This window comes from Pleurodeles waltl, chromosome 2_1, assembly GCF_031143425.1.
Source record: "Pleurodeles waltl isolate 20211129_DDA chromosome 2_1, aPleWal1.hap1.20221129, whole genome shotgun sequence".
NCBI lineage: Eukaryota > Metazoa > Chordata > Amphibia > Caudata > Salamandridae > Pleurodeles > Pleurodeles waltl.
In genome coordinates this window covers 584690495-584834673 of record NC_090438.1, presented here as the reverse complement: position 1 = coordinate 584834673, position 144179 = coordinate 584690495, and positions in this window count along the sequence as shown.

Here is a 144179-nt window from a genome sequence, read left to right as displayed (position 1 = left end):
ATATAGAGTCATCATTGTTATGCCCCTTAGTGAGACAGCCTGGCTGTCTGCTATGTGTCAGTTAGTGACAGCCACACTTACCTATGATCCACCCACCCTCTGTCCTCTGGGAGTTGTTCCATCCTGGGTGGCACACTACTGTTCCTCAACACAAAGGAATCATGGACTGAACCTGGGAACATGGCATCCACATGTGAGAGGTACTGGTCTGCAGTACATACCAATTGGATGTTCATGGAGTGAAAGATCTTTCTGTTTCTGTACACCTGCTCACTCACTCTTGGGGGGATGATTGGTATGTGGGTGCCATCGATGGCACCTATATCATGGGGTACGTTGGCAAAGGCATAGAATTCTGACTTGATGGCAGGGAGGTCAGTACTTTGGGGAAACCTCACATAGGACTGCAGGTGTCGTACAAATGCATTGAGAAACCTTGGCAGTACCATGCTGAACATTGGCTGTGAAAATCCAGCACCGATGCCCACTGTCACTTGAAATGAGCCTGTGGCCAGGAAATGGAGTGTGGAGAGCACCTGCACTTCAGTTGGGATGGCATGCTGATTACGATTTCCCGGAGTTAGTTCAGGATCCATTAAAGCACAAAGTTCCTGAATTGTTGCACGTGTGAGTCGGTAATTGATTATGACCTGCGCTCCACCATGGTCCTCATATCAACAAGTGGTCTGTACACCGATGGTGCCCTTCCTCGCCACAAGGGTCGGTACCTACAAGGGGTTTTAAAAAGTTGTGATGAAGACACATACATAGGCACACATTTCATAATTTGTGCACTGCAAAGTTCATTGTAGTGACGCAACATTAACTGCTTCCTGACAGATCTACATCTACATCACAATGAGGAAACAGAGTATTTCATGTGTGGTATATTATGGAATGGACACATGCTTAGGTGCTTCATGTGGCTAGTAGAGCCTGCATTGTGAAAAGTTTTATTTATAGATGCGTAGTTACTGCCAAAATGTCTGCCCACTGTAAGCCAGGCCTTTCGTTGTGGAAGTGACCTCATACCGCTAGCATCACAGTGTAAGGCGGTGTTTACCGCCGTTCGCACCATCATTGGTTAACATGGATGCCAATGGGGAATCCTGGCATATCATGATCGCCGCTGGCATTGACGGTACACACCACCGCGGAACGTCATCGATTATTCACTTGACTCCATGAACTTGTGCCGACAGGTACTCCACTGTGTGTACTGCTGTGGCCTGCCTCTGGCAATGGATGTGGCTCGTTTTGCAGGAGAAAGGGCCCCGGCCTTCACCCAGGAGGAACTGGAGAGGCTAGTGGACGGGGTCCTGCCCCTGTACGCAGAACTGTACGGACAGCCAGAGATACAGGTGAGTCTGGGTTTGTGGGGCACTGTTTGGGTATAGTGGATGGTGTTGAATAGACATATGTATGCACCTCTGAGCCTATATGGGGCGTGGTGCATGGCATGCTGCGTGCGTATGGCCTGTAAGTCTGAGAGTACTGTCCGTCCCATAGTGAGAATTAGCCAGCTGTACCTATCTTGCAAGTGCCTGACGAAGTGCTGTGAAGCCCAGCTGGGGAAGTCCTCCCAACGTGGAAGGGGTGCCCATCGGGCACTGACTCCCCTCAGGCAATGTATCCCGGTGGTGGCGTACCCAGACCTGGATGGGTGCTTGAAGGCTGCACAGCAGTCACAAGGGGGTGAGTACTCATTTCACAAACTTCAGTCTGGAAGGATGTCTGTGTGTGCGTTAGGGTTCATGCTGCTGAGAGGCAGGGACTCCGACTTGTGTCCATCTACTTTATGGACCTCAAAGGGTGTAGGGGTGTCTTTGCAGGTCTCCCACACGTTGCCTCCTTGGGTAGTCCAGGGTATGTGTGTAGAGCAGTATTCTGGTCAGTAGTCAGGGGAATGGCCATGGGCATAGTGAACGGTGCTGCCTGTTGGGTGTGTCTTCTGGGTGGGTGTGTGTCTGGCCATTATGTACCTCCATTCAGCTATTTACAATTGTCTCTCCTGTTTTGTCTCCACATCCCTGTTCTCTTGTGTTGGTTTGGTACAGCAGCAACATCTGGTGAGGGAGCTGAGGCACTGGCAAGTGGGGAAGCAGCAGCCCACGGATCCTTGGAGGCAGAGACATCCGATGCCCAGGGGACTAGTGGGTGGGAGGGCGAGGAGAGTTCCACGGGGGAGGCAACTACCACAGGAGGTAGTGACTCTGAGACCTCCTTCGATGGGGGCTCCCTGGCAGTGGCAGACCCTAGTGGCCACACCACTACAGTGACATCTTCCGCCATCCCCCATTCCATCACCGACATCCCTTCTGCTCCCCACCGAGTTGCCTGTGCCCGCTCACCCAGAAAGGTGAGCGTCTCCTTTGCCCCAGGCACCTCCTCCCCTGCCCGAATCAGTCCTGCTGCCCTCACAGAGGAGGAGAACCATCTCTGTAGGGCAGACAACCATTTTCAATGCCATCCAGGGGCTAGCATTGGAGGTGCAGCAGACTAATGCCTATCTGGATGGCATTCATGGTGCTGTGTCTGCCCTACAGAGATTTTTCAGGCTCTGGCCTCCTCTTGGATGGCAGCCAGTTTCCCTGGCCATTCCGTCCCCCCTCCAACCTCCTCTACCCCTTCCAGCATCCAGCATCCCACTCCCTTCACCCGTCCAAGGCACACATTCAGACATGCAGTCAAGCACATCAACACACAAGAAGCACACTTCTAAACACAGGCACCACACCTCCCACCACTAGCATTCACACAGCCAACAGACACATGCACACACAACAACATCCACTTCCCTCAGTGTGCCCACCACTTCCGCCTCCCTGTCTGTCGCCACTACCTCCACACCCTCATGCACTGCACCTTCAGTCACTGTTGCTGCTCCTCTTACTGTACTCACCACAATAGCAGACATCCATACATGCATCCCATACACCACACCTGCACTCACCACAACTACTGTAGTTGACACATGCAGCACACTCACCAGACTTGCAGACACCCACCCAACATACATCCACATTAGCTGCCTGTCTTCTCCCACTGTGTCCACCCACCTCCTCCAAAAACACACAAACTCACCAAGACACCCACCCATCACACATCCACCACACCACAGCACACTGTCAAGTCACTTGCATCCACTGCATACTTCACCACATACATCCATGGCCTCTGCCTCCACTCCCATGCCCTCATCCAGGACCACTCCAATTGCTCTGAAGAAACTTTTCCTCTCCTGTGCTGACCTCTTCCAACCCACTGGCCCACCCCGTCTTGTCCCCAAGCGTGCTCCCGTCCTTGTCCTTTCCACTCCTTCCACTTCACAGCCCACCACTGTCCGCCCTTCACATTCCCGTGACAACTCCAATGCGGCCATATATGTGACTTAAAAATAGTGGGGCAGCATATATCTGACACAAATAGAATGTTCCACTAGCAATTTTTTTTTGCAAAGAAAGAAAGAAGTTCAACCAGAAATAATTTAAAAAGTTCTATGGTGACACTGGCACACTCAGTCCGGGAAGTAGAGTTTGTCTTCAAACTCAGGTGGTTCACTCAGAAGTTGGTCAGCAAACACACTTGATTGACCAATCATCATCTTCCTCCTCCTGTGGTGTCTCGGGAACGGTGCAATCAGGTGGTATAAAATGCTGGTTCATTTTGATCATAGTTAATCTCACCATGTTTTGAGGTGAGAGACTGGTCCTTCTCACTTTTACAACTACACCAGCTGTACTGAACACACATTAAGCATACATGCTGGCTACAGAACAAGCCAGATACTTTGTTGCTAGCCAGCTGAGCTCTGGCCATCGGCCCATCTTTCTAGACCAATACATCAATGCCTTTTGATCCACATGCATCTCTTTTGGGTCATCCAGATACTCTTGGAACATCCTCTGAAGTGTCATTGGTGCAGCCACCTGCTTGACCTTTTTTGCCTTTGCCTCTTTACTGAACTTAACACCTGCCAATTGAAACCAAGCCAATGCAGAGGATGGGTCCAATTCTTCGGATGCTGTTGTTGCCGGTGTTCTTGCTGCCTGCTTTGAGACAAGACTGCCCTTGCTGGAAGTTGAAGGCGGCACCCCAGAAATGTGGAGTGGGACTCTAAGATTCAGCCATTCTTCTTCCAGTTCTCTGGCTTGCCCAACAATCCACCCCTTATATTTTGCAACATCCCCATCAGAAAAAGGAATGAAAGTGTAAAGAATTGTTTTTGCAACGTGGGTCAAGTAGGGTGGCACAGATGTACTCTTTGGACAAGGTAATTTCATTTTACAGTCTTACATTACAAATCAAGCAAAGAATGAAGCTCTCAACTAAGGCATGCACTTCTGGGTTTCCGTTAAAACGTCAGAGTGCAAACCTTTTAGACACCTTCTCTAGCTTTTCCTGTAGCAGATGCAGCAACAGGATACCTTGGCCCATTGTACTGTCCTCCTTGTTAACTTCACGCGTGAAAACCTCAAAAGAGAGCAGCCTCTGTATCAGGCATTTGACTAGGCCCCATTTATCTGCATCCATAGTAATAGCTTTCCCAATTGCATCCCCTCTTCAGAATGACATACTCATTGATCTGTTTGTACTGCTCAAACAGATGTTGCAACATGTGATAGGTTGAGTTCCAATGTGATGGTACCTCCTCTTTCAGGGCTTTACCTGGTACTCTGTTACCATGCTGAAAAATCCTAACCTGCTTCCGGGCTTTAAAAGAATGGCTGAAACGAGGGCAGATTCATCTGCAGGTGCTCAGTATGTTACTGACTATGTCTTCTTTTTTGAGAAAGTCTTGCACAACCAGGTTGATGCAGTGCAACAAACACAGGACCTTGAAATAGCCACCATCTGCCATGGCCTTGACTATGTTACTGCCATTGTCCATGGCAACAGATCCAATTCGGAAATCTCTGGATCGCAGCCATTAAGACACCATGCTATCAAATTCATCCAAGATGTTTGCAGCTGTATGTGATTAAACACTCTTAAACTTTCCTTCAGGTAAGAGACCTGAATATACCTTTTGCTTTACCCCTGCTAAAGAGACCCAGTGTGCCCATGTAATGCACATGTAATCAGTGGCCTGACAACTGTTCTGCATGTCTGTTGTCAGGTACATAGTGTGGATAAGACTTTGCTGCAAAGTTTGTCCAACCAAATGCAGCACATTGAGATGCAGTGCTGGAACAGTAACTTTGGCAAAATAGGTCTGACTTGGAACCTCCCATTTTGGGCAGATGGCTGTAACAAGCTCTAAGAATCCCACTCTTTTCACAAAATAAAAAGGGAGGAGGTCCAGCACTAACATTTTGCCAGCTTCCCATTGCACAAACAAGCTATTGGGTGGTTGTGGTCATAGGACCCCTCCTGCCTAAAAATGCCCATAATTGTAGCTTGGATTTTCTTATTTTCTGGGGCCACTGACAAAGGTGTCTATTGGGATCTAGGTGGTGGAAGACCCAATGTGCATTGTGGGGCAGTCACTGTATGCCATGGTGTCTCCCTCTGACTCTGAGTCTTCCTGTGCCATTGTTAGGTCACTTAGGTGGGTGACTCTGGTGCACTGCACGAGACAGGGCTGCTTTGCTCGAGGATGTCACCCTCTTCTCCCTCATCTTCCTTACCTTCCACCGTGATTTGCCCTGTTGTAGCTGATGTTTCCTGGTTCTCCTCAACTTCACCACCGCAACCACATTCTGCAATTTGCAGAAGAAGCCCCCACAATCTCTTGACAACATTGAAGATGATGTCTGCCTCCCTCACATGCCATTGCCTATCCTTTTTTTTACATCACCTAACAGGGCTACCCAGAAAATCATTGATTAAAAGACCGCAAGTAAAAATGCCAAATTCCAATGTGTTGCATCAAAAAGGAGACAATATTTTGTTCAACCACTGTGCTTGGATTGGAAGAGGTAACAAATAACTATTGCACCAATGAGTGTTGACGTATGAGTGATTGTTTTTGATTAATTGTTGGTGATGGTCAATGGCGTATGAGGTGGCTGACAGTGAGGAAGGGAGGGAATTCAACTAATTTATAAACTTGATTCTAATGATTTGCAATGTTTAGGAGATGATGGGTGATCAGTTTTTTCGTGAAAGTGATTGGTCTTTCAAACTTGGCGAAATTTACCTACTGGGTCCACTCCTTTTTTCTTATTCCTCAGAAGAGACCTGTCACTTTAGTTACCAAGCACGAATCTACACAAAATACTCCAGTTCTATTTCTGTATTTGTTCTTCAACAGCAATACACTACATGTGTCTACCTTGCTCAGTTTGGGAGTGAGACGGAGTTTCTCAGAATCAGGAGGAGAATGGAAGGACTGAGGGTGGGACCACCTCAACAGCTAGAAGGAGAAAGTTATCAACTTCAAAGAGAAATCACAATGATAGCAAAGATTCCTAGGCCTAGTACTCACTCAGCTCTGGGGACCGGAGAGAGGTATGATTATTTGGGAAATGCTGCTGAGTATGTGTTTGCTGCATTGCTGACTCAAATGTCTAACTCCTCTCATGTTTTCTGCTCTGAGTCGTCCTGGTACACTCCTGACTCCTCATGAAGCTTGTCTTGTTTCCTTTTATCCTTCTCCTTTACTCAATAATATAGTTATTGTTTTTTCAATATGCAAGGCTTCTCCTACTCATCTCCTGTACAAACAAAACTTTGTGAAAGCTCAAGACTCAACCTTACCTACCGGGCAGGTTCAGCCAGGCATTCAAGAGTGACAGACATTCAAATAAGAATGGAGATGCACCACCCAATTTGACAATAAAGTATAATTTTCCTTTTAACAATCATAATTTTTAGAAATGGGTGGGTAGACTTCAATTCTCCATAAGTTGTATTTTCCAAACCTAGAAGACATAACATTTAGAGATATACTATCTTGGGTCTCTCTGGGACAGCAGGACTGTTTACATTGCACTTAACTGAACTGTGTCATACTTCTCCCTTCATCATTTCCTTCCACAACAGATTGATAATGGTGTGCTGCTCAGTGCCCTGATGAATATTGTTGTGGATTATTTTGTCTAGTGTTTGTCTTTGTCACACCTTTCCCCAAATCCCCTTTCCTATCTATTAATTGAGCACCTGACCCTTTTCCCCTGGGCTGTGTCATTTATTGAGGTGTGACAATTTTATACCATAAATAGATCACGCACCTGCTGGGGCGGATGAGGTGAAAGCGACACCGACTCACTGCATGACCTTCTATCACCTGAGCAATATTCCACACCGGCCCCATCAACATCATCATTCATGCCTTGTGCTGTGTGTTGCCTAAACGTTTAACCTTGTCCATCCACTCTTGACTCTGAGCCCACTTCTCCTGACACCCTAATCTCATTTCCTAAGGTAGTTTTTAAATACTAGCTCCCCACCATCGCTCAGAAGTTGATAATTGCTAGTTTTTATTATGATATCAGGTCTTCTTTGTTGTGTGTCAAACATTGTCATTGTGGTAGTCTGGTCTCAGTCTTCCTAAAATTATATAATATGACCCATTAACTCTCTGTTTTCTTTGAATCTAGTTGACAGTGACGGATAACCTTTTGATTAATCTATTCCTGAGTGTCACATTGATGCAGAAACCTGGCTCTCTCGCTTTGGGGATCTGTATGGGTCTTGCCCGGATCTGGACAATACTCCTACTGACTCATTATTGTGTTCTTCTGCGGTCCAGCCTTTTACATTCAAAGAAACAGAGCTGGCAATTTGTGCCCAAAAAATAGGGAAGGCTCCTGGTGCAGACGGTATCCCTTCGGATTTGTACAAATCGGACTTATCCGTATGGACCCGGTACATCAATAGGGTATCAAATAGTGTTTTGTCAACTCGATCTTACCCGGACTCGTGGAAGGTGGCAATTATTGTCCCCATCCACAAAAAAAGGAGATAAGAGCTCCCCAGGGAACTATAGACCTATTAGTTTATTAGACAACTTGCAAAAAATATTTTCCTTCCAGCTCCTATCCAGATTAAAAAACTGGATAACGAAAAATCAGGTCTTAAGTCATCTCCAGGCTGGATTTAGGGACAAGGTCAGTACCATCGATCAGGTCTTCCGATTTACTACCATCAAGTGGAAGATCGTAGACGCAGATCGAGGCCAATTATTTGTGACCTTTGTCGATCTGAAATCTGCGTTCGAACTTGTCCTGCGTGCCAAGCTCTGGGAGGTGCCGAGTATCACTGGAGTTCCGGGTTCTATGATCAACATTATTAAAGATCTTTATTCCCATAATTATGCTAGAGTTCGTTGGGGTTCGGCTGGCAGTTTGTCTTCAGCTTTTCCTACAGTCCGTGGCGTGAGGCAGGGGTGTGTTCTTGCACCTACCTTATTTTTGTTGTTTATTAATGCATGTATTCCATACCTTTTAGATTCCCATGGTGATGCCCCAAGTTTGGGTGGGCAAAAGTTCCCTTGCCTTTTGTTTGCAGATGACACCCTGCTACTCTCACGAACTGCTATGGGCCTTTCAAGATTGCTCTCTCGATTTACGGAGTTCTGCAAGGACCACAGGTTGGAAATCAACTCAGCAAAAACAAAATACATGGTCTTTGGGGACAATAGGCGCAAAATGAAGAGGCTGGTATACCTAGAAGGTGTTCCCCTGGAAAGAGTGGGCACCTTCGATTATTTGGGTATCAAATTGGAAGACTCGCATCTTTGGCATGCCCACCGCCAGGAATCTTTACTGTGCTTGAAGCAAAGGGCGGGTGGCATCGTAAGATTTGCCTCTAGATCTCCCAAGTTTGCAATGTCTCCCGCCCTCGAAATATACAAATCCCAAGCCAGGGGTGGGGGCCCTATACAGTGCTGAACTCTGGGGCCATTGCACTTTGGTGAACTTGGCAAGGGCAGAAAACCAATTCTTGAAAATGTTGCTAAAAGTCCCCTCCAGTACTCCATCTCTGCCCATCCGAATGGATCTAAACCTTTTTTCTATTTCGCAGATTGCTGCCTTAAGGCCCTTGCTATTCTGGATCCGGCTTTGGTTAACAGACGCCCTCTCTCCATTTCGTTGCGGGCTTCTTAATTCGGTGGGCCATTATTACTAAAACCAAATGGTGTGTTTAAGTTGAACAGTCTCTAACTCACCTTGGTCTAGGGTCCTATTGGCTGGACCCATCTTCTATTCCTAAAAATGCTGTACAGGTACTGAAGGATGCTTTTGGCTCAACGTCCAGACTATGCAATTTGCTAAGATTGTCCCACTGTCTATGTCTGACAGTTACCTATCAGCTAAATGTCATTATGAATTTGAGCCCTTCATGGACATTGCATTATCTCCATTTCCACAAGCTCTTTTTGTCAGACTTAGAGTAGGGTCTCTCCCTTTATGCACCTTAATGCACAAATGGCCTAGTTCTACCAATAGATCAAAGTTTTGCCCGTTGGGTTGTAAAAGTGAAGAGTCTGTTTCACATGTTTTTTTTCTATTGTCATGCATATCACAAACAAAGAGCCCTTTGGATCACTCCGCTTTGTAAATCTATAGGTGTTAGGTCTTATCTCCATGCTGAGAGAATTTTAACATCTGATTCATCTGTCCAGGTAGTTTTACCAGTGGCAAAATTTCTCGAAGCAATATGGCGTTTTAGAGTAGCTATTTTAAAGAATAAGATTGGGTAGTTAACTTTTAGATTTATTTATGTACATTTAGTGATTCCTGATGATTGATTTCAACAATCTTGCTTTTAGCATAAAGATATTGTCTCATCATACTATTGAGTATTTATGGACCCTGGGAATTGGTCCCTTGTTGAGGGGCCCCCTTTATTGTCAAGAGGCTTACCTTTTGATATTCTGTTTGGATCTTAATCTTTTTTTACTTTTTAATTAAAAATTATTTATTGTGTACGCATTTTTAGTGTTCCTTAATTTTAAATGTTACTGTTTGTAATGTACTTTTATGGTATGTTTCTACTTATCGAAATACCTTCTTTCTTCCCTGTTAGCGCATTAGCCTGCTGCTGCTACTGCCTACCACCCCCTTAAGATGCCACCTTGGGAAAACCTGTGCAGTAAGAAGGTTTTCTCACTTCATCTATTCAGATAAGAGAAGGACTATGGATGGAAGTGAACTTCTTTAGTAAGTAATTAACTCCTACTGAAGAAGATGTTGTCTGTGTGTATCTAGGTTTTTCTAGGCAAGATAGGCAATGGCAATCACCACCTAGTGGTCAATAAAGTTACAGAGGGCAAATGTAATGTAATTTGAGATTTATAAAGCGCGTTCCTACTCAGAGAGCATCGAAGCGCTGGGAAGAAAGCATGTAGTAAAAAATAGACAGAGGACAAGAAAAATGACAGAAATAATGAAGATAGAAAAACATCCAATAGAAGAAACTGAAACAAACTAAATCAAAGACCCTGATCTTGATGTACCAAACAATTAACGAGGAAAGAGCCAAGTTTTCACCATTTTCCTAAATTTCATATAACCTGATCCTTGCCTAATATTCTGTGGGAGAGAGTTCCATCCTCTGGCTGCAGCTACTGTGAAAGCTTTGTCTCCCCATTTGGCTTTATGTGTGCAAGGGACCTGAATCAAGTGGGCTTGGGAAGATCTCAAGCTTCTTTTAGGTACATGCAGGAGGAGTCTGGAAGTCAGGTACCGTGGTCCTATTCCATGAACTGCCTTAAAAGTAAGACAGAGCGACTTAAACTGGATACGCTGCGCCACTGGTAACCAATGTAATTTCCTAAGACTCTCTCTAACTGATATACATCGTGGGAGATTAAGAACCGCTCTGACAGCGGAATTCTGAACTAATTGGAGTCTTTTTATCAGCCCCTTATCCAGATTAAGGAACAGTGCATTGCGGTAGTCTATCTTGGACATTACCAATGCCAGGGTAGCAGATACTCTCCATTCATGCAACAGATAGGGGAAGATTTTTCTGAGCATTTTAATTGACCATAAACTGATGTTTACCACATGATGAATCTGTTTTTTAAAAGACAGATGTTCGTCGAACAAGATGTCTAGGTTTCTAGTAACAGTAGTGGGCACAGGGCAGTTACCACCTTCAGAGGGCCACCACCTTGAGTTCCATAAATTCTTTCCAGGTCCAAAACATAAAACTTCAGTTTTGGTGGCATTCATTTTTAGCCAATTGGTCTTCATCCATTTACTCACTTCCACCATACAATTACTAAACCGATCTGCAACCTCCTCCCATGGCTGATTAATAGGAATAATAAGCTGGGAGTCATCAGCATAGGAAGATGGAATGAAATCAAAATAGAGCAAGGGTATAAGTAAATGACGTACACTTTTTGAGCAGATTTTTTTTTTTAAAACAGGCTGCACTAAAAAGCAATAGTGCAAACTAAAACACCAAAATAAACATTTGATGCATAAATCAAGTGAATAACGTTATCCCCTCTTTATTTTTAACAAATACAAAAACCCACCCTTTCCACGCACAACAGGCCCACCACTCTCCCCAAACAAATAGCCCTGACCCCAAAAAGTCCAATGAAAAGTACAATATGAAAACCCAGTCCCAACTCCCTCCCCATCCTCTCCACCCACAAGTCCCGCCCACCAAAACAAAAAATTAAAAAGGCTCAGAAGAGGGCACTGTCTACATGCATCCAGAGCTGGTCCAGTCTCTGCTCGATCCTTGCGAGCCGCTCTCCATCTGAACCATCTGCTGCAGGATACAGTGGAGCAATGCCTTGTCAGAGTGGCAGGGGGTGGTAGCAGGTGCAGTCAGGGACCCTGACAACTGGTGGCCGCACTGGTGATGTAGTGGCCAGCAGGCTAGAGGCTGGGGCTGGTGTGCTGCTTAGCTGAGTCCTGGGTCTGAGGCAGCTATTTCACCCTCTTCCTCCTCCAGGATCACCAGCTGCCAGAATTTGGACTGGATGTTCTCCTGCCTCTGCCACCTCAGACAAGTCGCTATCACCTGCTTGGTTGGTGGTTATCCAGCAGAAGTAGCTATATCAAGAAAAAAAAAAAATAGTCAAATTGTAAACAATGCTCTGAATAAACACCTCTTCAAAAGTAGGTAGTAGGTAGCACAGTAGCACTACATTGCTGGTCCCCTAGGAACATTGGAATTAGATGTGATTATGATTATGAGAGTCACAGGGCCAGTTTTATTTGTTTACTCACACATGCCTCACATAAAAAGCACTGACTGTCTGCTACAAAAGATTTAAGGGAGAATAATGCCAGATTTAAAAAAAAATTATTTCATTTTTTTATTTTAAAGGCTTTCCTAGTATCTAAGCAAACACTTTTAGTGGAAAAATAAAAATGAATTACCTCTCACTTATGAGTAAGGCATTATGCTATAGAGTACAGGTTGTTGTACCAAATTAATGGAAGCATGCTAGCCAGTGTTTCAAGTACTTTAATACTGTCTGCAGCTGGGGCAGCAGTAGTTGACAATTATCTCTATTTAATTCCAATGACCCTGCTTTTTCCCCAAATGCCTTTAACTTACTTTCTACCCTGTCTCCCAAGAGACAAATGAATAAATAAGCTATATCACAAATGCCATGTATAAAATGTTGATATATTTGTCATGTCTGTCCTAAGTAGATGGTGGGGAAAGCAATGCACTGCATTAATGGGAAAGGAACGGACTACATAGATTGTATTTGGCTTGTTCAAAACAAAGTATCCCTTACACCAAACTTGAAATCAAATTGAGCATTTAGTAGCCCCACTTTACTCACTGGCCTCGGCCACCGCTACAAATTGTTTCCAACAAATTAATTTGCTGGGCAGTAAGGAAAGGAAACTTGACTTACTCAACTGCAGAGTAAGGCAGAGGGATTAAGAGGGTCGATAGAGATTTTGCTATTGAATAGAAAGGTGTCACTGATCATTGATTGATTGTGTGTCAAAACTTTGGCTTATTCAGTTACTGTATAGATGAAAGTCTAAAGGGAAAAATCTGAACAGGCATAAAATAAATTTGTTATGGAAAACCATGAAATATAATATGGAAACACTTCACATAGCCATAAAAATGTGGCACATGCCAAGAATGGATTTTTCACTATGTTTAGTAGGCTGGGACAGAAGACCTTAGGAAATAATAAAGAAGAGAAGTATTAAGAGGTGACTGAGTGGATGAAAGGAAAACAACACACCTTCTGTGTTCAGTTTGCAATGCATTGAAAACGTTCTAAATGCTGCATTAATGGAAGCAGATGCACATTGCACAGCCAACACTGCTGGTACAGATTAAACCATACTGCACTTCTTCGGTCATGAGTGGTGAAATGCCATTGGCAGGGAGGGTGTTGATGAATGATGATGATGGGTGAGATACATATCTGCTTCATTTAGCCAATACAGTGAGTCAAAGGATCAGCGCACAAATTAAAATACCCCCCACTTAGAACCATAGCTTGGATAACCATAAAACACAAGGTAAGCAAAGTAGATGAGCAGCATGCCCCTCTACAGAAGAGCTCCCTTGTTTATTCATCAAAGCAATTATTCAATCATCTTTCATTCTTCCTACTATATTCACCCATACCCACCATGATTTAAACTTTACTTTCTCTCATTAAATGTTTCACCAAAATTCACAACACATTATCCATCCATTCAGTATCCACTATCTGCCTTTTCTTTCAATCATCCTTTCACCCAACCAACCATCTATTTACCCAATACTCACCCATGCATCCTTTCACCCACCCACACAACCTTTCCTTTCACTAATTTCACCCATCTTTTCTTTTAACCTTCCATTCGTTCCCGTTTCCCTCAAGCCATCTTTTTTAGCCAATATTATATGTGCTGTTGCAGAGGCCATGAGTAATCCAACCACCGCTGTAGCTGTAACGCAGGGAGTTCACGATCATGACAACACCCTTTTATCTAGTGAGTAATAGTAATTGTCAATCAGCAAGCAATGTGACTTACTACTACCTCTCCCTGTCGCTGCTTCTCCCCTTTCTCCATCTGCTCCTGCAGCGGAACTGGAGCCAGCTTCACTGGTGGTTGATGTGGCCAGAAAAAACATTATACAGTTTTTAGGTGCCAGGTACACCTCCCGTTAATTTGTTTTAACCAAAAACCACAATAAATTCTTACAGTTCGGTTAGCACTGCAGTATCTTCTGTCAATAGTATAACTCTGAGCATTTTGTTGGTTCACAATGTTAGAAAAGCCAGGTAGTCAAGGCAACCAAAAACTTTGCGTAAAGGAGGGGCAGTGTCATGATGATGATGACTCAGAATCACCAAAGTGCAATGAAGGGGGTAGAATAAAATGGTCAATAAAAGACAGAAAAATAGATAATGCAGGGATAACAGGAATTAAACAAAAATTGGATAGGGGAGTTCGAAAAAAGGAGACAGAATAAGAAAGTAAACAAGACATTAATAAAATTAATATATTAGCATGCAGTGGTAAAATATAGGGAAAAAATAATCATATTAAATATTAAGACTTACTGGGATTAGCACAGCCATCAGCATTGGTGCTGGTGGTTGGTGCTTCCACAGCTCCTGCCTGACCCGCCTCTGTGGTCCCCCTCTTCTAGCCCTTGGGTGCTGATGTAAGTAATAAAGAAGAAAACAAAATAGATCAGTGGTACAATTAATCTCCACAAAATTAATATATAAGAGGCAAATGCAGTAACATTGTACTCAAATCAGATTGCCTATGGTACTATTATGATCGACTATCGTTGAGTTGGCTATACTTCTAAATTCCCTATCTGAATTTCCTTAACAAAAACTACATTTGAAACTAATGTATTGCAGTGAATGATCTTTGATTCTATTGTCATTTCTCAACCCCCTTGACGGACCAACTCAGTCTCCCTTTTTGTAGTACATAGATGCATAATAGTACTACACATCACTGTGAAAGTACTTGGGTTGTACGAGCTACATGAAGAAAGTCACAGAGAATGCTAACTCAATGACGTCACTAATTCACAATGTTGACAGGAGGACAAAAGAGTCTGCATTGCAATGGCTTCTTAAATAATAAGCCAAAGCGAGTGCCTATGAGTATGATGATGTAGCACCAAGCACTGGCCTAGCTCTAAATGGTTCACATACTAAACGGTACTCTTAATGTAAATTAAACATAACTTACCTCTGAGTGTGAGCAGCATGCTATTCTGGAAAAAAGTTAGCATTGTAAAACACAAGCACAAAAATACAGTTAATACTCCCCGAGCCCCGGAATCTCCACACCTAACAGGTACAGCATGTCCTGCTTGCAGTCGAAATCTGCCCAGCAGTACGTCAGCTGCTGGGTGGTGTCCTGGACCTAGGTGCTGTCCCAAACACACTTGCACTCCCCAGCTCAATGCAACTGATGATCCGGCAGGGGATAACCGCTGCCAGGCCTTCCATCTGCAATCAGCATTGAGGGGAGGTGGCACTGCACGTAGAAAACTAGTGCTGTCACCTCCTCGTCACAAAAGATGGGCCAGAGCTTCACCCCTTGGCATCGCTGCTGCGCACAAAGTAGACTGCTGCAGCTGGCTGCCCAGGGGGCCTGGCTCTGCTGCTTCCCTGTTCGCCGGCGCTACCTTGCTCTGCCATGATGCTGGGTGGTGGGGTGAAGAAAAGAAACAGGAGGAGAAGGAAGGAAGGAAGAATAACTAAGGAAGTAAAGGGAAAAATAAACAAAAATACAAAAAGTCACAAAAAGCACAAAAAAAGAAAAAAAATGTAAAAATACACAGGCACAAAAAGACACACTAATACGATAAATAAAAATGAGGAGTAGATTAATTAGGAGGGTGGAGGATTGAAACGATTATTAAAGGATGAGAAAAATAGGCCCAGAGCCATAACAGAGTGAAAAACAAGATGGCTGCACCCATGCAAACTGCATGGTGCCATTCGTGTATAATTTTCAAAATGAGAATGTACTATGTGTTGCATTTGGCGTAAATGAGCGCGATGGGGAACTCCACCCACACCTGGAACTCCGCATAGCTCAGCGGAGTCTTTTTGCCACTTTGCAGAGTTCTGCATAGCGTTACTCCACACACTCAACCCAGGCCTAATGGAAATGTATTTAAATTGATGTGTAGCCTCGGTCTAAACTAAAGATTCATCAAAAAGACGTTCATGAAACTGAATTTGCACAAGAATTTTGATGACTACATCAGTTTTGTAGGTAAGGATGGCTTCCACTGAGGCTTAGAAGATTTAAATTTGCGCTAGATAGGTTAAAATCTTCCCTGACTACATTCCAGAGCTTCCATGATCCCATTGGGAGTATTGGCAGCATTCCGGCAATCCTGTAAGTGACTGCAGTATCCTGGGAGTGTGAGTATGATAAGGGCTATATGTTTTGGATTACGACTTGTTGAGGGTTGTGGTATTTGCATGTTTTAGGATTTGTGGTGCTTTGAACTGAGGTGTCAATTTGGGTCCAAGAGGCTCCATGTTGAATTTGAAAATTGTAGTGTTTTTTCATGTAAATTGCTTGTGGTTATGAAGATTAATGTGCTTGCTACACAGAGTTGAGATTTCGTTTTTGGATTTTTTGTAAGATCCTAAGATAAATACAGAGTTATATTATGAGGTTTTTGACTTGTCTTTTAAGGTTGAAGTGTTGGACCATGAAGTGCTATCAGCCACACCAAGACCTATTAAATATCTGTTGTGAGATTGTACTGACTGAGATTAGTGTTTGATTGATACTTTGTACACAGGAGTGGACACCGCTGGTAGGGTTGATTTCCCTTTGGTTGAGAATTCACTTTGTGTGTTTGATTGTGCCAGGGAAGTGCTATTCCCCATATTCCTAGAGCGATTGCAGAATTAGTTTTCTCCTGCTTTTCTTTAGAGGAACAGACAAGAGTATTGTTTATATATCTGATATTTTGCTTGCACCAAGCTGATCTGGGATTAGTGATATCCCCTGTGAGGCACTTCGAGTTCTGTCATTAGGTGTCATTTTGAGATTGTTTGGTTAGCAGATGTGCTACACTGAGACTGGCTGTTAGGACATTAGCGTCGCATTTGCATCATTTTTTGACGCAAAAGCGGCGCTAATTTACCAAATACCATTATATTTTGTAGGTTTGCACAGCTTTTGCGTAATAAAATTGCGCAGATGCGACGCTAAAAAATTATAAATAAGGGCCTAGGTTCTGTGCTGTGAGTGTTCGGTTCACTGGTGTCATACTAGAAATGAATGCATGTACTGATGCATACTGCATTGTAATTTGACTGAGAACTGGCAGCTATTTCAGTTGAATCTACCAATTGTTTTTAGTGTTGTGCAAAGAGTAAAGATGATTTTGTTTAGAAAATAAGAGCATTGTTGAGAAATGATGTGAGTATCTGTGAGGACGGGGTGCCCTCTTCAGATGGCATACTAGCACTTGACATGACTAGGAAGGTTGGGTTGCACACCTGTAGCTGGGGCAAACAATGAAATAAGATAACAGTGAATGAAGATACTTGCAATTTCCTCCACATGGCAAGTTTGGATTTAAGAATAATTGAGAAACTAAAGCGAGTGTTATAAGAAATGAAGCCCAAATATGAGACTTTCAATGCATGGAATTCACTGCGCCTGAGAAGGAGAAGGAAACATTTAAAACATAAGCGGAAAAAAAGGTTTGTGGTTCAATGGAAGCAAAGAGGGATGCAGAATAGCAGGAATGGACAGAAAATGTGAAGGAGGCACAGGGAAGTGTCCCACGATAGCAAATGGAAAAACACAGATAAAGACATGTTCAGAGGGAGGTGAGAATGAAGAGAAAAGGGATGAGAGCAACAGTGAATCACATGACAACTTTTTGGATGATTTGCTAACTCCCTGACTACCTCCATTTAAAGTTGTTTATCAAGTTGTAGGAAACCAACAGCCCCTGTTGGGAGCTACAGGAGAAGAATAGAATACAGATACAAGTGCGAGTATGCCTGCTGATCAGGGTTCCACAAAGAGAGGTGTGCCTCCTGTCACTCCAGGTCCATTTTTAAGACCCATTAATGCTATTGCTGTTGTGGAATTTATTTAAAACTTTGCGCCAAATACGAGAAAATGAGATTTTAGTAACTTAGGACAATTCCTGCTCTGACGTACATCTTGGAAGTAACACTATAACATGCCACATGACCATTATTGCTAGTAATATTATCTTGTAAAAAACAGAACCTTGAGTTTGCTCTGTGTGGAGTCTTTCCCAGCTATCGAAGTATGTTTTTCCAAGGACACACCAAGGCCCTGATTTATATTTTTTGGTGCAAAACTGCATTAACGCAGTTTTGCACCAAAACATTTAGCACCGGCTTGCACCATTTCTGTGCACCAGCCAGGCACCATATTTATGGAATGGTGCAAGCCGGTGTAAAGGGTAGGCCAGTGTAAAAAAAAATGACATTAGTCTGGTGGGGCTGGCGGTATGGGAGAAGTGGGTTTTGCACCAAAAAATGACGCTAGGCAGGTTAGAGTAAAAAAAATGACTCTAACCTGCCTAGAGTCATTTTCTGACGCAAAACCATCCATACCACATGACTCCTGCCTTAGAAAACATAGGAGTCATGCCCACCACCCCAGTGGCCAGCACAGGGAACCAGGGTGCCCTGGGCATGGAAATTGCACCCTGTGCCAGGTATGGGGGCCCATTTCAGCACCCCCATGGCACTTTAAAAAATAAAGTAAAATACTTACCTGTACTTACCTGGGATGGGGTCCCCCATCCTCTGCTGTCCCTCTGGTGTGGGTGGGGTGTCCCTGAGGCCTGGGGAGAGCACCTGTGGGCTTATTCCATAGAGTTCCATCATAGAAATAGCCCCACAGGTCCCATAATGCCTGCCCTGAACCAGGCGTTAAAAAATGGGGCAAAGCAAGCTTTGCCCCATTTTCTGACCCCTCCTCCCTCATCCTGCACCATTTTTACACGGGAGTATGGATATGGGGTTAAGGCCAAAGTGTCATTTTTTGCACGGGAACGCCTACCTTGCATCTCATCAAGGCAAGGTAGGTTTCCACGTCCGAAAAATGACTTTAACTCCATAAATTTGATGCTAGACGGGTCTAGCGCCAAAGTATAAATATGAAGTTAGTTTTGCTCCGAATTAGAGTAAAAAAACTAAATGACGCTAATTCGGTGCAGACAGAGTATAAATATGCCCGTAACTGTCCCAGACCCAATGATAACTATGTCATGCGTTATGCCACATGTGAAAATGTTGAGAACACCAGAATTCAGTGCAATACAATTGTGAGAGAATCTCTATATGTTTTCTGTAATAGATGTTTATTTTTGCTTGTCTCTTTTTGGAGAAAAGCCTGTGAACCATGTACTCATGAAGCAAATGAATAAGATATTTTGTCTAAAAGAACTTGGCTTCTCCATGAGAGGAGGAAACCCTTTCCCCACTTTTGAAGGTGAACCTATGCTGCTTTACCTACTTATAAGTCTTACCCTAGATTTACTATTGATGTTATACTCATCTAATCTGATACTTGATGGCCCAGTTTGTACATTTCTGTACTTGATATTCCTTAGTTAAATATTTACATTTCTACTCTAGAATGGCATTCTTTGTCAGAAATGCTTTACTTGATCTCTGAAAACTGAGACTTAACAAAGAGAGCAGTAGGTCAAGCGAAAAGTCCAAAGTCTGAAACAGACTACACAGCACCCAGTCCAAGAGCTGACACGCAAGAGAAGGGTAATTTGGTATAGGGTTGCACACTGGCAGATCATCATATTACCGCACAGGCATATGTTGTTACTACAGGCCCTAGAGTTAGGACCCACTCAGTATGTGCCCTCTGCGCAAGGCAACCAGCTGAGCTTACCCATGCCTAATATTCAGCTCGACCACTTTCTCTGCAGTACAGCATCTGAAATCTCCCCCATGGCCTGTCCATCCTCTTCCATGACATTCGCCATTGTCACCTTGAACCTTGGTACACCACCCACCTCACCCTGTTTCATAGCTTCCTTCCTGTTCATGCAATAATCAATTCCACCTATGTTTCTCCTCAAAGTCCCAACATGGCTTGAGATTTTGCAAGATGTCAAGTTACCGTGAGACTTGGAAGCCATGTTTTTGAGCATGGGATATGAACACTGTGCCTATTCCCCAGAGCCTCTGCTCGGGTTTCTGATCCTTGGAGAGAGGATCATGACCTGAGTTTCAGAGTTTCGGCTCTGCAGTTCCTGTTTAACCTACCTGCTCCTTCTTGCCAGAGGCTCTGGACCACCCTCCTCCACCACTGAACTCACCAAAAAATTCACCAGCTTCCATCACAGCATACCTGAAAAGATAAGATGGCAAAAGGATACGCAATGACCTCAGCCACAACACTAATAAAGCTAGTACACTGCACCAGTAACAGACTTGGAAAAGATTTACGAGACTCAGTTAACTTAAAAAACTTCTCAACATTTGATTATTTGTACAGAGAACATTACCCTAATTCACAAAAAGGCTAACTGTGTCACTGACGAAAAATATCACCTACACTAATGACTTCTTTGCTAACAATAGAGATATACGCTGCAACTAAGTATTCATATGCCTTAATTGGACTCTATTGTGTGGGTGAGTGTATGAACAAATGTTACAGATAAAGAGGATTTAAGATATGCTACTTGCATAGTAGTGTCACGCATGTGTAACTATTTCTTTTTTGTATTATGATCAAGCCTTATGGTGTGACCCCTGAGTCAAGGTTGAAGGCAATCTGATTTACAAGCTATTGTCCGAAGAACCTGAGATTCCTAGAGCCTGAGTTCCTGATTCCAGTGGCCATTGTCTCGCTCTCTCATTCCCAACCCCTTTTCCCCCCAGGACTAGCCCCCAGCAGCTCTCTTCGCTCCTACAGAACCTGGACTTCAGATGAGTCAACCTTAATGGAAGGCCAGGGCCATTACATTAAGCCTGCCTGAGCGAAAATGGATAATGCTGGGGTTTTTCAACATAGGACATGACCCAAGATAGTTGCAGGTCCCTCTATGGAGGTGATAGCAGGGACCAGGGCAGTGGTGCAGGCAGAATTATGGACCTTAAAGGAGGAAAATCAGCCATTAAATCCATTTTAGTGAAGTATAATCCTCAAACCCATCCTTTGGGAACAAGGATGGGCACCATTCCGAAGAGTCATGCTCTAGTTCTACTCCCAGCAAGCTTTCACTCTTCTGATACTGACACCTCAACAGGCAAGGCCTCAAGCCCTCCTGTGCCCTCCCAGTTAATTTAACAGTTTTCACCTGGTCTCGTGCCTTTGAAAGCCCAGGAACTCTTCGGAGGAGATAGTTAAAAGTTCAGCATATTCATGAATCAATGCCCTCTTTAATTTTTTTGTAGATCCACTGCATTCCCAAGTGACATGTTCAAGGTATCCTTCGACTGTACCTATTTAGTAGGGATTTCTGCAACATGATTGAAAATGGTGAGCCGGTGTTATGTAAGTCTGTCACCTTCGAGGAAAGAATGCACAGACTTTTTGAGAAGCACACTTTTATGCATGTCAGTGACAAAGAGTTATTGAACTTCCAACAGAGAAATGAGGACCTGTTGTCCTACATCTCTAACTTCAACAGGTTAATATTAGCCTGAGGACAAGAGAATGTCTCAATTCTACCACGTTTTAAGGGAAAATTTTAAGGATATCCTTTTTCAGATTGCAGACCCCCCCGATGATTGGCCCCACTTCAATGATCTAGTGGTGGAACTGGATCACTGCCTCTGAGAAAGGAAAGGCGAAAAGTCAAGAGGTGAGAATCTTAGAATTTTACTCTTTTTAAGGGGAAAAGAAGGAGCTGGTTGAGGCAAAGCTGTAGATGGAACCAAACCTATGCAGATCAGTAGGATTTGAAGTCCTTTGTCAAGAGAATAGAAAGAAAAAAAGCTGAAGACAAAACCTGTGCTTGTAGTTTGGTAATGAGGGCCCTTTGCTCCTGAATGTCCGGTAAAGCCCAAGGCTCCCAAGAAGGCCATGGCATTGGTGGAAGTAGCAGATACCTTGACAGAAAACTAAAAGGCTTAATGAGGGATGGGCTTGACTCTTCAAGTACACCAACTTCTAGGAGCTCAAAACAGCTGGTCGATACTGTCAGGAGAGTTCTAAAATATTTCACCATAGGTATAATTATGGTCATAAACAACTAGTTCCAAAAGGTAATTCTGATTTTACATGATTTAGGAGCCACCAGGGATTACCTTGATATCTCGTTTAGCCAAAACCCTGGGACTTTTTTAGCAAAAAGAGCAACTGGAGCCATCAACAGCTGTTAATAGTTCAGAACTGTCTTCTGGATAATTACCTTCTATTCTGAATCTTTGACAGTCATCTGTGATAATAATCATACTGAAAAATTGAATGTTGATTTGATTGATACCCCCATTTTTGGGGCTATTCTGGGGGAGCCGTGATTGTAGCAATACAATCCCAAGATAGACTGGTCAGCTAGGACAGTAACCCTGGACTCACAACACTATCTACAATATTGATACCAAGAGGCCTACAAGTGGGTAACCCCCTTAGAGTGTGCAACCTCCTTTACTCTAGGTCCTGAGATCCTCCCTAATTTATACCAGGAATTTTCCAATGTTTTTGATAAGGTGAAAGCAACTGCACTACTACCTCATTGCAAAATTGATTGCAGAATAGATCTGATACCTGGAGCTACACTGCAGTGCAGTAGGATTTACGTCTAACCTCCAAAACATCCAAACTTTAGACAAGACACATCAAGGTATAATGGGATAAGCTCTTATCATATGGATTTATTAATCACTCCCTCTCCCTGGTGTCCTCCCATTCTTCTTTGTTCCCAACAAAGTGAGGACCTGGGCTCATGCATAGATAATAGGGCACTAAACAAGCTAACAATCAAGAACAAGTATCTATTGCCTCTAATCCCTACTTTGCTGGATCAAGGTTGAAAAGCAGCTGTCTATGCTAAATTATACGTATGTGTTGCTTATCACCTGATTTGTGTAAGTAAGGGAGATGAATGGAAGATGGTGTCTTGGACCAAATATGGCCTCTTTTAATATTGTGTCATTGCATTCAGTTATGCTGCTGTATTTCAATTTCTTATCAACAAGGCCCTTGAAGATTGTTGGATTATTTTTCTAATCGTTTATATCAACAATATCTTAATTTATTCACAAACAGAACAAGAACATAAAATCCATGTCAAAGCAGTCCTGCAGAAGCTGCATGCAAACCATCTGTACACTAAATTGGATAAATGGGTCTTCAATGTTTCTCGGGTTGGTATTCAGATAGATAAAAAGAAAGGGGAGGTAATTTTTCATTGGCCAACTCCCACATGTGTCAAGCACATAAAAAAAACTGTCGGGCTTCGCTAGTTTCTACTGGCAGTTCACCACCCATTTCTCTGACATAGTCATTCCCATCATGATTGTATTGAAGAAAGGAATTCCTTTTCGATGGACTTCAGACTCTAATCGGGCATTCAAACTACTGAATGAAAAATGTAATGCTGCACCAGTGCTGTGGCAACCAGATCCTAACCTACCCTATTCTGTCAAAGAGGATTCTTCCCAGTATGCTGTGGTTGGTATGCTTTCTCAAAGGGATGATAATTCAGGTCATATGCATCCAATAGCCTTTGTTTCCAAAACGTTCCTTCCAGCAGAACAAAAGTATACCATGGTAGAATAGGAATTGTTGGCAATTAAGCTAAGGTTTCAGGAGTGGAGACACTACCTGTTAGGGGGGCCACCATGTCATCACCATCTACTCTGACCATAAAACCTTCAATGTCTCACATGCCAAAGCTCTCACTTCATGTTAAATATATTGGGTTTTGTTATCTAATTAATATGATTTTGTCACCATGTACAGTCCTGGGGTCAGGCAGGCCAAAGCAGATGCTCTGTCCCAAATCTTTAAACCAGTTTCAAATGATCAAGCAAACCAAAAAGTCAGTCCACGTGACACAATAAAAAAAAAATATTACCTGAAACAAATAAGGGAAGTCATAAAAGGTCTAGATCGAAATACTTGGTTAAAAGAGATAAGCAACACAATTCATAATTGTTGTTTTTACTTTACTACAAGGCCCCGTTATTGATCCCAACCTTGACTATAAGAAAAAAAGGTGTTGCAATGGTGTCACCCCTCATCTCTGGCTGGCCACCCACTGTAGTTCATGACACAGGAACTTTGTTCTCACTGGTTTTGGTGGGCTATTTTAAGCCAAGATATGCAGAACTTTGTACAATCTTGTTCTAAATGTGCACAGAAAAAAGCACAGCCTATCTATCCAGCAGGTCTACTTCACTCAATACCTATACCTCTCAGACCCTGGGAACCAATTAGCATGGATTTTGTCGCTGGACTCTCTATGACAAATGGTTTCACAACAATTTGGTAGTTGTAGGTTTGTTCTCCGAAATGGCTGATGGTATTCCCTTAAAAAAGATATCCTTGTCCAAAGAATTAGTGGGCATTTCCATCCAAAATATACTCTGGCTTCATAGATTACCTTCTGTAATTATTTCTGATGGAGGATCCAATTTGTAGCAAGATTCCGGCAAGGGGTATGCACAGCTTTACAAACAAGCCACTGTTTGTCATCAGCCTTTCACCCACAGACCAATGAACAAACGGAAAGAACAAACCAAACAATGGAACAATTTTATGCCACCTTAACCCACTATAACCAGTAACTGGGTTCCAGCTTTGCCTTTAGCTGACTTTCTATTTAATAACTGTGCTCATTCAGCAGCTGGTGTTTCATTCTCCTTTTGTAATTATGGATGCCATCCTAGAATCCTTCCTGAACTGTTGTCCTCAAGAAACAACCACATTCCACCAAAAACCTTTACTACAGACCTAGGCAGTTGCAAAAGAACAACTCCAACATTCCAAGGAAAAACAAAATGACAAGCTGATGAACACAGGTGCCCAGTGCCTACTTAATCTGTAGGAGACCAAGTCTGGTTATCTACAAAAAACTTACATCTAGAAGCAACATGAAAGTTACAACCATGATACATAGGACCATTCTACAAAAGGTATTCTCCTGTTGATAGATCCTGGGAACCAGGTAACCATGTCCATCACCCTCACCTGGTCCATCAGCTCATGCCCACCACCCAGCCAAGCCTTGTCCCATCTGTTAGGCTTTAGACGGGAGTACAGCTAGGGCTCGTTCCACATGTGCAGTCTGCACAAGACAACCAGCTGAACTGACCCCGGCCTAATATTCCCTTCTACCACTTTCTATGCAGTACAAAATCTGAAATTACCCCATAGGCCTGTCCCTGCTACCAGATGTAAACCATTGCCCACCTGGAACCCTGGTACATCCCCCACCTCACCATGTACCATAGCTTCCTTCCTGTTCTGCAATAACCAATGCATCTATGTTTCATCTCAAATTCCCAACACAGCTCAAGATCTCATGAGATCTCAAGTTACTGCAAGATTTGGCAGCCATGTTTTTGGGCGTGGCATAATAAAAAATGCATCCAAATCACAAAGTCTCTTCTTGACTTTCTAATCCATGGTGAGAGGATTGTGACCTGAGTTCCCAAGTTCCCATTCTTGAGTTCCTGTCAAACTTGTCTGCTCCTTCTTGCCATGGGCTCTGGATCACGCCACTCGACCATTGAATTCACCAAATGATTCACCAACTTCAGCCATAATATACCTGGAAAGATAAAAGGACAAAAAGATAAGCAACTAACCAACCTAAAAACTAATAAGATCAGTGCACTGCACCATTAAGAGACTTGCAAAAGATTTACGAGTCTCAGTTAACTTAAAATACTTATCAACACTTGATTATTTGAACAGAGAGCAATATCCTAATTCACAGAGAGGCTATCTGTGGTACTATCTAAAACATCTTGGCATTAACAACCTCCATGCTAACAATAGAGACATATGCCACAACTAATCACTCCTGTGCTCTGATAATAGTCTATTATCTGGGTGAGCGTATGAACACATGTCACAGACATAGAGGAGTTTAGATATGCTACTTACATAGTATTGTCATGCATGTGTTATTGTTTCTTTTTTGTACTATGATCTGGCCTTATGGTGTGACGCCTGAGTTGAGGTTGAAGGCAATCTGCTTTGCATGCTAAAATCTGACGAACCTGAGATTCATAGAGTCTGAGGTCCTGATTCCAATGGTTGTTTTTTGTCTCTCTATCATTCCCAACCCACTAATCCCTGATGGTTAACTGCCAGCACTTGTTTTCTATAAATCATGTATTGAAGGTTAGTCAAGGCAGAACTTGGACTTCAGGTGAGTGGATCTTGACACCTAGTACTTCTGATGCTGGTGCTACTTTAGATCTGAGAGCACAACCTCATGGAGGAAGAGCCCGCCTTCTAAATGTATCCATTATTGGTTCTGAAGCAGATCAAGAGTCAGAAATTCAAGTGAGGGAAACAGCTCAAAGTTATTTGGATGTTTCAAATGTAAGGATAGAATTTGTGGAGCTTGCCAGAGGGTGACTTCATTTACATAGATGGGTAAAATGAAGAAGAGCTTTTGTACTTAAGAAGGGAAGCTGCAAGATATGCTAGTGAAACGCATAAAAAGTTATAACAATCAGCTACAGATTTTAGAGTTGATTTGATAAAAGTCAGAAATTAAAGAAGAATTTCATGATATTCATAAAGGAGGACAGTATAAGGAATACAAGAACATCTGTTTTCAAAACACATGTGAGGGAGCTGGTAAGCAGCATTAGGAAATTTAATAAAATCCAATAATCTATAGTCCAAAAAGGAAAAGAAAAATAAAGCCGATAGAAGTGGCCAGAAAAGGAAACTTCCTAAAAGCAAAACAGAGGACACATTAAGAGAGGTGCATGGAGTTGGATATGTACAAGTGCCGTGGAGTTGTGGGATCTTTCCACATTTACAAACCAGTTTCCAACCTTGCATGAGAATGCTAACCAGTGGTATACTCAAGTGGAGAGGTTTGTGAAGATTTCAAAAGCGTTTTGGCAGAACCTAAGTCCTTTCTTTGTCATTGTGATCCCTAATAATCTGTGAGCAGAAAGCAAGGTCATTGACTGTTGGCTAGTTGTTGATCCACCAAGAAATGCTCACACTCATGTGCCTTTTCACATTGTCATGGGCAAGTATAATCAGGTGATTACTTTTTTGAAAAGGAAGGTTTGTCAAATAGAGGTTCATTTGCTTAAAATAACCAGATTTATGTGAGGATCAAAAGTGTTTGTGCATGCTTATTATGAGAAGTTGTTGCAAGTTTTCCGATAGCCCAGCGTTGTCAAAAATGCACAGAGGGAAAATCTTACTGGAATCTTGTCCACATAAATCAGAATGGAATTAGTTGGCAAGAGAAGTCTCTAAATGAGATTTTAAGGCATTGTAGTGACAATCTGGTTATAAAGTAGAAGATTAAGGAGAAGTACATGTTGCACAGACCAAACTGGTGCAGAGAGAGAGTCAGAGTGGTCCATATATGACGGGTACATGGATGAATCCTGGAGTTGGCACAGGAATGCAGGAGTTGGTTACTAAGGGGTGGTCAGATGATACAGAGTGGGAATTGTACTGCGCAAGGCAGAGTTCGGGGAATGGTGGTTGCTCAGAATGCAGGGATGGACATAAACATGTTGAAAAAGAATACTCTACGTTGTATTTGTAACAAGGCTAGCCACAGCAATGAGAATGTTTACTGAATCTGAATCAAATGCAAAATGATGTTCAAATGCCAAACATGAATGCAAAGCCAAAGCAGAATAAGGAAGTTCAAAGACCGTACAATGCCTATTTTCTCCAAGCTCCAAAGATGCAACAAAAAAATGACCAACCAAAGGTATAATTTGAATCCTAGCCCAAAGGTTCAGGAGAATACTTGTATAAGGGTAAACAATCTCCTGAGAGAGGAGGAGGTTTGTCTGCTTTGCAGGTTTCTAGAGTTAGATGGGAGGTCCATATGTAGATAAAGAGGTTAGTGGCCACCCTGTATCATTGTTGAACAGCACTGGAGCTTCCCATTCTATTGTTAGAATGGTAAAGGTACCAAACCTACCCTTCCTGGGAAAACTAGTCTACGTTGTAGGCATTTCAAACAAATACAGCATGAACCAAGTTTCAGCTAAGGTCAGTGCTTAATTTTAGCCAATGATTGCCAGAGGGACCCACTGTCAATATTTGGGGCCGGTGGGGCCCACTTGCACTTATTTTTCCTTGTCAGACATTCCCAGAAAACAAGAGAGGGGAAAACACACAAACAAGAACGAAGAAGGAAGAGAAGACTGAAAAACAGTCAACAAGGGAGAAAGCATGAGCCTGCATGAGTGAGTTTAAGGGGCAGGGAGTGTCCAGTAGTGGATTAAAGCAGCTAGAGGTGTATTCAGGGCCATGTGGCCTTGGTTTTCAGTGCAGGGACATTTGATACCACTGCCTGTTGTCTTTTGAGCAGTGCTTTGGGCACCGGCTCTCATTATGTTCCAAATTATGGACTTGCTAAGGTCCTTGTGAAAATATTGCCTCTTGAGGAAGACCTCAGTTTGAAGTATATGAGTTGATTCCTGTCAGTCTATTGGGTAGGGATTTACTCTGCAAAATGAGATATGTGAACTATTGCTCACCAGATTGTGCTGGCCTTCATACACACAATGAGGATGTAAAATTAAAATTGAAAACCCAAGAGACAACTTTTGTGGTATTTCCAGTCCTAAAAAGTGAAGACTTATACCCCAATCTTAGAGATTCTGTAAAAAATAAAGTCTGACATTTTACAGGGAAAGAAATTGGACTGAATGTTGAATCAGTGAGAATTACCATAAAGCCTAATGCAAAGCAATCCTGAACACATTTTTACAACCTCTCACCTGAGGTGGTGGCTGAAATTACACAGTACACAGAAAGCCCCTCAATCTTTAATCAGATGCTGAAAAAAATCTGGAGACCTTGCAGTTGCCATGCAACTCATTTCTGGTACACAAGATGCAGGCAACTAAGACACCATTGCCTTGTTAAACTATTTGGCAGAAAACACACACAAGGTATTCACTACAAAATTGCAGTACTGTCAGAGAAAGGTTTTGTATCTGGAACATCATATTGAGAAAGGAGCTACAACAAAGAGAGAAGTCATGATGTCTCTGAGAATGGTTGACTACTGTTGTCACTGAATTCCCAACTTTTCTGTACTGTTAAAGCCTCTCCAAACTTACATACAATGTCATGTCTGGTCTGCTATTAAGGGACAACAAATGCATGAGTGCTGAGAAAAAAAGTCTGCCATGCCCCAGTCCTAGAAATGTTTTTTCATGACAAAGATTTCATGATCTACTGTCAAGAATAACACTATCTGTTTTGACACAGACCCATGGTGAATCCAAACGGTCGGTTTCCTATATTTCTGCCACACTTAATCCAGTAGCTGTGGTGCTGCCCGGATGCCTAAAGGTGGTGGCTGCAATAGGTGTCAGCAGTGTAAGGAGATTGTTATGGGTTACTTGCTTATTGTAATAGTTCAACACTCAGTTTAGCTTTTGTTGACCCACACTAAAACAAAACACATGACAAATAGCAGCCTTGCTGGATACAGTAATAAGTAACCTTGGCTGCTGATAATGTGTCTTTGTGGAGGCACAATACCTTGAGCCTGGCTAATCTTTTGCCACTTCAAATGAATGATGCAGATGATAATGGGGATGATATTGACTGTATAGATGTTATGGAATAGTGTACTAAACCAAGATCGGACATTCGAGGCATTCTTTTAAAAAAGCCTGATTTTAATTTGTTTGCTCTTGTTTGAGAGATCGATGAGGAATTTTAAAAGCAGCTTATTATGTGTGGACCTTAAAAGGTGTTGTGGAAGTCTCTTATGTGTGCAATGTAATATCCACCCAGGTGGATGAACTAATTGTGCTTACTAGAGGGTACTGTGGCTTTAATAATTTGAGAGTCACCATGTATAGTGATAGTCAGTATAGTTTTGGTGTGGTCCATGATTTCAAACAGTTGTGGGCCCTAAGGGGTTTCTTGACCTCCTCTAGTTCTCATATTAGAAATTGAAATTATGTTATTGGCTTGCTGGATGAGCTGCAATTGACCACAAATTAGCTGTGAAATGTGAGGCACACATGAGCGGATGGGATTTTGTAACCATTGGAAACCATTATGCGGATGAGATGGTCACGTATTGCGCTCTTGATACCTGAGCATTTAGAGCTTGAGTCACACTTTTGTGTAACATTACTACTTTTTTGGTATTCACAAACTATGAGTTTAATTTTACTACTAGTAATTATATGACTGCAGAGACCCTGTACTCGTGGGTGAGACTCAGCCCATAAAAAATAGGCCTGTCCTATTTTTTATATGCTGAGATCTCCAACCTGACTGCAGAGTCTTCACAGTCACAAAACTATTAGTGAAATTAAATTTGTAATTTTTGAATACCAAATAAATACTAACATTACACAAAAGTGTAACTTTATCTTTGTAAATCAGGCCCTCAATCAGGAAGACTCATATGAATCTGAGAGTGATTCTGTTTCAACCACTACTGATGCTTGGGAAGAGCTCAAATATATTAAAGTGGAAGCCCCAGAGACCAAAAGTAGAAGTGGGTTAGGTCAGGATTTGTAAAGAATCAGGATGAAATTTGTATTTTGACTGATGGGAAACCAGCGCTACCAAATGTTATACTGTCTCCCATAGCAAGACATTTGCATGGTCCCACCCATACAGGAAGAAACACTACGGTCCATCTTTTTAAGACCTACTGGTAAAATTCCCATTTCCATGTCAGTGCAAAGAAGTTGTGTCATAGATGTGTTACTTGCCAGCAATTACAGCAGGCAGACTGACAGTTGTGACCTTGAGTCCCTTTAACAGGATGCAGTTGGGTTTTGTGGAAATGCCCTTTTGCAATGGGCTTTGCTATGTATTGTTGATAGTTTGTCTCTTTTCAGTTGGAATAGAAGCCTACCTGACTAGAAGGTGTGACATTCTCACAAGAGACAAATTATTGCTGAGGGAGTAGATCCCTCACTTTGGCCTACCAGTTTCTATGGAGTCAGATCACAACAGCCATGTTAAGAATGAGATAATGAGACTACTGCGTGTAGCACTGCAGATGAAGCAGAGGTTTCATAGTAGCTGTAGAGCAGCTGATTCTCGGATTGTGGAGCAGGTCAACAGGACACTGAAGTTTCTACTAGCCAAGGTGTGTGCATCTACTTCCTTGAAATGACCTGATGTCCTTCCCTGGTTCTAACAAGTGTCCTAAGCACTCCTGATTGGAAGACTGAACTCTCCCCTCACATGACTTTGAGAGGGAGAGTCATGAGGCTTTCTGCCGTGCCACCATGTATAGACTATGTATGTATGTACCGTGCGCTTGTGTATATAATGGATAAAATGATTCCTCACTACTATAAAGGACTGACTGACATTTTGCATTCTGTCTCTCACCAGCTTGAGTTGGCAACTTTGCTTTCAAGGCAGGAACAGTACCACAAACTAGGTCTGGGGGGACTGAGTCCTGGTGAGGAAGCACCTCATTTAATACTGTTTGGAGCCCAACTGACGAGACCCTTGTCAGGTCACCCTTGTGACGAACACTGCTGTGAAATGCGAGGGTCCCCTCAAATGGTCCATGCTACCCACACCAAGAAAGTGAGACAACCCAGCAGAGAAGTGGTGACAACTGCTGATTTTTGGTCAAACTTCAGCACAGAACAAATGTTCAGAAAGAGGGGGAGATTGTGCACAAGTGTCTCAAAGTTGTCTTGACAAGTGCAGGGTATGTGGAAAATGAACTAAGAGTAACCACAGTGAACCAAGCAGCTGAACCTGAAAGTGGGCATCCTGAGTTCTAAGAAGGTGCAAGCACCTTGGCCAAAAGAAGTGGATAAAAGATGGTGAGAGAATGAGAGCAATTGTGTCACATGAACGCTTCCTAGAAACGATCAAGGAAGAGACAGAGCCAAGCAAATAAAGTGACAGCGGCAACAAACAAGAAGAAGTCAAAGAGACAATGCGTGCCTAGCCAAAGGTACTCATCTCTTGAAAATACTTACCTTGATAAAAGTGGGTCTGATTCAAGAACACATGAGACTAAGAATCATCAGAGAGTTTTTGAGAAACCTCAATGAACTGTGCTACCACAGTGAAGATTAATAAATTTTTGATTTACTGAATTCAAGTGACACATGTCCAAATATTGAAGATTCTTGTTTTGTATCCAGAGTATCTTGTGAAAATATTAGGTCCCAGGCACCAGTAGAAGAGTAGGGCTGTCCTTTTAGTATATCTATCTGTAGGTTAAAGATTCTAATTGTTAAGCCAACTGACTTAAAATATTTACATTGAATGACCAGAATGTTTTGCTGATTTGCACAGTAGAAGCAATAAGTAGAATTTAGATTTTTCTGAACTTTCATTTTCTTCCCTTCAATCTTACTTGAGCGAAAGTATGGCATGGAACACAGCAAAAAGACAGGGAAACACCCAGAACAACAAGTCCAGAACAGCGATTACATTGTTAACACAAGCGGAACCACGTTTGCATTAACAACGACTCCCTTTTTCTCTGCCTTAACCATGCATGTGCTGAACAACGCACATGCGTGGTTAAGGCAGAGAAAAAGGGAGAGTGCATTGGGAGAGGAAGCGGTCAGGGAAGTGGGGCTGGGGTAGGGTTGGGGGCTAGTTTTTAGGGGTGGGGTGGATTAAGGGCTGGGGAGGGGGTGGGGGAGTCAGGATAGTTTTTTTGGGGGGGGTGGGGTGGGGGAATTGGGTAGTTCTGCTTTTAGGGGCATGGGTGGGGGGGTCAGGGTAATTTTGTTTTGGGGGTGGTGGGTCGGGGTACTTTTGTTTTTGGGGGTGTGGGTAGTTTGGTTTTTGGGGGTGGGGGCTCGGGGTAGTTTGGTTTTTGGGGGTGGGGGATCAGGGTAGTTTAGTTTTGGGGGAATCGGAATAGTTAGATTTGTGGGGGTGGGGGGTCGGGCTAGTTAGGTTTTTAGGGGTAGGGTGGGGGTAGTTTGGTTTTGCGGGTGGGGGAATCAGGTTGTTATGTTTTTGGGGGTGGGGGATTTAGATTTTTGGGGGTGGGGGATCAGGGTAGTTAGGGTTTTGGGGGTGGGTGATCAGGACAGTTAGGTTTTTGGGGTTGGGTGATCAGGACTGTTAGGTTTTTGGGGGTACGGGTTTGGGGTAGTGTTGTTTTTGGGGGGAGGGGTCGGGTAGTTTTGTTTTTGGGGAAGGGGTGGTGGGTCAGGTTAGTTTTGTTTATGGGGTGGGGGATCAGGGTAGTGTGGTTTTTGGGGGTGGGGGATGGGGTAGTTTGATTTTTGGGGGCGGGGGATCGGGTTAGTTAGGTTTTTGGGGTGAGGGGATCGGGATAGTTAGGTTTTTAGTAGTGGGGATCGGGGTACTTTTGTTTTTAGGGTGGGGTGGGTGGATCGAGATAGTTTGGTTTTTGGGGGTGGAGCGGGAGATCAAGGTAGTTTTGTTTTTAGGGGCGGGTGGGGGGATCAGAGTAGTTTGGTTTTTAGGGTTGGGGGGAGGGTCAGTTGTTTTTACGGGGTGGGGGATGTCGGGAAGGGTTTAGGGCTCAGGGTGGGTGAGAGGTATCCAAGGTAGTTTTGTTTTAGGGGTGGGGTTCGGGGTAGTTTTGGTATTAGGGGTGGGGTACTTCTGGGCCTTAGGGCAAGTGGGGGTCACATGCTAGAACCATGCATGGTATTCCTACACATGCCTTTACTAGGCATGCTGTTACAATGAAAAATCGTTCTAAAGGCATACGTGGTAAAGGCATTCGTGGTAACAACGTGGTCGTTGTTCGACCGCGTTGTTCAGGCATGCGTGGTTCCAGCATTCATTGTTCCATCATATATTCAAAAAGATACAGAATGATAATAATAATAGTGGCAATTGCCTTAGATATACCAATGCTTGCCTTTTTAGGGGGTCTTAACTCTTCTGCCAAGCATGCTTTCACCAAAACCGAAATTTGATTTAGCTTATTTAGAGGGGCAGTGAAGGTTCAACATGAAGATATTACATATATATAGTTCAGGGATTGATTATTCCGCAAATTAGTTTTTTTTTAGTTATTACATGAGTACTGGAAGGTTATGAATGCAAATGGTAGCTACATTTGCACATACTTACCTCAAGAGCAGCTGGTGTGATTTACCACCATTTGCTCCTGACCTATGCTTTGCCCTGTATTATATTCATGAATGTCATCTATGGTCATGGGCATGTTGAGTAATACTTCTAAAACTAAAATCTGTCTATACATATTTGACCAATAATCATGGTTTTGAATTTTCGAATCAGAGCCAAATCTGTTTTTTGAATTTGTGGGATGGAATGATTGTGATTGTGCATATAAGCCGAAAGGATTTGAGTTTTTGACAGAAACAAACCTATCATCAGGGATTTTAATGTGCATGTCAAGTGAATGCTTATTACATTTCAGTTATCTCGATTGGCAGCTGGTATTTAATGTTAGTGTTTCCTAAGGTGCATCATGTAGATGAGATAGATGATGAAAGGAAGGTGCCTCAAGGAAAAGTGGTACATAGGGCTTTACAAGTAGGTGGTGGTATATATGGCACTATAATTCCTTCTATCAGTATAGTTTTGAATGACTTGAAGATTAGAAAGCTGTCTACATTGGTGACTCACCTCGTGACTAATACAGTTGGTGCTCTAGCTGTTATTACCTCCAAGCTCATGGCAATAAATGCAATAGTTTTGCAGAATAGGCTTGCTTTAGATATCTTACATGTGAAAGAGGGCAGAGTCTTCCAAATGTTACATGTTCAGCAGTGCTGTATGTACATCCCTGGCATTATTAATGAAGTTGGTCTTCAACATATTAAATGGAAACAATATGGAAGGGATTTTCTAGTACTGGCGAGTGACTCAGTAGTATTGGTATTGGAATATTAGGCAAGATATAAAACCCCATAACAATCATTGCAATTTCTGTAGTATGCATATTTCTGTTTATAAGGGGATTATAAATGATTACTGCAAAGAGTTGGTCAAGATACAAAAGATGTTACGGATTCGGGCGGGTCTGATCCAGACTCTGGTTGGGACACCCCTTGAGGTCACAGAATATCCTAAAGAGGTAGTTTGCTAGGGCAGAAGAGCAGCTAAAGGCATACACTGGAAAGGACAGCTATGGACAGGCACAGGAAACAGGAAAGTAAAAGCAGAGCAACCCTTGTGTGAACAAACAGGAAACGGATTACTAATGGACAAACACGCTGGGGTTGTACACAGAGTAGGGCTCAGAACCTCCCACAGTGACAGGGAATGTCAATGCCTCTGTGCAGTTTGCTCTTAAAGATAGTCACCCTGCCAGCCCCATAGAAAGGAGGCAGCAGAAGTGAGTCTGTCCCTGGACCCTAGAGCACAAACAAGGATAGTACTTACATACACAAGACAAGCTCTTGTGGGTCCAGCTGGAAACACAGTGGCGATTTGTGGAAAAACAGCAATAGCACACTGTCACTGTTAGGCACGAAAAACAACGTATAACACTTGTAGGAAAGTACCATCTTGCCTAGCATGTTACCCCCATTTTTACTTGTGTGTCAGTTTGTTTTTGCCTGTGTCACTGGGATCCTGCTAGCCAGGTCCCCAGTGCTCATAGTTTGTGGCCTATATGTGTTCCCTGTGTGGTGCCTAACTGTATCACTGAGGCTCTGCTAACTAGAACCTCAGTGTTTATTCTCTCTCTGCTTTTTAAATTGTCACTGCATGCTAGTGACTATTTTCACTAATTCTGATTGGCACACTGGAACACCCTCATAATTCCCTAGTATATGGTACCTAGGTACCCAGGGTATTGGGGTTCCAGGAGTTCCCTATGGGCTGCAGCATTTCTTATGCCACCCATAGGGAGCTCAGACAATTCTTACACAGGACTGCCACTGCAGCCTGAGTGAAATAACGTCCACATTATTTCACAGCCATTTTACACTGCACTTAAGTAACTTATAAGTCACTTATATGTCTAACCCTCACTTAGTGAATGTTAGGTGCAAAGTTACTAAGTGTGAGGGCACCCTGGCACTAGCCAAGGTGCCCCCACATTGTTCAGGGCAATTTCCCCAGACTTTGTGAGTGCGGGGAAACCATTACACGCATGCAGTACATATAGGTCAACACCTATATGTAGCTTCACAATGGTAACTCCGAATATGGCCATGTAACATGTCTAAGATCATGTAATTGGTATTGGTATTGGTATTGGGGTGCCAATCCCATGCATCCCCGGGGCTCCAGCATGGACGCCCGGTACTGCCAAACTAGCACTCTGGGGTTTTCTCTGCTGCTACCGCTGCTGCCAACCCTCAGACAGGTTTCTGCCCTCATGGGGTCTGGGCAGCCCAGTCCCAGGAAGGCAGAACAAAGGATTTCCTCTGAGAGATGGTGTTACACCCTCTCCCTTTGGAAATAGGTGTTAAGGGCTGGGGATGAGTAGCCTCCCCAGCCTCTGGAAATGCTTAGAATGGCACAGATGGTGCCCTCCTTGCATAAGCCAGTTTACACCGGTTCAGGGATCCGCCAGCCCCTGCTATGGTGCAAAACTGGACAAACGAAAGGGGAGTGACCACTCCCCTGTCCATCACCACCCCAGGGGTGGTGCCCAGAGCCCAGAGCTCCCCCAGTGTGTCCCAGACCTCTGCCATCTTGAATGCAGAGGTGTGAGGGCACAATGGAGACCTCTGAGTGGCCAGAGCTAGCAGGTGACGTCAGAGACCCCTCCTGATACCTGGTTAGGTAGCCAATCCTCCTCTGAGGGCTATTTAGGGTCTCTCGTTGTGGGTTTCTCTTCAGATAACGAATGCAAGAGCTCACCAGAGTTCCTCTGCATCTCCCTTTTTAACTTCTGCCAAGGAACGACCGCCGACTGCTCCAAGACGCCTGATAACCGCAACAAAGTGGCAAGACAACTTCAGCAACATTGTAGCACCTAATCCTGCCGGCTTTCTTGACTGTTTCCTGGGGTGCATGCTCGGAGGGCTGTCTGCCTTCACCCTCCACTGGAAACCAAGAAGAAATCTCCTGTGGGTCGACGGAATCTTCCCCCTGCGAACGCAAGCACCAAACTTCTGCATCACCGGTCCTCTGGGTCCCCTCTCATCTTGACGAGCATGGTCCCTGGAACACAGGAGCTGGATCCAAGTAACCCCGACAGTCCAGTGGTCCTTCTGTCCAAATTTGGTGGAGGTAAGTCCTTGCCACCCCATGCCAGACAGTAATCCTGTGTACTGCGTGATCTGTAGCTGCTAGGGCTTCTGTGCACTTTTGAAAGGAATTCTTCATGCACAGCACAGCCCACGTCCCCAGCACTCCATCCTGCATTGCTCAACTAGCTGAGTTGACCATCGACTTCATGGGACCCTCTTTTGTTGTGTTGAGATGACCGCTGTGCTCAGATTTCTTGAACCTCTGTTCAAGTGCTTCTGCGGGTGCTGCCTGCTTCTTGATGGGCTCTCTGTGCTGCTGAGTGACCCCTCTGTCTCCTCCTCCAAGGGGCGGCCTTCTGGTCCTTCCTGGGCCTGGGCAGCACCCATTATCTTTAACTGCAACTCTTGCAGCTAGCAAGGCTTTTTTGCGGTATTTCTGCGTGGAAACAAATCTGCATCCTCCTGCATGCTGTGGGACATCTCTGACCAAAGGAGAAGTTCCTGGCACCTTCCGTTGTTGCAGAATCTTTGGCTTCTTCCACCCAGAGGCAGCACTTTTGCACCTTCATCCGGGGTTTAGTGCGCTCCTGCCCCCCCTGGTCACTTGTGTGACTCTTGGACTTGGTCCCCTTCCTTTACAGGTCATCAGGTCCAGGAATCCATCTTCAGTGCTTTGCAGTCAGTTGTTGCCTTTGCAGAATCCCCTATCTCGACTTTACTGTCTGTCTGGGGTAGTAGGGTAACTTTACTCCTACTTTTCAGGGTCTTGGGTGGGGTATCTTGGACACCATTAGTGTTTTATTACACTCCCAGTGACCCTCTACACACTACACTAGGCCTGGGGTCCATTCGTGGTTTGCATTCCACTTTTGGAGTATATGGTTTGTGTTGCCCCTAGGCCTATTGTCTCCCATTGCATCCTATTGTATTCTACAGTGTTTGCACTACTTTTCTAACTGTTTACTTACCTGATTTTGGTTTGTGTGTATATTTTGTGTATTTTAGTTACCTCCTAAGGGAGTATATCCTCTGAGATACTTTTGGCATATTGTCACTAAAATAAAGTACCTATTTTGTTTCTTATGATATATTGCTATATGATATAAGTAGTATAGTAGCTTTGCATGTCTCCTAGTTCAGCCTAAGCTGCTCTGCTATAGCTACCTCTATCAGCCTAAGCTGCTTGAACACTACTAATCTACTAATAAGGGATAACTGGACCTGGCACAAGGTGTAAGTACCATCAGGTACCCACTATAAGCCAGGCCAGCTTCCTACAACACTAGACAAGGATAGGGGCTGGAATTGCCTCCTGGAAACGAGGAGCCACCCCCAGTACAAAGGAGGACACTTATACACTGGTGAAGACTGATAGAACACTTACCAGACACAAATACCGAGAGGAAACAGAAACAGAAAGGACAAATTAAGAGACAGAGGCAGGAACTGGGAACAGGCTCAGGCTGAAGCAAAGGCAGGACTAGGACTGGAAAACAGGGCGCAAACTTCTGGCTGGAACAGAGACAGGACTGGGAAACAGAGAGCAGGCTCTGGCTGGAACAAGCAAGGACAGGGCTGGAATACAGGGAGTAGGAATAAGCAGAAAACTGGACGTGGAAACTGAGAGCAGGTTCAGGCTGAAACAAGGCAGGAACAGGACAGAGAAGCAGGGAGCAGGCTCTGGAAGAAACAAACAGGGACATGGCTAAGAGATAGGGAGCAGACTCTTGCTGGAACAATCAGGAACAGGACAGAGAAACAGGAAACAGGCTCAAGCTGGAACAAAGCAGGAACAGGAACAGGAACAAGACTGGAACACCATCTGATAGAGGGTCTGTAACACAAAGGAATCGAACTCCAAAGCAAAACAAGGATCTTGAGGAAATGTCTGCCTATAAGAAGTTCCAAGCTGCAGAAAACCCTAGGTGGAATCACATGACTGGGCTGCACAGGAGAAGTCTCAGATGTGTGTAGTGTTTCAGACACTCGCAACTCCTGGAGGAGAGGATCCAGTGAAAAGGAGCAACTGTATTTCTCCCATAGAAAACAATGTAAAAGAGAATCCAGGCTTTCCTGACTACCAGGCTGTGCATTATGGGATTTGCAGTCCCAGGAAGTAAATGTAATACTACAAAAGCATACCATGGCAAAAAGAGAAACAAACAGGAGTCAGCCAGGGACTCTAGATGAGTTTTCCAGGTGATTCCCAGGCTACCGACAGTCCCCTTACAGCCCCCCTAGAAATGGGATGACAGAGTCGTAACAATAGATTAATCAAAACTGAGGAAAAAAAAACACACAGATGTGGAGTTGCAAAGCCACTTGTATGGTGAGATCAAGTATCTGGAGGAATTCAGACACAAGCTGAAAAAGTCAACACCTGTTGCGTAAAGTGGAGGGTTTTGAAAGAAAACCATGGATAATGTTTGGTGACTCCCAGAGTCACCAGAGTGAGGGATTTGGTAGTGATTTTGTTTTTAAATTAATTGTTTTTCACTTATATCAACATTAACATTTAACACTCAAGTGTATTGATTCTGTATTTTCCATGTTTAGATTCACCATAACTTGTCTAGAGCTACATATTAAAATAGCCAAAGTCTGGTTGCTATCTTGTTCTACACTTTATTCTAGGAGAAGCTGAACCAGCAATCTTAATTTATGTAACCTTGTTTAACTGTTTCAATGTGAAATGTTGTCTTTTAGGCAAGCCTTGCAGATTGTGGTAATGATTAACCTGCAGAGCACAAGTTGGTACAGTGTATATCATTATGCTGTAGATAACTGTAAGTTTGAAGGACACTTAGGTAGACTCAATATGTAGTAGGGTGAGAAAATAATGAGTTTGTGATAGCTGCTTGTGCCTTAACCTGATTGGTTCATTATATCGGAACGTTCAATTAAACAAATGTTAGAATTGTTTTATTTAAGCTAATGTTTAATAAGTGAGAGTTCAGACACCTTTCTGATGCTTTTCAAGGTCTGTGGCCTCAATTTTTAATTTTGCAGCAAAACTAGGGAACAAAATGACTCAAGCGTTGTTAAAAATGTATAACGCCAAATGTGTTGCAGGACTGTCTTGTGACAGTGACATATGGGGGTATGAGGATACTTTGGGGTCATTGCGAGCTTGGCGGGCGGAAAAGGCCGCCCGCCAAACACCCGTGGTCAGGTTGCCATCAGTGTGGCTGCCTTCCCACGGGCCCCATTACAAGTTCCCTGCTGGGTCAGCGGGCAGAAACAGTGTTTCTGCCTGCTGGCTCAGCGGGCAACACCCCACAACATTGACGCCAGCTTATAATTGAGCCGGCGGCAACGTTGCAGTGCTTATGGTGCAACAGCACTGTCGCACTTTTCACTGTCTGCAATGAACAGTGAAAAGCGTGACGGGCTTTCCATGGGGGCCCCTGCACTGCCCATGCCAAGTGCATGGCAGTGCAGGGGCCTCCATGGGCCCCTTGCACCCCGTCTCTGCCAGCTTTTACATGGTGGTGCAACTGCCATGTAAAAGCTGGCAGAGACGGCAGTCGTAATCCCTAGGACAGTGCTGCAACCAGTGATGCCCTAGTAGATTAAGACTGCCAGCACCGCCAGACCCTCTAGTGGAGGGAAACTGATGGTGCTGGTGGTCTGACCCTGGCCCAACCACCACTGTCATAATGTGGCGGTCTGACCTCCACCAAAGCAGGCAGACCACCGCTTTGGTGGTCAGACTGCTACCCCAGCCCTGGTGGTCTGAAGACCCTCAGGGTCATAATGAGAGGCTTTGTCTTTACAAACTGTTAAGAACAATCTTACCAGAGGACTATAGACTCTCCCCCCAGTGTCCCGACTTACCTAACACACAAAGATTTAGGCCTGAGTTGCATTTCTGATATGCTTGCACTTCACCCATTGATAAGATATCTTTTAGGATGGTTGAAATTGAACTAAATATAATGTTCTTAAGCTTTTGCCTGAATTTGGGTGGGGCAGCTGGAATTCCGTGGCTGAGCTAGGCCAAATCTGATTCTGGGGTGTTAGGTTGCCTGGAATTATTTAATATTCCTGAGAGAGCATCTGCAGGGGCCACAGTGAAGTACTACTGCTGAGGTTGGGCCCTGCTTGATCTGTGCTTCAGGTGTTGGTTCGCCCGGACTGCCGCTGGTCCAATGGCGGTGCCGCATCCATCCGAGTACTGCCCACTTGAGTTGTGCTCCTACAGGCTGTGGGGGAGGAAAAAACACTGCTGACCAGCGACACTGGAGGGATCTTCCGAGGCTCAGGTTCTTAAGCAGGTGGGTCCGGCTATGTAGTTTGCTCTGGCCAGCGGCAGACCAGCAGCTCAACCATGCGTCACCGAACTGAGAGGTGGCAGTGGCTGCAGCCCAAGGGGACCTGACACCTAGAACGTGGTGGAGAGAGAGCGATTCAGCGGCCTTCAGGCATTTCACCGGCACAATCCATGGATAACGCAGATTGGGCAAACTGAGGAGAGAGGTACAGCCACCTGTTAGGGCATAGGGTGCCCAAGGTTCCCAGCGCACACCAGGGTGAACAGCCAGTGAGGGGTAAGTCAGCTGCATTAGCAGACTGAGACACCCTGCAAGGGAGGCCTAGCTAGTCCCTGCCCCTGAATCAACTGGACTCCAGTGGGCCTAACCCCTGGGCAGTGGTGGTGAGTGCACTAACAAAAGGGCCCCATAGGCTTCTCTTGGTTGTGGAGTGCCAGGATTGGAGTCATTGCCCTGGTCCTCGAGCTGGACCCATTTCGGGGAGCCATGTGTATAAACTAGTGTGTGCCCTGGGCTTGGTGTCTGGTGCCCCAGTACACCAGACAAGAAAACACCCTGAAAAATGGGGAAGGACAGACCTGTGAGAGCCCACACAGCTAACACCATCACACAATACACTACACACCACCAACCAGCACAGAGAATAACGTGGCAATCAGGCACCAATGATGCCGAAGGTGCTCCAGAAAGTGAGAAGAAACCAACCAGATCAGAACTACTGGCAGCCGTACAGGAGTCCCGCACTGCTCTTGAACATAAAATCGAGACTGTCTCTATTGACGTCAACCTACTGAGGTCAGACTTACAAAAGGTGGCTGCCAAAGTTAAATCAGTAGGGGGAAATATAACCGAACCGCAGAGGAAGTTATGGTCCTCAAATGCCAGGTGGCTCACATGACTACCATCACAGCGGACTTGGAGCAGCAGTCATGGAGGGCCATTCCCGGTGAAGCAACCTTTGAATCCTGGGATTTCCAGAGAGTGCAGAAGGGTGAGAACTGAAATTAAACAGGAGGGGCTATCCGAACTGTTTGTGTTACAGAGAGTACATTGAGCCCTGGTGCCCCCTCCACACCCAGGGGTGCCTCCTTGGGCCATCATCACTAACATCTTAAACTACTGTGATAGAGACTGTATCCTTCAGGCAGCACGGGAGGGGCTGGTGCCCCTATTCGGCAATGCTAAAATCACCATTTACACAGATTACATGAAACAAGTCCAGAAGCAACAAACATCTTTTCTCTATGTCAAACAGAAGCTGATGGTGCTCAGCCTTAGGTGCATGCTCCTATACCTGGCAAAACTCCAAGTGTTACACCAGGAGAATGTGCATTTTTGTTTAACAGCCAGAGGATGACTGGCAATGGCTCGAGATTGTGGCAAATCCGCAGACTCCCTACTGGGTGTCAGCCACTCCCAGACATGGGAGACACCCCCACCCCAGAGACCCTCCGACCACAGCCATCCCAGGGTGACCAGCCCTAACTTTCATCCTTTCATCCCCTGGGGTCTCTGAAAGTCACAATCAGTGAGGATGGCATCATGCAGCTATGCACCATTGACCTTCTATCCATTGAGCAGAGTGCATATCTACAGGTGCAATCGGAAGGCGCTGATACAGACATTCCAGTCCAGTGCCAGACTTTGTGTCGGATATTATGGTTGCCCCAAGGGTGGGGATTTTGGGTGACTGAGCAGTATGGAGGAGGTTAGCTAACTGAGAGGAGGGTTGCTTGAGGGGGATCTGTATGACTGCCTGGTACGTAAGGAGTTGCAGTAATAGCCCAAGAAGTGACTGCAGAATGTATGTCCACTCACTGAAAATGTGTGGGGAGAGTAGTAACTCCTGGATTTAGGGAACATAGGCTGTCTATCTCTATGGCTAGTGACCCATGTGTTCAGCCTCATTGAATAAATGAATGGGCATACATGTTGCAGCATGTGAGACATTAATAGACTAGAATGCTATTCAGAAATTGACTACTAGCTAGGCTGAATTGGACAGGCAGGGATGTGGTACGAGTACTGCCACCCACAATGGGTGGGCATTAATAGTCGTATGGTTGCAGTATTCTTGTCTATTTTTTGGCTGGGGGATTGATTAACATTTTTGTTTATTATTCAAGTTTCTGAGCAGCAGACTGGTGGTGTATGGGAGGTGAGAGTAAGGCACAACACACATTTAGTACAGGGAAGGAGGGGGCTCATAAAGTCCTAACATTCAATGTCCAGGGACTGGGTACATATGTTAAAAGATACAGGATACTTACCTTCTTTAAGTGCCACAAAATCAAAATTGCATGCCTGCCGGAGACCCACCTGGATGATGCAGATGCCACTAGGTTGGCAAAGAAAGGGATGGGACAACATTTCATTCCTCCCTCTCTACATATGGCAGGTGCACAATGGTACGATGATATGGGTGGTTCCTTTCTCCCCCACATACATGGAGGCAGATGTGGGGGCAGGTATGCCCTCATACGGGGCTCCCTGGACGGCCAGAAAGTAATTATACTCAACACATAAGCTCCCAATACTGACAATCCCTCTTTCTTTTACTCAGTAGAGGACCAGATCACTCAGGAGGTTGATTTGCCATTACTATGGCTGGGTGACTTAACTGTATCTTGGACCCTTATTTGTACAGGACCCAGCTGGGACAGGAACAAACCCAGTATGATGGCTGCACTTTGGGAGCTCATGGTTAACATAGGGTTGGTAGATGTGCGGCACCTAAAACATCCAGATCATAGCATATACACTTGTTTCTCTGATGCGCACAATACCTACAGCAGATTGGACAGGGTACTGGTAGCAAGGTTCCCAAGACTATATTACGCTCAAATAACACATTTGAAGTGGTTCCTATCTGATCACTCGCATGTTTGTTGTATTATTGCAATGGGGGGGGGTGCAGCATCAGGATCGTAGACTTGGCAGATGCCTGCGTACGTACTAGAGGACCCTAGAGGGCACGAGGCACTGTCACTCTCACTGTCAGGTTACTTTGAGTTGAAATGGGGCTCCTCCAGGAGTAGAACCACCAAATTTGAGGTGCTTAAAGCAGTGCTGAGGGGCACCTGTATAGGACTGACGTGTGGGGTCCATAGGCAGCTCAAGGCTGAATTGAGTAAGGGGGAGCTGTTGCTTGCAAATGCTCAAATAAAACACCCACCTACCGTGCCTCACTCAGGGATGAGCACAACATACGTGGGCGTATCACACGTATTTGGGACTGTCTAGATAAATACACTGTGAAACAGTACTATCAGCGACTGCACTGAAAGGGTGACGAGTATGTGTGTCTTTTAACCTGGATTCTGCATAGGGAGCAGGCCCCTCCTGTCACAACATCACTTGCTTTTCTGGGCATTGTAGATGTGTTCTGTAAACACCTGCAAAAGGTATACACAGCAGTCCCGAACATAAGTGTGAATGTCTACTCCATTTTCCTAGAGAGACTAGACATCCCCAAGCTTTGGCTGGTGGCCTCAGAAGCATTGGATGAATAGCTACGACTGGAGGAACTTATAGCAGCGCTAAGTATGCTCCCACACTCTATGACACCTGGTAGCAGTGGCTTCCCACCTCAATTTATCTAAGCATTCTTAGCCATGTTAACAGATGGACTCCTGGAAGTCTTCTTAGAGGCATCAGAGGTGGGTGTATTACCCCCGACTATGTGGGAGGCAAGATATGTATGCTTCTTAAAGCGGGGGAGAAGCAGATAACCGAGCAGCTTATAGGCCCTTCACAATGATAAATTCCAACGTGAACATGCTCAGTAAGTTACTGGGCAACCGATTGTCACTCATATGCTGCAATTGGTTCATGAGGACCAATGTGGCTTTATACCTGGAAGAAGCATTGGCATGAACCTTAGTCGCTTGACACATGTCCTACATGAGGTCGCACACCCAAATGAGGAGCCAGCACTCATGGCAATCGACCTGTGTAGGAGGCTGGCCTGGCTTATAGAGGGTACCTTGTGGTACTTACACCTTGTGCCAGGTCCAGTTATCCCTCATTAGTAGAAGAGAGGTGTTTCTAGCAGCTTAGGCTGTTAGAGGTAGCTATGGCAAAGCAGCTTAGGCTGCACTAGGAGACATGCAAAGCTCCTACTATACCACTTATATCATATAGCACAATATCATAAGAAAGCACAATACTCAGAGTTACTAAAAATAAAGGTACTTTATTTTAGTGACAATATGCCAAAAGTATATCAGAGGATGCCCTCACTTAGGAGGTAAGTAATATTCACAAATTATATGTACACAAACCCAAAACAGGTAAGTAACAGTGAGAAAAGTAGTGCAAACAATGTAGAATCACAATAGACATAGGTCTAGGGGCAACACAAACCATATACTCCAAAAGTGGAATGCAAACCACGAATGGACCCCAGACCTATGGAAAGTTGTAGAGGGTCGCTGGGACTGAGAGAAAACAGTAAGGGTGTCCAAAATACCCCACCCCAAGACCCTGAAAAGTAGGAGTAAAGTTACCCTACTACCCCATAAAGACAGTATAGTCGTGATAGGGGATTCTGCAAGAACCACAACTGCTACCAAAGCACTGAAGACGGATTCCTGGACCTCAGGACCTGTAAAAGAAGGGGACCAAGTCCAAGAGTCACGCAAGTGTTCAGGGGGGGCTAGAGCCCACTAAACCCCGGATGAAGGTGCAAAAGGGCTGCCTCCGGGTTTAAGAAGCCAAAGATTCTGCAACAACGGATGGTGCCAGGATCTTTCCCTTTGGTGAGAAGATGTCCCATGGCATGCTGGAGGTTGCAGAAGTGTTTCCATGCAGAAATACCGCAAACAAGCCTTGCTAGCTGCAAGAGTCGCAGTTGAGGATTTTGGGTGCTGCTGGGGCCCAGGAAGGACCAGGATGTCGCCCCTTGGAGGAGGAGACAGAGGGGGCGCTCAGCAACTCAGAGAGCCCCCACAGAAGTACCAGAACAGGCACTTAGAAGACCTGAGGACAGTGGTCGACTCAGAGTCACAAAGGAGGGTCCCACGACGTCGGAGTCCAACTCAGCGAGTTGGCCAATGCAGGACGGAGTGCTGGGACCCAGGCTAGGCTGTGCACAAAGGAAGTCCTGGAAAAGTGCACAGAAGCCGGAGCAGCTGCAAGTCACGCAGTACACAGGTTTGCATTCAGCTCCTGTGTTCCAGGGACCAGGCTTGTCAGGATGAGAGGGGACCCAGAGGACCAGTGATGCAGAAGTTTTGTGCCTGCGTTGGCAGGGGGAAGATTCAGTTGACCCACAGGAGATTTCTGCTTGGCTTCCAGTGCAGAGTCAAGGCAGACAGCCCTCAGAGCATGCACCACCAGGAAACAGTTGAGAAAGCCGGCAGGATGAGGCGTTACAATGTTGCTGGTAGTCGTCTTGCTACTTTGTTGCTGTATTGCAGGCAACCTGGAGCAGTCAGCGGTCGATCCTTGGCAGAAGTCGAAGAGGGAAGTGAAGAGGAACTCTGGGGAGCTCTTGCATTCGTTATCTGAGGAATAGCCCTGAGGAGAGACCCTAAATAGCCAAAAAAGGAGGTTTGGCTACTAAGAAAGGAGGCTTGGCTACTGAAAGAGGTAAGCACCTACCAGGAGGGGTCTCTGATGTCACATGCTGGCACTGGCCACTCAGAGCTGTCCATTGTGCCCCAACACCTCTGAATCCAAGATGGCAGATGTCTGGGACACACTGGAGGAGCTCTGGGCACCTCTCCTGGGAGGTGCAGGTCAGGGGAGTGGTCACTCCCCTTTCTTTTGTCCAGTTTCACACCAGAGCAGGGCTGGGGGATCCCTGAACTGGTGGAGACTGGCTTATGCAGAGATGGGCACCATCTGTGCCCATCAAAGCATTTCCAGAGGCTGGGGGAGGCTACTCCTCCCCAGCCCTTCACACCTATTTCCAAAGGGAGAGGGTGTAACACCCTCTCTCAGAGGAAATCCTTTGTTCTGCCTTCCTGGGACTGAGCTGCCTAGACCGCAGGGGGCCAGAAACCTGTCTGAGAGGCTGGCAGCAGCAGCAGCTGCATTGGAGTCCCCGGAAAGGCAGTTTGGCAGTACCCAGGTTCTGTGCTAGAGACCCGGGGTTGCATGGAATTGTCCCCCCTATACCAGAATGGTATTGGGGAGACAATTCCATGATCCTTGACATGTTACATGGCCATTTTCGGAGTTACCATGGTGACGCTACATATAGGTATTGACCTATATGTAGTGCACGCGTGTAATGGTGTCCCTGCACTCACAAAGTCTGGGGAATTTTCCCTGAACAATGTGGGGGCACCTTGGCTAGTGCCAGGGTGCCCACACACTAAGTAACTTGGCACCTAACCTTCACCAAGTGAGGGTTAGACATATAGGTGACTTATAAGTTACTTATGTGCACTGAAAAATGGCTGTGAAATAACGTGGACATTATTTCACTCAGGCTGCAATAACAGTCCTGTCTAAGAATTGTCTGAGCTCCCTTTGGGTGGCAAAAGAAATGCTGCAGCCCATAGGGATCTCCTGGAACCCCAATACCCTGGGGACCTAGGTACCATATACAAGGGAATTATAAGGGTGTTCCAGTGTGCCATTGAGAATTGGTCAAATTAGTCACTAGCCTGCAGTGGCAATGTTAAAAGCAGAGAGAGCATAAACACTGAGGTTCTGGTTAGCAGAGCCTCAGTGATACAGTTAGGCACCACACAGGGAACTCATATAGGCCACAAACTTATGAGCACTGGGGTCCTGGCTAGCAGGATCCCAGTGACACATATCAAACACACTGACAACATAGGGTTTTCACTATGAGCACAGGGCCCTGGCTAGCAGGATCCCAGTGAGACAGTAAAAACACCCTGACATATACTCACAAACAGGCCAAAAGTGTGGGTAACAAGGCTAGAAAGAGGCTACCTTCCTACACAACCCCCCAAACGAAGGACAATAAGGCTAACCTTGGCCAGTTGAGTCTTTATTGTCTAAGTGGTGATAAGTAGAGAATAGCTCTGCAATAGATTGGTTACTCCCTTTATCATCCACTATATGGTTACTTCCCTGTGGGGGTGTAAACCACCCTGTTTGAAGTTTTTTAGCTAGCCAACAATGTGAAGTTATATTCTCAGAGTTCCTATTTGTATGTTAAAGTTTAGAGCAGTGGGAATTGTCCACTGGACCTATATCAAGTGATGAGAATGCCAGACAGGGATGCTATCTCAGTAAAGCCATAGCTGGGCAAAACCTTTGTCCATATGGCTGTAAGAGAGAACAGGGATGCTGTTTCTCTTGAGTTGGAGCAGGGTAGGGATGCTGTCCTATGAGCTCCACACTAGGGCAGGGCTGCTGTCCTAAGTGTTGTGAGGCAGAGCAGGGTTGCTGCACTAAAGTATCTGTGGGAGGGTTGGAGGGATGCTCCATGTTAACTAAAACGGTGCACTTTTTCTCACCAATATTAGTTATCCCACAGGGAGGTACTTCTACCTCAGGGAGTTCAGCTGTGCTAGCTGATGGTTCCCTTGGTACAGGTACCCCCCCAGGAGAGGTTTGTCCCACCATAGGAATGGTATCCTGAGTGGCAGGGTGGGTAGGGGATACTTTGATGCCCTTTTTACCTGTTGTTGGAGAAGGATCCTGAGTTTTCAGGCCTTTTTCTCTCCTTTGCTTTTTCATTTCAGCTGAAATGAGAGGAAGCAATTCCTCAGGGATACTCAGCATGGCTGCATGGGTTGGCAGCCCATCCTGAGGCCGCTAGGTCATTACCTAAGAGACAGTCTACACGTAAGCTAGGTGATACTACCACCTGCTTAGGGCCAGTAACTCCACCCCAACTAAACTGAATTATAGCAAATGGCAGGAACTTAGTGGAGTTATGGACATCAATAATCTTGTACTGTTGTCCAATTATGTGTTGTTCAGGAGACACTAGGTTTTCAGTCACCAAAGTGATACTGGCACCTGTGTCCCTGTAGGCCTGAGCCTCAACACCATTTATTGAAACTGTCTGCCTGTACTTATCCATTGTAAGGGGACAAGCAGCCAGTGTGGCAAGGCCAATACCACTAGGTGTGACAGAAACTGTATTGGGACTGACTACCACAGTATCTATGATGGACCCATAAGTGAACCCAACTACACCCTTATTTTGACTGTTGCCAGCACTCCCACCACTATTACCACTACTGCTAGGGGCACTAGAGTTTGATGTATTAGTGGTGGTAGGCTCAGGGGGTGTACCTGGCCAGGACTTATACCCTTGCCTATGGCCTTTATTTTTACACACATAGCACCAAGGCTTTTTAATGTGTGTGGGTTGTGAAGAAGAGGAAGAAGTTGATTCATCCCCACCCCCTGAAGAGTGTTTAGGATTTGAAGAAGGATCTTTAGTTTTACCTTTATCCCCATGCTTATCCTGAGATTTCTCACCATCTTTCTTCTTGCCATCCTTGTCACCCCCTGTATGAACTTTTCTGTTCACTCTTGTTCTGACCCATGTGTCTGCCTTCTTTCCCAATTCTTGGGGAGAGGTCAGATCTGAGTCTACCAAGTACTGGTGCAACAAATCAGACACACAATTGTTAAGAATATGCTCTCTCAGGATCAGATTATACAGGCTTTCATAGTCAGATACTTTACTGCCATGTAACCAACCCTCCAAGGCCTTCACTGAACAGTAAACAAAATCTGTCCAGTCTTGAGAGGACTCTTTTCTGGTGTCTCTGAACTTAATCCTGTATTGTTCAGTGGTTAAGGCAAATCCATCCAAGAGTGCATCTTTCAAAACTTTGTAATTATTGGCATCACTTTCTCTGACTGTAAGGAGCCTATCCCTACCTTTCCAGTGAAAGATAGCCACAAGATTGCAGCCCACTGCCTTTGAGGGACCAACTGTACCATACAAGCCCTCTCAAGTGCAGCAAACCACTTATTAATGTCATCCCCCTCCTTGTAAGGGGGGACTATCTTATGCAGGTTTCTGGAATCTTGCTCTCTAACAGGATTACTATCTGAAACACTGCTGGTGCCACCATGGGGACCTAACCCCATTCCCTGTCTTTCCTTCTCTATATCTAGGGATTCCCTAAGGCCAGCTGCTGCTGCTGTTTAAGCTGCAGTCTGGTCTCATCCAACCTCAGCTTTCTGAGTTCCCTTTCCATTAAGTGATCCTCAGGGTGGGAGGGTTAGGAATGTTTGGATACAGAGGAGATTTGCGAATAGACAGAGAGAGACCTGTCCCTAACTGGCTCGATCCTAGTAACCTGGCCTTTAAGAGTGAAAGATGCCCCACTAATGTGTGAACCTCTCCCACTACCAGTATCACTAGGGGCCTGCTAGAGGACAGGACTTTGTAAGAACCCTCCCCAGCATCTTCCGGGGCCCTCCTCTGAGTCTGACTGGCAAGCCTCCCCTTTGTCCTCTCTTTCCTGAGATGGGACAGACTGGTTCTTGTCATCCTGTAAGAGCAGGTTAAAGAGAAACTCTTTTGTTGGATTCTTACCTATGCTTAAACCTCTATCCACCCCTCAAACATTTGTAGTTTAAACTCTCAGAAGTTGTCTGAACAACTTTGTCAGTGACCTCTACTAAATACATGATAGAAAAAGGTTTAAGGATAGTGAGAGAAAACGTTTTAGAACTTTTGAAAGTACAGAGAAAAAACTTTTTCAAACTTTTATAAAACTTTAAAAGTTTTCAGAACTTTTCAGAAACTTAGTAAAAAGTTTTAGAGCAGAAAAGTAAACTGTTTTGGTTAAATGGGCATATACTGAACTATTTGGTATAAGATTTTCTTATGACAAGCACCAAATTACAAAGTGGTAAAGCAGTTACAAGTACTTATCCCACAGCTGCCACCAATGTAGGAGGCTGGCCTGGCTTATAGTGGGTACCTTGTGGTACTTACACCTTGTGCCAGGTCCAGTTATCCCTTATTAGTAGAATAGAGGTGTTTCTAGCAGCTTAGCCCGTTAGAGGTAGCTATGGCAAGGCAGCTTAGGCTGAACTAGGAGACATGCAAAGCTCCTACTATACCACTTATATCATATAGCACAATATCAAAAGAAAGCACAATACTCAGAGTTCCTAAAAATAAAGGTACTTTATTTTAGTGAAAATATGCCAAAAGTATCTCAGAGGATACCCTCACTTAGGAGGTAAGTAATATACACAAATTATATGTACACAAACCCAAAGCAGGTAAGTAACAGTAAGAAAAGTAGTTCAAACAATGTAGAATCACAATAGGATGCAAAAGGTAGACATAGGTCTAGGGGCAACACAAACCATATACTCCAAAAGTGGAATGTGAACCACGAATGGACCCCAGACATATTGGAAGTTGTAGAGGGTTGCTGGGACTGTGAGAAAACAGTAAGGGTGTCTAAAATACCCCACCCCAAGATCCTGAAAAGTAGGAGTAAAGTTACCCTACTACCCCAGAAAGACAGTATAGTTGTGATAGGGGATTCTGAAAGAACCACAAATCTACCAAAGCACTGAAGACGGATTCCTGGACCTGAGGACCTGTAAAAGAAGGGGACCAATTCCAAGAGCCACGCAAGTGTCCAGGGGGGACAGGAGCCCACTAAACCCCGGATGAAGGTGCAAAAGGGCTGCCTCTGGGTGGAAGAAGCTGAAGATTCTGCAACAACAGATGGCGCCAGGATCTTCCCCTTTGGAGAGAAGATGTCCCACTGCGTGCTGGAAGTTGCAGAAGTGTTACGATGCAGAAATACCGCAAACAGGCCTTGCTAGCTGCAAGAGTTGCAGTTGAGGATTTTGGGTGCTGCTGGGGCCTAGGAAGGACCAGGATGTCGCACCTTGGAGGAGGAGACAGATGGGGCACTCAGCAAGTCAGAGAGACCCCACAAAAGCAGGCAGCACCCGCAGAAGTACCAGAACAGGCACTTAGAAGACCTGAGGACAGCAGTCGACTCAGAGTCACAAAGGAGGGTCCCATGACGTCAGAGTCCAACTCAGCGAGTTGACCAATGCAGGACGGAGTGCTGGGGACCCAGGCTAGGCTATGCACAAACAAAGTCCTGCTAAAGTGCACAGGAGCCGGAGCAGCTGCAAATCACGCAGTAGACAGGTTTGCTATCTGGCGTGGGGAGGCAAGGACCTACCTCCACCAAATTTGGACAGAAGAGCCACTGGACTGTGAGAGACACTTGGATCCAGCTCCTGTGTTCCAGGGACCACGCTTGTCAGGATGAGAGGGGACCCAGAGGACCGGTGATGCAGAAGGTTGGTGCGTGTGTTGGCAGGGGGAAGATTTCGTTGACCCACAGGAAATTTCTTCTTGGCTTCCAGTGCAGGGTGAAGGCAGACAGCCCTCAGAGCATGCACCACCAATAAACATTAGAGAAAGGCGGCAGGATGAGGCGCTATAATGTTGCTGGTAGTCGTCTTGCTACTTTGTTGCGGTTTTGCAGGCCTCCTGGAGCATTCAGTGGTCGATCCTTGGCAGAAGTCGAAGAGGGAAGTGCAGAGGAACTCTGGTGAGCTCTTGCGTTCGTTATCTGAGGAATAGCCCAGAGGAGAAACCCTAAATAGCCAAAAAAGGAGGTTTGGCTACTAAGAAAGGAGGCTTGGCTACTGAAAGAGGTAAGCACCTATCAGGAGGGGTCTCTGACGTCACCTGCTGGCACTGGCCACTCAGAGCTGTCCATTGTGCCCCAACACCTCTGATTCCAAGATGGCAGAGCTCTGGGACACACTGGAGGAGCTCTGGGCACCTCCCCAGGGAGGTGCAGGTCAGGGGAGTGGTCACTCCCCTTTCCTTTGCCCAGTTTCGGGCCAGAGCAGGGCTGGAGGATCCCTGAGCCGGTGTAGACTGGCTTATGCAGAGATGGGCACCATCTGTGCCCATCTAAGCATTTTCAGAGGATGGGGGGGGGCTACTCCTCCCCAGCCCTTCACACCTATTTCCAAAGTGAGAGGGTGTAACACCCTCTCTCAGAGGAAATCCTTTGTTATGCCTTCCTGGGACTGGGCTGCCCATACCCCAGGGGGGCAGAAACCTGTCTGAGGGGTTGGCAGCAGCAGCAGCTGCAGTGGAGACCCCGGAAAGGCAGTTTGGCAGTACCCTGGTTCTGTGCTAGAGACCCGGGGATGCATGGAATTGTCTCCCCAATACCAGGATGGTGGTATTGGGGTGACAATTCCATGATCCTAGACATGTTACATGGCCATTTTCGGAGTTACCATGGTGACGCTACATATAGGTATTGACCTATATGTAGTGCACGCGTGTAATGGTGTCCCTTCACTCACAAAGTCTGGGGAATTTTCCCTGAACAATGTGGGGGCACCTTGGCTAGTGCTAGGGTGCCCACACTCTAAGTAACTTGGCACCTAACCTTCACCAAGTGAGGGTTAGACACATAGGTAACTTATAAGTTACTTATGTGCAGTGAAAAATGGCTGTGAAAAAATGTGGACGTTATTTCACTCAGGCAGAAGTGGCAGTCCTGTGTAAGAATTGTCTGAGCTCCCTATGGGTGGCAAAAGAAATGCTGCAGCCCATAGGGATCTCCTGGAACCCCAATACCCTGGGTACCTAGGTACCATATACAAGGGAATTATAGGGGTGTTCCAGTGTGCCAATGAAAATTGGTAAAATTAGTCACTAGCCTGCAGTGACAATTTTAAAAGCAGAGAGAGCATAAACACTGAGGTTCTGGTTAGCCGAGCCTCAGTGATTCAGTGAACACATATAGGCCACAGACGTATGAGCACTGGGGTCCTGGCTAGCAGGATCCCAGTGACACATATCAAACACACTGACAACATAGGGTTTTCACTATGAGCACTGGGCCCTGGCTAGCAGGATCCCAGTGACACAGTAAAAACACCCTGACATATACTCACAAACAGCCCAAAAGTGGGGGTAACAAGGCTAGAAAGAGGCTACCTTCCTACAACCTGGAAAAGGCATTTGACACCGTAGACTGGGGTTACTTAATCCTGCTTCTTCAGGTCATGGGTTGTGGTCCTCAGTTCTGCTGATGGGTCCTGCTTCTGTAGGTGGAACCGAGCGCAATGGTGCAGATAGGGCATTAGTGCTCAGAAGTGTGGACACTGGGTCGGGGAACACAGCAGGCATGCCCATTGTCCCCTCTGTTGTTTGCACTCAAAATAGAGCTGTTGGCCATATGGGCACCGAACTGCAGGACTTGGGCCCACAAATTGGTGAGGTAAAATATGTAATTCAGTTATTTGCTGATGACACTTTGTTTTACCTTGCCTCGCCCAGGGTTGCTTTGCGACGGCTATTGCAGCTGCTCAATGACTTTGGCAACATATCGGGTCTTCACCTAAGGATTCAAGTAGCGCACACCAGATCACTGCAACAAATGCCTAAACGTTGACAGGGTCTGAGAGGTCTTGAGGTCATCAGTGTCCTTCTGGAACACATTGCTACTCTCCTTAATGAGTAGGATTGCAGTAGCCAAAATGGTACTGCTCCCGAGATGTTTGTATGTATTGCAGAACCTGCGATGTCCACTCCAAACCAAGCTTCTTAAGCAGTTTGACTCCATCCTTATCTCACTCATATGGGCAGGCCAACACAGTAGGGTGGCCCTGACAACATTGACTAAAAGGTTTGAGGATGGGGGACTGGAAGTCCTGCGTCTCAACTTGTAATATTATGCCGCACACATTCAACATGCTGCCACATGGCTAGATCCGGGTGAGAATTGGGAGAAACAACTACTGATGGGTAGAGTTGCAGCAACACATTTACCAAAGTTATTGATGGAGTGCGTAGGGACTTCCAAGGAACTTCCATACATAGTTCGACACACTGCTTTCATCTGGCAGCGATTCGGTCGCACTGTTCTGAAACAGGCCACATTCCACATGAAACTTGGGGTATGGACACTAAAATTAATTTGACAGTTGATGGACAACATGTCCTTTCAGGCGTGGCAGGAGGGTGGGAGTGCACAACTTGTAGACATATACCCTGGAGAGACATTTATCGCATTTGAGGAGACTCACCAAGAATTCACACTCGGCCCTCACCAATATTTGCAGCATGCTGGCCTGGCAGAAATAGGGAAGATTACCTGGCCCACTTACCCTACAGCGCTCACCCCCTCACAAATGTTTGGGATGTTGCAAACCTGCGGTTCCAGACAACACCTAAAAGCACTGCTTTATAGGGCCATGCACGCGGATGCAGCTTTGCCACCCCCTCAGGCCAGCATAGCACGGGACTTAGACTTTGACACTCCGCTGGATGAAGGGGACAGCACACGGTTCAGCGAGCTAACACCAACCCACACAGATAGCTGCTCTCGCTGTGGAGTAAGTGGTGCAGACTTTTTGCACTTAGCATAACAATGCATCCTGGTTCAAAACTTCTGAGGTCAGGTGGTCGCTGACATAACAAGAACCACACGGTTGAATGTAGCCCCCTCCCCTACTGTGGCCTCCTAGGCAATGTGAAATGACCTAAAGGTAGGAGGATACAATATGAATTTTTACAACTGGTGTTGGTATTGGCCAGATTTAGGGTCATCATCACCTCGATGGGACAGCAGGCACCGGAAGTAGTACACTGGCACAGCAGGCACCGGAAATAGTACACTGGCATAAAGACATTTTTAAGAAGTCCCTGGCAGAGGACTCCCATATGAAACCCAGTAGGCGGGCCAACACAACATTGGCCAATACTAAAAACACACACCTGACACTGATACACACATCACACCCACCCTCCCACAGCACTATAAAACACACACCCACATTACCCCCAACCCTTTCCTAACATGAAAAATAACCAAGAGATAGCCACTCAAGTGATAGACACAACTACACACACACTACAAACACCCATTCATCCCTCACACACCTCGCACCCCACCACATTACTCGATACCCAGTGTACAACTCACACCACACAACACCCATGTCCACACAAAGGCACCCCCGTTTCAGTGATGAGGAGTTGCAGGTCATGGTGGAGGAAATAGTCAGGGTAGAGCCACAGTTGTTTGGAGCACAGGTACAGCAAATCTCCTTTGCAAGGAAGATGGCACAACTGTGGAGAATCGTGGACTGGGTACAAGCCATGGGACAGTATCCACGAACAAGGGAACAGCATCCACGAACAAGGGACGTCATCAGGAAGAGGTGGAACGACCTATGGGGGGAGGCACGTTCCATGGCAGCAAGGCACCAGGTCGCCATCCAGAGGACTGGCAGTGGACCCCCACCTCCTACCCTACAGCTTACAGCATGGGAGGACAAGTCTTGGCAACACTGCATCCTGGGGGACTCACTAGAGTTGCCGGAGGACTGGACACTGGTGAGTCAATATTTACTACCTAATCCCCCAATACCTGCATGCCACATCCCTCACCCTGACACCCATCACTCCACTCCATCCCACACAGTGCACCAACACACGCAACGATCCTAAATGCCAAGCCCTGCATGCCATACCCACTGCATGCACAACCCTCCCAGCACTGCATGTACACCCACAACCAATGCATGCACAGCATGGAGAACTAACAATCACACAATACATCACCATACACAAACAAAGGTGACAGGGCACCAGCAACAATATAGGGGAAGCTAGGGATGTAGAATATGTCACAGACATGTAGCATAATACACCACTTACATCCCCACAGGTGCCCCAGCCAATCCCAGCAGCGAGGAGATGCCACAGCTACCCAGTCCCCCACCAGAAGATGCCCTCAGTGATGAGAGCAACTCTGGACTACTGGATCTGGATGAACTCCCTGGCCCATCAGGGACCACTGGTCAGTTGGATACCCCAGCCCACACCCAGTCCACCACAGAGCATCCCCCATCATTATCCAACACCACAGCAGCCACTCAACGTCCCCACACCTCTGTCCCCAGGACACGTCAATCAGCAGTTTGCCCACCTATACAGGCACCCCAGTCCACACCTCATAGCCAAGAAAATCAGGGTCCTGGTGTCAATGGCAGTGGGCACACCGTTCAGGGAACTCAGGCACAGGGGGACAGGGACACACAGAGGACAGCTGTGCACCAGGGGGAGGACAGACCCAGGGAATCGACTGCCCAGGAGGCACTCACTCATGTCCTGGGGGCTTACCAACAATCCCAGGATAAGATGGGTCAGGTGATAGACATCATGATGGAAAACCAGCAGCTGCAGGAGGAACACCACCAGGCGATCAGGAAAGAATTGCAGGCACTCAACACCACCATGGTCTCAATAGCAGGGGTGCTGGGTGATATGGCCAACTGTCAAAGTCACCAGATCCTTGGGGTCTGTGCATGTTCCCAACACGTCCACCACTGAACAGCTCCAAGACTCTGATAGATGAATCACAGAGACTGAGAGAGTTCAAGAGGGGAAGAGGGGATTAGGAAGGGAACAGCTGGGAAGGAGACCTGTAGTAAGAAAAAAGTTAGAGCACACAATATGAAAATTATATCTCCTGAAATCAATACTAGACTATGATTCGAAGCCTAGTCACTCTGAAAACATGAACAATCTAAGAGTTAAGTTTAAAATGACTAAGTTTCAAGATGGCCGGATACCTGTAAGGGAATCAAGATGAATTAAATGAAAACTTTCTTATTCAAGTACTTTCCTTTACATGTGAATCAGAAAAAACATTCTGACTAAATTTTAAACCAGTCATATAAATCCTGTTTTGAGAATGTATACTAGGACCATGCAATATTGCATCTAGAAACTCTGGCCTTCTGTGTACTCTTAAAATGTTTCAACACAAATTGCGCATATTACACACATATATATATATATATATATATATAAAACACCATAAAAGGATTGTGCACCATGAATAACACAATATGGATTCAGGAAACAAATCACATAACTTGTCAACTCGAATATTACATAATAAATATCTTAGAATAGTGGCATACAATAAACAACATGAAATAAACTTGAGGAGAGAATCGTGCGTCTTGCCGATTCAAGTATCACCATGTAAAATACCAAGAAATGGTAGCACGCAATGAATATCAAAGTCAAATCATCATTAATCGAATCACGCGTCTTGCCGATCCGTAAAACACGATGTAAATGTCAAGAAATAACAGCTCACAATAAATAACAAGATCAAAGTACAATGAAACGAATCACGCTTCTTTTGCCGATTCTTAAGCCATCATGTAAATGTCAAGAAATGGTAGCGCACAATGAACAACAAAGTTAAATCCTCATGAAACGAGTTGGGCATCTTGCCAATTCATAAAACATCATGTAAATGTCAAGAAATAGTAGCGCGCAATGGACAACAATGTTTAAACACCATAAAACGAATTGCGCATCTTGCCGATTCTTAAGCCACCATGCAAATGTCAAGAAATGGTAGCATGCAATGAAAAACAAAGTCAAACCTTTATGAAACAAATCACGAGTCTTGCCTATTTGTAAACTACCATATAAATGTCAAGAAATGGTAGCGCGCAAGTAATCTGTTACTCATTTAAGAATTAAACAAAGAATATGAAAATTCTCTATAACGGTGTCGGAACAGTCCAACCACCGTCTTACCGCCTGGAACAATGATCACCGATGAAGGGCAGAAGACTGGAAGATCCAAATAGGCCGCCGGGACAGGAGCTCAGACAGAAGCTGCTGCTCTGCACCGGATTCTCTGAATAGTGAGCACTGGGAGTTGGGCTGGCTCTCTTTTATAGAGTCATGGCCCAGCCCAGAACCACGCCCAGGCATGTTGCAGGGAAAGTCTCTGGAAGGCCCTGGAAAGGGGCCACACCCTAACACACTCTGAAAACCTGCAGCAATACATTGCAAAGGAACAGTATTTGTAAGCATATTAAAAATAAGTTTTCAGGATTGAACTCTGCAATGAAAAAGGTTAAACCACAACATATCAGCACAATGCATAAATTACGTTGTTTTGAGAGTGCTGGGTTTTTGCATTTTTGTCACCAATAGAGCGCGTACTGCTCTGGTGTTGACAGTACTCCCCTCTCCCAGACGCGCTCTAGGGCCTGGTTTGCTTGGATTAAGACGATGAAAGCGTCTCACAAGTACTGGAGCATGAACATCAGATGCGGAAACCCATGAGTTACTTTCAGGACCATAACCTTTCCATGAGATTAAGTACCATAGATTACGCCCTCTCAGTTTAGAATCCAACACTTTCTTGACTTCGTATTCTTCTTCCCCTTGTACTAGAACAGGAGCTGGATGAGGGTGGACCTTTTGGACTGCCTTTTTCAAGAGGGAAGTGTGGAACACTGGATGAATCCATAAGGATCTGGGCAATTGTAGTTTACAGGTCACCGGATTGATTTGCTGAAGGACAGTATAAGGACCTATGAATTTGGGGTTAAACATGTGCTTCTTCTTGAAGTCTATATGTTTGTGGAAAGCCACACTTTGTAACCTGGTTGATATTGCGGTCCCTCACAATATTTCTTGTCATAATGCCTTTTATATTTTTGTTTGGCTTTTTCTAAATGCTGCTGAATCAGTTTCTGGGTTTGATGTAAATGCTGAATGGTTTCTGATACAGCTGGAGTAAGAGAACTTTCTTGAGGAATTGTGATGGGCAAGGTGTCAGAATGATAGCCAAATAACCAAAAAAGGGTGTAACGCCAATAGAAGTGTGGAATGAGTTGTTGTAAGCTAACTCAGCTGACCAGAGCATAGATGTCCAAGAATGAAGTGCCTTTTCAGCGTATGCATGTAGGTATTGTTTCAAAGTCTGATTTAGAGTCTCCGTTTGACCATCTGTTTGAGGATGGTGGCTAGTAGATAGCGTAGATGTCACTTGGAGTGTTTTACACCATGTCTTCCAGAAATTGGAGGATAATTGTGACCCCCGATCGGAGAGGATAACCTTTGGCAGTCTATGATAACAAACCACTCTGTTCAGTAAAATAGTTGCCAATTCACTAGAAGTAGGCAATTTTTTACAGGCGATGAAATGTCCATATTTCGTGAGACTATCTACTACCACCAGAATTACTGAATACTGTTGAACCACTGGCAGACCGGTAATAAAGTCTAAAGAAATGTGCTCCCATGGACGAATTGGGGTTGGAAGTGGATGTAACAACCCTTTTGGTTTTGAATGACTTGTTTTAATGCGAGCACAAACTTCACAGTTGTTTACCATTGCTTTTATATCTTTTGTTAGGGTAGGCCACCAAAAATAGCGTTGGATCAGTTCAAGAGTTTTAGGAATACCTGGGTGACCTGCCGTAGGTATAACATGCAACCAATGAAACACTATCTTGCTAAGTTTGGTAGTGAGTATGATCAAAAAAGCGTCATGAAAGGGTAAACCTTGCTTGATTGACCTTTTGGGATCTACTTGGGCCCATGTTTGTCATTTTTCAACAGTGAAAGAGTTGCGAATTTCTTCAAAGAAATCTTCAGTTTTTATGATACATAGAACTTTGTCAGGAGCAATGATAGCTCTGGAGGCTTGAAATGCAGGCAACATGGTAGACTCTTGACGGGACAAGGCGTCAGCCTTGCGATTATCTTTACCAGGCCAGAAGGTTTGTACAAAATCAAATTCGGCAAAAAAAAAATCCAGCTTAATTGCCGAGGGGTCAATGGCGGAACTCATGAATTGAAGATTACGATGATCAGTATATACTGTGACAGTGTATTTGGCACCCAACATATGATGTCTCCATTCTTCAAAGGCGTAACGAATTGCCAGAAGCTTTTTTTCAGCAATGACATAGTTCTGTTCGGCTTCGTTCAACTTCCGAGACATATAAGCTACAGGATGAAGTTGACCAGTGTCTTTATTTTGTTGTGATAAGATGGCTCCTATTGCTACATCTGAAGCATCAGCTTCCACTATGAAAGGTTGATTCGCATCAAGATGAGTCAAGACTGGGGCAGTGGAGAAAGCTTCCTTCAAAGTCGAGAAAGCTTGATCAGCTTCTGGGGACCATAGAAACTTTTCTTTCTTTCTTAGTAGCTTAGTGATTGGAGCCACTGTCTGGGAGAAATGATTTATGAACCTCCGATAAAAATTTGCAAACCCCAGGAAACATTGTACATCACGAACAGTCTTTGGGGTGGGCCAATCAGATATGGCTTTTTCTGCCATCACCATACCTTGAGGGGTAAGAATAACCCCTAAAAACTCAACTGTGGTAACATGAAACTCACACTTGGTTAGTTTGCAATATAAATGGTGTTTTTGAAGGGCTGCAAGAATTTTCTTGACATGTTGGACATGTTCGTTTTCATTGTCTGAGTAGATCAAAATGTCATCGATGTAGACTATGACAAATATGTCGAGGTATTCTCTAAGAACGTCATTCAAGAAAAATTTAAATGCTGCTGGAGCATTACACAGACCAAAAGGCATGACGGTGTATTCAAAAAGGCCATATCTTGTCTTGAATGCTGTTTTCCATTCATCACCCTCTCTCATTCTGACCAAATGATAAGCACCTCGAAGGTCAAGCTTCGTGTAGATGTTTACTCTCTTCACTTGTTCCAATAAGACCGGAATTAGGGGTAAAGGATATTTATTCTTGATGGTGACTTTGTTCAAATCCCTATAGTCGATGCAAGTTCAAAGTTCTCCATTAGCTTTTGGAACAAAAAACAAAGGCGAAGCTGCAGGAGACTTAGAGGGGCGAATGAAGCCATTCTCCAAAAATTGATCTAGGTATTTTTGTAAATGTTGATTTTCATGTGCTGACAGGGCATATACACGACAGTTGGAAAGTATCGCACCTGGGGCTAGATCAATTTGACAGTCATAAGATCTATGAGGAGGTAGAGTCTCTGCTCCTTTCTCATCAAATACATCTTTGTAAGATGAATACTGTTTGGGCAGCTGAATTTCTTTCTCCGCGGCAGTAGCTATGTAAGAGTTGCAAACTTTTGGTACTTGAATCTTTTGGAGACATTGTTCGTTACATAGCGCAGATGAGAACACGATTTTTCGTTCTGCCCAATTGATCTCCGGATTGTGATGAATTAACCATGGCAAGCCAAGGATAATCCCATATTGGGGAGCATGGATCACGTCAAGGATGATTTTCTCTTTATGTTTCTTTTTTTGATTCTTATCTTCACAAATCATCGACAAGGGGATAGTCTGAAGAGTTATCGGACCTCCAGTCAAGAGTTTTCCATCAACTGCCTGTATGATTTCTGGGGTCTTCTTTTCAATACATGGCCCCATGAACAAACCAATTGGACATCAACAAAGTTCCCAGTAGACCCAGAATCGACTAGAGCTTTTTTTAAATATATCTTTTTCTTGACCTGAACTCTTATTCCTAGTTTAAGATGTTGTGGTTCTAAAAATTCTGGACCCATGTAATTTACTTTGCCACAGCAGTACGATTTTAGTATCAAAAGACCGATAATGACTAGTACACTAAGCATGAGCATTTTCGCTCAATTCCAGCAGCGTTTTCACCTCGAAATCGCCATTTTCGTCCTGCACTCATGGCTCCCATTTTATACACGGCAGCCATTTTAAAAGTTGCCCTCACATAGGCTTATAATACAGTCAGATTTGATTCCAAGGACACGTACACCTTGATTGACTTTTCTCTGACCTGGGCAAGCTGGAACCATTGCCTCAGGCCAAACCTGTTTGGTCAGTCCCTCTCCCAGTGGCCGAATCAGATAGCATCAAGGCACACCATGCCATAAAACCCTTATTATCGCTCACACACCCTACCTAATCTTGCTCACACCTGCACCTGCTCTTTTCTTCTTCTTACTTTACGAGGGGGAGGTGCCCGTTTTTATTGGGGGTCCACACTTATCTGATGTAAAATACTAGGCCTTGCCGGGTAATTTATTATGGGTTGGATGACATGAAATATGAGGTTTCATCATGACACTGTTTTTTCCTTTGTAGTGAAAACATGTGAATGACCAACCAAAATGTCAAGAATGTTTGCCTGAAGCTTAAAAAACTGTATATAAGGAAACCTGACTTTGCATTGAAACACAGTCTCCTGAGAACATACAAACCGTGCTGTTGTACTTCTAGGACGCTTGTTACTTGGCTGCAGCCAATAAATTTGATCTTTGACTTCACCTAGAAGACCTTGAGTTTCTGTGGTCTGAATCAGGAAAGTACCCGAGGTCTTTGGGTGTACCCTGGCACCGCTGGGTTACCGGATCAGTACCGGTTCTGAAAAACCCAGTACCTCAGTTGGCGCCCAACGTGGGGCGATACCAGCGGTACCGGTCCAAGCCTGAGGTCCGTGGGGAGCTTCGTGTGAAAATTCTGGAGGAAGGCCGCCACTTCATCGACCCCTGCATGTCAACGTGGTCCGAAAGTCTTTGCTGCGAGGTTCCCCGCTTCCCGACGGCTACGAAGGACTGCTGCCCTGGCTATCGCCCTGATTTGGACCCTTGATGTTTGGTAGAGCGAAACGATAAGACGAGTCTTCTGGTGACGTCATCGATATTTTCAGTTAAGTATAAGTGGAGCGTCTCCCAGTCCTTAGTTGGACACTTGGTTTGGTCCTTAGTTGGACATTTGGTTTGGTATCCCTTCGGGATCACTTTGATTTGGAACTTGCAAGTACCAAAGCTGAAGGACTCGTGTATTCACGAGACTATTGTAAACAATAATCCTTTGAAGTTTGAAGCTAGACTAGTGAGCGAAGATGCCTGGTCTTAGCAGACTTGGAAATTTGTTTTGTCTTGGTTGTAAAAGGGACTCCCGGTTGGAGGACTCATGTCCGGTTCCTCCGATTGGAACTCCAACCTATGAACTATATGTGAAGCACGGAGTAGGCCCCATCACGTTTAATAAAGTATGGGTCCGCTATTCTTGGAAATAATTGAGAAAAGTTTTCTTTTTTTTCTTGTAAATATGACTTACAACTAGGATCTGCAAACGGTTCTGTAAGTAAATTGCGACGGCGCTATTTATGAAAAATGGCTAAAGCGCGCTGTATTGTGTGTACTGAGTGTTTTCTGTTTATATCTGAAATGAGCTCAATGTGTGTTTGTGGGTCTTCTTGATGTTTACAGTTTGTTAAGTAAAATGTTGGTTAATTAATGTTAAGTAGAAACTTAGAAAAAATCCAGAAATGAACCATGTGATGTGCTAACATAGCTATATGTTGCTCTTTAATTTATAGAATGAGCAATTGTGCACATATACAAAACTGCCGTTAAATGCTTAATAAATTAGAAAACACATTCAATAGATATAAATAGGGCCCCAAAAAAACGAAATTATCTATTTTTGCAAAAAAAAAAAAAAAAATACATTTACAGCATTTTTCTTAGATGCATTGTATTAGATGTTCACAGGCAAACTTTTCAGCTGCAGTATATTTGATAGGAATGTTCAATTCAGCCAGCACTTTCCCAGTTAAACATGGGTGGAATTTTGCATAACCTTCCTTTTAAATGAAAGTGGCGCAAAAATGTGACGCATTTCAAGTTAGGCTTATGCGCTTAGGCTTGTGAGTTAATGTATCCCAAATAATAGGCAAGGGATGCAGCTTGCTTTTATATGTGGAATTATCACCAAAAAAAAGAATAATTGGTTTTTTTTTTTTTTTAAAAAAGAAAATTATTAATTATGGAAAAATTATTTAAAAAATAAGTGCCTTTCAAAATCGTTTTTTAATATTTATAAAGCTTAATACCTATACTATGACCTCCTAACATTAAAATTTAATTTAAGTTATGTTGCACCGCTAAAATGACATTTGTATGTGCAATTTTCCCTTGGCGCAGGGGCAAACAAGCTCATTTCTATAAAGTATAAGTTAATATTTTCAATGGCTGACTCATGGATTGTATAATAGACATTCTGGTAATGCATATTATGCAAGAAAATTGTAGGATATTGATTTTTTAATGCCTAAAATATCAAAGTCGATTTTGGGCAAAAGCACTGTTTAAATTGCATTTTCTTTCATTCAGAGTACTTTTTAAAGTGTCTCAGGCTTCAGTAAATGTATACATTTAGGTTTGATATATATTTGCAGGTTGTGCCTTCTTATGATTCAATGAGTCAATGTGCCAGTACAAAGGCTTGTTTTAATATCAAGGTTGAAGGTTCTAACTTCAGCTGGGCCTACTGAGACGTTCATTCATTCGTGGTTGATGAAATATGTACCATTGCATGGGATTGCAACAAGCATTTATTCTAACAACTGGTATGTGTGTTATTAAGGTTTGTGAATTATTCACAGTAAATTTAGTTTAATAATCTGGAAATAGAGATAAAAATTTTTAGCGCCTAAAAATGACAAATTATTTTTTTTAAAATAGAGTGAATTATTGCAGGTTAGAAGGAAAATAGGAAGGCCTACTGTCTTTGACAGATTCAGAGTGGCAGAAGCTAGGAGAGCTACAGAGGCTGGCTCAAGTCACGCTGCTGAGATGCTATCTTTAGTTTTCCCATAAACAATGGAGGAGGCTGTCATGTTGACACTTGTGACCTTTTAAATTAGGGCCTTGTCTCTGTGAAATGCAGAATGACCCTACGGGCCTCTAAAAGCTGGATTTCTGGTTTCTCCAGAAGAACATCAATACAATTAAAGAACTTAATTCCAAAGGGAAAATATAAAAAAAAGGGGTTTCTTCGAAAGTCCCAACATCATGTTAAATGCTCTGCAGAACTGATACATTTGTGTCTCCGCTCTAAAAAAAATAAAATGATGCCTGCTAGTTGCTTTTATTTGACAGAAAAGGAAGTGTTGCATTAAGCCTTAGACAGAAAATAAGATGCAGCCCTTTTCTAAAATTTTGAAGGCTACATGCCTTAATGAGAACGATTTGCCAATTAAGACTTATTTTTCACAGTGGAAATTGTAGGTGCCAAATTAATATGGAGTGTCAGTGTAACAATTTTTACTTTTAGAAAGGTAAAACTAAGGTGGCTTGATGTTGCGAAGTAACTGACAAGAGGGTAACAGTTAAGTAATGGAAATTTATTTTCATGTATTTGGTCCTATCATGAATTGTTCTTGCTGGTCCTGTATGTTAGAAGAGAAACAGTAAAGTTATATTTGACAGCAGATTTCCATTGCCTGGTGATCTACTGTCAAAAGGAGGGTAAGGATTTTAAACCTGACAAATTAAACAGGCCCAAATATTGGGTTTTGGGCTGCAGGTTTACAGTGCATAAAGTACATGACATGGTGTTGTGTGTCACCGCTTATTCACACATGCTATTGTTTTGTCTCTGCTTTTTGTGCTTGATACACAGCAAGTATATCTGATGGCTTGATGTTTTGTGCGTTTTTATTATTTTTTATTTGTTTTTAGCATGTTTGTTGCTGCTTTTGATACTATTACAAGCTCCCCTGTGTTGTGAGGGGATGGTCATGACGATGCCCATCGCTACGCAACAGTTGGTTGAACTTGTTCTGGTTACTAAATTCCACAGATAATGATATTTCATGCTGTGAACATAAGAGACAACACTTCACCAGTGCATGTCTATTTGGCTATAATGGTATTGAAGGAAAATAAAAAGAGATATACAGGATCAAAGTGTGTCACCTGCAGTTAGTCACGTTACTGCCCCTTCCCTTAAAGGAACAGGCAGCCCTACATTTATGTAGCCTTGATTGGACCTAAGGATGAAATTATAGATCTGTGACTCAAGGTGGCCTAATTTCTATATTACATTAGTTGATGATGTTCTGTTTCCTAAGTAGCATATGGCTTTCGTTCCTTAAAAGAAAACCAGGTTTTCATTTTTTCCTGAAGAAGGAACTGAAACATTAGCTAGGAGTACTGTATATGGTGTAGTCGCCAACGGTAGAGTTAAAATTTGTGTAACTTTGGCCTTTGTGTATCACCCGTACTCTTGGTGTTGTGTCACATGCCTGACTATCACCCAAATATTTTTTTTTGTTCTTCCTATAGATTTTTTCTTTTGTTACTTCCCCTGACCAATGTCGCATCATGCTTAGTTATTGAGATTTTAGCTATGTCCTAGTCCCATTTCTCTTTTTCGAATTTCTTTCACCAGTCAGCCCTTTTATTATTATTGATGTATTGTTCAGGTTCACATTTCCAGACTGCAGTGATGTACCAGGGACCCCCATGTTATGTATAATTCCCTTTGGTATGACCAGACTGGTTTTCAAGAATTTGCCTTAGGCCTGCTTCAATGTTTTCCAGCCTGACTGTCAGGGTAGCGATAGACTGGTTAACTGACTCAATATTATAGTAAGACAAGTTTTCCATTTCAATAGGAGATATCTTATGTTTACCTTTTTGAACATGACGAATTTTCAATGTCTATTTTAATTTGGTTTTCGGTTCCCTTCTGTTCCTGCTACTTTAATTTTTGGTGGGATCAGATGTGTCCTTATCATGCAAATATCAGGACCCTCTAGTTCTTGTCTTTTTGTTTGCACATTTGACTATTAGCCTGTGTATTGCATAGTGCACCTGATGCACAGTTTTTAAAGGAAGGTTTCTACATGTCCCTGATAATCGGTATCATGTGATTTCTCTATTGAGATGTTCTAAGGTAAGGAGGAACACCTAGACTTAATCATTGAGGAAAATATGTGTTTACCCCATTAGACAATGCCACTGTGTGAGGAAATCCATTCAGATAGAATTCCCATGTAGCTATAGATGGCAGAGAATAATGGAGAGAACCCAATTAAAGATGCTAGAGACCCTGTTTTGCCCTTCTGCCTTTGTCTTTGTATTTTATGCCCATGGTGTATGGCTACTCCTTTGAAGATTGCAGACCACCTGCTTGCAGTCCCCTTGTTAAAAACCATGAACTGTTTTTTTTACTAAATTGAAGGAAACTAACAACTGTGGCACATTTCCTACGTCACTAGATTCTGCGGGTATCAAGTCATAATAACCTGCAGGACATTGATTTAAGCCTAATTCCCATCAGTGACAGCTACAGATGAAAGACGGACGTCTTGGCCCTACAGTCTCAGCACCCAGAAAGTAGCAAAGCTGGACAGCGATCGCCAGCGCATGGTATCGTACTTGCTCCATCAGACGGCGTTGGACATCACAAAACCAAAGTTTCAGTGTAAAGGAGCTAAAGAGAAGGATTCCTGTTGTTGATGGCAGAGCTGTTTTGAGGTTTCATTTCTCTACCTGTCATGTGCTGGTAACCTCTGACAGTGTGCAATCTCTTGAGCCCCTTGGCCTGAGTTTTGGCCACACACCCCCTTTTCTTTGCTCCAACGGAAGAAGGGCAGTGCACCGGAGATTTCAAGTTTGGAAAAAGGCACTATATTGTGGTGCCCATGAAAGAGCAGCTTGAGCGTCCTCTGACACTAAATAATGAGTGTTGGAGTCTGAAAGTGCTGCTGAGCTTGAGCTATTTCCCAATTAATGGTGCTTGGGTCTGCACGAGATGATTTGTGCCCTTGATCAATAAAGAGCACATTGTTTGTAGTGTCTGCCACAGAGGAGAGACACTGGTGCATTGCTTTAAGACATTGAGACTTTCGAGTGAGCTGTGGGTGTTTGCCAGGAGGGCACTCCAACTAAGCAGTACTTTTCTCACGAAGAGGCCTGAATTGAGAGGCCCATGCGAAAGAAAACAACAAAAGAAAATTTGATGGACAATAGAAGCCTGCCAGAGAGGCTTTTTGAACGGACTCTGGGCATAGTTGGTTTCACAAGAGGTTTCCGTGTGATTGTATAGACTAGGTGTTAGGAGACTGATTGTTTTGCTGGCATTGTTTTAAAGTACTATTCTGTTTAGTAAAAGCAGAATAAAGTCCATTTTCTGTGGAAAGAGTACCCCCTTTTCACCTTAGACCATTGATGAGAGTCACCACTGTTCCACCTGAACATACAAAAATTACTGAAATGCAGAGGAGCCCTAAAAATGTTACTAGATAATTTTAGGATTTGCTTTTTGGTTAGGGTTGTGAAAAATTATTATTTCATTTGTAATAGTGGTCACTACTTTCTCCCGTTGTCTATATGTTCTTAATAACGTGTTTTCTAGTGTCTTTTAAACATGACGTTGTCATTTATGGGTGGGATTGTTTTCCTCTACTCAATTGACTTCTGCACCCACTTCCCAACCTATGTCTTTTCCTACTATTGTTTCTTTGCACCCTTTTCACCCTTTTCCTGAACATGAGCAGGTTAGAAGATCAGAATTCATAAGCAATTCTTTTGTACAGCTTCTGCATCAACACTAGTTAGTAGTGAACATCACTAATTGTTGGGTGTGTGATCTTATGCCACCTACTGCAGATAGAGGTATTCCTTATATTGTCCTGCCATATGTGGCCTTTTGTGCTACTTCATGTTCAAGGAGACCTGTCCAGAGAGAGTTACCAAGTACTAGAATTTTGCTCCAGCAACATCTCCATGGCCTTATAAACATAGACCTGGACTCAGATTAGCATGAGAATAGGTTTATTGCCTATGTAAGGGCAAAAGGAGGGTTTGTGGTTCTAAAAATTCTGGACCCATGTAATTTACTTTGCCACAGCAGTACGATTTTAGTATCAAAAGACCGATAATGACTAGTACACTAACCATGAGCATTTTCGCTCAATTCCAGCAGCGTTTTCACCTCGAAATCACCATTTTCGTCCTGCACTCGTGGCTCCCATTTTATACACGGCAGCCATTTTAAAAGTTGCCCTCACATAGGCTTATAATACAGTCAGATTTGATTCCAAGGACATGTACACCTTGATTGACTTTTCTCTGACCTGGGCAAGCTGGAACCATTGCCTCAGGCCAAACCTGTTTGGTCAGTCCCTCTCCCAGTGGCCGAATCAGATAGCATCAAGGCACACCATGCCATAAAACCCTTATTATCGCTCACACACCCTGCCTAATCTTGCTCACACCTGCACCTGCTCTTTTCTTCTTCTTACTTTACGAGGGGGAGGTGCCCGTTTTTATTGGGGGTCCACACTTATCTGATGTAAAATACTAGGCCTTGCCGGGTAATTTATTATGGGTTGGATGACATGAAATATGAGGTTTCATCATGACACTGTTTTTTCCTTTGTAGTGAAAACATGTGAATGACCAACCAAAATGTCAAGAATGTTTGCCTGAAGCTTACAAAACTGTATATAAGGAAACCTGACTTTGCATTGAAACACAGTCTCCTGAGAACATACAAACCGTGCTGTTGTACTTCTAGGACGCTTGTTACTTGGCTGCAGCCAATAAATTCGATCTTTGACTTCACCTAGAAGACTCTGAGTTTCTGTGGTCTGAATCAGGAAAGTACCCGAGGTCTTTGGGTGTACCCTGGCACCGCTGGGTTACCGGATCAGTACCGGTTCTGAAAAACCCAGTACCTCAATGTCTAGATTGTGAAGGGTCCATAGTGACACTCAAGAGCAATCCTTGTCTGCATCTTGGGTGTTTTAGTTTTCCAACTCAACTGGTGCATTGGCTGCGACCTTCTGAACTGGACCTTGCTTGTTCTTTGGTTTGATTGGACAATCTTTGGCAAAATGACATTTTCGCCCACAATAAAGACATTGTCCATTTTTTCTGCGTAGGTCCTTTTCATCTTTGGTCAAAGGTCTTCTGATGGTTCCAATTTCCATTGGTTCTGGCGTTCTTTCTTTCTGAGTTCTTGAGTCTCTGTTATCATGAACGCACCATGAATATTTTTCAATCTTTTTGCGCATTCCTTTCTGTTCTGCTAAACGATGATCAAATCTCAAGACAAGATTTATTAAATATTGACAGTCTGTAGGTTGTGGGTCGATTTGCGCTAAGAAATCTTTTAGTTCCTCTTTGAGTCCCTTGTAAAACAAGACCGCTTGTTTCGCTTCAGGCCAGGATGTCTCGGCAACCAGCCGGTTAAAGTTGGCTAAATACGACACTAGGTCTTGATCCCCTTGGCATAAATCTAATAATTCACGATCTGCTGACTGTGTTACAGTTCTACAATCAAAAATTCTCTCAAATTCGCGAACAAAATTTCTCCAGTTGTACAACAAGGGACTATTTTTACGCACAAGAGGAATTGCCCAAGTAGCTGCATCCCCAGACAGATTTGATAACAAGAAAGCTACTTTGGACTGGGCATTGGGGAAAGTATTTGGTCTGCAGGTGAAGTGTATTTCCACTTGAACCAGGAAAGATTGCGCTTTCAAAGGGTCACCTGAGAAACGTTCTGGGGGAGCTAAAGGAATTGCAGAAGGAACATTTAGGGAAATCGGATTACTTCCAGAAGCCTGAGAAGAAGTACCTGGCCAAGACACACCTGTGGGACTTTGTTCCTTCTTCTCTACCTTATCTTGCAACTGACTCACTCTCTCTGCTAAGCTAGTTGTCAATTCTTTGGATGATACCACCTCTGCTTGGAGCTGGTTGATAGCCGTGACGAACTCGTCTAGCGTGGCCATGCTGAGAACATACACAAGCCAGGAGAATAATAATTTGTGGGCTCACTATTCTGCCAGAGTCACCAGATCCTCGGGGTCTGTGCACGTTCCCAACATGTCCACCACTGAACAGCTCCAAGACTCTCATAGATAAATCACAGAGACTGAGAGAGTTCAAGAGGGGAAGAGGGGATTAGGAAGGGAACAGCTGGGAAGGAGACCTGTAGTAAGAAAAAGGTTAGAACACACAATATGAAAATTATATCTCCTGAAATCAATACTAGACTATGATTCTAAGCCTAGTCACTCTGAAAACATGAACAATCTAAGAGTTAGGTTTAAAATGACTAAGTTTCAAGATGGCCGGATACCTGTAAGGGAATCAAGATGAATTAAATGAAAACTTTCTTATTCAAGTACTTTCCTTTACATGCGAATCAGAAAAAAACATTCTGACTAAATTTTAAACCAGTCATATAAATCCTGTTTTGAGAATGTATACTATGACCATACAATATTGCATCTAGAAACTCTGGCCTTCTGTGTACTCTTAAAATGTTTCAACCTAAATTGCGCATATTGCAGATATATATATATACACATATATATATATATATATATATATATATATATATATATATATATAGTAAACACCATAAAAGGATTGTGCACCATGAATAACACAATATGGATTCTGGAAACAAATCACATAACTTGTCAACTCGAATATTACATAATAAATATCTTAGAATAGTGGCACACAATAAACAACATGAAATAAACTCAAGGAGAGAATCGTGCGTCTTGCCAATTCGAGTGTCATCATGTAAAATACCAAGAAATGGTAGCACGCAATGAATATCAAAGTCAAATCATCATTAATCGAATCGCGCGTCTTGCCGATTCGTAAAACACAATGTAAATGTCAAGAAATAACAGCTCACAAAAAATAACAAGATCAAAGTACAATGAAACGAATTGCGCTTCTTTTGCCGATTCTTAAGCCACCATGTAAATGTCAACAAATAGTAGCGCGCAATGAACAACAAAGTTAAATCCTCATGAAACGAGTTGCGCGTCTTGCCAATTTGTAAAACATCATGTAAATGTCAAGAAATAGTAGCGCGCAATGGACAACAATGTTTAAACACCATAAAACGAATTGCGCATCTTGCCGATTCTTAAGCCACCATACCAATGTCAAGAAATGGTAGCACGCAATAAATAACAAAGTCAAACCTTTATGAAACAAATCGCGCGTCTTGCCTATTTGTAAACTACCATATAAAGGTCAAGAAATGGTAGCGCGCAAGTAATCAGTTACTCATTTAAGAATTAAACAAAGAATATGAAAATTCTCAATAACGGTGTCGGAACAGTCCAACCACCGTCTTACCGCCTGGAGCAATGATCACCAATGAAGGATGAAGGGCAGAAGGCTGGAAGATTCAAATAGGCCGCCGGGACAGGAGCTCAGGCAGAAGCTGCTGCTCTGCACCAGGACCTATGAATAGTGAGCACTGGGAGTTGGGCTGGCTCTCTTTTATAGAGTCTTGGCCCAGCCCAGAACCGCGCCCAGGCATGTTGCAGGGAAAGTCTCTGGAAGGCCCTAGAAATGGGCCACACCCTATCACACTCTGAAAACCTGCAGCAATACATTGCAAAGGAACAGTATTTGTAAGCATATTAAAAATAAGTTTTCAGGGTTGAACTCTGCAGTGCAAATAAAGCACAACATATCAGCACAATGCATAAATTACGTTGTTTTGAGAGTGCTGGGTTTTTGCATTTTTGTTGCCAATAGAGTACGTACTGCTCAGGTGTTGACACCAACATAATGAGGGACTGCACAGCACACCAGCAGGCCCCTACCTCTAATCAGTCAACTGAACATCCCTCCATATTTGCTGCAGCCAATTGACCGGAGGCCCTGCCACAGGACCCACAGGCCACCAGCACCCCTCCCCCTGCAGAAGGAGAACCACCCCAAAAACATTCCCTGCGACCCAGACAGACACCAGAGACACTTGCCAAGACCAAGACCACCGCCAGGAAAGAAGACCCTCCTAAATGTCCCCCTTTTGTTCCACTCCATCACCTTGGCCACTTTAAACTGCCATTGCTCCTCTTCCTATGCCTCCTTGGACACTTGACCTGTGCTGCAAACAGACTGCACCAATATCCTTGACTTACCCTACTATCACCCCATTCCATTGCACTATCCCTTCTAAATGTTTCACTTCAATAAACACCATTGAACACAACTTGACTGACAGTGCTTTATCTGGCAAAAATGTGCAATTTTTTGAACTGTTTCATCTTGTGCAATTGTCCTGAACTTTTTCCATCCTTTTTCCATTCCAAAAATGGCCTGCAGCAGTCTGTAGTTGTCACATCAGTACACAGTTGTAACCACACCAACATCTGCAAAATGGGAAGGCATAGGTGACAGTCAGTTGGGATGCTAAGCTAAGGAAGTGACTGCCATCATGCTACAGCCACACAGAAAACAAAAAAAAATCAGAGTAATGGTCAGTTCCACTGTCTTACCTGTGTGTCATTGGAAGTACTGTGGTATAATTGATGTCCTGTTGTCCACATCCTCCTCCTCTGCCTCCTCATCCTCACTGTCCTCAGGGTCCACTGCTGCCACTGGAGCATTTTCACCCTCCTCCTCCTGCAGATAGGGCACATGTTGTCTGATGGCCAGGTTGTGCAACATACAGCATACAACAACTATCTGGCAGACCTTCTCAGTGGAATAGCATAAGGATCCGCCTGTCAGAAGGAGGCATTTGGCCTTCAGAGGACTGAAGGGCCTTTCAATTATTCTCCTGGTTTGCCCATGAGCATCGTTACACCTATTCTCAGCCCCTGTCCTCGGATTCCTTACAGGGTTCAAGAGCCAGGACAGGTTTGGGTTGCCAGAGTCACCTGCAAGAAGAGAGGGACAAACATTAGCCTTGCACAATTGCATCGGACATGACTCCTGAAGACATACACTGACATGCACTGGGTGGGGACCCTGTGCCTCTGTAGTTGTGCCATCATGTGGGATGCTGCTATTCCTCAAGACGAAGGTGTCAGGCACCGACCCAGGATACTTGGCAGTGACGTGGGAGATGTACTGGTCAGCCAAGCTCACCATTTGCACATTGAGTGAATGGAAACTCTTCCGATTCCTGAACACTGTTTATTGGCCCAGGGGACAAATGCTATATGTGTTACATCAATGGCCCGAATAACAGGTGGAAGATGTCCAATTGCATAGGAACCAGCATTCACATTAGCCAAATAAACCACTTGGGGGAAAGCAATGTAGCTGCACATGTGTTTGAGCAGGGCAGCCAAAACCCTTGCCAGCACTATTGAGAACCTTGGCTGTGACAGTCCTGCAGCCCAGCCCACTGTCACTTGGAAAGAGCCAGTTGCCAGGAAATGGAGCACTGATAGGACCTCCACAAGAGGGGGAATTCCAGTGGTTTGACAGAAAGCAGATTTCAGATCAGGCTCCAATTGTGCACACAGCTTTGTGACTGTGGCCCTGTCCAATCTATAGGTGAGTATAATGTGCCTGTCCTCCAGTGTACCAAGTCCACAAGGGATCTGTACATGGGGGCTTGCCTCCTCCTCCTATTCCTCCGCAGTGGTAGGTACCTAAGGGTCACAAGAGTGAGAAGGGAGTGACAAACTGAACAATGGAACTACCACTTCAGTGTACTTTGACCATGTATGTACCTGGACTATGTAAATGGCAATGCATGTACAACTGACAGCAATTACACAGTTTTCAATTTAAGAATATTGAGCTGCACCATAAAATGGCGACCACCTGTCCTGTATGTAGGGACTGGTGGAAGTGATGTAACTCCGCTGGCATTGGGAGTCAAGGCGGATGGCGGTTTTGCACCGCTGTGCTATTCCTCATTGGCTTAAATGGGTCTCTTTGGAGTACAGTGTCCAATGAGGATCACCGTCGACGGTGATGGTGTACACCGCTGTGGATGTGACTGCCATTTTCTGAATATAACCTCACTTGATTCCTGACTTTCCACAGTACAACCCCTCCACTGTGTGTGCTGCTGTGACCTGTGTCTGGAACCTGCCATGGCCCGTATGACAGGGGAAAGGACCCCTGCCTTCACTTCAAAGGAGTTGGAACACCTGGTGGATGGTGTCCTACCCCTGTTTGGGCAGCTGTACGGACCTCCAGACCAACAGGTGAGTGTACCATGGAGACGATGCATGCAACAAGGTTGCATGGAGATGTGTGTGTGCTGGTAGTGTGTCGTTTGGGTGGGGGGTATGGCTGGTGGTAGTGTACATTCAGGGCTGTGGGCGATGTGTGTGCCTGATGAGGGGAAGTGGTTTCTGTGGGCCATATGTGTGATAGGCAGGATTGTATGGTTAATGGTGTCCTCCTGTATGTGTTTCCTCTGCAGGTCAGCTCTCATCAGAAGAAGGATTATGGCATGCCAAGGACGTGCAGACCCTGGGGTTCTACAGCAGGTGGAGCACCCACTACAGGAAACAATGGGAGGACCTGAGACGCTGGGCCCATAAGACTGCGGAGGCTCAATGGGGGAGGGCCTTCCAACGAGAGAGGGGTACCCATCGGAACCTGACCCCACTAATGGCCCGCATACTGGTGTTGGCCTACCCACAGCTGGATGGGCACTTGAGGGCAGCCAGAAGGAGATGAGTACAGTTTGTGTAACATCCATCATTGTTGCCTGGCATAGGATGCTGGTGGTGGGTTTCAGTCAGTGGGTGCCCCTTAATGCCAGCTCATACATTACAGCGTGGTCAGCTCAGGGTAAATGGGTGAATAGCAAAATCATGTTAGCTAGCTAGGTGGCATTCCATGTCAGACAGGGCTTAGTAGGTCCCAGGAGGGGTGCAGATGGCAGAGTTTGGCTCTCATCTTGCTGTGGTACCTAGACAATGGAATGCCAGTGCGCTGCATAGTGTTCAATCTTGGTCCCTGTGTGATATGGTAATGTGTATGCCATCTGTGGTGTTGGTGCTGTATTTGACCCAGGGCTCTCTTTCTCTCTCCCCCCCCATTTTCTTCTGTCATCCTGTCCGTGTGTGCAATAACATCATCTGGCAGAGGAGCAGGGGCACTGGCGAGTGAGGGAGCTGCAGCCCATGGGATCCAGGAGGCAGAGTCCACCGATGCCAAGGGGGCCAGTGGGACAGAGGGCGAGGGGAGCATCACGGTGGGGACAGGAGGTGACAACACTGACTACAGGTACAGCTGCCACCCCCATACTGGCAATCCCCCCACGACCCGCCCACTAAGTTGCCGGTGCCCGCTCACCCAGGAGGGTGGGCATCTCCTTCACTCCAGGCACCTCAGGCCCTGCCTCAGTGAGGAGGCTATTGACCTCCTGAGATCCATCTCTGTAGAGCGGTCAACTATAGTGAATGCCATCCAGGGGCTGGCGTCTCAGATGCAGCAATGGATTGTCTACCTGGAGGGCATCCACAGTGGGTTGGCGGCCCTACAGAGATCGTTTCAGGATCTGGCCTCCTCTCTGATGGCAGCCAGTGCCCCTGGTCCTTCCTTCCCCCCTCCAACTACCACTTCCCAGTCTCCTCAACCCCAACCCATCCCATGCACACATACAGACAAGAATGCACACAAAACATCACACAAGAGTGGCGCAGAGAAACACAAACAGAAAACTTCAAGCCACAAGTACTCACACAAACAACAGACAGTTGCACACACAACAACATCCATAGCCTCCACTGTCTCCCTCCTCCTCATCCTCCCTCACAGTCACATCCGCAGTCACACCTGCATGCACTGCATCAACAGCCACCACCACCATCACCATATCGTCCAGCATACCCACCTCACTTGCAGACACCTCCACAACATCCATCCACACATCCTGTTTGTCCTCTCCCACCCTGTCTGCCCCTCCTAAGAGACACAAACCCTCGCACTCAGACACCCAAAGGCCATCCACTTCACACTGGCACACTGTCCATGCACCTGCACCCAAGTCCGGCAAACTTACACCCTCTACAACCACTACCTCTACCTCGACTCCCATCCTTCCTCCCACATTCCACCCCAAAGTCCCTAAGAAGCTTTTCCTTGCCCATCTTGATCTCTTCCCTCCCCCCATCCTGCCCATAAGTGCATAATCCCAATGACCCAGCCCAGCACATCAGCCAACCAGTCTGCTGCTGCTTCTACCAAGAAATCTGCTGCTGGCACTAAGGGGCCCCTGAGTGTGACGGCAGCCACTCCCAGTAAGTCCACACCTCCGCCTCAGAAACGGAAGACTAGGGTGGCGAAACCTAAGTGACAGAGGACGGGGTCAGTGGAGGCACCTCCTAGACCTGGATGCAAGGACACAAGTCCAAGACAAAGGCCAAGGGGGCTCATCACAAGAGGGAACCCAAGGAGCCCCCTCCACCACCAAAGAAACCCAAGGAGCCCTCTCCACCACCAAAGAAACCCAAGGAGCCCCCTCCACCATCTGAGGACAAGGAGCCCTCCACCAGATAAGGGCAAGGATCCCCCTCCACCAGATGAGGGCAAGGAGTCCCCTCCACAATCTGAGTGCAAGGAACCCCCTCCATCAGATGAGGGCAAGGAGCCCCCTCCACCATCTGAGTGCAAGGAGCCCCCTCTACCAGCAAAGGAACCCAGGAAGCCCTCTCCACCATTTGAGGGCAAGAAGCCTCCTCCACCAGCAAAGGAACCCAAGGAGCCCCTCCACCATCTGAGGGCAAGGAGCCCCTGCCCTATCTGAGGGCATGTATCCCACCCTCCTGAGACTGTGGACATTCACTCCCCTCCAGAGACTGTTGGGCAAGGAGCCCCCTCCAGAACCAGTGGGCAAGGTGCCAACTCCTGAGACTGTGGCCTTTCACTCCCCTCCAGAGACTGTTGACCAAGGAACCCCCACCAGATCCAGTGGTCATGATATCCACTCCTGAGACTGTGGTCATTCCCTCCCCTCCAGAGACTGTTGGGCAAGAAGTCCCCTCCAGAACCAGTGGGCATGAAACCAATTCTAGCTGAGGTACCCCCCCAACTCTCCTTCCCCCTGAGGTGCCTGCCCTTTTCCAACATGATGCCCCTGAACAGTGGAGTCCGGATGCTGTCAGGAGTGAAGTTGGGACTTGGACTATGCCCTGTGGCCATGTGGCCTTTGGTACTTTGGACTGGCCATTGGCCCTATCTATACATTGACGTCTGCATTTTGATTTCATGATTCATTATGGTGGCTGTTGCCAGCAAATTACAGTGGTCATACTTCAGAATTGTTGCCTTTGCATTATTTGCTTGTGGGTCCTGTGACAGTCATTTTACTCTGCAGCAGGTTCTGTGTATGTGGTGTGTGCGTATGGTGTGTGTAGTGCATGTGTGTGTCACTCGCCTTTTTCGTCGGCATTGGTGCTCCAGGGCAGCCATGGCATGGTAGAGCATCGCGAAGACTTGGACTTCCGGTTCCATGGCAGCCACGGAGTCCACTGTGTCCCTGATGGTGAGTCTTTCATTTTCTGTACTGTGTTTCCACCAGGCTTTTGATGGCATTCGTGCCGCCCCGAAAATCCAAGTGGTTTACCATGTCATAATATGGTGGGCAGTACCTTGACTTCCACCTGGCTGTAGGTGGCTACCGCTGTGGCCAGTGGTGTTAACGCCCTGGCGGTTGATGTGGTACATTGGCTGTCTAGGTGAGGTATCACCGTCAAGGTCATAATTTGGCAGTAATTACCACTAGGCTGTTGGCTGTATTACAGCCACTTTAACAGTGGCAGTCAGTGCACTGCCAATGTCATAATGACCACCTAAATTTGTTAGGGCGAAGATAGGAAAGAAGGGTGGGGGGGGGATTCACCATTTTGAGGCCAGTTATAGGCGCTAAGGCCCTGATTTATACTTTTTGGTGTAAAACTGCACTAACGCAGTTTTTCACCAAAAAGTTTAGCATCGGCTTGCACCATTTCTGTGCACCAGCCAGGCACCATAATAATGGAATGGTGCAAGCCGGTGCAAAGGGTAGGCTAGCGTAAAAAAAAATTACATTAGTCGGGTGGGGCTGGCGGTATGGAAGAAGGGGGTTTTACACCAAAAAATGAGATTGGGCAGGTTAGAGTAAAAATAAATGACTCTAACCTGCCTAGAGTCATTTTCTGATGCAAAACCATCCATACCATCCATACCACATGACTCCAGTCTTGGAAAAGACAGGAGTCATGCCCACCACCCCAATGGCCAACACTGGGGACCAGGGTCCCCTTGTCATGGCCATTGCACCCAGTGCCATGTAGGGGGGACCATTTCAGGGGCCCCAATGGCACTTTAAAATAAAATACTTACCTGTACTTACCTATACTTACCTGGGATGGGGGCCCCCATCCTCTGCTGTCCCTCTGGTGTGGGTGGGGGTGTCCCGGTGGCCTGGGGAGGGCACCTGTGAGCTTATTCCATGGTGTTTCACCATGGAAATAGGCCCACAGGTCCTCTAACGCCTTCCCTGACCCAGGCGTTAAATAATGGGACAAAGCAAGCTTTGTCCCATTATTTGACCCCTCTTCCCCCCGTGCCTGATTTTAGCACTGGGGATAAATATGGCCCTAAGACCATAGAATCATTTTTTGCACTGGAACGCCTACCTTGCATCTCATTAACGCAAGGTATGTTTCCACATCCAAAAAATGAGTTTAACTCCATACATTTGGTGCTAAAAGGGTCTAGCTCCAAAGTATAAATATGGAGTTAGTTTTGCACCGAATTTGCATTAAAATATTCGGGGCAAAACAATTATAAATATGCCCCTAAATGTCCATGTGAAGCCTCATAGGCTCACCTATAGTTATTGAATGACACACTACAGTTTCCAGTTTCACATGCCTATATAAGTCTCTCATCCTCAGACAGTCTCACACTCCCAGATACATTTTCTAAATCTCATAATCCCATGTGCAGCCTCAACAAGCTAATAATAATGATAACTTGTTTTTATATGGTTTTATAATCTACGTTTCTTTCACTTGTATGCTCTGGTAATAACAAGTATTACTGTTAACCAGTTTAATAGTGTTAAATTTACCAGCTTGCCCAGGGTGGATGTCTAAATTTGTCTTGCCTCGATTTGAAATGATGAATTGTCATTTACAGCAAATAGCAACTGTGATATTGTACTCACTAACATAAATGCACAGTTGTTACTTCATGTCCCTTAGTCCATTAGTGCAGACTCACATGCTCTACATGCAGATAGCAACTGCTGTGGCAATGGTTGGGTCCACATCCTTCAGTACATTTTTTCAGGGGGTCTGGTAGTATGAGTTTTGCTGCCAACACTATGAGCTCATTCCTCATGTATGCAAGGTTGGGGTGCTTAAGCTGCCTGGCCAGGATTGTAGTACTGTAGGGGCTGAGGAGGAGGTGTAAGGGAGCCTGAAGGTGAGCGCTGGGGACCAACTGTAGGAAAGCAAAGGTTACATTGCTCCATTGCTCGGGCTGTGGGGAGATTTATCAATCGAAAACCCAATGACTGAAGAAGAGATAATAAACCTGCATACTGAAATCAGTGTACAAAATCTCCAATGGAAGAAATGAAATAACGAAAATGAAAAAAAACACACCTCCAATACCTCAACAAGATTGTTAAATTGTCCATCAAGAAGGCAAAAGTTCTCCGGTGGAAAATTCTACATAGGATCCTTAAACAATTCCACAACCCTTGGTTCACAAAGACACAGGTCCATTGCTCACAAACGGTTCGGTGACGCTATCACAGACCATCCCATTTCAAAAGCAAAGGTCCTCAAATCAAGAGCAAAACATCCAACAGCCATCCTACTCTGACCAACAGGTATCAGAACCTGATCTTCCCATAACACTCTGAACCTCAATTCAAGAAACTGATGAAAGCATGCAGCCACCCTGCCAGACCCCTTACTGCCTCAAACCTTCAAGGACACCTTTTGGACTTTTTTCCTTACGCAGGGTCATCCCCAGTCTTTGTGCCGCCTTCCTCCTGGTTTTTCTGACCTCTCGCTGTTGGCTCTAGGACTGTGAGCACTTTATCACTGGTGACCAGTGCTAAAGTGCAGGTGCTCTCCCATCTAAAGTTGATATGTTTGGCTTATACATAATTGGCATATTTAATTTACCTGTAAGTCCCTTGTACAGTGGTATCTCTATATCCAGGGCCTGCAAATTAAATAATACTAGTGGGCCTGCAGCACTGCCTGCACCACCCACTGAAGTAGACTTTCAAACCTGTCTCAGGCCTGCTAGCACAGGGCCTGTGTGTGCAGTTTCATGCCACAGGGACCTGGCATCTAAATTTCCTTGCCAGGCCCAGAACTCCCCTTTTACTACATGTAAGTCACCTCTAAGGTACACCCTAGCTAGCCCTATGGGCAGGGTGCCATGTATGTAGAAGTCAGGACATGTGCCAGGTTGCGTGGCCTGTCCTGGTAGCGACAAACAGCCTAACTTGGTGCCTCACTGCTTTGAGTGCTGCCTTCTCATAGGATTGCACTAGAAATGCCCTGCCTTATGTGTGAGGGGTACTGTCTGATTTATGAGGGGTAGCATAGGCGTGTTTGGTATGGTTGTAATGGTGATAATAAAGGCTGCTTACTGTATTTTTTATTACTATCACAGAAATGCCACTTCTAGAAAGTGTGCATTTATCTGTGCTTCTGACTCTGGTGTTTTGCAACTTGACTCCAATCCATATCTGGGCAGAGTCACAGTTGGGGCTTTGTGCATACTTTTCAGACAGCCTGTACACAGGGAGGGTGGAGGAGTCACAGAGGTGCATACTGAATAGTCTTCCTGGACTGAGAGAAGGGAGAGGCGGGACACACCTACATTTGTAAAGACTGTGCCCTGGCCTCACACAATAGGGTTGTTAACCCCCCACTGATGTTTGGAGCCTGTGCTGAAAGGAGAGAGAGGGCACTCCCAGAACCAGTTGTAACTGGCTGGAACCTCCTCTCCCTACCATTGCAAAACATTGTAAGGACTGAGTATAAGTACAGGGGAATTTTCCCCACAATTGGGAGACCTTTTGGACCTTACCTAGAACTGGACACAGACTGCTGGAGGGACTCCCAAGGAACCGCCTTGGACTGCTGCTGTTGTGCTGCCCTGTGACCTGCTGGTAACTAGGAGAGACTGCCATCTGCCTGCATCCCCCTTGCGCTGGCCTGCTGCTGGGCCCTACCCTCTATGCTGTTTTTTCTTGGATTCTTAGTCCCCCAGGGGCAGGGTGCTGTGGCCCCTGACCCCTGCAACCACCTGTTTCAAGCTCAGGCGGAGAGCTTTCTCTTAAATTATGTAGCGCCTGAAGAGTGCTTTGCTGTGTGACCCTACCGCCTAGTGAGGGCTGTGGAGTCATTTATATAGTGCTTTGGAAGTGCTTTCCCAACGCTAAAAATCACTGCCACAGCCGGGCCCCGTGAATTACTGCTGCGTGTCGGAGCGCGCTGTATTTCCGCCCCAGGGCACTGTGAGAGAAAGAGAGGAGCCGGCGCGCTCCTCCTCGTGCCCAGGGGCACCCAAAGCATCCTCTCGCAAACAAACTTGGAGCACGACCGCTCCTGTTGTGCCTCCGGGGAGAAGCATGCTCCGTGGAGCGCCACCGGGGCACCGACAGGCACCGACTTTGGGGCCTGCCTCTTTCTTGACGGCCGGGCGGGCCGCACGTACAGCTGGAAGCCGGGTGGGGAGAAGGAAACCTCATCGGAGGTTCCCTCCAGCCCCAACGAGGCAGTCCTGCTTTCTTTGTGACCGCAGGTGGGGCGGAAGCCTCACCAGAGGCCCCCCGCGCCGCGGGCCTTGGTTTGGCCCTTGTGTGGGCCAGTACTGATCTTTTGGTCCCCCCCTTTCGTGGAGGGCCAGTTAAGGCCCGGGGGCCCTACAATGATTGCAGGTCCCAGGAGGGGCCCGCCCTGGAAGCGGAAGGGGTGCGTGGCACCCCCTCCTACTGGCATTTCTTCCTGGATTGTGGCCCCCCCTTGGAAGGGCTGGTGGAGGTCTGGGGGGGCCCTCAGTTATCACGGGCCCCAGGAGGGGCCTGTTAGGAGTACAGAGAGGTTGTGGACCCCCCCTCTCACCCACGATTGTCAGGTAGGCCCTCACATTGCACAGAGGAGGGCCATGGGCCCCTTCCTTGTTTTTCTAGGCACTGGAGGTGCCGGCTTCATCCAACCAGGTACTTTTAAAGGACCAATATATTTATAATCCAAGTTCTTTCTAAAGACTTTTTGCTGATTGATATATTGTCTGCCTGTTTGATGATGTTTTTACATATGCGTGCAAATGTTCCTTTTATGGACATGACTTGCTGATACGTAGTACTATGACTTGCCATATGTTTCTAATGTTCCTACTATGGACGTTTTATGATATTCCTATGACAAGTACTTTGGTGTAATAACATGTTTCCTGACTACTGCTTATGTTGCAGAATAACTGAGTACCCTGTGTGTTATATGTGACTACTGCTAGTTTGCAGATTAACTAATGTGTAACGTTCTGACAACTGCTAAGGGCGCAGGATAGTACTGGTATGTGATGTTTGGTCTAATAATTGCGCTCTGCATAATACAGTATATTTTCATATAATCTGGTGTTGTGTTTCCTTTGTGGTGGAGATATGGCGTCACGTGTGATGTGTGTGTTATGCAAACGCTTTACACATTGCCTCTGGGATAGGCCTGACTGCTCGTGCCACACTACCAAGGGGGCGAGCAGGGGTTATCTTAGACGTATAACTCCCTTGCCCTAACTAGAGTGGGTGGGTTCTGCCTGGCTGAGGTGCCTACCCTAGCCAACCAGAAACCCAATTTTTAACAACACCCTACTCACAACAATTGCTAACAGCCAAACATGGAACCTTGGTCAACAATTCCATGACTTCAGGTCCATAGCCCTCTGAACTCGGTCTTTTACATCAGGGCACTCATCAATAGGATCAAATCAATCAAGGAAACCAAGCCAGCTTTTTACTACCATTCACCAATGCCCCATTCATTTACACAGATGTCCTTTGTTTTGGATGAAAACAACCTACTTGAAACCATCAAATAGAATTTCTCCCCAGAAGAGTCACTGACTCCACCATGATCTGCATCTGAGTAAACTAAGGACTTCAATAGACAGAAATTGTGTTGCTGCACTCCTGCTGGTCACCCCATTCCACACAGTCTACCACCACCTCCTGATACAGAGGTTACAGGAACTTGACATTAAAAAACATTCTAAATTGATCTCTAACTTCTCTGACTGATTTAGGATAATTACTCTCTCCTTTTCTATCTCTCAATAACTCTCTCTACTTTCACATCACTTTGTTTCAGCACAGACTGTGACATATTCCAAGGCTCAATCACCTCCTTCTTTCTCTTTAACACTTTCTCAACTCTTACCAGAATTGCCAAGTCCATACAATACACCTTTAACTACAATACCAAAATACTCATGTCATTCTTGCAAAAGAAACCTCTGGATAGCGCTTAGAAATGCAGCATGCATTTAATACAAAATAGCCAGCAAGCCTTCAAAAATCAAGTAAGGTAATTGCCATTTCAATGTACAAGAACTTGATCAGCTAGAGCATGTAATATTAAAATCTGTACATATTTGGTTTACATGTATACATTATTTCTGTGTAAAAGTGAACGAAAGCTGGAACATATAACAGAAAGAGAAACTTGCAGATAGGTACTAATGAGTAGGTGCTAGGATCTTCTCGTGGGCTAGAATATGAGAAGACCCTGGAAGAGAGACACAGTCAACACTAACAGGATCTGATCCTACTATTTCCTAAAATCGTTGCTTTGTTCTGCCAACATCAACTCAACGCTATGCTTTGTTAGCATGGTTCCGTAGTGCACAACATAGAATAACACAACTATAATTTATTTCAAATGTGTATATGTGTGCAACGATTTTAATGATTTAACAGTCTTTACGCCAGTGCAAAAACAAAATCATAGTTCATCAACAAAATGTGAATATGTTTGTCAAAGTATATGTGAGCATTGTAAATAAAAGCAGTAAGGCACACATGCAGGTAAATTCACTTTCTCATTCTGAAGCTGGAAAACCTAGAGCCCTAAACACGTCACAAGAAGGTAACTACCCCTTACCCTTAGATTGATGAGTTCTAAAGAAACTGAATTCATCCAAAACTGCTTTCCTAGATTGCTGAAAATGGAAACACTACCATCACAACATCATCTGGCACCAGTAACGTGGCTGCCATCAGAGACATCAACCAAAGTAAGAAAAGTGGGAGTGATGACTGACTCAAGCCCATCTTATCACCTGTTACCCAAATGAATCTACTCACAAGAAGTGCTTTTTGTGCAATGTAAAATCTTCAAAATCCGTTCTTGGATTTAGAAACAATATTTAGAAATGTTTTATAACGCTTTGATGTGGTAGAAGTAGTTATAAACTGAACCCACTGTTTACCGCTCACGTTTTTTATAATCAGTGCAACAAGGACGCCATACAAGCAGCTCTATCATACAGAAAAAAAATACTAAACTTAGTTAAATTCTGTGCCATGTATGTCATTTAAATTGACTTAAGTTGCCAACTGCTTTAATGTAGAAGCACAATACAGTAACATGTTTTACAAAGCTCTCCAATTTGCTTGACTTCACGTGCTCCTTCAGGATAAAAACGCAAGTCAATTCTTGTAAATGGAATTTCATAAAACTCAACATTTTCTAGCAATAATCTTTTTTGAAAACAAGTAAAAAATAAAGAAATTCTACAGAAGACACAGGACTTTGATCAACTTGAAGTGACAACATGAGCTAGTGTATGAGGGCCAAATATGTAATCTATGAAGACAGAGGTTGCCACAAATCACAGTTTATTATATATTGGGTTAAGAGACTTGTTGTCCCAGCTGGACACCGAGAGTTGAAGACTAGAAAGAGGGAGATGGAGACATGAGTTTAATTGATGGCGGTGCTGTCCCATACAGGCTCTGAGTCAATGATTAATGAAATTCAAATGAGGATTTTGATGATTTGGACAAAAAATCAATTACCACTAAATGTAGTGCGACGTAGCCCATATGACTTTGAAAACTGTCTTTTCTATTTGTTGGATAAAAAATAAAAAGAATTACAAAAATTTAAAAATGAAGAAGGGAATATTTGTTTGTTTTATTTTACAATTGCACAAAAAGAGCACTATGATGTTGATATGACAAACGTGAAACAACACATTTGTGAAACAAAGAACTGCCATAAATAAGTAAAATTCCAAATTGTCATATCTTGGTATGTTTAGAGTATTTCTAACTTAATGCCAAGAATGTCCTAGTATAGAAGTCCGCTTAAACTTGATTACAAGGGTGGTGCAACCATCTGATTGGTATTCCAATATCCAGTATTGCGGGGGTCAAAACTGTAATGTAGATGTAGTGGGTTATCATAAGTTAGCCCGTGCAAATATGGGACAAACGTTGTGAATCTTTGATTTCACACATACACACACATGCAGCCATCATTCACAAACACATACACATGCGCACACCCATTCGCAGCCCACATGCACAAATAGACATACATTCGTACATACACACATGAACCCAACATAAAAAAAAATACTGGACTGTGGTGGAGACACCGGGTGATGTACGGAAGACTTGATTGTTCCTGGAGGATCCAAGGAGCCTTCAGGAAGGAACTACCAGATGTTCTCACTGCCTCTTATCATTGGTTGACCTGTTCATGGGTCAGTCAATGAGAGGAGGACCTTCCCTTACTTGTCACAGAGTGGGATAGGGTTAGTGAGACTGGCTGACACTACCCCTTGGCACTTTAGAGCTTAAAACTGAAGTGCCCAGGTCAGTATCTGCCAGTGATGAATCAATTTCCAATGGAGGGCCCCTCAAAGTGCTTTTCCAGGCTCAGGAGGTTATGAAACCTTTGACCCAGAAAACTTCGGCTCAGGAAGTCAGGCTTTTGTCCATTTTGTGCATCTACAGCAGCAGTCTCCAAACTTTTCAATGCTGTGCCCCCCCCCCCAAGTTGAAAAGTAAAAATTATTGCCCCCCCTCAGAATTTTTCACAATTATTTTATAGAAATGGCAATGTTTAAATATGTCTGGATCTATTTAAACAATGCAGTTAATTACTGTTACCTTTTTAAAAATGCAATAGCACGCTTATGCTTAAAACAAAGGCCTGTAATCTGTGTAATGCTTCTTTTGGTCAGAGTCTGGCACCCCCCCGGGATCACATGAGGACCCCCTAGGGGGACCCCCCACCAGTTTGAACCCCTCTTATCTACTGTGTCTGGCTGCCTTACCCAAATTGAAGAGTGCCTGCCAGGCTGATATTTGTTCTGCTGGACAGACATTTTAAATGCTTTGAAAATAGGTGGTGGGGCGGTGCCCCTCCACCTTTAACGATGGGCTGCACCTGCATTGATGATGTTGAGGATATGTGTAAATGGCCCCTATCCCCAATATAAGTACACCTTTATTGCGTCATTATCCCTTCATCCAAGGTAGTCGCTATTATTTTAATTTACTTGTTTTCAGCACTTCTCTTTGAATGCATATGCTTTCTGGAGATCCCACATAGGGCCACTGAATATACAAAGTTTCCTTAACAATCTAATTTACTATATAGACATTATTTATATGTGGCACACATGTGACATTCCAAAGATCAGAGAGCTTAGTGAGAATCTGCGTACATTTCTGACTACTGTTTTGCTACTGTTCCTTTTGGCACTGATTTCATGAAAGTGTGTAGACAATTTAAGCCCCCAAGCCATGAAGAACATTGAGTTTAGACTTCTCATGTGAAATTGCAATTGCATTGTGCTATTCAAAGCCACATTGTGATCATAGACTGTGTAGTTATCCAGCTCATACTGTGGGCTATGGGGAGAGGTATTTGAGGGTATTTGATAGTTTAGCTTATACCTCATGGTAAAGTCATCCAGACAATGATAGAAGGGGACTGCTTCACAAAAACATTTATTTTAGTTCTACCGGAGTAAGTTTTTACATATTCCTAAATACTTTTGTGAATTGCTCCTGAAACATCCAACTCCTGTTTCGTAATAGTGCAAAAAAGGCACAATCCCTTGCACTTTGTACTAGAGCTAAATGAACAGTCTCTTCATATTCCCGTTTTATTACCATTGTAGATTTTTTGGGACCAGTTCTCAAAAGCATGTAGGTGCTCATAAAAGAGTTCTACAGAAGCACTAATTTTCACACCACAAAAGACTAATTTAAATAGGCCCTAAGAAGCTCTTCAATTGATTTACCAGGATTTGTTTTTAAATCAGCATAAGACAATTTCTTTCATGCTGGTGTTGAAAAAAATAATAGTGTGTTTGTAAGGGTCACTGATTCCTTCAAGGGTATAGAAAACAAGAAGCATATACCTTTTTATGGATCATGCTAATAAGGAGAACACAACTCTAATACCACCAGGTGGATAGTTAATGTGACCTATGCACCATGGAAAGTGTTTACCTTTTTCAGGAGGGGTGCACAGCCATAGCATATACTAGTGGTTATCAAGAAACAAGTCTTCTGCATCTTCTCCCCCTTCAGGAGATGAATCATGTTGAATTGTGTCATGTTGAGACAGTGATCCCATATCTTCTAGAGGGGAGGGTCCCGCTCAGACCTCAAAGCTTTGCCATGATGCCTGAGAAGGACTCCACTAAGAGTGTATCCACAGACTTTCAGGGCTTCAGGGGAAAGGCGCTAGGTGCCTACATTACTCCCACCAAAGGTGGCTACTAGGATAGCATTCTACAAAACTATTGTGGACACAAATGATGAGCATAAAGTCAACAAGGGAAGAATATGTAGAAAAGTATACATTTACTATTCCTACCTCCCTATGTATCTTATAAATGTATATATCATCAAAACACATATATGTAGAGTAAAGGAAGCTCATATCTCATATATATACTTAACATGCCAATGTTTTTGTCATCAATATTTTGGATATTTTTGTAGTACCATGTTATGTACTTGACATTCTGGTACTTTTCTTCCTCACACTATGTGACTGATGCTAATCTCCCTCATACTATGTGAGCTTCACACTTTGGAAAGGTGCATAAAAGGCAGGATCCAGGGACATGTACCTCACACTACATGAATGCTGTGCTTCATAAGGGCTCAAGGAAATGGAGCGTGCAGGCACATGGGCGTCACGCAGATTTCAGCATCGCTCATCTAGTCACAGTAACATTCTGGATGATGAACTGGGACTGGAAAGGTCCACCTTCTTTTCTACATCTGCAGCAGCACCAGTCTTTTTCTCAGTTGTAGGGGTATAGTTTTCAACCCTCAAATAAAGACAGCTATGAATTCTGTCTTTGGTCTTCACCTTCCTCTCTACAGGTATGCAAAGCTCTTTGAAGTAAAACAGACAATGGATATGGTAAGCTTGGCAGCTTATATATTCTGTTCAGTGGAAACTTGTTGCATATGAACTGTCCCTCCCATTTTGTGTATTGCAGCCAGACTACTTCTCTCTAGAAACACCAAGCACAGGGTGAGGTGTTAGACAGAGAACCAATGCTCTCAGTATGTGGTGTGCAGCCTCCACCCTGCGTTTAGGCCATTCCTTTGTTCGCCTTTTGCTCTTGACAGACTACAATGTGGTCATGAATCAGTTTAATCATGTTTTTCAAAACAGGGCCCTGCTCATCTGAATTTGTTTATTCTTTCTCTGGCCCTTCCTAATTGTATTGAATTCTTCCAACTTCAACAGTTCTTTTATATTGTGGTAGTGGAACTTCATTATCAAGGTCATGCACAATTGGAACAATATCAATAATTCTGCTTGGTGACAATGGTGTGCCAATGCTGCCCTTGAATTCCAGAAGTAAGATATTTCATTGATTGAGGTCAACTGGCATTTTTGGTAAAACTGACACACTGTCTAATGTATGTTAATGTTTATAATTAGATTGAAGTTCATGAATCTGTACTCTTTCATATTTCATTTTCCAGTGCCTCTAACATGAAAGATTAACAAAAGCCGCATAGCACAGTATTCTGATGGAAGTGAGATGAGTGTGTCAGAAGCACATTGATGTGCTACTTACTTTGATCAGACCAAACATTCTCATAAATGTATTGACTATCCTTAAGGCAAGGAGCCCATGGTATTCCCCATGGCGTCCTGAGTGGTGTCCTCAGTGGCATTCTGTATGGCATTGTGCATGGCATGCTCTCTATCATTGTAAGAGGTGCCCCGTATGTCATCTTTGGTGACATCGTGACTGTCACCATGACTATTTTCCATCCTACAAACTCCTTACAGATTTGCTAGCTTTATCATTTCAAAGATCTCTAACTGTACTTTGGATAACTACCCTCTAAAGCTCACTTCTTCCTGAGCGCCTACAAGCCAACAGAGATTTTCTCCTGCTATTTCTCTTACATCATACAACCTTCATTTTAGGTCAGTGATTGCACACTTAATTGAAATCGGTTTCACACTCTTTCTTACATGTGCAGTGTTTAATAAAATGTATATGCACATTGGCCTACCACTATCAAGTATATCATGAAAAGATATTACCCCTCCATCAGCTATATCATGAGCCTACTCAGGAATTTAGTTTTGTGCTTCCTGTGGAGTATTTTCACACCTCCTTATGCAAAAGTAATTGATGTGCTACAATTTATTTTTTATTTCAACTGTTGGAAGCTCATCAGGTGAAAGTAGTCATTAAAATAGGAAAACCTCATCTTAGACCCCATGACAAGTTAGAATTCAATTTTTCTAGCCTTGAACTCCTCTGATCTGGCTGCTTCCTTCATCCCCTGATTGAACTGCAGTTCCCCTGGCCTTATTGTCCCTCGATGCAATTCCTATGGCCTCACATCAGTTACAATTACCCTGAACTGAACTCCCCTAGTCAACATTTTAGCTAGCCTCATCTCAACTGGCCTGGCTGCAGTTACTGTGACCTTAACTCAGCAAGCATGCCAGATTGCCAATCACCTTAAGATGGTATATGTAGTGCACGCACATTATTATCCATCCTCGAAGAAAAAGGGAATTCTGATGTGTTTTAGAAGAGCCTGAGAAACGTTCAGAAAATCAACTGAATATAAGGAGAATATATTCACCTTTTCATGATGTCTCATTGTGAGTGACTACTGACCTAACAAAAAAAACTCAACCTCCTGTCTTGACCTGTTGAACTTTTCCATAACAATTTAATTAAAAAAGGGAAGGGCATTGTAGCAGAGATGTTGTAAACTCCTTTTTAGGACAGGGATCACTAAATTAGCTCTAAAGAAAGCAGAGGAAACACCTCTGTTAATGAAATCCATAGATGAATCCGACACAAAAGTTTCAACTTTCTCACACTTTTTTTATAGTGAATCTCCTACAAGAAGCAGACACAATTCAATTGCACATTTTTTTGGAAATGCATGTCAATGCAGGTACTATTTTAAGGAGATAAGAAGAATCTGGCTCACATCATTACAGATTTGCAGAATCCACAATGCTTGACATAGAACCTAATATATTAAATATAATGAACAGAAGTGATCCAACACCTCTAATGCTGCAGACTCTGTCAGAATTCAATGCCCTTGGCCCCATAACAATTATAGGTAGGGCCTGAGATGTAAAGATGGTGTCTAATGTGTCCTGTAACTGCAATCCACCTTAGCAATAGAAGAGAGGCAAATGTAGTAGGACAGGAGAGCGCAATGAATGTGGAAGTAGAGGATGGAGTTCCACCCTCTACTTTTTAAACTCTTTGTTGAGTACCTAATCAGTTGTTTACAAACCTTGCAGGTGCGTTGCGGAATTATGCAGATGACACCCAAATGATTGTTCATTTTACGCAGGAACTGGTAGAAAATCTTTGGGGAGGTGCTGTGGTGTTTGCGATAATACAAAAATGAATGAGTTGTCTCATCCATGGAGCAGCCAAAGTGGAGTTTATGCCGGTAGGTAAATCTTTATAAATGTTTCAGAATACAGAGTGTAAAATTGCTGTCACCACTAAAGTTAAGACGATAGATGTGTTACACTCATAAAAGACCCTGGAAAAACAGAGAAATAACATACTTTCTATAATTCTTAACTAAATATGTGGAGGAAATCAAGACATTTCTTTTCAGAAACTATCAGGCCAACAGTTGTAAGAGTGATCACTGTTGCCAAGCTTGATCACAGCAAACCCCTCTGTGGTATTATTTAATATTTCTCTGTGAAATATTGAGCCCTGGTCGCTGGCTTCTTCCATTTATAGGACCAGACGCGCTTCTCTAGCATAACAACACGTCATCGCGTTGCAGGTACTTATCCAATTGACTTCTACCAAAACTCAGTTTTTCTTGTTAAACATTTCAAAGGTGCTTACCCCATTTAAATCAGCCCATAAAGGGAAATAATCTGCCAGCTCATGCCATAAATTAAAAACACGTGCGCACGTTCAAAAGTTCAGCAACTTCGAAATGTTTGAAAATACATTTAAAATGTGTTTTTCCTAGACAGCAAAGAACCGCCCAATTTTTAATTTCACTTTTGGCTTCAAGTATATTATAGTAAGCAAAAATGTATTATATTTTCAATGAGCGGCCACCTAACATGAATACTCCACTTCAGTCAATGTCTTTCCACAGATTATTTAAGAGAGGCACTGTATGTTCTACGCATGCACCAGATCGGGCCTGGAGAGGACGCCCAGTAGGGTGAAATGTAACATTTTAAACTGTCGAATATTACTTGGTGCGACAGATCAAGTCATATTTTTGGTGACAACTTACAAGGGAGTCAATTGAAAACTGAGAAATCTTTTCTTAAAAGAAAGAGATTAGGCTTCCACAATTATAATATTCACTTTGCTTGAATGATTAACGATCAAAATATATCGACGGCCATATTTCAGAAGCGTCCTGAACTTTTAATTTGTATTGGGCCAATTTAGGAAAGAAAGTAACAATGCAGGCCCAGCAGCAATCGCCATTTGGTAAGTCAATAAAATCGAGAGTGGTAAACCCCGTGAGTGGGATGCATGGATCCATGAAAGAGAATCTGCTTCAAAGTGACGTCCATGAATGCTTATCCATGCAGCTTTTTTGTTTAGGTTTTGGAACAGCGCAAGCCATACCCACAGAAGGGACGCCCGCTGCTTTGGCAGATTGTAGCAGGATGATAGTCATATGAATTATGAGTGAGAAGGATGAAGACTGGGTTATCTCTAGAAATTCCATAAAGACATTTTATAGCAAGGAGCAGCAGATTAGACCGTCTTCAGCAATGCCATTTAACTGATGTTAGGGAGAATGGGTGGGACTGCAGTTACTGTTGCCCAAGCTAAGGACTTTTTTTAGGTCAGGCCTGCCTTTTTGTCTGTCTCTGATTTCTGCTTCAGAGTAGCTGATGACAGTCAGATGCTGAAACCTAAAGCTTAATTGTGCCTTTTAGAAATGGGGTCTTTGGTTGGCAGTCAGGTTACCCCACGTCCAAGCAAGGACCCTCTCTCTAGTCAGGGTAAGTCACACACAATCCAAATTATCCTGTGCCCACCTTCTGGTAGCATGGCACTGAGCAGTCAGGCTTAACTTAGAAGGCAATGTGTGAAGAATTTGTGCAATAAATCATGCAATAACACAGTATAAACACCACAAACATACACCACACAGGTTTAGAAAAAATATAGAATATTTATCTGGATAAAATAAGGTAAAAACGATCAAGATTTGATAAGAACATGTTGAAATATCACTTTAGAAAATGATAAAAAGAGTCTTAAGTTCTTAAAAGCAATAATTGTCTCTTGCAAGCACAAAGTACCTGGTTTGCGTCTAAATTGTCCGCAAGGGACCGCAGAGGAGAAAATGCGTGGCAAACAGGGAGGTGTGCTTCGGTTTCTCCGGGTGTACACAGATGATGCGTCTATATTTTTCACGCAGCCACGGCCTTGCATCGATTCCCGGTGCACGGACTTGGATCCTTTTCGGGTTGCAGGGTATTTGGATGCCCCGGGGACAATGTGGAGAAATCGTGGGCATGCAGTTCAAAGTCCTAGGAGGTGTGCCGGTCCAGTGGGCGATACGTGGAAATTTGTGTCGCACGGCAGGTTCTACGTCGATTCTTCTTGCAGGAAGTCGGGCTGTGTCGTTCCAGCTCAGCTATGCGTTGATCCACCTGGCTGTGTGTCAAAGTTCCAATCGCAACGCTGATGCTGACACTGCATCGATCTCCACTGGACTGCATCATTCTGGTTTGCCGTGCGGTGATTTTCTCACCGGGATGCAGGCTGTGCATTTTTTCTGGCAGGCTGTGCATCGAAATTTCGCCACACAAGGAGTTCTTTGCAGAGATGAAGTCTTTTTGGCCCTGAGACTTAAGAAAACAGGAGGCAATCTCAATCCAAGCCCTTGGAGAGCACTTCTCAGCAGAGCCAGAAGGCAGCAAGGCAGCAGGGAAACAGCAAGGCAGCAGTCCTTTTAAGCAAAGCAGTAAGGTGAGTCCTTTGGGCAGCCAGGCAGCTTCTCTTGGAAGATTGCAGGTTCTGGTCAGAGTTTCTTCACCAGTGGTATCTTCTCCAGAAGTGTCTGAGTTGGTATGGTCAGAAGCCCTGTTTAAATACACAAATGTGCCTTTGAAGTGGCGGAATCTTCAACTAATGGCTTAGAAGTGCACAAGGTCCCCTTTGAGTTCCATCCTGTCTGCCAGGGTCCCAGTAGGGGGTTTGGCAGTCCATTGTGTGAGGGCAGGCCACTATCCTTTGAGATGTAAGTGTCAGGCCCTCCACCCTCCCAGGAAGACCCATTCAGTATCCAGATGTGTACCTGTGTGACTGAGCATCCGTTGTTTGGGGTTGTCTGAGTGAAATGCACAAGGGAACTATCAACTAACCTAGACAGACGTGGATTGTAAGGCACAGAAGGATTTAAGTGCAGAGCAATGCTCACTTTCTAAAAGTGTAATTTCTAAAATAGTGATATTAAATCCAACTTCACCAGTCAGCAGGATTTTGTATTACCATTCTGGCCATACTAAATATGACCTTGTTTCTCCTTTCAGATCAGAATCTACCACTCAGACAGTATATGAGGGTAACCCTAATGTTGTCCTATGAAAGGAGCAGGCCTCACAGCAGTGTAAAATGAATTTAGGAGTTTTACACAACCAGGACATATAAACTACACAGGTGCATTGCCTGCCTTTTACCTACACAGCACCCTGCCTTATGGGTTATCTAGGGCTTACTTTAAGGGTGACTTATATGAAGAAAAAGGGGAGTTTTAGGCTTGGCAAGTACTTTTAAATGCCAAGTCAAATTGGCAGTGAAACTGAACACACAGGCCAGGCAATAGCAGGCCTGAGACATGGTTAAGGGGCTACTTATGTGGGTGGCTCAATCAGTGCTGCAGGTTCACTAGTAGCATTCAATCTGTTGGCCCTGCGCACATGTAGTGCCCTTTACTATAGACTTACAAGAAAATTAAATAAGCCAAATGGGTATTAGCCATTGTCACCATGTTTTAAGGGAGAAAGCATATGCACTTTAGCACTGGTTAGCAGTGCTAACGTGCGCAGAGTCCTAAAACCAGCAAAAACAGTGTCAAAAAGTAGAGGGAGTCAGGCAAAAAGTTGAGGCTGACCACCCTAAGGCTGTCAGGTCTAACAGTGCCCATGATGTGGGTGCTACAGTTTGGAGACAGTTTCGGTGCTACTTACTATGAAAAACAACATTTTGTACAAGGGTTGAAACAGTGGGTCTAGAGCCCCTGTCTAGAATTTGTATATAAATGTCTTACTCAAATCACCCCACTTTGTTTCAGTTCAAAGTCCTTCACGATCAAGGAAGGGAGTGTTCTCCTTAGTGCTCAAAAGGCTGCTGTGTGATTAAGGCTGCCTGACAGCCTATCTCCCAGAGGTGGGCTGATATCACCTAAAGTCTTCAGTTTTTGCTAGAGGAGCTGAGTTTATGCTTACGGCCTAGAAGCCGACCTCTCTGTGGAGAGAAGAAGTAGTCTGCCTGGCCATCCAGGAGGAAATACTATCCTGGAGAATAATTCTAGTTTATACCTGGTCTCAGGGACACCCAGAGAAAGCTGACTGCTTGAGTGTGCGCTAGGAGCAGCCAATGTGAGCCAAGAGTGACCCATGTTGCAGATGGTTCCCTGGTTTCTCATAATGTTCCTGGTGGAAACCGTTATAAGCCTAAATATTGCAACCGCCCAGTTGGGCCTTCAACTGCCTTGGTGATTGTGTCAGCTCAACCGTGGCTGTAACTGCCTTGGCGATTGTGTTTGCACTGTTAAACTGCAACTGCCAAGATGATTGTGATGGCCTAGGTTGGGGCGGCAACTGCCTTTATGAACATAAAAGCCGGCTGCAACTGCCCTCACTATAATTAGCCCAGATAGGGCACATTCCTGCTTCAACACTGGCCAAAAGTTCATGGGACAGCATCTATACCATTGGTTGCATGGTGTCACAGTAGCCGGGCCTGCACTGTGCAGAAGTGCTAGGGATGCCCATCACCTTTGGATTAAACTTTGGTGGCCCCATGGGAAGAGACACAGGGTGCACCCGACCTCCTTGCCAGTCTTTAAAGATTGCCACCAACTACTGCAAGCCTGTGTCTGTGGGGTGAAGACCAATCTGTTGGATATATGATAGTTGAGTAAGTGAGACTCAGAAGCTAACGTCATATTCGCTACATCACCAGGAATAAGGACACATGGTACACAAGAACTGACTGCGTATTCCATTGTGGGGCACCAGAATCTGCACGTGTGGCTGGTTCATCCTTCTCCCAGTAATTGTTGACAAGTTTAACAAGAGTCACCCAGGTGAGAGATAGCATGAGGACAAATTATCAGTTGTAGTGCTATAAGGGAGAATATAACCAGTATCACTTTCTTGGAAAGTGGATTGAATTGTTTAATTTTGGGTACTGTAGTGAGATTAAACATTTTCCTAAAAAGAGAAGCACTGGCCTGTACATTGAAGTTATTATGTCTGCTAGGTGATGTTTTTGGTTGTGACCTTGTGCCTCTACACTACCTCCCTGAGAAGCCTGTGACTGCTTGCTGTGCTACCTCAAGTGTCCATTACGGAAAGGGTTGTACTTTAGGGTAGTACAATAGTAGTACAGGGCCAGGACACCATTGGCAAATAAACACAAATACCACATTTGGTGCCTAATAGCCAAGGTATGCCCTGTGGTCTCCCACACAGGGCCTGATAACTCATTATTGTAACCTGTTCAGTCATGTTTTCTTGCTCAGATTAACATTGCCCAGAGGAAGTGTTCATCTCTGACATTGCGGAACCATGTGTTTTGTTTCTTGAAGAGAGAATAAATTGAATAATTCACTCAGCTAAACATTGTTTACATTGTTGCTACTGGTAGAGAACCTTTTAGCATTTTCATGGGCTGAGCTGGGCACCTGCATGTATTCATTATATGAAACTTATCGTGTGGCCAATACTAGAAACGTATGTATGGGGGAGTATAAATATGAATTATGTCTGTACTCGAAGAGCTTCTCTCTAAAGGTCATTTTAGGGATGTCCTCTGGCCGATTGATTTAGTGATTCACAGATTCACTTTTATTTTCTCAATAAAACCTTCCACACTCTAGCAGCATCTGAGAGGATTTCTTTGACTAAGAGGTGCAGAAACACCACTCTTCAGGTATTTCACATCCAATCAGTTCGCATATTCGAGTGGTAATTCCCATTTCTAAAGCTAAACGCAAATGGTCTCTTAGATTACATTGGTATCCCTGCCTCTCAGAATTCCTGATATCCACTGTAGCAGTAATTTACGTTGTGGGAATACCAATGTGGTATTCCCAAACCGTTTAGTAATTAGATCAAAGGCATTTAGCCACAGTAGCTCAGCGAAGAAGGTGAATCAATAATCTGCGTGTTATATCATCAGAATTTACTGTGAAAGTACTACTGCAAGTGATATGGTGTTGCAATAAATATTTAAATACAGACTGTAAGGAACCAAACAGTTCGAAGTTGAGTTTTCAACATCTTTCTAACAGTAGCGCAGTGAGTTTTATCTCTCAGGGTTTACTTGAGGAGATTCCATAGATTTGCTCCTTTTTTTCGCCCAGGACCCTAACTGAGTGTTTCATACACTAGGGGCCTCAATAGACAATTGGCAGAAGTGTCCATCATCATTAAACCATTACACTTTTACCAATTGTAATTCGCAGGATGTGATTTATTCTGTATGGTGTCCTTGTGAATTAATTTATATCATCCAAACGACACAGAAAATCAGAAGGCGCATACTGCAGCTCAGGATCCAGATTAAAGTGCGGTAATAGGAGCCCCACTACTGAAGCATTTTCAGCTTCTACAATTCATCGCAAAAGAGTTACGTTAGCAAAGAAATGAGCAAGTGAAAGTTGGTCCTAGAGGTGAGGATAAGCTGAACTTTCTGTCACACAAGAATCTGCAATGGACTGAAAAAGTGGACTTGATTGCAATTGGACCCAACACTGAGGAGCACTGGAAGAAGGCTGTTTTTTTCTGGTCAGTTTTGCAGTTGTTTCTAATCCATTACAGTATTAATATTCATTAACATGTTTGTTAAATTGATTCCTTATTTTAAGTGTATACCATTGGTATCCTGTTGAAAAAGAGAATTGTCTAGTGCCAGAGCGTATCTTCTCTATTTCCATTGTCTTCTATTTCCTTTTTGGAGCTACTGTTTATGCTGTAGGCTCGGTGCAATACTTAACCCTACTTACCCTACATATTTTTGCATTCCCTTCATAGTGACATATTATTCACAATGCCTTTAATTGTGTGACTTTCCATATAGGACACAGCTTTTTTTCAGAGTGTGCACACCTGCTCATATAAGTGAAGTCTATTTATAGACCTCACAAACGGTTAGATCACTTTATGCAAGGTTGGCGTTATGCTCCTGCCCCAAGTAAGTACCTGTTTTGGGTTCACTGGATGGCAAAGTGATCCTATTGCTTCACACTGGCCCATCCTTTTTAAAAATGCGTTTTGCTAATTGTAGATTATAGCAGGTCTTCTCACACCAATCATCTGACGGTGTACCACAGTATCAGCCTTCCTTGCAATACTTTTCCAACCGGGTGAGTTAAAAAATGGTCCTCCCCACGGCCCCTGGCCTGTCAGCATGTTATTTCGGTAATTTGCTTACCTTTCAACCTAATGGTGCTTTAATTTTTTCAAACCCGGTTTAAACCTGTTTTGCCTTGTTTGCAAAGGGAAGCTTGTTCACTAATTTTTCCACTATTCCTCTTGATTAATATGCGCCCATGTGACAGTACCCACAGGTGCTTCCAGGCTTGACGAGGATGTTATTCTTACTGGATTCCTCTGGTGATACAATTATCCTGGCTCACTGAATACTTTTTTCCTCTTTTTTAAGCTTATTTTTTTGTGTCCTGGCATTGGGGGACAACTACTCAATATCTATTTGATGCAAGTCATTGCTCCCATCTTGTTCCCTCACATCCTGGTAGCCTTTGTCACTTACCATTGGATTATGATATGAAGTATGCTAAGAATTTGTCTTGGCCAATTTCCTTATAGGTTGCTACCACGTTTGTCCTGATGGTGACCCTGTAAAACTCACTTTGGGGTCAAAACATTGACATCTTTACTAGTAGACTGATCTTGACTGGAGTGATGTACACATCGTACCCTTATTTTGAGTCGTGTTGTAAAAATGGTATTATTGATCAGCCCCTAGGGCTGTGCATACTCTTACCTTGTATATAGCACCTGCACACTGTTTTCACTTTTCTCACTATACACTTTCACTGTGCCATGTCTTCGTTAAAGTACCTACAGAATGAATCATGTGTTTTGTCACAGTAAATAAATCATGACTGTATATATTTTAATTTTTTGTGCAAAGTTCATTAGTGGAGGAGATTAGCCTCAGCCTTCCTTCCAAGGAAACCATTGTGCTTTGTGTACTGATACTTTGTCCAAGTTACCAGTAATATAGGGTTACCCCATAATATTTTATATACGTATGTTGCACATAAGCAGTTTTCTGGCACTGTTCCCTCTGCAAGAGGAACATATTGTGCCTTATTCATATTCAACATTTTGACCTTCACCCTCATCACTGCAAGTTTGCACCAAACGTTTGCTCATCCTGTTATGTTGTGCATTTCCTCTAGCTCTTTCAACTGGGTTTCCAGACCCACCTGCTTTTCATGTTTTCCTCAATGCATTCTGATGGAGACATCAATCACCATTCCTCTGACTACTACTTTGAAGGCATCCTGTAGGGTGTTGAAATTAATGTGTTGAGTGTTATTGCCCTATACTTTCTCTTTGCCCTGTTTAATCTGAATGTTCACATAATGCCTGTCCTATATTGTTTTGGGGATGTAGTGTCACTGGAATGGGGTTGTAGACTTACATGGCCGTGTGTCCGATTCTTGAATGCAAGATTCTCAGTGCCATTTGGTGGGTTCCAAAGAAAATAAAAGGTCTAGCTCTAGTATGTGTAATGCAACGTGAATTCATATATGAAGTCTATTATGTTAGACTTGTGAATGCTATGTCCTCCCATATGCCTAACCCTTGAGATTTAACTCCTAAGACCTATTTTCTGCACAGATCTGTCTTGCCCTTCACTGTGTTAAGAACCTCACATGTTATGACCTCTCTGTCTTCTTTCTGTATTATGTCTGAGGCCACCATCTTCGATTACTTCTCCTGTCCCTTGTTCGAGGCATAAATATTGGTAAGAGTGAAGGCGAACAATCCCAAATTGATCTTAAAAGCACCACCACCTTCTGTTCTTCACTTCTTTAAAAGCATACTATGAGATTTTCATATACTAGACAGTTTTGTCCCACCCTTTATTTTCATCATGGGTTATATATTCTGCCTTCCATTGAAGAGAGTCTAAAGAAGGGAAGGTTGATAAAATTGCTTACAGTGGAATAAATCATGATGTGACTCCTGTGCCATGTGATAAGATCTGAGATGTATCTAACGCCTTTGCTTTAGAGACCTTTGTAGTTCAAAATGAGAACTTTCAATTCACATCTATTTGTAACTAGAGGGTGGTTCCTTTATGGTAGTGAAAACGTTTCCTGGTTCAGTTTCAAAGCCTTTGCAGGCAGAACCTAAACACTTATCTGCAAGACCTGGTTACAAGGAAAAATGTGTCATTTGGAGACTTTTGTAGCCGGGAAAAGTGCAATGGAGACTGTGGCCATTGAGTGGCAGTCCACAAAGCAAAGAGCTCCAGGAAACACCAACACTCTGCAGGCAGCTGAAAAGCTCAGCATTTCTATTGCAGCACACTCCTACCCTCTGTTACACACACACAGCCAGCGTAACTGAAACCAATTACGAATTAGTGAAAAGCCTCTAAATAGCACAACCACACAAGGCATTATGTCAGCAACTTCCTCAGTACAAGATAACTGGCTGACTGCTCCCGTTGACCAGACAAACTCTTGCTTTACTACCTTGAACACTTAGGTGTTTAGGCTTTGTGTTGACCTTGTTCCAGATCCTGCCTTATAATCCTTACTCTTTAAGGAGAGTTCCCTTGAGTCTTTTTCCTCCCTGCTTTGCACACCTCTCCTGCCCCTCATTATTTTTACTGGTTTCAACTGCTGATTCAGTGAAGCTATTCTTGTGGGTGACTTTGTACGGTTTCCACTGACTTACGTTTTTGAGATCTTAAAATTATTTTCCAGAATAATTTATAACCACTTCTCTGAAGTTGCTGCTGGGGATACAAATTATCAGCAGTAATGTGTTCTAGATTATTTGGGAACTCTGGTAATGGGGAGGATAGGCGAATTATCAAGAAAACACTCTTGTTGTACTATTTTGTAATTTCACTCATTATTCATCTTGATTTGTTTCAGTCCCTCGGTATCACTGCCATCAATTTCCCTGCCCATGTGGGGGGCTGTTTGCTGTTCAGCCTGATAAAATGATCAGAAGTGGTCCCTTTAGGACCCTTTGGGTATTAGGGAGGTGCCGCTTTGGTTCCACTCCTGAGAAAACACCTGTGTCCAGTTGCCAGAATTGAAAATGTATATGGGATAAAGTAATCCTCCCATAAAATTAGAGTGGCACGCCACTGAATACGTTGAAGGCCCAATCCTTCAGTGCTCTTCCCTTTTCTTGACTACGCCGATTAAACAAAGCTCATACTTATGTGTAGTTGTCCCATGACAGGATGCAAAAATCCAATAGCAAATTTTATGTTGCTTTTATCAAGATGAGATTATGTCCTTCTGCAAACACATAAAACGTTCTTATATTTTTTAGAAAATCTTTTTATTACATTTGAAACAGACAAAGACATTACGGCAGAGGACAAAGCACAATTTACCTCGGTGTTACATCTCAGAAGTATCTGCATTATTACTATAAAGGATTCAACCCATTTACCTTCCCTCCAACTCCTCCCCCATCAAATTCTGCTTTTCCATCTCTTCATCACAGTGGAGCTTGTTCACTGATAACAGTAGGAGTACATATATTACCTCAATATTAATTCCACGCCCTCCATTTTTGGACTATGTAGCTGGCAGCCTCTTCCATCATATACAACCCTTTCTGCGAACATGCACCAGTCCATGTCGGTCTTCTAGTCTGCAAGTTGATATTCTAGTTTGTAGGCCCTAAAACCAGAGATCTCCCACCTTATGAGTTCCCACTTATTAAAGCCTTACTGTCTCCAGCATACCCAGTTGTGTGGTGTCCCATAGTGGGGTGGCCTGTGTGACGCTAGTGCAGCAAGTGTTTTATGCCAGAGGGTGACAGTCATTGCTATTGGATTTGGGAGGGAAGTATATCGTCACCCACCATAAATTGCCTAAAAAGGACCCCCTGGGCTCATATTATATTTGGCCATATGGTAGGCGGGTTCATCTGGGGACAGGTGGACCCAGTGATTATTAACAGTGAACTGTGCCACTCCATAGTATTTGCATATAACTGGCAGCACAATAACCCACTGTACCAAGTTCTAGTTAATTTTCAAAGGGCAATATGTGCAGGTCCGCCATTCCAAAGAAGGGTACGTGTGACAGTGGTTTGAAAGTAAGTGGACGGGATCAGATAAGGGGTATTGTAAGGAACATATACAAAGAGGGGCAATACCAAGGAGTGACAAGGGGAACATTTTTCAGTGTTGAACATCCCACAGCACTTGCGTCAGTGGGGGCTCCAAATGCAGTCATAGAACCTCCCTGAGCTTGTGGTGGCATAGATACCAAGGTAGCGGAATCCCTCTGTGATGACACAAGCTTCACAGCCACCGGGGAGCCGCAGTGTTTCCCCGTGAAGGACGTAGATGAGAGATTTCTCCTAGTTAACTGTATACCCTAAATAGTGAAACTATTGTTTGAGGATGTGCATGAGTCTCTCTAGTGTAAAGGTGAGGTCCAACATATAGAGTACGACATTGTCAGCATTAAGGGAGATTCTATCTTCCCAGTCAGCAGACCTTCGCAGAGCCTGTCCCAAGTGATGTTGTCTGATGTTGGCCACCAGGGGCTCCAGGATGAAAGCAAATATCAGAGGATAAAGCGGCCAGCCCTGCCTACTGCCGCGCTGGAGCTGGAACATTTTAGAGGTAGCCCCATTCACTATCACTTGAGTCAGAGGGTTATGTAAAAGAGATGGACTCAAGTAGTAATGTGCGGGCCGAATCCAAACTTGGTCAATATCGCAAGCATAAATGGCCAAACAACTGTGTCAAACACCATGCACACGTCAAGTGATAGCACCAGGACATCTTCATGAAGCTGTGTTCCATGTCTCAACAAACCATATAAATGACTAAAGTTCAGCGTTTTGTTCTGGCATAAATTCTGACTGATCCTGGTGGATTAAGGATTTATTGACTTTGAGTAAGTGAGTGACAAGCAGCTTTTCCAACACCTTAAACTCGAAATTAAACAGAGAAATAGGCCTGTATGAGGCACAATCATCCGGTGGTTTACCTTCTTTATGGATAACCACAATATTGGTAAGTCTTTGATCACAGGGAAAACAACCTACCTCTTGGCTTTCTCTAAACATTTGCAACATGTGTGGGGTAACTTTGGAGGCCGTGAGCTTATAAAGCTCGATGAGTAGCCCATTTGGACCTACTGATTTGCCCATGTTCAAGGTCTGGATTGCCTAGATCACCTCCTCTTCAGTAGGGTCTTGATGGAGGAGTGCCCTTTCAGGTATCGTGAGCCTCAGAAGACGCATTTCAACTAATAGTTCATTGGACTCCTCTGCTGTAGCAGCATACTACTCAGCGAAGGCGGTGGCTATTTCTTGTCAATCTTTTACCTTGGTTCCTCTAGTTGGTAGTAGCTCCACCACACAATGATTCGCCCTATCTTTCTTATCCAACCAGGCTAGTAATTTACTCGCTCTATCTCCCACCTCATACAGCTGTCTTTGACTTGCATGGTGGCTTGCTCTTTTGGCCTCCTATGTGATATCTCAGTATTCCTTCTGTTTTCCAACTCTCCCTGAGTATGTAAGTTAGGCCTCAAGGTTGATTATCTCCTGTACTAACTGATCTAATTGCTCCCTCTTCTTCTTTCTGGGATCCATTATCAAAGCTGCACCATGGCCTCTTATGGCTGCATTGTAGGCCTCCCAGAAAGTCTGAGCTGAGTCGAAGGAGCCCTCTTTTTAAAAACAAAATGGTTTTCCGTAGCATGGCGAGTTCCCTCTCGGATATTAGGCACTTTAGGATACCAGGGATTAAATACAGGAAGATGGTTCAGCCTTCAAGGTGCAGGGCCATAGATGGCCTATATTGGTGCCTGGCAAGTTGAGATATGTTTCTAAAGTGGTGTACTTGGTGTGCTAGCATTAACAGATGGTCTATTCGAAAGAGGCTGCTGTGGGCACCAAAGTGGAATGTGTTCTTCTGTGCTGTTGGATTATGAATGCACCAGGTGTCAACCAGCCCCAGTGCTGTGAAGACGTCTGCTAGAAGTCTCCGCGCCGAAACTCTTGGTCAAGGGGGCCAACGATCAATGTCATCATTAAGCATGGTGTTCAAATCACCCCGAGTATGCTCACCTTTGGGAATGCAGAGAAGGAGGGCACTCAGTCAGCGAGGGAGTCTACCTGTAGCCTACGGGGACATATACTGAAGCAATAATAAGCATTTTAAGGTCCCAGAGCACGGAGAGTGCTGCATAGCTCCCATGAGTGTCCAACCACACATCTTGCACCATGATTTGCAGTGATTTGGTCATTATTCTGCCTGTGGTGTGATAGGTGTGAGCAATCATCTTGTAAACCCATCTAGCTAGTGCCCGGTGAGTGTTACCTTGAAGTTGTGTCTCTTGTAAGAGGACAATATCTAGGCATCGATGTTTGAGATACTGGAGCATGACCTCTCACTTTATTTTGTCTCCCAAACCAATGACATTCCAGGATAGTATCTTAAGATTCAGGTTAGCCATCTCTGGGGTCCTATGGGACATAGTTGAAAAAGACCATAGTGGGACGACAGCACAGGGACCCAAGGCCAGGGCAGGGGCTCACATCCTGTAGGTCAGTTTTGTACTAAAGGGCATGTGCTGTCCATATGCTGTCCATATGCTGTCCATATGAAGTCCTGCCATGAAAATATTATGTAACAAAAACAAATAAAACCAAACCCCAAATTAGTCCCCCCCTCTCCCTACCTCCCAGAAAAACTGCCATCAAAATGCCACCACCCCCAACTGAGCAGAGTGCCTGTTGCCCCAGAGTAACATAACTAAACAATAGTAGGAAGTGGAATCCTGCATCAAATTCCCCTCTTCCAAACCCACCCCCCATTACGCAGAACATTTCCCACATCAGTCTGTTGTCATTATAGTTGGTGTCAGTAATCCTTGAAATCAGTGATCTAGAATCACACTCGTGGTTCCCCCATCATCGTGTGTATCAGTGGCCTCTATAGCGGGGGCTCTTGGTCATTCAGGCAGAAAATGCAGCCATTCCAATTCGATCATACTTCACTTCTTGGGGGAAGGTCTCTGTTGTGGTGAAGGGTTCTCTACTCCTGTATGCGATGTCACAGTGTGCTCTTGTCGCTTCAGATTGGAGCGTTTGTGCTTCTGGGATTTGTCCATCTTTCACCTTCCATCCAACCAGTCCCAAGTTTCCTCTGGAGTGGAGAACTGCCAGGTTTTACTGTCTGTTACAACTCAGAGACTTGCTGAAAAGATCATAGAATACTGGATTCCTTGGTCCCAGAGTACCTTCTTAATCTCAAAGAAGCTACATTGCTTTTTCCGGATCGTGAAGTCCAGAAAGAAGGTGATGGTGGCATATTCGTAGATTAGTGGCGGTGCCCTGCAAGCTCTCTGTAGTACAACATCCTGATCCCTGTAGTTCGAAATTCAAGCAAGTATTGGGTGAGGAGGTGCTCCCATTTTTGGAGGGACATGTGGGACACGGTGAGCGTGTTCTACAAAGAGTACTTAGGGAGTCCCCAAGGCTGGAGGAGCTTGACTGTGAGATCCTCCACAAAAAGGTTCACTGCCAGCCCGTCCTCTTGTTACAGAACCCCAATTATGCTGACATTGTTACATACTGAGAAACCTTCAAAGTCGTCCAAATGTTCCTCCAATAACTTTGTGGTCACACGCAATTCTTTTACTTGAGATTGTAGGGTCACTGTATCTGATGTTAGGGTAGTAGCTTCAATCATCCTAGTACCCATCTTGAGGAAGTCCGCTCTCAGTAGTGTGACCTCTGCTGAAAATGAGTCTATTTTAGATTCCAAAGACGCTTGCACTCCAAGGGTAAGAGTGTTATTATTAGAAGTACCAGGATATGTCAAGGAACAGGTTTCTGTGATTTCTGCTGCCCCTTGCAGCTCTTTGGTAAAGGTGTACTTCTCCAGTTTAGCCTGCTGAGAGCCTTTGGTCCCCCTTTACTCCGGTCATCTTGACTAGGTAGCAGGTGCAGCTCCGAGCCTTCCTGCACAAAAACAATTACAAGAGGTGTTTTCCTCATTTTATGTGTGCTGCAAAATGCAGCACACATAGAAAGAGGAAACACGGGGAGAAATAAAGACATTTCTCCCTGTTGTGTCATTCTTACACCATCCTTGAGGTGGCATAGGAATCTGACACATTCCCAGACTTGTAAATCTGGCAATGTGTCAGAATCGAGTTTCATGGGTGTTGCATTGGAACATCTCAAGCAACACCTACGGAACACCCCTTTAATGCAGTGTTATGCGTAAGAGAGGTCCATATTTACAAGGTCATAAAAAGCCATGTAAGGTGCCTTTGCATGGCCTTATAAATATGGGTTGGTGCACCTCGCCACCAGAGCATAAAAAAAATGATGCTCTGGTGGTGCAGAGTTCCTCTGGGGCCACGTAAATGAGGCCCTCAATCAGCTTACGCTATTATCCCTTTTGCTATTTTACCACCTTGTTATCTTGAACATCTTTTTAAAACTGACTGACCCCATACAGAAGTCTTTTTGTGTTGGCTCCATATTTCACAAGATTCATGAACCTCGACTCGGCTATTGCTCATGGAGTAAATCATGTTTTATTGTTTTTATTATTATCTAATATGTTATTGTTTAGTGATTAAAATGTTAATGTTATACGTTGTAAATAGTTTGGCTAATATGACAATTTTTGTGATGAGATGTCGTTTTAAGTGTGATGTTATGGTCACTGACCAAAATCAACTATATTATGTATTTGTAGATTGTTTGAATCACTTCCTGATAGATTCATTGATTATTTCTCATAATATTTACTTTGGCTGAAGAGGTCTGAAACCTCCACCTGGAAATTCCCATCCATAGCCATGTGATGTAGAAACCGGTGGTGGTGGTGGACTATGCATTAGCGCCTACTGTGTCATTTCTACCATCTCCTCAGTTTTTGATGACTCTTAGATTGCCGTGGTGCATGGGTGCCTGCATTGTAGGCAACATTGGTGTTGTGCAGGAAGGCGTGCCTTCCTGCACAAAAACAAACCTCTGAGGTATTTTCCCCTCTCTCAGTGTGCTGCCAAATGCAGCACACTTGGAAAAAGGAAATCACAAGGACAAATAAACACATTTCTCCTCATTACCCCTCTGTTGGGAAGACGTTGCTTTTTGACTCATTCCACGGTTTACTACTCTTAGTAAACCTGGGAATGCGCTAAAATCAATCATTGGATGCTTGGAAAACCCATGCATCAACCAAGGAATGTCTCCCGATGCAGAGTAATGCAAGGCAGTGACTTGCTCTGCCTTGTGGTACTCCGGATTTACCAATCACTGCGGGGATCTCCATTAAGTTATTTGTTTACGAGAAAAGATACCACTTCATGTGGGAGAAATCCCCACTGCACTTAACTGGTCAATGGATCTTTGACATAGACTGAAATTTCTCAGGAGCTATTCATCACATTAAATTATCATCACAATATCCAGTCTATTTTAAGTCAATAATGTGAGTTTGGTACGAGCTAAATGGCCCTTATTTATCAACTCTCTTAGTAATTCCTCTTTATTAGAAGCAGAATGTTAATTCATCAATACAAGCCATTAGTTTTGTCAATAATCAAAAGAAGTAATATAAAAAATCATAATAAATGCATTAAGCACGTTCCATTAAGGAAAGAATCCCTATTCTAGGAATAATTATGAAATCAGATTTTGTGCTGAAATGTGTCCCTTCCTGTACAAAAATAATCCTGCCTATAAATGCAGGCACCCTTGCACCATGGCACAAGGGTTCCTGCATCGGCTCTAGGCTGCACTATGAGCGCCAGGAGTGTGCCACATGTTGGTAAAAATGCTGCATTTCTGCTCTTTCCATTTGAAACAGCACAGAGCAGCAAGTTGTCTTTGCTTCCTTGCACCAAATAATAGTAAATCTGGGCCTCACTGTGTTTTGGAAGTGTATACACTTTATCCACATAGAATGATTCGGAATGTATAAAGCAGATCCTGCGCCAGATTTTCCCTGCAAGTTTTGTGTATGAGGAAAGGGTAGAGGGACATCTCCTACTTCAGTTATTGGAGATGGTTACAAAGATCGCTTGTCAGCAATGGTCATTTGAGAATAGCTGTAGAACCCCCTCTTTCACTTTAGCTTAAACTCTGTATCCAAGAATTAACAAAACCATCGGTTGAAGCAATTGTGGAATGTAGGAGTGCTGTGGTATTCTGACAGATACCGTGTGTGCGTCCTTAGAAATGCGAATTACAGCAGAAATCAGTAATGCCGCACTCAACTCCCACTAAAAATTCCTGATTTTCTTGACTGTTTCCCACAAAGCTTTTTATTGTGAAATGTCCGGACAACGATAAACTTTCACGAAAGTCTAGAACTATGCTACTCACCTCTGCCTCAAACTGAAAAAGACGGATCACATGATACTCACTTCTGATAAGTACACTACGGGAGTCATTTCAACCCTGGCGGACGGCGGAGAAGTGGCGGTAAGACCGCCAACAGGCTGGCGGTCTAAAAAATGAGATTTTGACCATGGCGGTTACCGCCATGGCCAACCGCCGCTTCACCGTTCCGCCCGCCAGTGCGGAGTCGACCGCCGGGCTGGAGACCTGGGTCTCCAGCCCGGCGGTCGTCACTATACCGCCGGCGGTATCACAACCCGCCTGACCCGGCTTACAGCCATGCATTTCATGCGGTTTGGGACCGCCATGAAATCCATGGCGGTAAGCTCTATCAGTGCCAGGGAATCCCTTCCCTGGCACTGATAGGGGTCACCCCCACCCCTATACACACAACACACCCGCATTCATGCACGCACTCACACTCCCCCTCAACATACACACACGCACACTCCATGCATGCACACAACACACAACACCCCCCTTCCCTAACGGACGATCACCTTACCTGTTCCGGTGATCCTCCGGGAGGGAACGGGACCCATGGGGGCAGCTCCGCCGACACCGCCACGCCAACAGAACATCGCCACAGCGAATCACAGGACGTGATTCGCAGGGCGGTGTTCTGTTGGCGTGGCGGTGGAGGTGGAGCTACCTCCACTTTCCCGCCTGCCGCCAGTATGGCTGTTGGCGGCTCTCCGTCCATAAAAGGACAGAGCGCTGCCAACGGTCATAATGGCCCGTGCGGAAGACCGCCAGTACGGCGGTCCCTCGGCGGTCTTCGTAAAAGACCGCCGAGGTCGTAATGACCACCAATGTGTTCAAATATTACTCGAAGTGCACCACAGTTGTTTACTCTTCCTTCAGCTTAGTTTGAAAATTACTCTTTAAAGCGCTTTGAAGCACCCATTCTGAAAAAACAAACAAAAAAGAAAAAAAAAAACGTATGACGTTCCCTTATAGACCTATGAACCTTTTTATTTTAAGATTTCTCCACCATGTTTACTTAGTAGTACAAGGTATCTACAGCAATGCATCTGATTCTGCCATGTTCCTTTTAGTATTTATTTTGTGTTTTAGAAGTTGGGTATTTTTTTTTTACACTTAGGGGAACTCTTTATCTGTGTTGATGCAAGTGGCCGAGATTTCCTGTCTATGCTATTTTTGTTGAAAATGTAAACCATGTCTGGTTTGCCACAACCAGGATATATTTGGAGTTCTCTGTAAAGTACATGTTCTGACCACATCTCATCTACACAGTGAGAATGGTTTAGCTTTGGGGTTTGCAGCACTGATAGGAACTTATTTGTGGCTTTGTGTCTGCAATAGTATGCAATCATTGGCCCAAATGTTCCAAACGACACCCTTGCAACCTCTCTGCAACCAAGTATTTTCACATGTGCCTTCAGCATCTATGAGATCCGCATTTTGCCTTGCTAACAAAAACCTTGTAATATTCAGAAAATTCATCCTCTGAATGAAGCCTCTTGTGCTGCACTTAATACACAGAACACGTAAAGTTCTCCTATAATCTAGGCTTGATTTGAATATCATTATTTATTATGTGCAATAGGTCCTTGATTTTTCCTGCTTTGCAGCTTTGTCTTTGCAGATATTTTTTTTGGTCCAGCCTGTATATGTCTTCTCAGCTAATATATAAAATGTAAGTGCTAGGTTGCTAAGCTTTTCTTACTTGGTCCCTGCTGTTATACCGTCCTCCCCCCGACTGCTGACCCTGTTTACTGCATCTGCCCCCTCCACCCCTACACTCCTTTTCCTTTCTCTGGCATAGTTCCTCTGTAGTGGCCTAAAAAAGCTTTCAGAGGTTCCCCCTGCAAAATACAAAGGGCCCCCACCCACATACAATCGCCCAAACACCAATCCATTCATTTTCCTTACCATGCTACGCCAGAAGCAGAAGTTTGAATGCCACAATTAGCCTTAAAAATATAAACATGGCTTACTGTTGTGGGGACAGCATGTAATACCAAAATCTGATGTACAACATGTGTTTAACAACACTTTAGTCAATGTAGCCCTTATGAAATGTGTCTTCTTAGTGATACTATGTTAAGATTATGCTGATGACATTGAAATGCATTCGAAAAAGAAATTGGACTAAATAGTATATTGCCTTTACTACTTCACCCTTCAATTCAAAACTATTTCTTGTCCAGTTGTGCATTTTGCTTTTTTATGCAACAATGGTCCACCTGGTGTGATGCACCAACATTCCACTGGTAATGAAATACTGACCCAGATTTACAATTTTTCATGCAATGCAGCACAACAAACCAAATGTGCTGCACTGAGTTGTGCAAGGGGAGTAAAAAATAGTGCACAGCCACATCTAGTAAAATTGGCCTGCTTCTGCTGAAATCCCCTTTGCTTGAACTCTAATAAGGAACCCCAGCACAATACATTGGCACGCACCATGGTGCACACATCGGCATGCTCTATCTAGCGTAGGTGTTACACTGGAAGCATAGTCTTGTGACACACATTCCCATGCCTAGATGAATTCAAAATGATCTCGCTTTGGATGCATGCTGTGTACTTCAAGGCATAGTTTGCATAATAAATGAACACATTTCCACTTGTAAAAGTCTGCTTCACTTCCTCATGCTGGCCTACAGCTTTCTAAAATAAATCCTTCTAAAGCTGAAAGTGATGGAAAACTTCTTTATTCAGTGTCAACAGACCTCTGAACCAGGGAAACCATCACCAAGCAAACCATGGCAGCTTGGAATGGACCCACTGAATGAAACAAAACTTTCCTAACTTTTCCTATGCAGTACCAATTTATAAACAGTCCAAGTATCAGTTCTCTTTTACCTGATTAGAGGGTAGACAATGCTTTATAGATTCCCAGTCACCATACTGACTCACCTGAAAGGCATCCTACACACCCCAGCATGTCCACTGAAAAACCTGAAGAGGTTCAAACACATCGCTCCAACAGTGAAGGAACTACACTGACTCTCCCTCCAAGTCCACTTGCATATCTTTCTGAAAAATGAACCACTTCAATTGAACACTATACCAGAAACCAGGGTATTGCCTGATGGGAAACTAAGACATAAAAGAAAGAAGATATGAAGGCAACCCTTCTCCATCTATGCACCCAGGATCTTGAGCACCAGGCAGGTCGCTCCCCCCATCTGCCACGCAGCCCCCTGTGGGTTGAACCTCCGTTGCCACTTTTGCCGCCTGACTACTCGCTCCCTTTTTTCTATTCCCCTGAGCTTGTGCTTCTGTGCCACTTGTTTTTTCCATTCTGTGCCCCTGTGTTTTGCTTTCTGTACCCCTGTGCTCTGTTGTCCCTCTCCCGCCGTCTTTTCCCACCGTTTTTTCCCCGGGTTTTCCCCTGGGTTTTTCCCTGGGTTTTTCCCTTGCTGCTGAGCCCCTGCTGCCCCGCCCCCTTCACTCCCATTGGCCGCCCCGCTCCCACCTCCCAGCTGCTCCTCCCTCCCTCTGCCCTCATATGGAGGCCGCGAAGCGGGCGCGCCTAAGGCAAGCCCGTCTGCGCCCGTCTGCGCCCGTCCGCGCCTGGACCGCACCCAGCACCAGAACCCCTGGAACCCGCACCCCCCGCCACGCCAGACTGCACTACGACGCAAGCACCCTCCACGCACTCAACACCAGACGAGACCACCCCTGCTACCGGGCCACCCCGAAACGCACCCAGGGGCCTTTCACCTGCCGGACCTGCCGGAACTGCAGATTCACCAGCATCCGACCCTCCACACCACCAGCCAGAGAACCCAACCACCTCCGCTGCATCCTCCTCAACACCCGCTCCGCTCGCAAGCACGCCATCGAACTTTGGGACCACACAGTGGATCAACGACTGCGCCAACACCCTCGCCCCTCTCAAGACCTTTACAACCAACCACACCAACAAGAAAGCCGCCTGGTTCACCGAGGACCTCCGGATCTCCAAGCACACCTGTCGGAAGCTGGAGAAGAAATGGCTCCACGACCGAACACCAGACAACCACACAGCCCTCAAGAGTGCCACCCGCAGACATCACCAACTCATCAGGACCACCAAGAAGACCGCCTTCAAGGACCGCCTAGACAACAACGCACACAACACCAAAGAGCTCTTCAGCATCGTGAAAGAACTCTCCAACCCCAGCCCCATCACCAACGACATCCCGCCATCTCAAGACCTGTGCGACTCCCTGGCCACCTTCTTCCACCGCAAGATCACCGACAACATCCTGGACCCGTCCCAATCTGGTTTTCGCAGTAACCACAGCACCGAGACTACCCTCATCGCCGCCACTGACGACATCCGGACCCTGATGGACAAAGGAGAAACAGCTGCCCTCATCCTCCTGGACCTATCAGCAGCCTTTGACACGGTCTGCCACCGCACCCTATTAGCACGCCTCCATGACGCCGGTATCCAAGAGAAGGCCCTGGCCTGGACCACATCCTTCCTCTCCGGCAGAACCCAGAGCATCCGCCTCCCACCCTTCCGCTCCAAACCCACTGAGATCATCTGCGGCGTCCCACAGGGATCCTCCCTCAGCCCGACACTGTTCAATATCTACATGGCCCCCCTCGCCCACGTCGCACGACAACACAACCTCAACATCATCTCCTACGCCGACGACACCCAGCTGATCATATCCCTCACCGAAGATCCCGACACCGCCAAAGCTAACCTCCACCGAGGAATGAAGGCCATAGCCGACTGGATGAAGGACAGCAGACTGAAGCTGAACTCAGACAAGACGGAGGTCCTCATTCTCGGACCCACCCCATCAGCCTGGGACGACTCTTGGTGGCCCACATCACTAGGCACAGCCCCGGAACCCACGGACCACACACGCAACCTGGGGGTCATCCTCGACTCCACTCTCTCCATGACCAGGCAAGTCAACGCCGTCTCCGCGTCCTGCTTCAACACCCTCCGTATGCTCCGCAGGATATTCAAATGGATCCCCCTCGACACGAGAAAAACCGTTACCCAGGCCCTCATCACCAACAGACTCGACTACGGGAACGCCCTCTACTCAGCAACTACAAACAAGCTCTGAGACGACTCCAACGCATCCAGAACGCCTCGGCCCGACTCATCCTCGATGTCCCCCGCCGCAGCCACATCACACTCCACCTGAGAGGCCTGCACTGGCTCCCCATCAACAAAAGGATCACCTTCAAGCTCCTGATCCACGCACACAAAGCACTGCACAACACCAGACCCACCTACCTCAACAACCGACTCAGCTTCCACACCCCCAACCGAAGCCTCAGCTCAGCCAACCTCGCCCTCGCCACAGTCCCCCGCATCCGAAAAACCACCGGCGGCGGCAGATCCTTCTACTACCTCGCCGCCAAGACCTGGAACACTCTCCCCACCATCCTACGACAGACCCAGGACCTGCTGGCCTTCAGAAGACTCCTCAAGACCTGGCTCTTCGACCAGTAGAACCCCCCTCCCCAGCGCCTTGAGACCCTTGCGGGTATGCAGCGCGCTTTACAAATGCAGTGATTGATTGATTGATTGATTGAGCATCATCCTCTTTTTAACATAAAAACAGCTCCCACTTTCCTACAATTCAGACAGGAATTTAAGGTGCGTAACTTCAGAGAACACTATGCACCTCATTAGGTGTTTGGCGAATGGGAAGACCCATCTGCCAAACTTCCGACAGGGAGGTTGCCATCACACTGGCTACCTCCCCACCAGACCCATTAAGACTTTTCCACCAGCCTAGCGGGAAAGTGGCAGCAGCATTGTCTCCGGCTTGTAATGGAGCCATCGGCAATGCTGTTGCCTGCAGGGTGCGCCAGCACCCTTGCAATGTTCACTGTCTGCTCCTCACAATGTCCACTGTCTGCACGGCAGACAGTGAACATTGCGAGGGTGTTGGGCAGGGGAACCCAGTGACAAGTGCATGGGAAGTGCTGACCCCCCGGGGGCCGTCTGCACCTGTTCTCTGCCAGCCATTTCATGGTGGTGATATCGCCTTCAAAAGGCTGGCAGAGAATCAGGTCTTAATCAGCAAGGTGGCGCTGCATGCGGCACCAGCCTGGCTGATTCCAACCTGTACCCTGCGTCAATCCATCGGGATCACCAACCCCAGAGGAGATGGCAGAATCCTGTCAGTCTGACCGCCAGGGTCTTAATGTGGTGGCCAGACTGACACAGCAGAAGCAGTCCAGACCGCCTCTGCGAGTCTGGCAGTCTCAAGACTGTCAGCCTCGTAATGAGGCTCTTAGGTCCTCATTAGGACTTCGACGGACAGGAAGACCCATCTGCCAAAAGTCCAACCGGGACTTTGCTGCCACACTAGCTACCTCTTCACTGGACCCATTAAGCCTTTCCCTCTAGGCTGAGTGGCATAAAACAAGGTTTCTGCCAGTCAGCCTAGCAGGAAAGTCGCAGCAGCATTGTCTCCGGCTCATAATCGAGCTGGTGGCAATGCTGTGGCCTGCAGGGTGCACCAGCACCCTTGTAATGTTCACTCACTGCAAAGCAGAGAGTGAACATTGCAAGGGTGCTGGGCAGGGGACCCCTGCACTGCACATGCCACGTGCATGGGCAGTGTGGTCGCCCCCCTGTGCCTGTAGCCCCCTGCACCTGTTCTCAGCCAGCCTTTTCATGGGGGTGATACCACCATGAAAAGAGTGGCGGAGAACCAGGTCATGGTTAGCAGGGCGGCACTGCATGAAGCACCGTCCTGTCTGATTTTCAACCTGCACCCGCTGTCAACCCATTGGGATCACTGATCCTGTTAGAGATGGTGGAACCCTGGTGGTTTGACTGCCAGGGTCTAAATGTGGCGGGCGGACTGCCACAGCAGTGGCAATCCAGACCACCACCGGCCTCATAAAGAGGCCCTTAGTCTCTAGATGATATTCTGCCTCATTGTAAATGTTTGTGCTTTGTAGTGATAATGTATGCCGCTTGTTCAGCAATCCAGTCCTTTCCAGCAACTTTCATGCTGTGCAAAAAAAACTTTATCATGCATACATGCATGTATACAAACTTATCAAAGATGTCTGTGAGTAAAAATGGTTCATTTCCTATTGATAGTCCATTTGTAATGCATCAATATAGCCTGTGAAAGTATCTTGTAATCTCTCTCATTCCTTACTTTGATCTTCTTTCAGACTCGCCCTTGACCTGGTAAGTAACATTTCTATTGTACCAGCCCTCTGTAAGTAGTTAAATCAGAACAACAGTAGTGAATGTTAAGAAACACCTTGAAGAAGCCAAGTAATTTGAGCAAGAATAAGTGTTATCCATGACCTTTGCTAATAATTTCCAGCCCTTTAAAGCACTCTACTGTCAACTCTGATGTGGTCCACGCTATATTAAACTTCAAATAAATTAAAAGAAACCTATATCTTTCCGTAACAGCATTTCTCCTTGTATCGAATCTCATTCTGTCACCATCTCTACTTTTATCACCATCTCTGTTTGTCACCTCTCAACTTCACCTGACACATCATGTGAACCACATAACAGTGCAAGCTTCCCTCACAAATGACAGATATCATGGGCAGTAGCTAAGCACAGGGGCAGACTGACAATTAAGACAATAGGATAAATTCCAGGAGGCCTGGGCTATCCTAAGGACTTCTGGGCACCTCACCTGCTGGTTTAGAGCTGATCCACTCGTGGGTCAGACAACTAAACACTGAGGGGCATATTTATACTCTGTTTGCGCCGAATGTGCGTCAAAAATTTTGACGCACATTCAGCGCAAACCTTGCCCCATATTTATACATTGACGCCCGACCCCGCGGACGTCAAAAATCCTCCGTGTGTGTCATTTTTGCATTAATGACATGCAAGGTAGGCGTTCCCGTCCAAAAAATGACTTTAAGGCCTGTGCACTTTATTTGTACTCCTGCATCAGGAGGGGGTGGGCCTTAAAAAATGGTGCACAGCCTGATGTGCGCCGTTTTTTAACGCCTGGGTGAGGTCAGGTGTTAAGGGACCTGTGGTCTCTGACCAGGGAAGCGGTCCAGAGGTGCCCTTCCCTGCCCCCAGGGCCACCCCATGCCACCCTCACCCACCCCTGGAGGACATCCATGGATGGGGGGACCGATCCCAGGTAGGTACAAGAAGTAAGTTGGGGTATAATTTTTTTATTTTTTAAAAATGGCATAGGGGGGCCTAATTTGGGTCCCCCTACATGCCATTGTGCTCAATGACCATGCCCAGGGGACAAAAGTCCCCTGGGCATGGCCATTGGGCAAGGGGGCATGTCTACTGTCTTTGTTAAGAAAGGAGTCATTTCAATGGGGGTTGTGCATCATAAAATTGTGCAAGTCCGGTTTGAGCCATGATTTTTGACTCAAACCTGACTTACACCATTTGTTGACGCACAACCCCCATTTTCCCCTACGCCGGCGCTGCCTGGTTTGAGTCATTTTTTTTTACTCTGACCAGCCTGCAGCGCCGGCTAACGTCAATCCTTAAATAAGGCACCCACCTGGCGCGTAGGAATGGCGTTAGTCGGCGGTAAATGTTTTGACGCAAACCAGCGCCGGCCCTGGTTTGCGTCAAAAAGTATAAATATGGGCCCAAGTGTTCCCATTCCCTCTTAGTAGCATCTCCAATTATAAAAACACAACTCCTAAAGTTTGTTTACTGCAGTGCCCTCCTTCTATTAATCTTGTAAAGAAATGCTGACCCTTTCAGGCACCTCTTTATACTTTATGTTCACATGTTGTAGGGATTTCCGTTTTAGGCCACTTAACCCCTTAGCTGCACTCTCCCCCCTGTGTGGAGGCCTTTTTTGGCTATTTGGGATAGTTCACACTTAGGGCTCTATAACTTTATTTCCGCATATGGAATCCAAGCCAAATTTGCATCCTTTTTTTTCCAACATCCTGATGATTGTAAAGGTACCCAGGGTTTGTGGATTCCCTTGGAGGGGAGCGAGAAAACAGGCAAAATATAGCCACATTTTGAGTTTTTTTAAAGAAAAATAGGAAAAAAGTGCTCCAGATAAAAGTGCCTGATTTCTCCCTAAAAATGGCATTAATGAAGAGTTTGCCATACTAGAGTCACCATCTTCCCAACTTTTATGAACGTGCAGAGCTGAATCAAAAAACATAATTTTGTACCACAGTTTTGGCATTTTTCTAAGAGGTAGCCTATTATCCCTATTTTTTGTACTCTCAACCTACTTCTAGTCTGTAGTGGAAACCAGTGTGAAACCAATGAGTGATCCGGAAAAGCTATAGAGTTCTGAAAATTAGACAAGATTCCCAATTCAGCAAAGAGCTATATGTGTAGATCCCTCAAGGTTTTGCCAACCGAAAAGAACTGTTGAAGTAAAGAAATATTGAAAATGAGTAGGAAAAAACTGATATTTGTGGCATCATTTTCACCTGTATCTTTTTGTCATTATGGCCGGTTGACAAAAGCAATATATCATTTTGTCTGCTAGGCCCTTCTGGTTGAGGGGATATATTGGGTTTTTAGGTTCTCCAAGGGATCACTGATCCCTTCTCCAAGAACCTAAGGTACCCATAGCCAACAACTGGGCTTCAACATACAATAGTTTTCAATTGAGTACGGAGTATAGACCACCTCTTACAGTGAAATAGGTGAAATAGAGTGAACAGTGGATAACAATGAAACTTATGTAGTTCTGAAATGGACACAAGAAATAGAGTTTAGGAGCAGTGGTTCTTTCTACATCTCTGAATTTGTGGGCATCCATACTAGTGTATAATTTGGAGGGTATTTTCAAAATGACTTCTTTCTTATACACTGGCTTACATTTGAAAGGCACAAATGCAGTGAAATCCAATGGGTAATAACAAATGTTCTACTATTCTGTGCTCCAACAAGTTTCCCAATAGAAATGGTACCTCACTTGTGTTGTTAGGCCTAGAGCCTGTGACAGGAAGCCGCCCAAATTGCAACATGGATGCAGCAAATTTTTCCATTAATGTGGGTAGCTTGAGATTTTGGAGCTTAGCTCAGGCGGCACCTAAGGAAACCTGTACATTTTGTAAAACTAGACATCGAGGGCTATCCAGAGCGGGCTGACTTGCAAACCTCAGACTTTCCTTAAAAAACATATTTTACTGATGACTGAAAGCTCTGGAATCTTTGGGCGCCACAAACTTCCTTCCACCCGGCATTCCCCCAGGTCTCCCGATAAAAATGGGACCTCACTTGTGTGAGTAGACCTAGTGCTGTGACACGAAATGACCCAAAATGCAACATGGGCGCATCACATTTTTCCACTGAAGACTGGCCCTTTTTTAAATGGATAGCTCAAGATTTTGGATCCTATCTTAGCCGGCACCTAGGGAAACCTAGACAACCTGTATATTTATGAAAACTAGACACCTAGAGGTGTGGGCTGGCTGGCATTGCTCTCACCACATTTATGTACTCAGAATCCCTCGCATTCCTCAAATGTTCACTAAAAAAGCACATTTTTCTCACATTTCTTTGATGGAAAGTTCTGGAGTCTGTGGAGAGTCACAAACTTCCTATCTCCCGGCTTTTCCCCAGGTCTCCTGATAAAAATGGGGCCTCACTTGTGTGGGTAGACCTGGTGCCAGTGACAGGAAACGTCCCAAAATTCAATATGGACACAGCGCATTTTTCCACCATAAACTGGCACGTAGGAAAACCTTAGCCAACCTGTACATTTGGAAAACTAGATGCCTAGGGATATCCAGGGTGGTCAGACTTGCATGTCTCTCCCCACATTTTGTTACCCAGAATCCCTTGCAAAATTCAAACTTTCACTAAAAAAACACATTTTCCTCATATTTCTGTGATGGAAAGTTCTGGAAGCTGCAGGGAGGCACAAACTTCCTTCCACCCAACATTTACCCAGGTCTCCCAGTAAAAATGGCACCTCACTTTTGTTGGTATGCCTAGGGCCCAGGACAGGAAACGGCCCAAAACGCAACATGGAAGCAACTCATTTTTTTCCACTGAAAACTATTTTTTTACTAATGTGGATATCTCGAGATTTTGGACCCTAGCTCAGATGGCACCTAGGGAAGCCTAGCCAAACTGTACATATTTTAAAACTAAACACCTAAGGGTATCCTAGAAGTAGGTGGTGAAACATGTTGTTAAAAACAACATTACACCATGTCCATCCATGCCCAACCATGTGCAACTATGGTGAGTCCACGAACATACAGACACCAGGTTCAGGGTTTTTCTCCATAGATGAGCCTACTGTTGTCAGTCTCCAATTCAAATCCATCATAGATGCCGCATATCCCTGATCCATTCAGGCCTTCCTCTCATGTCCCCTACTCTCTGAGACTTCACGAATGTTGAAAACCAACTTTCATTCAACAAGAAAACTGAAAAACGCTCTCTTTACAAAAATGCTGCACTAAATGCTGCAAAGATTAACACTTCCTGTCCAACCGGCCTATGGCACAACAGATCACACACTCTGCCCACTGTCATCTTACAATGAATAAGCAAACACACAGCCCACTGTCATCTTACAATGAATAAGCAAACACACAGAAATTTGCATCCTCGCATTGTTGTTTGACCAAAGGTTTTTAGCACTATGCAAGCCTGCAATCACCTCAAAATAGCACCTATTATTATGCCTTGGTTTACATTATAACTATTTTCGGCTAATGTGTATATTTTCAAGATCCGTAAACCTCCACTTATAAATCCCTCTTTCTCTCAATCCCTCCTAAATTATTAATGTAAAAAAGAGAACAGTTTGTTTTTTTCCTCTCACAAAATGTACCTTGGCTTGTTCGTTTACAACATAAGTACAAATGTAACTGAAAGGAGTAAGTTCCTTCTACACCGAGCACACTCATAGTCATATTACTCACCAGTAACTCATTGCAAACCATAGACTGGATGAACTTTAACACTTACAGACTGGTTTTAAGCTTACTAAACTCGGTGATTCACGTTTAATTTTACTTACCTCTGTCTTGCAGACCATATTCCACTGCTGCAACATATGCTAAACCCACTAAGCTTTCTTAACAGCTCTGACAAGAGATCAGGCTGTGCATGCCCCATTCAGATAGAGCTTGAGCGTTGGCACATTCTATGTGTGGTCAGTCAGCTAAATTATCAGAAAATAAACTTGTTCTACTCCAGAAGGTGACTTTCGATCGCATTGTGAAATCATGCTTAGAAGCAAAAACATTATGGCATAACGCCATTGTGAGCCTGTTACACTGCATGCAAAAGGGCTTTACACCATACAGTATGCTCCTACAACGAGATTCTCTCCAGTCCCAGAGCTGCTCTTCGAAATGGTAGCCATATTCAACTGTGCAAAGGCTGCTGAGCCCTCCGATAATGTGCTTTCAGGCAATCTGAGTCACTCGTAATGTCGGACAGATACCAGCTGTGAATGTGTTTGAGACACATGAACACTAGATGAGGAGGTGTCATTGAAGGTTCAAGCCAGATGACTGGCACTCGCTCAGCGCGAGCCCAAAGCGAACTGAGCTTTCAAGTGGACCCTGCCTGTGATAGAGCGGTCCGTAGTAATAATTTACCTATATTCGGACGCTCTTTAGGCCGATGAATCTTTTGACTAAGTGGGACTCTCCGTACTCTTAATCGGTCAATTTCGTTAAATCAATAATCAATAACGAACATAAGCAATACCCTGATCAACATAACACTTGACAATTAATCCAGAATACATTTCGGCGAAACCCTGACCTTTCAGTCAGGAATAACCACACCAGTTTATTGCAAAGTTAGTGAATTTATTTCCCTATATTAACAAAGCTAGCACAATATAGATGTGTCTCAACACCAAATGATAAACATAAATGAACATTAATAGCTGTCCATAGCGGCGAAACAGGTGCAATCTATGTAGCATTTGAATAACAAGGCATTCGATAATAGCAATGCAAATCACTAATACGATAATCTGTAATGAGCTAATTGCATACATTTAGTCAGCATAACAAGGTCTCAAATTGCATCGTGCAACAAAAGGAATCCTCGTCTAACCTCAAATTAGCATCGGCATGTGGGACTTCATGCAAAAACAATTTAGCAACATAAATTTAGAAAACTCCTAGCTAGGGATCTTATCAAAATCAGCAGTTGGTTACCTAAAAGAAACACAATGCAATTGTACAATTTCCTTTCATATTTACCAATTACGATCAGCATACAAGGAAGTCTTCGTCTCACAGGTACCGTTTCTCGATCAGCATGGGACGGGGCAAAGGGGCAAGGTGGACGGGGCAATTGCCTCACGGCGGCAAGGTAAAACTACTACTTCATGCAAGGGATTAAAGTTAAAGTCTCTAGGGCAAGAATCATTTAAAGTCTCTTTCTCTCGATTAGAGAAAGCATCAAAGTCTCTTTCAAAATGGCGTCGCAGCAAAGTGGGCCATAATAGCTGCAATGTCCTGCAAAATGGCGGGTATGGGCGATGTCCAATAATGGCTGCTTTCCTCTCGTGCACCTGGTTTAAATAGACAACAGTTCAAATCCAGTAGGGTCTTCCATTGGAGGGTTCATAGGTTAGCTTCAAATTGTCCAATCAAAAACAACAGTTCTCAAGCTTTTACTTAAGCATACATTATCCTTGGAGATGGGTACGCAAGTTGCAACATTTTATACCAATTAGCTCACTTTCAGAGCCTCCATTGTCCGCACCTGCAGATCGACCTTGGAGTAAAGAGAAAAATGCCAAGCTGGCACGAAACCTTAAGATAAGCATGTGAACGATCTCAGTGGAAAAGTACAGCTTCAAGCAAAAATACACGTTTAATAGCACATTGGAAAAATACGAGCATCTAAACCGTGAGACCAGGCAACTAGGCCAAAGCCTCCGCTAAAGTTATGCTAAGCTAAAACATTTCAAACAAGCAAATCGTAGCACACGTTTATGATTATGTCGGATTAGTGCAATTCTAATACACCACGTTATATAAAGCACGCTTATAAATGTTGGCAAACTACTCTAAGGGCACATTTTGTCCCCGTACAATCTTTATTAGTTCGGTTAAAGTCACACATGATTATTGCAGCACTACGTTTAAGCGTAAACAAATCAAAACCTTCATTTTCTGCTTCATCACCTGCCATCCATGCTGTATATTCATGGACAAAGAATTAAAGACAAAGTATTAACCTCTGAGGTAAAACTGGAGAAAGCAAGAGATACCCATCAAGTGGCAGATCTGCACAACGTGAAACCAGAAAACGTGCAATCAACCCCGACGTTCCCACTTGCTCAAATTGTGTGTTCCTATGCAAATATTGAATTTATCCTTTCGTCTCCTTTTTCTTCATTTTCTCATGATAAAAGCATCTTCTTTTACTGCTGAGTTCAGGATGTACAACAATCTCTAGAGTATGATTCAATAGACTATACAATTGCTCCAGGTGTAGACATAACCTAGGCCACATATAGGGAGCATATGACCACTGACTTAACTTTTAATTCACTACTGGCACTATTGTCAGGGCCTGGGTAAATGAACGTTTCTGCAGCCATGTTTAAAAACTTAGAATAAATGTTTCTCAATAGAATGACACAATGTGAGATATTAAGGCAAAACACTTCCACCTAAATGTTAAAAAAATACATGATTCTTAATTTTGAAGGGACTTAATCATATTTGTTCAGGACTGTTGCTAGATTTACATGGCAAACATATCAGAGTTTATTCTTCTCTAACAAATACATGCCTTAACAGACCCCATACTCTCCAATTGAGTTATTGATTATTCTCTTTTGCTCTGAATACATGTAATTTAGAAGAGCATATTTTTTATCTGCAGAAAGAGAAATACCTGTGTTTTTTGGTCTCCTTCTCTCCTTGTAGTGCTGCCATGGTACACTTTCTTTAAAAAAACGTAGAAATTGCAAGAATCAGTGTGATGTTAAGAAGTCAGACAGGGGCCTCAGCCCACAGAGACATAGGGATACAGTCCATGTGGTAGGTTGCTAAGCCCCTGTGCGAGTCGCGCGACCTGGCTCATGGCCAAGACAGAGGCCTTCATTCGTACTCTGAATATCCTCTTGATCTTGCAGAGGCCGCACCCAAAGAAGACATCGAGGGCCGGCAACATAATGGGGTCCTTAGGACCGGTTTGACAGGTTTAGTGGCTGGATGGCGGCCACTTCAAATGACCTCACCCCCCCATTCGACTTCCTCGTTCGGGAAAAATGGTGGCAAGTTTGGCGCAAAGGTGAGGGGGCCAATTGGGACAAGAGTATATGTTTAAATGTCCCAGTAGGGGGGCAGGTGTCATAGCACTATTGGTGCAATGTGGTTGTAAGGCACGCGTCCCAACCCCACAAGGGCATACTGGAAGACGGGGGACAGCACGCAGTTGGTCAGCTAAACCCACTAACCACACCAATAGGTCAGCAGTTGTTGCAATGCTGGCAAGGTGGAAAGAAAGGGGGACAATTGTTGGTAAGACAGCCCACCTAGTAAGGCGGTGTGCAAAAGAAAGGACACTCACCTGGGGATGCCTTACGGCAGAGTGAATGGGGCCAACAGGGGGAGTAAGCAGAGCATGGCACACACAGCCCAGACCAGCCGGATGGACAGCAGGGTACGAACACATGCATGGTACCGAGTTAGGCCTAAGGCTACCCCCTCAAAACATGGACAAACCAACAATAGGCTGAGGACCCCCAAATCGGCATGTATGATTGCCTAAAAAGGAAAGTGCCAGAAAACAGGCCAAGCAGAGGTCAGGACTGGACTGAGATATGTTACCCTCATGTTATTACTTAACAGCAATGTATGATTTACGATAGCCTGTCACTTGGTGTTTGATTTATGACCATTTATGGCAATTATTTATGACACCCATGATTGATTTATGCCTTTATGAAGAGGTTTTAAGATGTCGCTGATTTTTGACAAGCCATGTTTGACGTTGTAATCAAGCATGCAAATAAAATTGCAGTCTTATATCCCACAACCTGTTGTAATACGTTTGTGTAAGGATTATTGCTAAGTGTAAAGTAAGTGTGCAGGAAGGGGACTGGAGTCACCCAAGTGCAGGAGTCATGCATGGGCACAAGCCACGGAGAGAGAGAGAAGCTTCAAATGAGGAAGGAAAACTGAAACTAGTGGGCAATGTGGGTAGCACACTCTCAATGCAGGCGGGCCATTGGAAGCGAGCCCACCCTGCACAATCTCTCCCTCAGCCATTCCTAGCAGCTGTGGCTGGGGTTCATGCAGTCCTGTTTCCTCAGGCTCTGCTGGTCACACGCTTTATACTGTGCGGACATCGCATTTAAAAAGGGGACTTAAGGGGGCCTACCAAAGGCACTGATTCGGGCTCCTTTCTACACTACAGGAGCTGCAAGTGCCCTGTGTTACGGTCCTGTTCCTATGTCAGCACTATGGCTAGCCATTCAGTCCGTTTATCTCCAGGTAGATTAGCACAGCGCTAAAGAAATAGAAGTGCATACATATTATGCTGTTACTTATTTCAAATAAGAAGCGTTCCACTTTTATGCAGAGATGAGTTGATCAATGTCTGCTGTGAGTAGATTGTCTAGTGAGGTTTCCTCCACTCTTTTTTGTAGTCCTGCGTTATTAATATAACAATAATTCAATGAAAAAAGCAGAACTTGATGGGTTACTTGCCTTCTAAGGCTCAACTTGATGGCACCTCTACTTTTTGGTGGGGGTTCTAATTCTAAGTCTGGCCAGAACATTTAGACAGATCCAAATAGCTGAATGGTTGAAATGTACACTAGAAGTTTAGCAACTGACCTGGTCCACCATGGCTCAAATGAGTCTGTGGTGTGCAAGCTGGCAGATCTTCCTGGTTGGGGTTGTGGCAGGCCTAGGAGAGGCCTCATGTACCTCTGGCAAAATAGCTCTTTTGCCACAGTAGCAGTGCCATTCTTCACATAAAATTACAGGTTGCCGTCCAATCTATGCAGTCATGAAAGCAAGAACCTCATCAAGTCCAGGTGCTCTAAAACGTTCTTCCAGGTTGAACCCTGGCTTATGGCTGCTAAATCGAAGTCCTCCACTTGTGCAACTATCCAACAACCAACATCAAGCAAAGCTCACTTATCTGGAGAGGTGGATAATGCATACATGGTTTGCATTTTGAATGAATGTATACCAGGAAAGTCCATCCACAGATTACAGGTACTGAGCATGCTTTGCTTTTGCTTTGCTATTTGTACCATCTACTGTGCACCAACCTTGTTGCTCTTTGGTGCCTCTGCAATTCACTCCCCCATTGATGCTCTCAAACCCAGAGAATTCAGAAAACACTACCACCATCAACCCCATGTTTTCAGATTTGTTTGTGGTGGGGTTCTGCCACATGTGGCTAAGGTATCTTGAAGGTAACATGCTGCAATATCCTGCATATTCCTCTGCAGATCATTAAAATGTCAACATCTTTAGCAGCACATGAGTAGGAAGATAAAGCAGTAATCTTTTCTGTGATCTGTTGCCACAGACTTGTATGGGTTTTTATGGTGTCTTCTTTCTGAGGTAACCAACAAATTGTCATAGAGGGTCAGAACCTCCCTCTGCAAGTACAGACAGCTCTGTATCACTAAACTGTACTTGCACTGTCTGCTTCTGGCAATTTCAGTCACATCTGGGTGGTATTCAAGTAGGGCACTTGTTAAGTTGAGGAGGATGGCACTGGGTCCTGTCTGGTGGTCTCAGTGCAATGCACTCCATACAAAATGGCCACCTCCTTGGCTATTTCATTGAGCAGGTGCTGGACCTAGCAGATGTGTTGTAAAGAGAATATATTAGATTTTTTCTGGAGTGTTTTATCTGTTTCAAATGTGTTGTGTTTATGCATGTTACATTTTGCATGTATTAACTATCACAGTTGGTAAATATCACATATGGGATATTTTGCATATACTTGTTATCATATGAGACATTTAGTACCCTTTTGCTATCTGTCAAATACTGATTTTTGTGGGGCGTAGAAAAATGTGTTTTCAAACCTGTGGAATTTAAGTTAGCTGTGTGGGCTTTCAGTGTGGTAACCACACAATACGTATATTCAGGGCCTGGGTGAAATCACTAACCCCATGCTTAAAATTCTCTGTTGCAAAAACTTTGCAATCAACCTTAGGGATTTACCTGAATGAATGTGTAGATTTTGTAACAGTGGTAGTCAGTGCCCTTTCAATGTGCTGCAATGTCGCCTGAAAAGTGTCAACCAGTTTCATTAGATGAGACTGTCCTGTTTTTTCAAAATTGGTTTGCCTCTTAGAAACAGAAACGCAAACATAATCAATTACCTTCACTGTGCTCTAAAAAGAAAAACGTGCAATTTTGGCGTAATTCTGAAAAGTGAATGTGAGAAAAGGCCTCTTTTTGACATGGTTAGCCCCCCACATTTGCCTGATATATGATGTAGCCTAGAAATTGTAGTGCCCAGGGCCCCTGCTAACGAGGTTCCATGGTCTAGAACTCTTTCCCTAAAACTGTTGGGAGGCTTTGGCACAATTGGATACAACTTTAACTACCTCTATAAGTCCCTAGTAAAAGGAACTTAGGTACCCAGGGCATGGGGTACTAAGGGTAGGCATATGAGGGCAGCAGCACTGATTGTCCCACCCCACAGGGCCATGCATCTAGAAGCACCCAGCACTGCCATTGTTGGGTGTCCTGGTGAAAACTTAAAACACAAACCCGACATGGCACACTGCTTGTGTGCCCTGTCCACCATACACTGCATACACTGTGGATAAGACACAACTCTGGCAGGCCTTCCAGTCCTAAGGCAGTGTGCACCAATTTATATGTGAGGGCATAGCTGCATGAGCAATATGCCCCCACTGTGTCCTTGCCATCTCTGGGACATAGTGAGCGAACAGAGCAGCCATTTTTATACATGTGATGGACACTGGTCAATATGAGTTTTCCAGCTACATGATGGCCACTCTGAACCCTGGGTTGTTTGGTATCAAACAATTCAGAATGATAAATCCAAACTGGTACCAGTATTGGATTTACCCATAAATGTACCCAGCCCAGGGGTCACCCTATAGGTGCCCCCTGCGATAGCTAACTACCCTGGCATGGTTGCTGACTGGTTCTATCTAGCCTGCCACCTCCAGATACCCATGCTACAAACCTTGGGGGAGAGAGACGTCTCTCTGGTTTGTAGAACACAGCCTGGGTGGAGGTACCAACACCCCGTCCCTCAGGAATGTGCACTGCCCTGGTGGTGAGCTTCAAAGGGCTAACCACCTTTGAAACTCAGGCCCCATGCCTGCTGCTAGCAGCAGATGGTAATCCCTGTGCAAACCCTCACTTTTGGAGGAGCAACGGCGGGACCCTCAAACAAAGAGTAGGAGAAGTGGCCCCACCAGGCATGCACCAGCCCTAAGGTGTTACCGCGAGGTGGGCATTCCATTTCAATTTCCTCCATCTTGGATAGAAGGAAAATAGCCAATCAGTGGTAGGGAAGTGACCCTTCCCACAGGAAGTGGTCACTTTGGTGGTTTGAGCCACCTAAAGGTAGGTGAATCATTGGTCACTACCAGGTTCCCCCTAACACACCCACTAAATACAATATGTAGTGGGCATCACTAGACCAGGGAATCAGATTCGATGGACAAAGAAAGAGCTGCACCAAGAAGATCCAACAATCTCCACTGAGGAGCTGCTGGACAGCTGAAAAAGCTCTAAAGAATACAAGAGGACCTCCAGGGCTCACAAATCACCATAGAACTCCATCCAGAGTGCAGGTACCACTCTACAAGAGCAAGTAACCAGCAAGCCAGTAAGAGTCACTTTACTGACCAGCTGCTAACCCCACAACTGTAAATGGCAGCTGGACCAAACGACACACAAACAACTGTGATGACAAACACTGCAAGTGTGCCCAGTTTGGTGGCACTGCACCCTCCACTGGTCAAACCGTATCAATACACTGGGTATTGATCAGCTAACGTCAGACACCAAGAAAACTAGCCCGCTCTGTGGAGAAAAAGGACCAGAAGGAAGCCCCAGTCAAGGGACTTCTGGAAACAACCCTTGAACCAACTTATCTCCTGCTCCAGAGGGCAACCTTGCACACAGCTCCTGGCTCACCAATTCGCTCTGCCCCTGGCTGCACTGTGCCCTGCAATGAAGAACCTGCTGTGCCCTGAGGGTCCCCCACTCCTTGCAACCTCAACACTCCAAGGGGACTCCAAAGAACCACCTTTAAGTTTACCTCTGCAGTGCTTTTCCAAGTGGTCCCCCACAGTGGCCCTGCACCAGCTCCAGAGACCATCCAACACTGCTCCCGCCAGAACTGGAAGCACATGAACTTCTCCAGCTGGCACAGTGAACCCACCAATGATCTCGACCAACCTGCAAAAGAAGAATGTGGTAAAATATCTATTTTTAAAGGAGATCCTCCATTAATTCGTATCGTGTGTAATTATGCACAAAACACTATTTTTATTAAACTTAAAAAATTAATATCTCAAAAAGTACTTAACCAATTATGATAATCTTGGTCTTAAAAATTACATGAAAACCTGAAGTGCTTTTAGAAATTGGTCTTGAGTTATTCCTTTGAGTCTGTGAGTTGCAAGATTGATGCTGTGAGTACAGCAAATGCTTTGCACTTCACCAAGATTAGCCTAATTGCTCAACCAAGCTACCTTATAAATTAGAGCATTAGATGATCTAGATTTACCCCTGTAAACCAACGTGTGGTTGCCTGGACCCCCTGCACAGTGTGCCTAGCTTTGCATACTACATAGAGGGCCAGCCTCCTACATTGAGCAGCATGCTTGGTAGCATTCATGTATAGAACCAAAGGTCCAAACGTAAATAGGCTTCAACAAAGAAGCAGGATCCAGAAGTACAAAGCAACTTAGCGGCAACAAAGCCATCAATTTGCTAATTCACAGGGTCTGCAACCTATCAATAGCTTGTACAAGTCTACTAAACGCATTTTGTGATTCAGAAACTGTTTATCCAATTGCAAAATGGGTTTACAAATTTGCAATTTGGAAGGTGTTTTCTTAGGTCATCCCTTTCACCTTCTGATTTGCAATGCTACGTATCAATGGTTTGCAACCACAATTTCAGTTGCAAGCCATTGAAATGTTACTGACTCTTCAAAGGAGATGGAAACACATTAGAAAAGTCAAAGGGTCGCCAGGAACACCTTCCCCTCTGTGAATGAATAAAAAGGTTTGTGTGAGAGCGGGCAGTGGTCAAGCAAACCACTGGTAACTCGTAAATAAACATTTTGAAAAAAGTGTTTTTGTTTTAAATGCAGACCCATTTCCTCTAAGGAACCAGGCTGCATTTAAAAAAACTACTTTCTTTAAATGCAATCACAATGCCGTTTGGAACCTACCTCATGAACATTGATGGGGCAGGTTGTATTGCGACCCACTCCGAGTTGTGATTTTGCAAACTGATCTGTTAATACATAGTTGGGTTCCCAAAAACATATTTCATTGCAAAAAGTTGTATAATTCATAACTTATTTCTGCAAATAAAATCTTAGTACATCTGGCCCCAGGTCAATTCCTGAGCATGAGCCCCAACCGCTCAGATACTTATGGGTCCTTTGATTTATTAAGTTACATTGATGAGCCCAAATGAGAGCACCCCACCAGAACTTTGTCAAGTCATTACAGTGCTTAATTTGCACCGGTGGTTGCAAGTGGGGCTTGCTACTGAAGAATGACTCAACCAATTTAAAAAAACATCCTTTTTGAAATCCTTCTTGGTGAGTGCCCCAAAGATTTGTAATGCTTTTCCAACTTGTATCAAACTCACACCAGTCCTCAATCCCCAACCACCTCCCAGGTCAAATGTCCATAACCTCCATTTCTTTACTATTGCCCCAGATTTTGCTGATCTGTCTTGGGCATCCCCTTGCCTCATAGATTGTATCTTCTGCTTGCATGCACCAGTCCATGTTTTCCTTCCAGTGTCCTATTAATGGTGGAATTCCTGCCCCCCACAACTGCACAATGTAACGTCATGAAGAAAAAAAGAGGGACCGGGGGATTGATTGGTCCAGTGCACATTCTCCCAAAATAGTAATAAAAGTTACTGGGTGCACAGTTCCAAAGTATAAAGGTTATTAACCGCCCTCTCACATGCACACACTTGAATTAGAAGCAATAGCCCTCATGCATCATCATCGGGCCATGCTCCACATCAGACTGGCGCTGCAATGTCTGACCTTCAAGCCATTGAGAGTGAAAATAATGCCTTGGTACCACAAAATCTTTAGGTTACCAAAAGGCGACTGGAGAGATGCATAAAAATTAAAATTGGCTCAGGATCTCCATAAAAGATAAGTTTAATAAATGAGAGAGGACTGGGTCAAGATTAAAAACAATTGAAAAGTGAAAGGGAAACGATGATCCCACACTTTACAAACACAGGGGATACAGTAAAATCACTTAACTCTCTAAAAAAGTCGACATGTTTCGTGGCTCAATAAATTGTCCAAAAAGGATCCACTGGCACTTAATCAGGAATCCAACATAAGTCTTTCTCCAGAACATTAAATGTAAAAGTAACATACTAGTCAACCAAAATGAGAAAACATTTAGTAATTACTCACTATAAGCCTGGGTTTGCTAGACAAGACTGTTGGTCACAGAGCATGATTTCGAGGAATAACTACTTCCAAAAAAAGGGGGTGAAAAAATCTTTCAGGATATTATAATGTCGGAGTAGTACACAGCGCGACATGGTCCTAAGCCCTGATCTCGGACTACGATGTAACTTCATGCCACGGCCAGGGCAACGTTACACTAGAGCAATGTGTATTAGATATTCTCTGATTACCCCCCCCCCCCACATCCCGAGGAGTGGTATTAATGGGGTTAATTGTATGTCCTCTTCTGTACCCACCCTCATCCTGTCCCTCATCCTCTCTCAGAAGAGCCATAAAACTGGGCAGTCTCAGAGGGTATGTAGCAGTGTCCCTTCCCCCCACACCACTTAACACAGGTCATTGTCTGCTCTTCCCATTCTTAAAAGCCTATTTTTTGTGTAGTAGGAGCAATGCAAGATCTTTAATTGCTCCAGATGGACCTCTTTTCTGATGGTCACTATGCATGGGTTCCTGCATGCCTCCTCCCAATCTATCTTGTCTAATTATCCCAAGTCCTCCTCCCATTGTGACCCAAGCCTGGACAACAGGGTGTGGTGGCGTGCCGTCAGTGTCCATTAAATCTGAGATATTGCATGCCTGTGTAGTGGCGCATTCAATATTCTCAGCTCCACCACTTCCTGGAGCCTATTGTGATATTTAACCATAGTGTGGTGGGCCTGCAAGATCCGGGGTCATTGGCTGTCTGTCAGAGTCACCAGATCCTCGGGTCTGCACACATTCCCAACACATCCTCCATTGAACAGCTCCAAGACTCTGATAGATGAATCACAGAGGCTAAGAGAGTTCAAGAGGGGAAGATGGGATTAGGAAGGGGACAGCTGGGAAGGAGACCTGTGGGAAGCAAACGATTAAACAACACAACATCAGATTCAAAACCACATTTAGATTCATAAAAACTCTCTGTAGAATCTAGGGTTCAATGATACTTGGAGCATGAAATAACACTCTATTGAGTCCAGAGTTCTATGGCACTCGGAACATGAAATAACACTCTGTTGAGCCTAGAGTTCAGTGATACTCGGAACAAGAAATAACACACTGTTGAGTCTAGAGTTCCGGGATACTCAGAACATGAAATAACACTCTGTTGAGTCTAGAGTTCAGTGATACTTGAAACATGAAATAACACTCTGTTGAGTCTAGAGTTCAGTGATACTCGGAACATGAAATAACAGACTGTTGAGTCTAGAGTTCAGTGATACTTGAAACATGAAATAACACTCTGTTGAGTCTACAGTTCAATGATACTTGAAACATGAAATAATACCTAAAACTAAGGGAACATGAATGGCCTAGAACTAGACTCTAATTAGGCCTCACTAAATCTAGGTACCTGGAAAAGAATCAAAAATGGTTAGTACAATGTTTCATATGGAATTTTCATGAGTTGAAACATACTGTTCTAGGAATGCAAGAACCTTCCAGAACAATGTCCCAGAAAAAACATAGCCTCATTACATGAGGATAAAGGCCATCCAAACATCCCTTGGAAAACAATAAGAATTGTACTAAAGAACTTACATGGACATAGATTATAATATCCAGAATTCTAGCACTTTAGATTCTTAGAATGGAAGAACACAAATTGCGCACATTGTGGATTTCCACAAGAGTTTGTAAATGCCATGTAATAGTTGCGCACAATGAATAACATGAATTAAGCACAAGAAATGAATTGCGCGTCTTGCCGATTCGAATGCCACCGTGTGAATGCCGTAAAATGGTAGCGCACACTGAATATCATGAATTCAGCACAGGAAATGAATCACGCGTCTTGCCGATTCGAATACCACCATGTGCATGCCATGAAATGGTAACGCACAATGAATATCATGAATTACACACAAGAAATGAATTGCGCGTCTTGCCGATCCGAAGGCCGCCATGTGAATGCCAAGAAATGGTAGCACGGACAATGAGTAACATGAATTAAGCACAGGAAACGAATTGCGCGTCTTGCCGGTTTGAAGGCAACCTTGTAAATGTCATAAAATGGTTGCACACAATGAATATCTAGATTTGTACACGAGGAAAGAATAGCGCGTCTTGCTGATTCAAATGCAACCTTGTAAATGTCATAAAATGGTTGCGCACAATGAATATCTAGATTTGTACGCGAGTGAAGAATCGTGCGTCTTGCCGATTCAAATGCAACCTTGTAAATGTCAGAAAATGGTTGCGCACAATCAATATCTAGATTTGTACTCAAGGAAAGAATCGCGTGTCTTGCCGATTCGAATGCAACCTTGTAAATGTCATAAAATGGTTGCGCACAATGAATATCTAGATTTGTACGTGAGTAAAGAATCGTGCATCTTGCCGATTCAAATGCAACCTTGTAAATGTCATAAAATGGTTGCGCACAATGAATATCTAGATTTGTACATGAGGAAAGAATCGTGTGTCTAGCTGATTCACATGTCAGCATGTAAATGTCATTAAATATCAAGCGCACTTTCACACGCACAAGAGCAAAATAGATTTATCATACTAATTAGGCCCCGGAACTCGAAATCCTTCAAGAACGGGATTGGGGGCCCAACTTATCGCCTTACCCCCCTGATCAAGAATCACCCAGCCAAGTGAAAGGGCGAGGCCTGGAAGATCAAAGTAGGCCTCCAGAACAGGAGCTCAGGAAGTTGCTGTTGCTCTGCACCGGGACCTCTGATTAGTGAGCACGTGTAGCTGGGCTGGCTCCCTTATATAGAGTCTTGGACCAGCCCACAAACCACACCCAGGCATGCTGCAGAGGAAGTTTCTAGAAGGCCCTGGAAAGGGACCACACCCTGACACACTCTGAAAGCCTGCAGCAATACATTGCAAATGAACAGTATTTACAAGCACCTTGAATAAAAGTCTTCAGGATTAAACTCTGCAATGCAAAAGGTTAAACAACACATATAAACATAATGCATGAATTACGTCATCTCATAAGTGCTGGGTTTTTGCATTCCAGTCGCCCGTAGAGCGCGCACGCCCCAGATGTTGACACTGTCCACCAGATCATAGTCCCTCTGTAATTCGTTAAAGGGGTTAAAAGCCACCTCCTTGCAAATATCCCCCCCAGTTTGGATATCCCTATCAAGTCACACTGTCTGCCCCATTCAATGATTCTCAAATCTGCTAGGATCTCGGAATCCCAAAGTGGCATCTCCAGTGTCACCTTACTGCCCCAGCCAACTTTCCAGGTGGCTTCTTCCATGCCTTAATTACTGTTGCTGTTGGTGCAGGGAATGGAGGTCCTCTGTTTCCCCATAATGCTTCCCTGAGTATCCTCTGGCCCCATGGTCTTCCTGTCTGCCATAAATCTCGGGTCCTGCTGGGAGCTGAATGCCCAGTCATGCACTGTCACAAGTTGGGTCACCCACTAGTATAGCCATATGTTGCGGAATGCAATCTCACCATCAAAGGGCCTCTAGTCACTGTGTGAAGCACGATCCACAGAGGATCCCCATCACATAGTAGTTGTCAGATCACCCCGTGTGCCACCTAATAAAACCAGGCACCTCAAAGGGTGTATTTTGCATCAGGTATGCAAACATTGGAAATGCAATCATGTTCTACTTCTCTGCCCAATGGACGGGGGGGTGTTGCCAGTGCCCAACATCCTTCTTATACTCCTCAAGTGCTCTCCCCAAGTTAGCGTAGTAGAGGTCCGCATCGGTCAAAGTAACATGGATCCCCAAGTATTTAAACCCTTCGCCGGACAATCACAAGCTGATTTCCCAGCTGCTCCAGGGCTGCATTCTGTGATTGTGTATGCAGTTGACTTGTGACAATTTATGTAAATATCCGAATTCACCCTGATGGTGTTCCGTATCGCCAACAAATCAGAGATGAAGTCCTCTAGTTCTACTAGTATAGCAGAATACCATCTGCACACAGAAAGATTGAGTCTTCTCATTGTGAGTCCCATTCAAATGATCTGAGCCGGGGGCACAGCATATCCAGCATGTCAGCGGCTCAACTGCCAGGGCAAACAGCAATGGTAACAGTGGGCAGCCCTGTCTTGTACCTCTGTGGATCGCAAATTCTGTCAAAGTTTAGTAATGTTTACTCTCACCCTGGCTACTGGGACGGCACAGCACAGAGTATATCCTGGCCCTTAATTTGGGCCCAAACCCCAACTTCTCCAGCATAGGGCCATGCAACGGAATCAAATACATTCTCAGTGTTTAAGGAAAGCATATCAGCCATGGGACATAAAGCCAATTGGACTATCCCAGTTAACTTCTCTACCACCTGCCCCCAGTCATGCAGCAAAGACCTTAGCGAGTATTTTAATCTCCACATTTATGAGGGAGATGGGTGTGTAGGATCCACAGTCCTCAGGATGCTTCCCGCTCTTGTGAATGGGAACTATCTGTGCTGAGTGTAGATCCTTTGGAAACCTGCCCCTTCATCTTGCCCTATAGAATATATCTCTCAAGGGCTCCCTCAATTTCCTTTTAAGCATTTGGTGGGGGAGGGGAATCTACTGGGGCCAGGGGTTTCTCGCTCTTTGATTGTGCTATTGTTTCCAGTATTTCCCCCACTCCTATGCCAGCCTCCAATTGCTCCAGGTCCAACTCCACCAGTAGTGGAGTGGAAATGTTGCTTGCAAAAGGCCTCATGGCATCCTCCATCTCCTGGTATCAGGATTCATTTAGTGCCTGAAGGTGTGCCTGAAAGGCCTGGGCTATTCCCCGAGAATCGTTCTTCGGTTCCTGGTCTGTGCCCATCACTTTACTAATCCACCTCTGGCCCTCACACCAGCAGGCCATCCTGACCAGCAACTTCTTGGCTTTGTTGCCCATCTCATATAGTCTATGTTGCCTAACTCAGTAATATGCCAAGGACTCTTACTTCACTCATTTTCTGTAGTATTCTTGCATAAGGGCAATTGGATGTGACAGTGTGGAACTTGGCTGCTCTGTTAATGCAGTTTCTAATTGGAACAGTAGTGCTTCTGTGTCCCTTACCTCCCTGAGCCTTTCCTACATCTTGCTTGTAGTACAGGAGGTTAGAACTCCTCTCCCCACAATTTTTTAGGCCTCCCAAAGAGTTAGGGGAGATTGGACTGATCCTTTGTTCTTCAAAAAGTGATGGTCCGTGGATTCGGTCATGAGTCTGCTCATTTCCCAGTACAAAAGTTTCTATGTTTCTAACCTTCATCCGCTGACATTCTACGGTCAGTCAGATACATGTGTGTAGACAAGGGAGTGATCTGTGAAACCCTTCACCAGCTAATTAGTGTACCTGTAGTGTTCCCTCTGTGTTTGTGAGATTAGTATGTAGTCTAGTCTAGACATGGACATCATCGCATTGGACACGTATGAGAATTGTCTAGTCTCTCCATGTTCCTCCCTCCAGAGGTTTAGCAGGCCAAAGGCCTGAGTAAAAGAGTGGAGTTGAGTATCCGGTCTGGTTACTTGTGCACACACAGAGGTTTTGTCCTGCTCCCCACCCATAACTAAGCTCAGATCCCCACCTGTAAAAAAAAGAGTATCTGGTGTCTTTATAATGAATTTCACCCATTTCTCCCAGCAGCTGAGTCTTCAGCTGAATCTTCAGGCTTGGTGGTAGGTACCACAAGGCCACCGTCTTTATTATTCCATTCCATTTCATTCCCACTGTATAGCTGTCCAATATCCCCTCTGGTCTGTCCACGTCTGTGTGATTATAAGAGGAAGCAAGTGATGTGATAGAATACCACCCCTGTGGCCCAGTGGTGTACCCAGAATGAACCAAAATCTTGTATCACCCCCTCCTAAAGAAGCCACAATTGTTCCCAGTTAGGTATGTTCCTGCAGAGGGATGATGTCTGAATCTTTTCTAGCCGAGTAATTGACCTCCATACCTCTATTCAGATGATTGCCCAACCCATTGACGCTCCACAATATAAACTTAAGTCCCTCTCTCATGACCTTTCTTGATCACCGTGGAGTACTCTCTGAAGGTCCCTTCTGTGGCTTACACTTTCGCCGTGATCTTGCAGACATTCGTCCGGAGGAGATTCATTGAATACATCAACCACCATCCTAAGGCACTAAACGGTGGTCTTCCTTTTTGGTCAATTTCTTTGCAATGGTTGAAATTGTAAACTCAAGAAATTCATGAAGCGAGCTTTTTAGCTAAATCTTGAAGCAAGAGGCTAGCCTCCTAGACTCATAAAGCACTCTTAAATGTGCTTGGTATAGCCACAGGGAATTTTTACTGACCCCCTAAGGAAGAGAAAAGCATGGTCAGAATGGTCTGTGTTACAACCTTTTATCAATTATACAAATTTTAAATAAAATATTTTCCCTTGATCAAATCTATAGGCGTTTCCAATGAACCACCGTTGTTTTCTTTTAAGAGAGGAAATAATCTCAGAGATATTTTGGTCCATGACATCCCTAAAATACCAGTTGATTTAGTTTCGCTGTGGAGTAAAAACAATATTGTTTTAAATAAGTGTGGCACATGTATAATGTGCGAATCCACAAATAACTCCAAGCAATTTGTACATGGTGACATTACGTATACTCTGAAGGACTACACAAACTGCAATTCTCAAAATTGAGTTCATGCCATTTGGTGTCCCTGCAAGTGAATTTACGTAGGGCATACTACTCAGAAAATCAAAGCACGTCTGGCATAAAATAAAAGCAGAATTCGTTGTAAGGTTATGTCAGCACCTTTGGTGCCACATTTTGTAGAACAAAATCACTCTTCAAATGATAGCAGGGGCGGATTATCGAGTTGATAAAAAGACCATGCGGAGGTGACACCCAGGCACATCTTCACAGAGCTGAATGCCACTGAATCCTCAAGTGTCATAGTATAAAGCATGGACTTAACATAATAAAGGAATGTAATTATGTGCTAATGATATCCTCCCTTAATTCTGTGTCTTTCTCTTTTAATGATTTACAGTTGTTTTGATATAATTAACAGCTGAGACCTTTTTTTATAAGTTTTCATATTTATTTAATTTGTTTGCAAGATGTTGTACTTAAGTGTGTCATTTTTAAATAATTGTTTATGGATTTGTTTGCTTATGTAATTACTGCATTTACCCATTATTTTAATTCTAGAAGTTCAGTTTTCATTAATTTTGGATTTTGCTGCAGACATGCATGTTGATTGGTATCCGTTTTTCCCTGTTTAGCATCTCAAATAATCTCATTTACTGTCTTCTGTTTAACTTGTTTGGCAAACCTCATGCCTGTTTCTAAGTCCATTGGCATAATGGAAGTAAGTTACAATTCTGGACTGTTACAAATTCGGAAACCAGCCGCAACTATTTTTCAAGCTTTTCTTTTTCAGTTTTTAGGCATTTTAGTTTTTGATTGCCTTATTAATTACTAGGATTTCCTTTTCTTTCAGATACGACATTAAAGTATTTACTCTATGTTCATTGCCGGTGTGGTCGGTGACGTTTATGTGCTTGATGACACCACATGCACATTTGGTTTCCTTCAGTATTGGACGCTGCTGTCCCGACTGATGCGAGTTCCATCAGTTAGCTGTCATACAGTTCCCAGGTATTTTTTTTACCCTGCGGGTTCCTCCTTTTTGATTTGTTTGATTTTTCTTTTGACTAGATCGAATGTAATATTATATCTTCTTCCCGTAGAAACACACTAAGTTAGTTCCTGACAACCCATTTTTTTGCAGACTAGCTCTCTGGGTTTGAGCAAGTGGATATATTTTGTTCTTTCCGGTGGCAGTATACTTTTTGGATTACCATCAAGTGTTGCTTGTAATACCGCACTCCATTTCCTCATCTATATGGTTAATCATTACCACCAATTTTTTGTAGGCAATTGTGACTTGAAATTAGTCATCGTAGCTGAATATTGTGCAGGTCAGGTCCTATTACTCCAGTCAGTGTAAGTATTTTGTTTCTTGATGTGTTGTATAATAATTTCGATTGACACCAGTTGTTGGCTCATTACCCCATTTAATTTAGAATTTTTGTGTTTTTGATCTGTTTTTCGTTCTCCCGCCTATTCACAGAATTGATTGCTCTTCAGTTATTATTACTCAGGTATGTATGAGTTCTTTGGTGTTTTTCTTTGTAACTTTTTTCTTTCCACATTTGCTGTGCCCACCCCTCATTTGTTTGGTTTCAGAAACTACGCCCTTGTTCTATAAGCTTCTTTGCCTTGATGATGACCCTCTAATTCGTTTGGGTTGAAATACTGTTAACACCTTTGACAATTGGAATTGATTAAATACTTATCTTTACAAATATTATTGGGACCAATACATTTGTCAAAAAAGTTTAATATTCCATTGTCTATTCTTGTGTTTAACAGACTATGGGGGTCATTACGACCCCGGAGGTCGGTGTAGTAGTGGTGTTATGACCGCCAACAGGCTGGCAGTACATACTGCCACTATTATGACATTGGCGGATTGGCCAAAGCCAAATCACCAATTCAGCACACCGGCTGCCACGGCGGTAACGACCACCGGGCTGGAGACTACAAGACTATAAGATCACTAAACCATCAGATCATTAGTTCAGCATTGAACAGGCAAGGTAAACTCAGAAAATAATAAAGTACCAGAATGTCAGTAGACTAACTGGTAAGGAACGAAGTGTCAAAGTGACAAATCACACAGAGAATGCGCCGTCAACTCACAGCAACAAATTGTTAAATTAAAGCTCACACATGTTTGCTATTGGTCAGAAACATTAGGTGAATAAGAATTATGCAATTGCAAAAACATTAGATATCAGAAAATATACTAGAGAGACATCCACACATCGATGATTGGTTCTTCTCCATTTGGGTACATTCAGTCAATATAATAAGACTCAACTTTTTGGTCCTTCCGTTCATAATCAGAGAGTTCATTGTTCTTCTCCATTACCAAATACCCTACAAATCAACAGTTACAGTGATGTAGGAACATTCTTGGGTTATTCAACATTTCCTCAAAAGAAATACATTTCATTAATACAAACTCCGGAACAAGTTTGAGATACAAACAACTTGTTATACAGCGGAAATGAGATCGTTCTACTAACGTATTAGTTTACAGTGCTTTGGCAGATGCTCCATTTGTCCATAACCTTGTTAAAACTTGAGGCCTTTTCAGTTAGCTCAAGCAAAGTTCATATTATTTAGCTGCAAGTATGAAAGAGTAATGCATTTTCAATCATATATAAACTCCTAATTCATATTAATACATTATTAGTTAACAATCCCATACACAATGATGGCCAATCAAGTAGGCACATTATGAGTTACATGTTATTTTCTATGCTAATTACATCTTATATGTTATGTCAAATATAGGAATACACGTAAAAATCATTGATGTTAATTTCAGCGCTCACAAACCCAGGACTACCAGAGTGACTCCAAGGGCTAGTTGGCTGGCCTCCTGATCAGATCCTCAGGATCAGGCAGGGCTTCAACCATCTTGAGCCTGCATTTATCCCCAGTCTGAGTAAGTCCTGACCCTCCAAGTGGTGCCCCGCTTGTTCTGGACACTTGAAAGTGGTAGCAAAGGTGCCCAGACAGCCAAAATCCAACATTTGGGGCTCAGGAACTTACGTTTTGGCTAAAAGTTGCTTTGAGTCTGAGAGGAGACCAGGACCAACCTGCTCATCTAATCACCCAAGGTGCATTGCCAGTCAGCCTGACTTTGTGGCAGCTCCCACTACATTCTTCTCTGCAGCAGCAAATTCTGCTCAGCAGTCTTACCGCGAAAAGGTAATCCAGTCTCATCTGGTTGGAGATTATTAACTTCTCAGAAAAGATACTAAGTCAGACAATTACAATTTTCACCTCTGCTTCATCCAGTGGCTCTCTAACAGCAATGCCTCCTCATCAGACACTGCCTGCAGCCTTACCCTGCTGAATTTCTATCTTCTCAGAGACTTTTTGTTTAAAGTTCTTCTAAGTCTTTAGGCAAGCATCAACCGGGCCAATCAACTTTTTGAATCTGACTTGCGCTCCATTGCAATTGGCCTATTTTTCCTCTTTGACTCGGTTTCACTCGTTTAGATGTCTGCTGTTGATGCTTTGATCTTTTAGGGGCTAGTTTTTACCTTAAACTTTACAAATTCATAACTCAGTTTTGCTAATCAGAATTTTTTTGTTTTGGTTTTGGTTTCAAATAATGCATTACAATGTATTCTATTTCTCTGAATTGGTGTGGGATTATTCTTGTGTTGTGTTTTCAATTTATTACTGTTTGTGTGCTGCATAAATACTTTAGACATTACCTCTAAGTTAAGCCTGACTGCTTTTGTGGCAAGCTACCAGAGAGTGGAGCACAGGTTCATTTAGTGATTTTTTTGGGTCACCCTAACAGAAATTGTGGCTGTTGTTTGAACAAGGTTAATACCTCACTCGACCAACAACCCAGTTCCTCACAAAGTTCTAAAACCTAGAGCATTTCCTTTAAAAATGAAGTAGTTTGTTTTGTCATAGAAATGATGGGTAGTGCTTTAGAAAGCTAGAATGAAGGCACGTTATCTATGAATTGTCAAATATCTTTCTCATCCATGTCAGTAAAATATTCTGGCATGTAGAGGGAATTTTGTACTTTCAACATCAGCAGCAGTCTGTCAGTTACCTCTCCTGTATTCTACTGCAGCATCCCACAGTGTAATTATGAACAACCAGAGTATTATACAGATTTTATGCCAAAAGTGTGGTACTCGTGAAGCCTTATTGATGGAATCAAAGCTATAAATCCTAGAGCATTTCCATTACAAATCAACAACATGAGGGAGTTTGTTTTGTCATAAAAGCTGTGGTAAGTTCTCCAGAAAGCTAAAATGAGGATACAATTTCTACGAGTTCCTAAACATCGTCCCTATCAATTTAGAGGAGATGATGTAGCGCAGTGGTCAGAGCGACTGCCTCTGGAGCTGGGAATCCACCTCAGTGTTGCACAACATCCTGTGATTCTGGGCAAATCACTTAATCTCCCATAGCCCATGGAAAGCGCCTAGATACCCTCATGAGTGATAAGCCACGCTATGCAAATCTACACATTTCATTTAATTTCACTAAAGCATTCTGACATGCAGAGTCACACATGTACTTTCAACACAAGCAACACTTTTTCCACTAACTCCCTAGTAATCAACTGCACCACACAGGCGCAAGCACTGGAGCTACAACATCGTCTCATAGAAAATAATGTTAGTAGGGCTTCAAAATATAACACCATAGGAACTAATATTGAAAACAATTAACTTATTTTACCTTTTGTGTGTAAAGTAATATATACATACACACAACTTAAATATTAGTAATAACCTTTTTTTAAATGTAATCATTAATATAACTTTTTTTTTTAAATAATTAAATTAATTTAAATTAATTATATATGTAACGAAATAATTCTTATGGCATAATAAATAAACATAAATTGTATATTTTAGGTGGTAATTTTTACTTAAATCTTTAAATCTCAAGAAAATAATTTGAATTTAATGTAATACATTGAAACATTAATATTTAATAAAAAAATAAGTTACTAA